We start from the raw sequence: 144,179 nt of genomic DNA on the forward strand, positions 1-144,179 counted from the left end.
CCTTAATAGCGATTTGGTAAAAATCGCTATTAAGGACTCGGTACTTCGAACGTACCTACATCTGGCCCATAGTTCTGTATGTCATATGAGAACATACTGGATAAAAGAAGCAACCTTTCCATAACTAGAAAAGCTACCCAATGTACACCTAAGACTGGAATTGTTAAGACTCAAATGCGGGGTAAACCCAGTTTTAACCCTGTCCACAAAGAGTTTCTGTCCTGGATATTAGAAGTAACCTTCCCATCACTAGAAAAGTTGTTAAGAATCAGATGCCGGGTGAACCCTGTTTTAACCTTGCCCACAAAGAGGTTTTTTTCTAGAGGTTAATAATAATTGGTAACGGTGGAATCAAAGCTAGATGAGATATTCCTCACAATATTTGAGATTGCTTAAGGTTTCTACACCGGAGGAAAAGACTTACTGAGACCTAGTCTAAGGGAATACGAAATTATGGAAAGGAGCCAGCGGCAACGTTTCTGATGGACATGAAGTATCTGTACATAATGCACTAAGGAGGTATATAATATCTGTAAAAGAAGTGTTAGCGAGGTAATGATTTTGACTTGTAAAATGTGTTAATTCCATAATGAATTGTCTTCAGACTGTTTTATGTTGTATGATAGTATTTCATATTTATTTTGAATTGTTTTTATGACATATTTGTTCAAAGAATAAACCTATCATGACTGGCATCCTGATCCTGGTACCCCTAGTCCTATTTTCATTGTCCTGTTATGCCTCGTCTATTTTTTCCAAGTCACCTCTGGCATTGGTAATCTTGGTCATCATGAATTAGGTCACCCTGGTCCTGGTTCTGCTTGCCCTGGCACTGGTAGTCCTACACCACTTAGTGGTCCAACCCCTGGCTTTTAGCCTTCTACTGCACATCATACTCCTCTTACTGGTCCTACTTTCCTCCACAATTACAGTCCGGTACAGCCTCCAAATCTGTAACTCAGATTTTTGCGTTTTTGTTGGCTTTCAGATTTCTTTTGCTGACACAGCACTGTTAAGACCAGAAATGAGGGCTCAGTAGAGACAGGACCTTGATCACTTAAAACATGGGACAGATAATCATCTGTACCTGAAATTCCTTCTTCTTGGTGAATAGTATGAAAAAATGTGTTTATTCAGCAGGCTGTGAATGACAGTGTATTACCGAGATGCATTGCTTAACTGTCACCTGCTTTAACTTTCCCATTCCACAGAAGCCTCATTACTGTGTCCCACTCAATTTACCTCCTGAAAGTGTCTCAAGGAACTGTGCTCCTAAGTATCAATTGCCTCCTGTAAGTGTCACTCCCACAGTGGCCCAGATAAAATCTATGGGCCCGATTCACAGAACTAACTTAAGACAAAATCCTAAACTTACTACCATTTTCGTATTCACAGAAGGCACTTACTCATTTTGGTATTCACAGAAGACACGTACTCATTTCGGTATTCACAGAAGTTAGGACTCCTAACTTTAGGACTCCTAAATGCATTCTGTGAATACCGTAAGTCTTAAAATTAGGATTTTTCTCAATTTAGTAGTAGTAAAGTTAGGACTCCTAACTTTAGGACTCCTAAATGCCTTCTGTGAATACCGAAAGTCTTAAAATTAGGATTGTTCTCAATTTAGTAGTAGTAAAGTTAGGACTCCTAACTTTAGGACTCCTAAATGCCTTCTGTGAATACCGAAAGTCTGAAAATTAGGATTTTTCTCAATTTAGTAGTAGTAAAGTTAGGACTCCTAACTTTAGGTAACTTCTGTGAATACCAAAATGAGTAAGTGTCTTCTGTGAATACCAAAATGAGTAAGTGCCTTCTGTGAATACGTAAATGGTAGTAAGTTTAGGATTTTGTCTTAAGTTAGTTCTGTGAATCGGGCCCTATATCTTTCTCCATTCCCTATTTAATAGTGCATGCTGACTTTGCTGTGTTGCTAGGACTGGGGAAGCTGGGATTCTCATCTAGATTTTCCCTACCAATCTCTAGAATCCCAGGTCTGGTCGACTGAACCTTTTCCCTGTCATAGAAGAGTAAAGGGTAGACTTTCATAAACACAGTTCATATCACTTCATAAGGCCAATCCAAATTAGACTCAAAGGACCACTAACTACGAACTGAAATTTTGAAGATTTATTACAAAGCCAAAAATAGTTGGACATACAGACATCTCAACAATAAATTCAAGAAATAGACTGGCACTAATACAAAGGCAATCCTACGCAAGAGTCTTAACCGACTCAGAATAAAAATCAGGGTTAATTCGAGAAGCATTAAGCACAACATTACCGATAAAGTACAAAGTCGAGACTCCATTTACAAAAAGGAAAGAATTTCCGTTAATCTGTCCCTACTCTAACTCTAAGGTGACATCCCTACTTAAGATTCCTTCCAGGCGAGAGAAAGGTGTCAGCCATGAAGACTTCCTAAGAAGTACATTCACTTTAAATAAGTGACTTCAATACTGAGCTCGTTCTAAGATGCTCCTTGCTACACCCTACTCTGCCTCAAGTTCACAACTATCTACATCTTGCCTTTCCCAAGCCTAACTCCCAAACTGCTGCCTACTCTCTGGTCTCTGCTCCGGACTGCCTCTCCACCCTCGGGTGCTGTCCCTAATACAAAACCCCAAAAACAGTTCACACGCCTTCAGACACGCCCCTCTGGCAGGTTGCGCTCCATGGAGTTTTCCACTATGGCACCTCTCCATCCTGCGTCCGTTGGATTGTCCTTGGGTCCCAGGCACCTTCTCCGCTGAATGTTGCACTCCCAAAATCCTTGGCAGCATCTCTTCACTCGTGCCCACTATCCTAACTTCTAAACAATGGACCTTTCTATCTAACGAGCCTCATGGCCTTGCACCTGCAAGCTAGAATACATGAGACCATCCTTTGTAAACGCTCAAAGTTACAATTTAATATTTGCTGAGGACAACCTTTCCCAGGCGAGAGAAATCATTTCTTTTCGACTAAGGCTAACCAAAGAGAAATACAGTTAAGCCTTTACTGGCTTCAACATGTCCCAGGCCTTTGCACTTTTAAACGCATTTCTAACATAACATGACATTACATTTCATCACTTGTATGTTAATTCTACAACTATATCTTTCACATTAACTCTATGTTAATCCACTCATTAATAGGCACATGAATTATTTCATTAGGGCACATCACTGTTAACGCGACACCTATGATTACATTTCTACGTTAGACAGCATCACATTTTCTAATGAAAGCACTACATTAATATATGATTAATGAACACACCACTCATATTGCACTGATCTCCGGCCTACCATTACATTTCCAAACTACATTAGTAAAGGTCCTCTAAATATCTGGGTGCTGACTACTTGGGATTATAATGCACCCCTACACAATTTCGAAATAACATAAGTCCAAAATAACATGGCGCTCTCTCAGTCTGTAACATTAAGCAAGCACAATCCTCCTCAATGAAGACTAAAACTAGCACAAACAGCCCAGATTGAGCCGAGCCCACTTAAATCATCAAAAGGAACAAAATGAAAATGTTAAAAACACAATGCATTATCATAAGTGAAGTAAGCCTTCTTGTAACATGCTTTAAAACCATACTCATTATTCTTTGCAGGGACCCAAGTACTCCTAGACTGCTGGGCATATCTGAATGCCATATGCTGAAGCTCCTAAAACTGAAGTTTTGAATGCTACATCTTGTATTTTAATTATAAAATAACATAAATGTTTTTATTAAAAGTTGATTTGACTATTTTTTAATCAGTAAGCAATTTAGCCTAATTCATGCTCCAACCTGTGTACATCTTGCTGTGCATTTGTATATTGACTTACTTTCACATGCTTCACAAATGCTACAAGATGGCTACCATCCCACCACTGCATGGAGTCCCTTTTTGCTTCATGTCTGGCTAAATAAAGACCTCCTTCACACTATTTATCCGACCACCGGTCAAATAGTACATAATCTCTACAATTTAGCCTAAGGCTGGATAAACAGTGAAGTTTCAGATATTTGACCAGCCACTGGCTAAATAGCACAGAAAATGTACTATTTTGCTGGCCACTGGGTATATAGTATAGATTACATACTATTGACCAGAGGCCGGATACATAGCAACTCCTGTTTCATATATTATCAGTTTCAGCAAAATGGTATGATTTAATATTAAAGGAAAGTTTTGCCAGTCCAAACCAAATGCGCATTTTGCAAACTATAAGTGTTTGAAAGAAGTGTTCAGTGGGTTTGCTGCCAACCTGTGAATCATTCCTGTGCCCTTCTTCTATTTGGGATTCTACGCTGTCATTACCATCTTCATTGTCTTCGACCAGGAGCTCATCCAGTATGAGAGGCAAGCTCCATCTATTTTCCACATTGTGCAATACGCAGCACAACATGCTGATATGAGAGAACCTTTCTGGTGAGAACTGAAGGTCCCAGCTCAACACATTCAATTACCGAAATCTACTTTTTTCCAAGTTCAAATGTCCTTTAAATTGAATTCCTTGCTTTACTAGGGACTTTGTTATAATTCTCCTATGCACTGTTGCTTGGATGGAGTATAGGGGACAACAGCCATTGTGATGTGCTGTAATAAGTTATACCAAATGACTAGAAAGGATTGAAGAGAGGATGTGGCCTAATGGCAAGGGCGGTTGACCTCCAATCTGAGGAACATGATTCGAGTCTCGGCGAAGACGCTCAACGCCCTGTGATTCTGGGAAAATCACTTTATCTCCCCGTCCCTAGCAAAAAAAAAGAATGTGTTACGTATCTGGTGCTCATGTAATGCGCTCTGATACCGTTGGGTCAAGTTCACGCTATATAAAATTCTGGGGAATAGGGTGGACATGCCAGGCTTTAGCCATTGATATAACTTTACAGCAGTTTCAGACGCAGGTACAATGCAAGTAATACTTACCCAATAATCAATTACTCTCCTGATGCATGACCTTCTTGATGTATTGAATACTGCTGCTGCTCTGTTGGATGTATGAGTCATGTGAAAATTGATGAAAATTGGCATAGCAATGTGTGTTAATTAGGCCGACGCCACAATTTATTTTTGCATAAAAGAGTATATCATATACTTGGAGTGAAACATTTTCTTTTTGGCTTTCAGAAGAATGACCTATATGTGTGTCTAAACACTAGCATCGACCCCATGAAGCAATGGCATAGAGACCAGTTTTGACTTCACTGTGCCTTTATGAAACCAGAGGTATTGGAAAAAATCTTTTTTTTTTTTTAGAATTTGCTGCATTCTTTTTTTTTATATATATTATTTATCATTTTGACAAAGAAACAGGCAACCTTATAACAGGTTGGAGGTATGCATACAAACAGTTCAGATGTTACAATAAGCGATAATTGAAATACAGGTACATAAATCAGATAGGTTTATAGTCAGCATCTCTGTACAGCAGTTGGGTTCGTGTCATCACAGTCTGAGATCAGTGTTACAACTTGTAGTGACGATAACCGTCAGTCAAATTCCTTCAACTGTAAATAATAAAATCACAGAAATATCTACAACCAGCAGTATACATTCAGACAGTATCCGTGTGTTCCAACATATATGTTGTGTATGGCCCCCAGATGTCTCGTGGTCTTGACGCCACCGGAAGCCCCTCAGCATAATAGATGAGTTGATCATGGCAGTATGCCAGATCTTGCAACCATTGTTTCGATGTAGGTACCTGCCTCCCTCCCCAGCATAATGCTATCCTACGTTTGGCCAGCTGTAAGGAGAGCCCCACCAGTTTGCGCACCCCCACCGGTATCTTAGATACTATACCCAACAGACATATCTTAGGGTCACATCCAATCGAAGCACCCGTCATAGCAGACAAGACCTCAGTCACAGTTGTCCAAAATGCTAATATACCAGGGCAGTTCCAGGCCAAATGCGCGAAGTCTGCGCCATCCATACCACAGCGCACACAACTGTCAGAGTCTCTCAATCCATATCTATGTAACTGTGCTGGGGTATAGTACAGTTGATGGAGATATTTATAGTGTATAAGTTTAAAGTTGCCATTCACCGCAAATCCTCCAGTCATCGCACAACATTCTTCCCACTCGTCGTCTGTCAGTGGCTGCGCCAGACTGCCATCCCACTTGTCCCTGGAGCGCGACCCGGTGGCCCCTTCATCCATTTGTGAAGTCTGATACAATCGGAGACTAGCTTTATTCTATTATTGGCCGTATAAAGCAATTGCAAAGCCTCCAATGCCATCAGCTCCGCAGGAAATGTTGAGTATAGGCTGCGCATTGCAGCCTGAAGCCTGGTGTATATGAAGGTAGCCATGGCCGTGTTGCCCCCTTTCTCTAAGAAAGCCCGTAACGTGACGAATGTCCCATCTACAAAGGCATCTCCCATAACAAGCTGACCGGCATTATGCAGTATCTGGAGAGCCCTGACCTCACTCGTTACGGAGATATCAGAATGATGCAGTAGGGGCATAGCAGGGGCATACAACGGTAGTCCTCCTGCTCTCTTCCCCATCTCAGACCACGCTCTCGCTGTGCATTGCACTGTATCTGCCTCGTTCTTTTCATGCACTGTGTGTGCATTTACAATCATAGCTTTAAGGGGCACCGGGTGAACCTCTCCAGCCTCAACCGCCACATGTGGTGTGAAGGGCGTCGCCGACTGCCAATAAGCAGCAAATGTGCCTAAGCACATAGATAATATAAGTGCATATCTGGAATTGCGAACCCGCCAAGTGCATAAGGCTTTGTCAGCGTATCCCAGCTTATGCAAGGTTTCTTACCACCCCATGTCAGTGTGATTAGCAAGGAACGTATTGTGTCAAATAGTTGCCCCTTCAAGACAATGGGAACGTTGACAAACAAATACAAAAACTTAGGGAGCACCACCATCTTAATCAGTGCGACTCTATCCACCATTGAGAGAGGGAGACGTATCCATCTGGACACCTGGTCTTCCAGTTTAGATACTGCCACACCGTAGTTAGCTCTGATAACTTTTTGAGGGTCTTCATGTACCCAAATACCAAGATAGCGGACAGGATCTGTTGCCCACTCCAACAGAAAGTTCAGCTCAAACCTCACAGTGCTACTGGTGAGCGGCAGTATTATAGATTTAGTCCAGTTGATGGCTAATCCCGAGAACCATTTGAAGCGTACATATTCCCAAATTAAGCCCTCCAAATATTGCTCCGGCTCTCTGACATACAAGACCATATCGTCAGCGTACATCGAGATAGCCAGCGGTCTTTGGTAGAATCTAAGGGCCGAGTCTGCATGCCTCTGCCTTAACACACACGCCAACGGCTCCAACACAAGAGCAAATAACAGGGGCGATGGAAAAAATCTTTGAGCATATCTTTGAGAACTAGCTTGGCAATCCTGTTAGTTCAGAAATTCTAGGGGATGATGCAACAGCCTGTTGAAGAAGCCAGTTGCGCAAAAATCAAGGACAGGAAGTAGGTTAAGGAATGGTGAAACTGTCTTAAGGATTCTTGTCCATGGCTCCAATTTCATCTTGATCCAATCTAGAACGTGTATAATGAAGTTCTTATCATATAGATAAATCATCATAACTTGTTTACTGATCAAATTGAACGCATTCACTCTGCTTCTAAAAATATGTTCCTTCCTCCTCCTCTTGCAAGGGTTGGGCAAGGTCACTGTTCTTGTGAGCCCTGCATCTTCTCAAGTGATAACATACTATTGTTCCGACATTGTTTCCAATCTATTTTATTAGCAAGTACTCATATTAATAGTCTTGTATTACAAGGAAAAGAACACTTTTTTATGCCAGTAACTTAAATACTACCCAAAACAAAATATTGACTGAAGAAGAAAAGAATTGCCAAACTTCTAATTATTCGCAATTACCTTACTAGCTGCTAATGATTCCTAATTTGCAAATCCTTTGTAAAAAAATGCAATATAACAAATCAAATGGTATCAAATTTGCCAACTAACAAACATAGATATGTACTTCAAAAATGATCACAGAGAAGGAGATTATGGACCTTATTCACAAATGCATGTTTGCATGTGAGAAACTTCTCACATGTAGATCTACACCTATGCCCTAGAGTCAGACCTCTTCATGATGGGATTCACCATTTCTCTGTGTAGATCTATACCAATATGGAGGGTTATGAGTCTCCACCCTCTCACTAGAGGTGGAGACTCCTACGACTAGATTTATGATCAAAAAGTTACAGTTAGCAGCTTTCTGCCTGTTTGTGGAGATCTCCTCCGTCTAGGCAGAGATGATCTTTCTATAGAAAGTGATAGGCAATTTGATGAAAATACATTTTAAATTTTAAAAAGTATTATTTAATTAAAAATCTATTAAGACACCTTTCCCTCACTCCTATTAACCCAGCACTATTATAGTAACAATGGATAACACAGCCACACTAAAACTTCACAGAGTATTACATGTTAATTACATTATTTTGCAATTACATTAGTTTTAAACTTCAATAAAGTTATATGTATCTCTGGCCCACTCTTTACAGTATCAAATATGTTGAATATGTTACAGTCTTTCTTGCATGTTTTTTTCATATGTTATATATATATATATATATATATATATATATATATATATATATATATATATATATATATATATATATATTTAGGTTAATATTTACAATGCATTATATTAAAATACTGTACATGTATATTTCAAAATTTACTTTAAATTTTTAACAACATTTAATCATACATTTAAAAATAATTTCTATAATGTTTAATTATTTTATATTTTATCATATATAAGTGTTATACTCTGTTTCATTTGTTTATAATGGGATTGTGTTTCATTACTAGTGGGTGACTATGTGTAGGAAGTTGAAGTAATTTGTGGTGATGCTGGTTAGGCTTCATCATGCAATACTGTCACAAACCCCACAGATGGGCCTTGGATTCACACTAATAAAACCTTAGCTCAGTCCTGGTAGTGTGACAAAGAGTAGACAAGCTTTACTATGGCAACATGTGTTAAGAATTTCTGACTACCAACATGAACAATAAGTAATTGACACAACTCAACAGAACTCTGACTAAAATTTATAAAAATAATGTTTATTTTATCTTAATTTAAACACCAAAATGAATGGAATCGCATGCATATAACCGGAGTTATAGATTTTTGAAGTAATATAAAATCAGTGCAAAATAATAAAGTGAAACGTTATCATTGCGGTCATTGGGAAAAACCATTAGTGACAATTGGTCACTTGCAGGTCGAGTTGCGTGAAACCCTTGCAGAGTAAAGGGGATCCAAGTCCCAGGACCAGACCACAAGAGTCAGTTAAACTTTACCTGGCCTTTGGAGCCCGGTTGCAGAGTTGTTCTGGCTGTCCCTTGTGCTCAACATGAGCTGCGGGAGAGCTGCTTTTACCACTTACATGGTGATGGGGGTAACAAGATGCAAAAACACAACAGAGGGGTGGTTGTGAATGTTGGCCAAAGGTTGGATGGAGTTCCCTGTAGAGGCAGCATTGCGTGCAGGGGTCAGCTGCCGGATTGGCGACCAACAAGCCTTGGCAGCGATAATCCAAAAGGTATTTCAACCCCCAGTGGTTCTGGGATCTGCAGTAGCTACCTCTAACTTTGTGGATGGCAGGGCTACAATATACACAATGCACTAGACCATCTGGATTTGGGTGATCCCTCAGAGGGCCGATGGCCAGCAATTCTTCCTATCCGGAGCGTTGTTTTACCTGCAGTTTGCAGGAAACTAGTGCCACTAGTCCATGGGAGTCTGAGGGTGCTTCCGGCTCTCAACGGGGTTCCTTTGGGGGAACCAAGAGTAAGCCTAGTACGAGTCTTGAGCAGGCAGGTCCAGGAGTATTGCCACAGGGACAGATTATCCTTCTTTTGCTTTGTGCAAGTCCTGTTGTTGCAGATACAAGCCTCTTCTTTATCCTCTTCCATACCAGTTGTTCAGGACTGAGGTCCTGGTGTCAGGTGTATCGCCCAAATCCTAGATTTAGGGGCTGTAGGATTATGGGTGCAAGTGAGGAATGAGCTACTAACCCTAGCAGTTACTCTGCCCCTTTAGTGACCCTATCTGGGGGTGTAGGCCGGCTTTTGTTCCCATAACCCACTATTTCTACCACTTTTTTAAAATGGCAGAAGTGTTCCTTGGCTGTACATACAAGGTAGCCCACCCTAGAGGTGTGGGTGTGCCTAGTCTACCAGGGTGCAAACGTGCCTGGGAGCAGGGGGTGGCCGTTCCTTCCTTTGAGAGGCAGCTTAGATGCATGCCAGAGGCTGTGTAGCCTTTGAACTCTTTGCTAATTTATGTTGCCAATTTACACATACCAGTTTTAGGGAAAGAGCACCGGCACTGAGGCCTGGGCAGCAGGCTTCCGTGCACTATAAGGGTCATATCGATCATTATTGTGGCAACATTTGGGGGGGGGGGGTTGTGGGGGGAGAGGGGGGGGGGTGTCCATCAAAAAAGGGAAGTTGCCTACACTGTGGAAGGTGCTTGACTTACTCCAAGACAGGACAGAAGTACGCTTGAGCCTGTTTTATCAATAGCACTACAGTAGTAGATTTATAAGTATATTTTGTGAATTTCAAATGTCTAATTCTTTTGTAGTTGGGTGTTTTGTAATTAGGGAACCCGGTTTAATGGTATTTATTTTTTTAACATTTCCGTCTGTATTTATCCATATTTATTTTTATGTCATTTTATCTTTATATATCTGTATTTATTGTTTTCACAAGCAAAAAAAGATGTTGCAGCTAGTATTTTTCCACATTTATTTAAATAGACAGTACACATAGTTGTTATAGGTTTAGCTATATGTATATATGCGTCAAATTAAGTAAACACAATACAGTCATCTGAAAACTTTGCTACAAACATTACTTACAATACTAATGAGCTACTGTTGTGTTACAATATTGAAAACACTGTCAATAGCCATGATTATTAAATGTAAACACATTTAGAATTTAGACAACTGAAATTAGCCCCCCCGAAATTTGTATCAGCACTCCCCGCCCCCCGAAATTTGGCTCTAGTTGCGCCTCTGCCAACTACAGTGTCCTGCAGAGGACAGGACGTGACTGCTGTTTCGCCTCCGAATTCCATTGTTACTGGCACACGAGCGTGGAAAGCACATGCCCTCTGGGGCATAGAGCACCCCCACTTTGGCCCGGATTAGTGCTGAAAGGCGCTTTCAAATCAACGCCTTCACGTTTGACACCGTTGGTTGCCTCTACGTTCAGAAAACAAAGGCTGAACATTCACAAGGCGAGGGGCCTGTCACTAGTGCAAGGGCCCTTTGAGCCAAGCAGAGGGGCCCCGCAAATCAGCAGCTTCGACCCATGAACCCAAGAGGGCACATTTACATAACTTTAATATCATTTAAACCCTGAATTAGTAGAGAACACATAATTGTGTGCCCCACTGCTCACTACTGGCATCAGTGAAAGTGTGCAATGCTGGCAGCAAACATGCATGCCTGTCAGCACTGCGTTTCTAGAGACTGTGCCGCTGTAAGGCACTATAAGGCAGCTGCCCGGGGTGTTACTAGGTGGGTAGCAGCAGATTGCCCCTGGAGCCACTAGCCACAATCGTAGGGCACAGGCTTAGCCTAAAGGTGCATAAATTAATGCCCTAGTGAAATAGGCGTGCATCCTCAAGGCTGCCGGGCACAGACCTGGGCCCCTCATTTTTGGGTGAGGTGCTGCAAGATGTGCACCTGCCCATGGGGGCACACATGTGTACTCTTAATAAAATAAACAGCAGCAACGCACTGAATGTGTGTGCAAGATCAGATGTGAATCACTAGTTCTTGCAGTGTGCACACACCTGGCTGCCTCTCTATTGAGTGAAGTGCTGAAAGAGACAGGCACTCAACACCCACTGGGCTCAAAGGGCTTCAGCCCCTCCCCCCAACGTGCATCAGCCCGGGCTGAGACAGCTTCCCAGGCACACACACACATGAGCTTATCGCAGCTTTACCCGAGTACTTCACAGGTCTTTAAAAGACCATTTATGTGTTAACTAGGCACCTAACAGAGATTAATGGCCCAGATGATGTTAATGTGGGCAGGCATGCAGCTCAATCAGGAAGAGGGGCATGGCATCCAACCCTTGGCTGGAGCATGGATTGCCGAACAATTTTTGGAGTTCGAAAATCCAATTTGGTTGTATTTTTCCGTTTCTTTTTATAAATACAGATGAAAGAAAAATATTTTACCGTCTGTATTTATATGTACAAATCTGTTTAAAAAGAAAAACGGAAGCCTTATTTGTAATATTATGTCCGTCCTTAAATTCATCCTTCAATTTCCTTTACCTCAACCTACTTTGTAGTAAAATTATGCTACATTTCTCACCAGCTTTCTTTGTCTCAGGAGACATGTCAGTGTCTCTCTTTGAATGCCTGACTCTCTCTCTCTGATGTTTTGATCTCACTCTATGTCCTGTTGAAATTCCAGTAAGGGTGTGAAGGCAGTGTGTATATAAGAGGATGGTCAGGAAAGGCCACAGGCTGTGCATCATGTTGTTACTTTCAATGTTATCCAGCATTCGTTTGATTCTTATATTATCACACCAGCTTCTGTCCTCCAGATCAATAACTTTCTTTAAAAGAACCCTATTTTCTTTTCTCAGACTAGTATCACTGCAATCAATTCAAGATGGTCTTCCGTTCTGGTTTTTACTGCATCCAACCTGAGTCTAAAATGAGGTGATGTCCACCCTCATTGATTTATTTTCTCTATAAGTGCTCTATGTATTCATTGGCAGTGCTGCCATGGCTATTTATATTGTTGTAAGTTTATGAAGTATAGATTCCAGCACCAAGACCCCGATGGCTTTTAACTCTTTTGTTCCCAGACAGTTGCAATGCCTGCATATGTCCATCTTTGGACTAAGTGCCCACTGGCTCTCAACCTGTTGTCTCTGGCACTTGCTCTTCATTTCCTCAGCTCCAGGGGAGCACCATCCTAAACTTGATTTTCTCTTGGTCTGGGATGCTAGCTGGAAGATTAAAGTTGATATGGGGAGGTTTCAAATTCTCCTCACATCAGGTCAGTCTCTCTGTGGGCCGTCACATTGATTGTGGGTCCCACATTTTCCTGCAGCAACAAGTCTTTCTTTTTTCATATTCTTGACTTGATTGGGATGCTCTCTGAACACACTTCTGTGTGTATGAGACGAGGCAATTGTGAGGGGGTGCTTCCTTCCATGGTCACCACACAATCCCTGTAGGTCTGCAGCCGTAAAAATTACTATAGTGTGCATCAAGCCTGTTCTTCCATAGGAGGTGGCCACCCCTCGCCCTCAACATGTACCGTCACCTTTGCATGAGATGGTTGATCAAGAGAGCTTCACTGAGCAGCAGCCTTATTAAATGATGCAAACCTCTGCCTCCTGATCTGCGGGTTTGTGACTACTAAAGTGATTCAGCAGTAAATCCTAAATCTGTATATTGTGGTAATGTAACATAGTAGACCTGAAAGAAAAGTATGTGTGACGCAAGCTGTGTAACACTGAGCGGTCATATGCCTTTTGTTTATTTCTATGGTGATTCACAAGGGGCTTTTCTGGAATAGAGGACTGGGAACTGCCACTTGAAGAGACTTTGGCATCACTTCAATCTTGCTTCCAGTTCACTCATTATCACTGTGGTTGTTAATCACTGTAAGGCCCCACCCTCGCCAATGCATACATGGTCCCTTTGCCCAACACCATCTCCACACAAAACTTCAGCAGCCTCTCCTACATAGATGACACACAACTCATATTCTCCTCTTGGACAAGATCGCCAACATAAGAAACACGTTCACTGCCTGCATTGCCAAAGATCTTCAAATGGCTCCCAAGCAACATTAGAAAACTGTCACTCATGCCTAAGTCACCAGACTATAGGAACGCCCTCTATGCCGGGACCACCAAGAAACTCACCAGAAGACTACAAACCATCTAGAACTTTGCAGCAAGACTTATCCTACACTGAATTCACATCACATCACACCTGAGGAAGCTAAACTGGCTCTCGATGCACAATCGCAGTCAATTCAAACTCCTCACACACAGATTCAAGGCACTACACAACTCAGGTCCCACCTACCAGAACAGTCCCATCTCCTTTCACTAAGCATCCAGACACATCCACTCTATAGGACTGCTACTCGCACACATCCCACGCACACACAGAACCAGATCAGGAGGATGATCATTCACTTTAACCCTGGGCGAAGTACTACGCTACGCTCGCGTAGTTTGCGAAGTTTGCGCTACTTTGAACTACGCGAATTGCACGTAGCACAGTGCAAACAGGTGTAGCAGTCATTTTTTGCTTGCTCGGGTCCTCAACGTCAAGTTGGCGACCGCGAGCTAGCAAAATGACATCCCGGCAAAACTTTTTCCTCGTTCGTGATCAGCAGCATCAAATTTGCCGACCGCGAGCGAGGAAAATAAACCTCCCGGCGATATTCTCAACGCGGGGAGGTCAGGTTTCTCATTGCGAGTGGTCGCGTATGCTCGCGACTGCTCGCAATGAGAAACTACCAGTTCGCTATGAGAAAGCTGCCACTCGAGTAGAAATCCACTCGAGCGGCAGAAAACGACCGCTTGCACTGTGCACGATGCGGTTTGCACTGATTGCACAATGCGGACAAGCATCCGGCACGGTGCAATCAGTGCGAACAGCATTTTGCACAGTGCACTACACAGTTCGCGTAGCTCGCATAGTGGGAATTGCACTTCGCATAGCTACGTGTAGCACTACTACGAAAACTCCGCTCAGGGTTAATTCACTTACATTACTCCTAACGCGTGGGCTGGCCTCCCACTCCCCATCAGAGCTTCCCTTTCTCTTTTTGAATTCTTCAAGAAGTTGAAGCCCTGGCTTTTCAATTAACAAATCTATCATAGACAGGGCTAAGCACACACCTGCTCAGCGACAGGATACTCTTGAGGTTGATAGTAGCTTTACAAACACACATACCATAACATAGCCTAACATAACATAACAGATTTTCAAATTATTTACATTTTCCGATTCAAATTCCAATAATGTACTTGCCTTTTAAGTTTTTGTTTCTTTGAGGATTAAAATGAGAAACAGATAAATGAGCACCATAGAATAAAAACAAAATTCGCGGGCTGAAAAGGAAAATTGGGAGGAAAACATCTTTGTTAGGCAGATTGCGTAATGTAGTGAAATAAAAAAAGGAGGGACAAAAAGAGCTTAAAGCACAACATTTATTTCACGCAGAGGAAAGGCTGGAATAAACATGGTATTGTTTTTAACACTAATAGACTGATAGAAAAGGAAGCGAATTAAATAGCTAGACAAGAACGTTCTTTGAGCATCCCAAGGAGATGAAGATTCCAGTGGTTTCTATTTATGCAGTGTGTATCTGTATGCTGTGTTTGTTTAGGACTCAAGAGGAGGCTAAGGAGCAGAGAACACGCACTGGAATAAATGCAATTGTTGAAGTACAGTAAATTAACATTCCTAGCTGTGGTTATTTACAATTAGAGTTATGTAGCTCCCAGGGGCATTCATTCATGGCCTTTTTGAGACAGTCATTGATGGCCTCTTGAGCTTCTGGGAGGGGTCTCTTAGCAGAAATAGTACAGCTAATTAGAAGTACATTCTTTATTGTATAGTTATCTTGGACCATTACATTGAAAAACGTTATTACATGAAACACTAACATGTATAATACTTACAGGAAGCAAATTCTCATCCTACATTCATAACAATGTCATCCTGGCCCATTAAATTACTCAAATTGCTATATATCTATTCTGATTCATTGAAATCAAGACTTTTCAAACATACCACCAACAACTTAATTCTGTGTGGCATGCACACTGATTAATCAATTGTTCTACGTTATTGCTACTTGTGCTCCCATATGCTTGTGCTTTAAATCTAAGATCCAAACTTTAGAAAATCTAAAATGTAAGACCCCCTGCCATGTCCTTTGTTTGAAGACCTTAATAGAGGGGCAGTCTATTCTCCAGAGTCTGCTAGAGAGTAGTCAGTCTCGGCCCATGTTTCTTGTAAAGAAAATTAACTCTGATTCCAAAGATGTACTATCTTAAAGTCCTGTGAAATGTTTACAGACTCCCTAACATTTAATGAACATAGTCTTAGAATTTGTATAAAGAGTTTATTATGGGAGTGTCAGAACCACTTTTAAAGGGCTATGGGGCAAACAGGAGTTACTGGGCCCAACAATGGGGGCTGAGGCCTTTTACTCCTGGTGTCCCAGGGCCCAACTTACTACTGATCCTGATTAACTGGGCCAAGTATTACCCTGTCCAGCACTTGTCTCTGAGTAGAAGCCAGTGTGGAGCAGTCCATAGTTCTTCAGGGGGAGATTGGTGAAACTCATGCAGAGGCTCAGAACTCAAAGTACAAACTGTAATAGCAATACGCTGATTGTCCATTCAAATAGTTGCTTCTGTGAAAAATTAGTATTTTAATGTAACACACAAAGCATAGCATTGGTACAATAAAATAGTCTGTACAGCATCTTAAGTTTGGTGCGCTAGTATATTCTTAGGCAGAATCCCCGGGTCCTTCTATCGAGACTAGTGCGGTTTCTTATTCTCAATTCAGCGCTGGAGGTGACTTACAGATGCCGCCCATGCTAACCTCATACTAACAACTACTATGTTTGGCTTTAGGAGTTAAGTGAGCAATGCTCATTTGCTACGTTTTTGCAAGTCTCCTGTAGGTCCGATGGCCACAACCCTCATACCCAATGCCAGTGCAGCTTGCAACTCCTTCGCAGTGTCCGTTCTCCACACCAAGGGCTTGCGCCTCTCACAGTTTTTCCCAAATGTTGCATCAACCTCCTCCGCACAACCACATTGATGTTTGACGTTGCTGTTCTGCACTTCAGCAATTCGTAGGTGTTCCCTGAAGTTCCCTAGACAGAATGAGCTAGGGCCTTTGCCCTGGCTCCACAGTTGCCTTCTTTCAGACAAACAGGGTTAGTCACTTTAGCCTGCATGTAGACGCTCTCCTCCTCACAAGGTACTCTAGGCTTGCAGGCAGGCTGAAGGCAGGTGCTCTAAGCACAAGGCAAGTGATCTTAACTTTTCAAGTGATGTCCACTGACCCTGCAGGGAGACTACCAGACTTTGGTCCGCAGCCCTGGATTCAGCAGCAAGACGTCTTGGCAATTTACCCTCTCCTGACGAGGCAATGCTGTTCAACAAAGCAGTGGCGGATCCTTTGCTATGGTGGAGGATCTTCGCCCCACTGCTTTTAAGCAGTGCGAAGTAGAAACATAAAGGATAATAACTTTGAGTTATTAACATTTTATGCTGGTGCTGCTTTGTGGGCGCGTGGGCGGGGCTGCTTTGCTCTCGGCACAGGGCAGGGGAGGAGTGGTTTGCCTACTCCTAAGTGTAAATCACTGTTTGGCCGGCCATCTCGGGCCACCCACAATGGGCATGCATACTTTTCCTGTTCTGTATGCAGGCTGCATTACAGCCTGCGTGGAAAACATATCCAGGCTCCCACTTCCTGGCTGAGTGTCGAACCAGGACGCGTAGACCAATCACAACGCAGCATTGTGATTGGTCGGGGGAGCCTGGGTGCTTACCAATCACAGTACTGCATTGCATCATTGTGATTTGTCATTGGGACCTGAATGTGCTTCCTCTGTAGTTCCTGGTCTTTGAGTTCGACAAGGAGAGCAGGAGCAAAGAGGCGGGAACCAGCGGCAAGGTAAGTTTATTTTATTGATTTTTTTTTTAGATTGCACAACCTCACCATGCCACACTCGTGGCCCCATCCCTGCGCCCGCTTCTGCCCCACCACCCGCGAGCCATGCCGGTCACCACTGCAACTAAGTTTGGGAGTCATGCTCCCACCTTTATTTTCCAAATCCAGACACATATGGGATTTAGTGTCTGGGCAATTAAATTTGTGTTGGGGTTGTCAGCTCCACTGAATTTTTCTCTTGTTTACACTGCCCTTTGCCAAAGTGACATTCTGCCACAGGAGGAATGGCTTGCAATTCTGATCAACCCCCCACATAGCTCAAGGAAGTAACTAGGTCTCAGACCTGGCTACAGACTCCACCAAAATATATCCTGTAAAGGTTTAAAGGCCCAAGTCTTCTTCTCCATCAAGATTTCCTTGTCCACAGTGCCAGCCTTATGAGGTTCTCCATCTCCCTGACAATGAGCCAAGACCCTACTGACCAGTAACTCTCTTCCTTGAATCAAAATACGTCCTTTGATGTGCCAAGAGAATGCACTGCTCCACTTCCTTAAGAGTGTGTCCAACCCCAGCCATCAGGAATGTTAGCAATACACACCTGTTTGCAGGTTGAAGTCCCAACTTCTTCAGCCTTTTCGCCTTTTCAGGTTCTGTGCTTCCAAAATGGAACCCATAAGCCTCTGTGGTATGCCCGAAACACAGGCGTACCCATACATCACAGCATCTGTCATGTCGTGTGTAGCAGTCTAGTGTTTGAAGATAGACGCGTGGGAGGAGCAGGAAAGGGAGGAGCAGGAAATGGAATGGGAAATTAGTTAAGGGTAGGATGACCATGAATAAAGACGTGGTAAAGACTACTCCTGGCTCCTGTCCTATTTGGGGGGGCATGACAATGGCGACGAGGATGGGATTATACTGAAACCCACATCTGCCCAAACCCCTGCCGTCCGTGAACGGCCCGAGACCTGAGAGCCTGCAGCCTGTGTCAGCGCCGAGTGCGAGAAGCGCGAAAATGAAACGCGCCACATGTCGAGCCTGAATGCTGCCCCATGAACTAGACCTGAAGTCATGGCAAGTGAGCCACCTCCACATCAGGTGATTGCATGAAGCCTGACCCGCAAGCGCTATTGAGCGCTGGAGCCGCCTGAAGCCGGGCGCTGTGTGGAACCCAAAACCGGGAGCTCACCCCCGACGCGTGAGACCTGGCATACAGTCGCCAAGTGAGCGCGCGACCGAGGAAAGTGAGGTGGGAGCCCAACCCGACCTCACCTGGATGCTGCAGCGCTGTGAGGGCAAAGAGACCCGGAGAAGAGTTGCTGCCTCTGCGACTAGCAGTCGGTGAGTCCTGGATGAATAAGCATTGACCGGAGTGAATGAAAGGGAAGTCTCGTGGGAACTGAGACTTCGGTGTCGGCGGCCATTTTAAGTCAGGCAGCATACAGAGACACCCCTGCTCAAACGCCTAAGCGGCCATCTTTAAGTCAGGCAATCAGGGTGTGGGAAATGAACACTGAACAGCATTGATAATTACAATAAATAAGGTGTACAGACAACAAGCACAAGTCAATACAAGTGGCTGAACAAGCGAACGAACACATGCCAAGTATGATGTAAACAAGCATTGATAAATGCAATAAATAAGGTGTACAGACAACAAGCACAAGTCAATACAAGCGGCTGAACAAGCGAACGAACATGTGCAAAGTATGATGGATCGAAGCGATCTTAGCGACAAGCGCAAGTCAAGGCGACGGTAGACACAACAAGCACGAGCTAAGGCAAACGTGTGAAGCGACAAACCCAAGCAAAGGCAAGCCTCAAAAACAACGAACACGAGCAAATGCTAATTCTGACCATATCAAGCACAAGCAAATGCAAACAATTAAACGCAACAATTACGAATGAAGAAACATACAGCCAATGGGCGAGTAACGGCCAAGTGGTTCTCAAGAAACCAAGTCCTTCCGACTGAAGCTTGCGCATTCCACCATCATGCCAGTGAGGAAAGACACGCATAAACTCAACCCCTGCATCGGAGTACCTCCCCCAGTAGCACGGACCAGTGACCACTGTTTAGGTCCCGAATGGTCAAGGTGGCTAGAGTCAGTGGACGAATTCCTCGCAACAACCGATGAGCGGAGGGATAGCAGACGTCGGCTACTATTGCTTCAGCTGCTGGGTCACAAAGGCCGACGCCTAATCAAAACATTTTCAGCAAAGGACACAGAGACATATAGGGGACTCAGAGAGACGCTGCTCGCTCATTTCTACACAAAGGAAGACGTGGATCATGAACGCCTTGCTTTCAATGCAGCACGGCAGGAACCACTAGAGTCCTTACCAAGCTTCATTACCCGGCTGCAACGTCTAGTGAAACGTTGCCCCTTTGACACTTTCACAAATGAAGATGCAATCCGACTGCGAGTGATTGGAGGCTGTTCAAAGCCCGACACCAAGCGCAAGATCATTCAAGGGCGGTTCTCGCTAAAGGAGATCATCAGGAGAGCCGAAGTCGGAGAGCGGGTCACAGCAAGGGAAGCATCCAAAGAATTCCACCAGGACGCAGGAAACAAAAAGAGAAGAAAGGAGACATCCCCCATGTCTGCGAGGAAAGCCCAGGAGACAAACAAAACCCGAGAAAGGGAGGGTGAAGGCGGACTAGAGGCAAGACGTCATGAAAGACGAAGTGACAGCGGACCAGAGACAAGATACCATGCGAGACAAAGCGACAAGGAAACCCCTGAGTCACCAACACAAAGGACAATGGATAAGGATGTACGAAAGAATGGGACAACCAGGAACTGTGACAACCAGATTGACATAACGTCGAGAAATCACCCAACACACTACACACAAAGGACAATGGATAAGGATGTACGAAAGACTGGGACAACCAGGAACTGTGACAACCAGATTGACATAACGTCGAGAAATCACCCAACACACTACTTCGGAGACATATCAAGCAGTGACACAGACCACACAGAGGAAGCCGAAGATAAGTTCCTCAACGGTCATGACGAAAACACCAAACACCGGCGAGGGGACAAGTCATGTCATATCCAGAAACTAACATACTACTCTGGAGAACAATCAAGCAGAAACACAGACCACACAGAGGAGACCGACGACAGTCAACTCAGCGGTTATGAGGAAAGGACCAAACACAGGCGAGGAGACAAGCCACGCCATCTCCAGAAACAGAGACACACACACACTCGAACAACTGAAGACGCATACGCTCAAGCCATCTGTGATCAAGAGAAAACAGAGAAGAGTCGAATGTTCCAAGACCAAACCAAGGAAGCAAATACGTGGCTAGCACACAACCCTGTCACAGCAATAACACAAAAGGCATTTCAAGAGATGCACCCAGAAGAGTGTCTCCTTGACAGCACCGACTCCAGGAGTGCGTCATCGACCGATTCAGAAAGTATGTCTGGACGATCACTCAGTTCAACGGAATCTTGGTACCGACAACAGTCACGGTGTCCACCGCCTGAAAACACAACGGAAGCAAAGACCGTCTTCCCTGTCCAAAACAACACACCTCAGGCCAACGACCCGCCATGCCTGAACTCCCCACAAAACAACATGCCATGTCAGCCCCAGGCACCTCATGACGGGAAGAACATACCGTCACCTTTGAAGGGGTCAGCAAGGCTTACGCAAAAGGGGCACAGAAGAAGCAAGGATGCAGACAACTGTACCCGCTGGGGGGAAAAAGATCACCCAGTCACCTCACCCAAAAGGGCCAACACGTTGGGAAAGAGAGGTCATCATCATCCGTCAGAAAGGAAACGTGCACCTATGTTGTCTGGTATGCCTGTCCACGGACAGGAGGACAGTGGTGCCCCTGACCGAACAAGACAACGAGAAATAGAAGTGCATGCAGGCGCTCGGAAGAAAACCAAACTAATGGACACACATGTAAGAGATAAATTGTCACTCAAGCATGAATTACAAAAGAATAAGGACAGCCGACATCCAGAGGAGCCACTGACAACCACATCACAAGAAGTGGTACTCCTGTCAAGACTGCCGGAGAGACACAACGAAGTATCTCCAGCAGACGGTGCCCTGCTGACTAGTATGCACGACTCGAAACAAGACGACAGTACTGCCCCGACTCAAAGAGACAGGAGGGAGCAGGACCTCGTACAGATGCTCGGAAGAGAACCAGAACACCGTCCACTCCTGAAGGAGATCGAGCGTTAATCGAACGAGAACTACCAAGAAAGACAGATTGCTGTTATCAAGCTGAGTCACCAACTGTCGTCTCACACAAAGCAGCTACGAGCGTGTCAGAATCTGTAAGTGGGTGGATGACCCGGAAGACTAGTGAAGCCCGCAACGAATCAGAGAATCAGAAGACCACACACAATACTCCGTACTCTCAAAAGCACACTCATGCGGTCAAGGATACCCTTGTCGAGGCAGCTGACAGCAGCTTGAACAAAGCAATGCCTCAATAGACTATACCTTGCTGGCGCCTGAGAAGCAGACTGGGTCCCGGCCTGTAACGACAATGTGCCTATGATCCCTGCGGACTCCCGCAGGCCTGTTTGAGGACGGTCAAGGAACTACAAACACGTTGAAGATGATTATTTTGTTAAGAAGGGGGGAGATGTCATGTCGTGTGTAGCAGTCTAGTGTTTGAAGATAGACGCGTGGGAGGAGCAGGAAAGGGAGGAGGAGGAAATGGAATGGGAAATTAGTTAAGGGTAGGATGACCATGAATAAAGACGTGGTAAAGACTACTCCTGGCTCCTAATTATCACGTGCTGTATGACACTAAATGGAATCTATTCTGGCCATGGGTGAGTTAAGTGCACTTGACTAGACCACAGCAACCACTTTTTTGTTTTCTACTGACTTCAGGTCAATAATGCTTTTGATGAAATGGCGTTTCTGTAAGTGGCTCAATCGTGCCTGTCTGGTGCCCCAGGCTTCTTTTAATTTGATTGCAGAATATTACCATGAGTTCCTTTTTTTAAGTGAACCTTTACTTCCTTCTCTAACCTCATGCCTGATGCAGGGTATTTTGCTTAGAGTGTGTTGATTTGGAATCTGCCTTTGTGTGAGGTTCGAAACTGGAATCATCTTACTCTGTTTGCTAGATGAGTCAAAGATCCCCTTTGAATGTGTTCAGAGATTGAAGGATTCATTTCCTAAATGTCTGTTAAATGTTTGGTCCTGAGGACAGTGGAAGAAACATTGACATTATCCACTTAAATGTATGTCCTTGCTTGTAACTGTCTTCTGTTGTTGGCCATGCAATGAGTAAAGGCAAATAATTTCCTCCTTGCCACTTGGATTGTGGGTATTCAGCAGGGGCCTTGTTTTTAACCAAGAGGCTTTCACAATGTTTTGATTAAGTTGATGTAGCTATACTGTCTTTGGTTTTGGTATGTAAATCATGTGTTTTTCTGAGAAATGTTCTGTTTGATATATTATAGATTTGTTTTTTGACTCTTGAATTGGCCATGTGGCGATAAGTTAATAGATTCATTATGTGATGTTAAAATATTAAATCCCCAAAAATGTGTAAGCATTTTGTTCATTGGTAATGTGAAGAATGGGCATGGAAGAGTTGGTGGGGACATACATTTTGAGTGGTAAAATTCCCACACTCTTCTCGTTTGTGAATCATTTAAGTAGACAGTCACAGAAACTTACATGAGTTGCCCAGTAGACCCACTCCACTGACAGATAAAAAGGCCTGTTCAAACTACTGAATCTGCTGACCACAAAACAGGTATATTGCCACAATTGTGCTTTCATCACCAGTAGCCTTCTACCTTCACAAGGCGCCCCATTGCCATTAGACAGGCCTAGGATATTACGCACACGCATGGACCTTTTTTGACCATCACCAAAAATCGTTACCTGAGAGCAAAAGCACTCAACAAGGTTGCATGCCTGTCACCCTGCAATTAACTTTTCCATTCCAACTGGGATCTTTACTAACATGGACATATGCGTAATTCTTGCCTTTTACAGCAAAGGCTGTTGCCAACTAATCCTAATCTTCTTTGTGCCTTGCCATGGTTTTAGTTAGATTTCATAGCATCTGCCCCGACCTTGATCTCACATTGCTGCTAGGGTGGATTTTTCATCCAAAAGCAAATGCCTGTCTGCACCAGTGTCATCCTAAAATGTAGGCCCATGTTTAGCCAGAAGTATTAGAACATATTGCCAATGGTGAATAATTACTTCTTAGTAATAATGCAATATTGTTTTGGGAATTTTTGGGTGGCATTTTTTCTCTGCCCTAAAAAATGTCTTTTATCATGTGGTTGAAATGGGCTGGGAGAATGTGTGTGTTGAATTTATGTGACAGCGTTTAACGTTGTGTTCCCTGTTGAAGCTCTAACAATTTCACAGAGATATATAGGTTGAATATTAAACTGTAGCTGTTGTTTGCTCATCAGGTTTTGTGTTGAGACGAATTCCTGTTTTTTATGTTTTTCCCTTATCTGAAGGTTTTCCCATCTTTGTCTTTCCTTTGTCTTTGTGTGGTTGTTCCTCTCTTGGTCTCAGGAAATATCTGAAGCTGGAAAAATAAATCCCTACTGGCAACCACCGGCTCAAACAAGCACTTGTAAAATCATTGTAGGCTACCAGCGAAAACATTTGAGCTCGGATTTCATTGTCATTTCACATAGGAGCCTTCAATTGTGCTGCTACATCTGATATGTATGCATGGTCATCCTTTGACATCAGACTGTGTCAACCGGTGGCTGACCAAGCCTGTCAAGTCGGTAATTTTTGCTTTTTTTCATTTACTAGAGGTGGCTCACTGGAGTCCTGTTCAATCACGAGTGCAGGTCTGTCCAGGGACTCAGTTAATATCTGATCTCTAAGGATGAGAAATGCAGCAGTCTGCGGAGATGGTGAATTTGCACGACGTGTTGCAATTCCCTATCAGAGCCAGACTTCTGCCATCAATTTGGGGTGAGCAAGTCGTCTTGCTTGTTGTTTTCAGTGCAAACCATTCCCTGCTTGATGATAGTGCTGTGTTTATGAGGTTTTAGGTGTGGCTTTAGCCAAGACCTTTTTTTTAAACTTTTTTAAATCTTAAAAATACATAAACATATATACTTAGAGGGGCTTTCAGTCAGCCCTCTTCATCCATGTGTCTTCAACCCTTAATCACATTTTGCTATACTGCCCACCATAGCATACAGAATGAGGCAAGAAGTCAGCCCATTTTAGCCACTAGTTTCCTTCATTGTGAGTGACTGCATTTTGCTTGAGGACTATGTGCATGTGTTTTAATTAAACATGCTATGAATCAACATCTCATTCAGCTTCACATACAAAGAGGCCATGAATGTCATGTAGGGGTCACCAGGGAACGCAGTTACAACCCATGGCTTGACCCTTCCAACCCCTGGCACTGCCTTTGCTACCCATGACCTTAGACATGACAAAATCAATGCAAAGACATAGGGATGGTTTCACATCTATTATATTATAGTTTTTCATTATACTAGCAGTGAATATTAATATTTTATTCAGTATTAGAACAATAATGAATGGAGCTGGAATGGTACCTTTGGTGGCAGCTGTGGCAAGTAAATGTGGTTAAAAATATATGTTGTGTGCATGCTTGTAGGTGAAAGTATGTTTAAGTGTGTATGTGTAACCATGTGTGTGTGTGTGTGTGTGAAAGTGAGTGAGAGTCAGTGACAGGTAGTGAGTTAGATTACGTGAGATTGAGGCCCAGATTTACTTTTATTTGACGAAAGGCAACACTGCTCCAAAGTTACTGCTCTGACTTGCATAAAAGGGAGAGAGAAAACGACACCACGGTTCCATAGAGCAAGGGTGTGTGCACCCTCTGTAGCATAGGGGTGTCTCCCAGTGCAGAAATGATGCTTTACAGCTGTTCCCATATTGCATGTGTAATGTACAATGCAGCACATATGGAAATTTGAAGGAAACATTTCTCCTCGTTAGCCTGCCTTGAAGAGGCATAAGATTTTGGTGCAAATACCCGTCTACCAATGTTCGCAGATAGAGACTTCTGTGAAGACCCCTGGGTGGTTGCATGTGAATGCCCCTTTGACACAAAATAACTCAAAGTAGTGCATGGCTCATTTGATTTCCTTCATTTGTCCCCTTTCCCATCCTCCCCTCTATTTTTAATCCCTATCTCTTCATTTTATTTTTCACCATTTCTAATCTCTTCCTCTCATCCCTTCTTCCACTTTTTCCCACCTTTTTTTCTATGCTGATTCTAGTGTGTATCTTCATCCAACCATTCCACCATTCTACTCCATCAGTTTTACTTCCCTTTTTTTGGACTTCTCTTCCTTCTGTCCTTCTCTACTCACCTGCCATTCTCTTCACAACTCCGTTATCATCCTTCCTCTATTCACCTTCTCTATTCACTTATAATTCTCCTTTTCTCTGCTCACCCTGTCTTCTGTGTGGAAGTGCGCCTTTCCATTTTCCCTCTCTATTCTCCATGGTACCCATCCCATGCTTCACTTCACCATTCCCACATCTACTGAAGTTGGGCTCAGATCACAATGGATACGCTTCGAAAAGTGAAAAGATTTGTAGGTGTAAGTACGGGTGTGCAAAATTCACGTAGTTTGCTTTTGCTTTTCATGCTGAATGACAGTGCAAAAAACACAAGTGACTGGAACCACAGCTACTAGTGTTGAGCCGTTCTGATGCTCCTATGCTAACACTTTCCAATGAAGGTGGCGTAATGGTCCTATTCTTGCATAACAAGCTTACGATGAACTTCACAAAATTACACAAGAGTATACCAGCTAATGGAAATTTCACCCAGGCATGGTCCTTAGCTTGCTTATCTCTGTCAAGAACCCTCAGGTTCCTTCAGAGCATTTTCAGACAGCCTGGACCACAGTGAAGAGAACATTAATTCTGCACCTTGTGGTTGCAAATATTCCTGCTGAGCAGGAACTAAATAATACACGCTTAATATCCAAGTTTTCCAATAGTTCAATTATTCCCCCATGTGAACTTTTCCTGATAGTTTGTGCGGGGCAGGTGGTTTAGTGGACTAATACGTCCACTGCAGGCTTCTGGGTTTGACCTCATGTTCACAGGTTCAAATCCCAGCAGGCCCCCTCAGCCTTTCATCCATCTGAGGTTGATAAAGTGAGCACCATTGAGTTTGGTAACAATAAACATCTGTTACTCAGCTCCAATATACCTGCGGATGAATGTGCGCTTTACAAAATACACATGTCAGATATACTGGCTTGGCCAGCCTTTTAATTGTTTTCTTTGTTAAGATGAAGACTACGTGTAATTGATGGTGGTGCATTTGTATAGTTCTAGGACTACTTCACACAACAAAGAATGCATCTGTTTTTTCACTGTTATACAATGTCTCCAGAAGTGTGCTATGGCAGAATCATTCCTCTAGGGCATCTCATGTAAGAATCTCCATGAGGCAGATATCACAACACACTCTGCAGCCAAAATGATTCTCCAAGGCAATGAAAGACGAGATTGGGCCTGCAAATAGGCTCTGCAATGTGTTATGCGCAGCCTGCCTCCCAAAATGTGTAAACAGACTTCGTGCCAATCAATGATATGCTGCAACTTTTCATATATTGGACTAGATGGCACATTTTTTGAGCTGGCTGTATTCTGTGGGAAATATCTTTCAAGCTCTCTGAGGATATACTGGATCAGAATCTGAGGAGTTAGTCATGATTGAGTCAAACAGTTCGGGTGTGGAAAGAAGTTGTATGGCTAGAAGAGTGTCAGTGGTTTTTGGGGAGTGATCTTTTTCAATAACCATGATAGACTCTGGCTTCGCATCATCGGATGCTGTGAGATAAACATAACACAGCAAAACACACAAGAGGAAAGACATGGTTTGGCAGTTTGGTCTGGACTCGTCCCTTGAAGCACAGGGTCAAGACTGATTTGCATATGGCCATGTCTGAACTGGGGTAGCTTGGTGAGAAAAATAACGATGGATTAAACCCAGATCTGTGACTGGGGGTGAATGTTTTGCCATTGTGCAACATTTCGTCCATCATCTTGTGTGTTTTGCTGTTCACCCTATGTGGGAAGGGTATGCCCAGATGTGGATCCCGTGCTCACTAAGCCACTGGAGTCAAGCTATCCTGGCTGTAGACGGCTGATAGCCAGAAACCGGTCCTAGGATGCTTGAGTCCGGTCCAGGGAAGACATGGTTTGGCAGTTCGGGCTGGATTGTTCCCATGAGGCACAGGGTCAGACTGATTTGCATATGGCCATGTCTGAACTGGGGTGGCTTGGTGAGCAAAATAAAGATGGATTAAACCCAGATCTGTGACTGGGGGTGAATGTTTTGCCATTGAGCAACATTTCGTCTATCATCTTGTGTGTTTTGCAGATAAACATAAAAGCCCTTCAATGCTTAACACTTCCCTTTTCCCAGTCTATAGGGGTTTTGGTGATATTGCTTCAAAATAAAGTTTTTTAAAAATGCATTATTGGTAGCGGCCTAGGGGGGTTTGCAGGACACACTCAGGCAATGCTAAGCAGTTATGAGATTAGATTGTACTTTTACTGAGTATCTTCTAGTCAGTTCTGCATGACAAAGTTCGAGGCTGCAAAGTGCACATTTTATAAAAGGGGTACTAGGACAGTGACTTTTAAGTTGGGAGGAATAAGAAACAATTGAAAAAAGAGTAGGCAAAAGGCCTGTAGTGCAGGGGGCCCGGCCATGGTCTTTAGTCTTTCAGGCAAGGCACACACTGCCACCACTGCAGCATTGAGACTGAATTTGAAGGGACTGGGATGGTATCAATGCAGCTACTCACTGGGTGGTTCCTACCGTCACTGTTCTCTTCCCCGACTTGTTGGAGCATGCTTGGGCAGGGATGGGCTAGCTGAGGTACCGGTTCCATCTTGAAGGAGGAATACTCTCAGAAATTAAGATTCTGTACTGGTTTAAGAAATTATGTTTAGAAAATGTTTTTTAGACTCTTCTGCTTTTTTTAGTTAAGATAATTTCCTTAATGAATCTTTCTAGCAAGAAATTTATTTTCAAATATCAGCTTGGGAAATGTCTTAGGAAAAGTAGTCACCTTGGAATCAAAGGGAATTCTAGCATTGAATTAGTGCAGGTTCAAGTGCCACATTGAAGATCTTCTTGTTACTGTGGTCTCGATGTTGTTGGTGCACTTACGTGTTATGTTAAAGGCACTCAGCGCTTCCCAAACTACCTAATGTATTGTTTCCTTTGGATTTGCAATCTTTTAGCTGCTGGGCTTGAAGAGTTGGCTAAGGTCCAGTTTGAAGATTTCTTTTACAGCTGGTAATGTAACACAAAACAAATAATTTTGAAAGCTTTGTTTTCTTTGGGGTGGAAACCACAACTCAGAAAAATATCCTTTCATTTAGAAGCTATTACATCCAGGCATTTATTTGTTTAAAAGTCACTGTTGGACTTACAGGGACTTACAGGGTAAAGGTGGGATGGGGCAAAAATAGTTAATGTATAATTGCAACATTTGTTTTCTGGAAGGAATATATATGGTAACAGAATTCAGACAGCCAAGAAAGATAAGATAGCACTAAGGTTAGTGTTGAGAGCCTTTGTCTGTCTACAATCTATATCCACTACTATTGCGGAAGTAATCAGTGTATTTCTGTACCCTTAGGTAATCAGACCTTTTCTAGTGCTACTACTGGCTCCGGTATCCCTTCCACATCCCTCTTTCCCTGGGTTTCTCCTTTACTCAACTTTAGCATTCGTCGGGAGTCTCAGGTGGATCCATGATAACCCTGTGGTGGAGCTCAGGTATTTATTTGAATTTGTGACAAGTAAGTGTCCACAAAGGTAAAGTGCACTGTGTCGGAAACATATTGAAAATATTTAACCATGTTACAATTGCTAACCTGTAACAGTTCCATTGACTAACATAAAGTAGGTTTTAAAATCTTCTGCATTCCATATGTCTTCAGGTTAGATCAATAAGAAGCACAATTTTAAGACAAGGCGATTTTTCAACCGGTTTCACTCTGCTTGCTTTCCTATGTTGTTTCCAAATAAATTGTAGATTTCTCTACCATGTATTTACAATTTCTGTTACCTTAAAGAACAGTATCTTTGACCCCATGCAGGTAAAGATCATTCACCGTTTTCTGTGCGGGCAAAAACCCTAGATAAAATGTATTCAAATGTACTGGAAATTGAAAATGTCTTTAAGACACATTCAAAATTTCGATTCCTTGTAAGACAAGACAAATGAAAATGCACCCCCTAATTTTGTTGCTAAAGGGAAAAGTATACATGCTTTGTGACTGCTTCAGTGGTTGCAAGGTTGAAAGTTTACTAACTGCACTTGTAAAATAAATTGGGTTATTGGCTGAGGGGAGTGAAAGCCTGATTCAAGCAACAAACATAATCCTGGTCAGGAGGACCCCCAAAGATCCTTAAATGAACTTGTGCTTATTCCTCTGGGTGCTCGGCGCAAAAGCCGATAGAGGAACTGTATGCAGAACACAATCAGTAGTAAAGTAAAAACATAAAACAAATCCAACAGGAGTTTAGAGGAATAGAGAAAATGCAGTAACTATAATGACTGCAAAAAAAATCCAATCCAATCAGTAGGTCCGGAGCTATGAATTTTTCGAGTTTAAGTGAGAAATTGTGCCTGAAATATCCTCTGGGGCACAAGGCAAGTCTGAAGCATCAGGCCAGTCATCTGAGTTACAAGGCAGGCCCCACACACCAGGCCAGCTCTCTGGGGGTCCAAGGCAGTCACTCTGAAGTCCTTAACAGGTCCAGGAGTTTACTGAGGAGTAGTTCTGAAGGTCCATTATCTATACCGTGTGCCAGCCTTTGGAGTCGGGGACACCCTGGCTACCCCCACATCTGGTTATGGAACATTCTTCCCTTGCCAAGCCTCCAAGAAGTCTGGGATGACAAACGACTAGTATCAAGTTCCTTTGTGTGTGTGCTGGATGCAACCTTTTGAAATGGTAGCAGCTCCACCCCAACCATCCTAGCAAAATGGCTCATCCTGACAACAACTAATCCGGCTTTGTTTCACTGTCTGGGATAAATACACAAAGGCCAATTGTTAAGTTATTCACAGTCACATGACACAGAACCCTGGAATCAGGCACCACATGTTTAGGGCAGGAACATGTAAACTTTCTAAAAGTGGCATTTTTTTGGAATTGTGACTTAGAAAATGAACCTACAATAAAACAGGATTTTGAATTAGAATTCATTTGAGACCAAACATGACATTTCAACCTGTTCCCAATCAATAGTTAGCATTTATTAAAATCAATAAGATAACCAATGTTATCATATGGGAGAGGTAGGCCTTACAGGAGTGAGACACAATTTAAGAGATTTTAACTACCATGACATGTTAAACGTGAAAATACATTTCCTAAGTTTTAAATACAATGCACCCTGCCGTATGGGCTGTTTATGGTCTACATTAGGGGTACCTTTTATATATTAGAAAATAAGGTTTTGGCCGGGCAAAAGGTGTATTTTGCTATGTCAAAATGGCAGTTCGACCTGCACACACAGGCTGCAATAGCAGGCCTGAAGCAGGTTTAAAGGGCTACTTGAGCAGGTGGCACAATGAGTGCTTCAGGCCCACTAGTAGCATTTAATTTACCGGCACTAGGTACATGTGGTACCATACACTAGGGACTTATTAGTAAAATAAATATGCCATTCGGGGGGTAAGTCAATTATACCATGTTTTAGGGGGAGTGCACAAGCATGTTAGCATTAGTTAGCAGTGCTAAAATGCACAGAGTCCTAATGCCAACAAAAACAAAATCCAGATAGCATGAGGGGTGAAGGCAAAATGTTTGAGAGAAGACCCCACCAAGAATGACAGGTCTACCACCTTATCTGTCTTTAAATATCTGTCTAGGGAGCTGCCCATGAGGATGAGCTTCCATTTCCACCTTCAGAGATAGCAAGTGGTGTGTGGTCTCCCCCCCTTTTAATCTAAGAAATCATCACTTTTTAACATAATAATCACTGGCCATAAGCAGTTGCTAGATTTTAACTGTGCAAATGTGAATTCATAAATGTAGGTTCACTAACATTTAAAGGACTCCATCTCTGCAAGCATAGCTGAAAGCAGTTATTTACAGAATGCTCCTTCTTCATGGATACAAATTAGTTAAAATAAGATATCAAACAGGGCACTCAGGGAATGTGGAATCCATTAGGGCTCCAAGCTATTACCCATATTGTTCAAACCCTACTTTAAACCTCTAAGGGCTAAACTGAATAATTTTGGAGTACACCAGCATGCGACGACACACATCTCTACTTAAGGCATTGCTCTTCTGACCAGTCTATCACAATCAAGGCTGTCCTCCCTGGCACTGCCCACCTTGTATGCAGGAAGACAGCATTCGATCATGTCACCTTTGGTAAAAAACCTTCATAAATTAATAAAAAAATCAAAGTCATTTTTGCAAATGCTTGTGACCAGCCTCTTTGCTCTGTGTCACAGTGATACATTTGATGCAGTGTAAAAAACTGGCCAGGTCTCATTTTAGATGCTGTGTAAATACTGCAATTTGACAGTGCTTATGACACATCTTGCCCATTATTACTAACCCATCAACGATTTTCCAATGCCACCACACTAGTAAAGTGTGACTTTATCTTTATTCCTCCACTACTCTATAGATATTCTGTGAATGTTCAAAATGCATTGCTAGCAGTTCAATCATTTGCTTAATGTTCTTTAACATGTAATAGTATCACTACCAGACCTCTGGCAGTCATTCAATTTAACCATTGACTGAACTAAGAGGGCTCATAATATTTTAACTAGGTCAGCATCCACCTTCTGCCTGTTAATTCTTCTGAAGCCCATCAACCTTGTTTTTTTGCGTTCAAATCTGTATTGTCCAAATAATGTAACCTTTTCTTGGTCTCATACACAGTTTTTTTAAGACTTTTCCTTCCATCATCCTTATTCTGCCAATGCACCCTATTTCCTTTATCCCCTTCACTCAACTCACATTGAAAGCTCCCTTGCTTGTCTCAGAAATCTGCTTCTGGAACTATGAATTTAATTGGTTGAGATAAGGTTCTACATAACAGAGCAGATAAATCTGTGTATTGCAATATATAATCACAGGACCAAATGCCTCTGATAGCATAATCAATTGTTCTGATAAACAGATCTCAAATCATAAAAGATCCGTTCAAGTGTTTTTATTGAATGTGTTATCAACCTTAAATTGTATTTTGTCCCACCATCATATCCAGGAACAGGTAATGTTTTGCACAATCAATTCATCCAGTTGTTTTTTTACAGTAGAAAACAAACACTGGGGGTCCGTGCAGGTAAAATAAATAAATAAAACCATTTACCATCTCTCGCTGCAAGATAAGAGGGTTTATTGATTTATTTTAAAGTCCCTATCCCATCATTTGCCACTTTCACCCCATCCCTGCCCCGCCCCCATCCCTGCCCCACCACCCACCACACTTACCTGCACGGACTGCCACTGAAAAAAACAAAATCTCCCACAGAATACAAGCACAATTTGGTCAATATCACTGACTAACTGAATGTTTTATATTTATCAATTGTGTATACTGGTTACAGAACATTTACATGATGATTGTGTGACAGTGAATTTCTTCTGACTCTCCACTTTTGAAAATTGGAAAATTTGCTTACAGAGCTTTCTGCCCGATCAAGGGAACCAAGAATTTCAAACATTACCAACTATTATATACATTTTGCAACAATCACAAGTGCTTTTAAACTGACTTGCACTATCCCACTATGGGAAACATCCTTTACAACGAAACTTTTACAACGCAGTGCTTTTACAACGCAGGTTTTACAACGAAAACCATTACAACGCATTGCGCTGGGGGGCGCTCTAGGATTGGGAATAGTTTTAATTTACTATCCAACACCTTCCCTACTATCCACGGGGACTGGAGTTGGAATAGTAAATTAAACTATTCACTATCCAGCACCCCAAAGCGCTATGCGTTGTAACAGCATGTGTTGTAAAAACTGCGTTGTAACAGCATGCGTGGTAAAAGCATGCGTTGTAATGTCATACAACCTTTCACTATGCATCTTTAATAAGCACAGAAAGGATGTTATCTTTTTAATTGATACAGATGATGAAATACAAAGAACGTATACTGCTTAATGTGGTTATTGAGTCACACAGATAGATGCATACTTAATTTTCCTTGTTTTGCTCATCGTAACATATTTTAGAAGATGGATTTATTTCTCTTCTCAGTACTTGCCTGTTCTCTTTGAAACCGAGCTATTTTCCACTTGACAATTAGTTCTTACTTAATTTAAGAGCAAATTGTGGTGCCAAATTAGTTTCCGCACTTTTAGATTCATTCAAAAACCTTTATTGTAAAGATAAAAAAATGCACAAAGTACTTTGTGGAAAACATAGACAAGAATGTAGTCTATTTGTTAACTCAACCACCATGATAATCACCAAAGAAAAAATGAGTTGCTGAATAGTTCGCAAAATGTTTACCCTTTACTCTAGATTGATTGTTAGTGAAGTATGGCTGAGATACAACAACTTGATTTTCACATTAAGGGATAAAACAAAAACAAGATCTGGAATCCCACTTGACCAATTAACAGCATCTCCTTCATTTTATTTACAAAAATATTTTTCCAAATCATTATTAAGGCTCTCAGCGAAGATGATACGTGAGCTCAATTTGTTCAACAGCACATTCAGTGTAATAGCCACAAATTTATAATATTCAAAAGATGATTAATGTGATTACCAAGTGGAAGTAACTTCTATGGTTATTTGGTACCATGATTTTTTACAATTTGCTAAATTATTAAAGCAAACAGAGGAAGTTTCACAGAAACCAGCTAATTTATAACCAGAGTTTTCAATTTGTTTTGATGCCAACATTTTTTAAAAGAGAAATGCATTTGTAATGATTGGATGAATAGCTCCATCTCGTGACTTTTCACTTGTTAGGATTTAGGGGCCGATTACGATCTTAGTCGGAGAGCCTCCGATCTTAGGTCGGAGGCGTTCAGAGCCGGTTTCACATCCGACCGTCTAATTACAATTCGGGCGGTCGGAAGTGAAACTGGCCAGTCATTCCTGCTGGCTGCCAACGAGCTCATGGAGCCCGTCGGCCAGTCGGAGGCCGGCCCGTAATCCATATGGATGGCGTTTACGCTGTCTGGATTACACTGCACTAGTTCCTGCAGGCTTTCCATGCCGAGATTTCTGATATGGAAAGCCTATCAGAAAGCGAGTGTGGGGGCCATAGCAGGGGCCCCCTTCTGTTTGTGGCATCCAGTTGGGCCTTGCTGAGGTGCCTGCCATGCAGTGCAGGGATGAACACAGCCTCCTATTTCCCTATGGGAGCTTGTGCTATGGTCGGTTTACAGCCGTAACATTTGCTCGCATAGGGAAATGTGAGTATGCTGCGGTCGCATCGTAATTAGGCGTTTGGGACCACTGACCAGAGATCGGTCGGTCCTGTTTCAGCAACCAGACATCGTAGTAAACCCCTAAATCTTTTGAGAAATAAATGTAGAAATGATCTGCTCAGGCTGTTACATTGTTGGGTAAAATCATTTTTGATTGCAAACATTTGTACATACTTGCAAGCATCTACGCCCCCTTTCATAAACAATGCAGCTGGATTAGGATGTCTTAAAATGGAAATCCATGACATTTGAAATGCTTATATTTCCAACTACAATGTTTTTTGACAATACTCAGTGTATCCTCGGCATTTAATATGGCAAAATACTTGCTGTCTGATTCATTGAATTCGACAGGGCGCACTAGTACATGAAAGGATCTCAAGAATAGACAGCAGATTCTAATATTTTTAAATTGCTAATTTTGCATATTCAAATTTTAGTAAAGAGAATTAATGCATAATTTTCCTTTTGCTCAGGGGAGCTTCAACATCTTCATTCAATTAGTTTGGCTGTTTCTTCTTAAAGATGTTTAGTCCAAACACATTTTTGAGGAACCAATAAAAATTGTGCCTCACAAATACACAGATCTTCCAAATATGTATTGCTGTATTGCAAACTCTAGTTACATCATATAAAAGGTTTGAGGATGCTGAATGCATGGGCTCATTTTTGAAGCAGTAAACTATTCTATATGCACTAAAATGCCTCAAAGTAACTCAATAGTTCTTACCCAAAAAAGCTTTCAAAGCCACTCCTATGGTTCGCCAATTTGTTTGCCCACCCATGGACTTCCTTTGGAATTTTCCATGTAGCTACAAAGCATATATTTCCAACGCTGTAGTACAGACAGTGAACATTGTGGAAGTGAACTGTCTGTGCCCAACAGACAGCTAAATTTGGCTTGAACAAGTCCTGCATACAAATCTCAAAGTCAGCTCCAAAATGTTTCTTCACAGTCACAAAAGTACAGTTCATCCAAATGTTCTGATAGTGACGTTCCCAAACAGATGCTACATTTTTGCAGCAAAAGTTGCACCAGGGCATTTAAATCAGTACATTGAGCATATCTGTTGACATCACTTTATGCATACTTGAAGACTATGTAGCGTGTATCCAAGCAATTATATGTTATTGTATGGAATCTTCAATAGTTTCACAGCAATAGCAAAAATCGACCAGCACCATGAGCTTCTTCCTAGAATAAAATAAGACATATATGTTATAGGATTTTGATATTTAAATAGTATAGGTAGAAAAAAACATTAGGTATATGCCTGTTTTTGCCTACTCCAGGAGGATTACTAGACTAAACAGTTTTCATTAAAATGCGACGAAATACAGGATAGATCATTGTTTAATTGCACTTTGATATTTTGTGGCATCTCACTGACTAAAAGTCTGCTTCATTGCCTATATAATGTGTATAATGGTGTAATAGTCAAAGATGGTGTGCCACTGAATTTAGACAGCAAAATATTGATGAGACACAATTTGAGAAAAAATATCGAAGAAACACATTTGTAAGTCTAGCTTATTTGTACCTAACTCCACCTATGTGGTACATATGTCTTCAATATACATAGATATTCAGTAAGGAATAATAAGGGGCAGATTACAATGTGGCCCATAAAGGCTACGATCTGTGGTCGGAGTCTTTCTGGTCGCATTGTACTCAGCCGGACGGTTTACTTTCCGACCTCCGCATTACAATGCTGGCGGTCGGAATGTAAACTGGCTGGTCATTCTGGCTGGCTTACGAAGGCTCCATCAGCCTGTCGGAGCCGGCTCGGAATCCCAAAGGGCGGGCCTTTCTGCCCTTGTGATTGCGAGGCACGGTTTCTGACATGGTTTCTATACCGGCCTGTCTGACACGGAAATCATGTTGGAAAGCGTCTTTGGGGGCCCCCTTGTGTGTGCAGCCTCCTGTTGATCCTTGCACCTTGTGGCAGACCTCTTAAGGTGCCTGCCTCGGGGTGCAGGGATGACCAACACCTCTCATTTCTCAATGGGAGCTTATAATACAGCCGGATTACAGCCGTAACATGAGCTTCCATTGAGAAATGGGGGTGTGCGACCGAACAGTGTTCGGTTGTATTGTAGTTAGCTGGTCGGGACCGCCGACCGGAAGTCGATCGGTCCCAGGATCGAGATGGTGTTAGTCAGACGTATACTTCCCTGTGAGGGCTTACCTTTTGATATTTGGTCCCTCAATATTTTATTATCTTTATATTCAGAAGGTCTATATTCAGTAGTACAGTTGTTAAAGATGACAGTGGGTTGAGGGAACATGGTTAGCCATGATTTATTCATTGTCTTCTATTGAGAACCTGTGATTGACCCTTTTTGACGTTATCTTCAACTATATACTGGGGGGCATATTTATTAATGGGTGGTGTTGCTGGTTTTGTACCACGTATTGTGGTGCAAAAGTGACACAACCCCTACGATGCAATTTATAAAGCCATGCAATGGCCCCCTTGCGTGGGCCTAAGTGGCTTAATATATACAGAGTAATGCAATTCAGCACTACTCGCTGCATGAGGTGGAGCATGGGTGTTCCAATGCAACACCTATGGATTTTGCCACATTCCCAGATTCACCATCACTGGTAGTCATGGGAGTGCACCAAAATACCACACCTTCCCATGTGAGGAATAACAAGGAGAAATATGTTTTCTTCTCCTCGTTTTTTCCTCTTTCTATGTGTGCTGCATTCTTCAGTACACATAGAAAGAGGAAAATGCCTTAGGGGATTGTTTTATTAGCAGGAAAGTACCCCTTCCTGCACAAAATCAATCCAGCTCACAATGCGGGAACTATGGTGCAAGAGGGTCAGCGTTGGCCCTAGGGAACACTTTGTTCGCCAGTGCTTGAAAAGGCAGGAATGTGCCATTTTGGGATAAACACTGTGCACTACTGCACTTTCCTTGTCATGCAGCTCAGCGTGGCAAGGTGACTTGCTGTGCTGCAATACATTTTGATAAATGTGGCCCTTGATAATTTTCAGTGGGTGTGAAGTCTTCAGGAACGATTACAAGCTGGGCAGTTTTCCGCCTGGCATTCACCTAACCTCACTGCTCAGTAATTACTGTTACTAGGGTATTAAACATTCTGGGGGGTAAGTGAACTGGTAATACTACAGATTATTGAATGGCCTATATGTAGAATTTTCTTTTTCTCTGTTTATGCATGTTTTGGCTTGGTATTTCACCAAAAGATATTTGCTGTTTTCAGAAGTTGATGTCTCCTGATGAAATATTGCCCATCTGCGGAGTTACAGCAGATCACATACTAGGGCACTTGGGGCACTTGGAATGAACCCATAACAAGGGACCATGCCTTTTCCATTAGGTATTATGTTGGACCCTCCCTAGAGCTGAAAGAGCACAGAATGGTAGCAGAGGTTCAGGTAGCTTACTGTCTCCTGCATGCTCACGTGGCCCACATAATAAATAAATGCCATGGAAAAGGTATTAAACAAGATGCTCAAAGGAGGGGAGTGTAAATAAATTTAAGAGCAAAGGATGGATTGGAAACTTTGGATAGCAAAGGCATTTTTCAACCTTAAATGATGAAGAGCTGAAATTAAGAAACATAATTAGGAAATCAAAAAGGCATTTATGATATATTCATGGTAGTGTTGCACTGATTTTACATACCTTACATGAGGTAACCCTACAAACTTGGAAACCACACGGATAAGTCTGTTGTATCCTCAAGTAACACCTGGGTGTTTATGTCATCCATTGGATGAAGTAAAGAGCAGAATGCAAAATACTACCAAAAACAAAACAAACATAAACATAGAGTGAGGATAGTGTTTGGAAGCATCCCGAATTCACATTGCTAAAGGTAACACATGAAACAATAATAAAATACATACTTTATTTCACATCACCCAGACATATCATTGTGTAGGAAAAATTAAATGCTATTTTGGGCACTGTGAAATGTATTTACTTGATTCAGCTTCACAATAGATGAAGTAAAACACGCTCACATTTACTATACTTTGTACAAGAGATTTGCACAAGATATTGTACAAAAGGTTGTACACGAGTGATTCTCTTAGTGTAAAGTTTTGTGTCATATGCATTGTGTTTAACAACTTATTTTACTCACTTTAGAAACCACTTACAGGCATTACAGAGTGCAGGCTATGTAAATACAAAATGGAATCCCTGGCATACTATCATGCTGCCAGGTACTGCGACAAGCCGGCCGAATCCACCTCAGACCCATTTTCCTCCCACGGGGCACTCGCACGGCAAAGGAAGCCATCCACCAACTTTACATCTTGAACTCAGTGAAGGACATGGCCAATTTTGGTAAATTCATACAACAATCCGCTCCCTTCTGAAAGAAAATGGGACACGCAGAGAGCAACCAACAGCTAGGCGAGCCCCAAACTCCAAGGAGCATCATCTCTACAGGATCACTTAGGGGCATATTATCACACAAGGCGTTAAAATTATGGCCGGTTTAGCGGCAGAAAACTGCCGCTAAAGTGGCGATAATCGGCTTGATAATATGCCCTGGAGAATTCTAATAGAAGCCCATGTTCACACCAGAACATGGGTTTCTATTGGAATTCACAAGACCATATTATCAAGCCCATTATCATCGCTTTAGCAGCAGTTTTCTGCCGCTAAAACTGCGATAATTTTTAACGGCCTGCTTGATAATATGCCCCTTATTTCTTAGATAACCCAGGGCTAATATGGACACTGTGGAGCCTACCCACTCAAAATATGGCCTATAGATATGCCAGCAGAATGTGGGATCAACATGCACCAGCAATGTATTGTAGATCCTCAAATGAACACAGTCTACCACCTCACAGGAGATCTATTCTTTTTTTTTCTTTTTTTCTTGATTATAAAGAAAATTATGCGGGCATCTGCCAAAGGGTTGAGAACTGGCCGCCCACATATCAAATTACTGACATGATCTTATAGAACACTACTACTCTTAAACGTTGATTTTAAACAGGACTGCCACCCTGCGTTACATACTCTTTTTTAATTGTAATGATTTTAAGTAATCACACAAATACAAAAAATATGAATCCAACTTGTTTTAGTGTTTTCTTGGTGGGGGGCACTTTTTACTAGCAAAACAGAATAGCTCTCTGAGGTAATGACAAAATAACAGTCTTTCAACCATTTGATAATTTTAATGATGGGCATTTAAAACTAAATAAATACATATACCCATACACCCCCTGATAACTGAAAAATCCTGCAAAGTCCTTCATGTACAATCATGTGCAAGAAGGAAAGTCATTATAGTGTAAGCAGATGTTTGCATCCTGATCAACATGAGTAAAGTGTAAGGGATATATTCTAAGAACTTGTTTATTAATGGCTATGTAATTGTTATGGTGGTCCATCAAAGTTAACAAGCTTTGGTATAATGTGTGCCTATACCTTAACTTTGTTGCTTTGATGAGGTTTGAAGACCAAAATACGCCAGGAGTTACTTCCATTTTATACGTTTTAATACTCTTTGGCATGGTCAGCATTTTACTAAACTGATTACTTTAAAGAGAAAGGTAAGCTCTAAATGCATTTTCTGATTTGACATGGATTGCATTTGACTGTTATAACAGATAAACAATTTCCATGTTAGCAAACAATTAAGCGGTAAAAATAAATGGTGGGTTGATACATTTCAATAGGATTGCTTTTAACAAACACAAAGCTATGCAAAGCTCCATTATTTTTGCTTTTAAATATTTAATATGTGGGATGCTAAAAACAAACCAACATTCAGAAATTAAACAAAGACTTTGTTGAGAAATGTAACTTTGTTTAGTCCAATAGCTGCTGTTTAAATCCATCATATTCCTTGAAACATTTCAATTACAAGTAGTGGAAGTTAATGGATCTTTTTAGTAAAATTTCATTATCATTTATGATTTTCTATTTTCACGAGCTTTGCTAGCAACAAACCCTGATATTATTTCAATGTTATATCTAGTACATGGTTTTCTACTAACTTACATCTTCACCTATTTAATGCAGTGCTATAGAAAGAAATGAATGATTATTGAGAAAGTAGCTCATAAGACGAAAGTGAGCAAGCCAGCCATAAATCTAATGAGAGAGGTCAGTGGATTGAATGCCTGATGCTACTCTGTTTTCCACAAGGTCAATTTTCTTTGTCTGATTTGCACATGCCCATATGACGAGATGTCTCCCCAGACCTTGCAAAATGTTGTTTTCGGCTGCAAATTCTACCACCCTTTAACTAAATGTTATTATTTGCCCGTGCTACGGAAATGTAATTAGAGCAAGTTCAGAGAGGTGTTGTTAGTTTTGGAGCGTTGAGAATGTCTAGCTGTGTGTATAGCAATAGGTTTCTTTGTGAAAAATGCACTGCAGCTGCAAAATTCAATGTTTTTTAGGTCTCGCCTAGTGTTGCAGCGTATGCGCTGCCCGCTTTGCGAGGCATGCAGTATACACTATAGCGTGGAAGCTTCATGGAAACTCCGCCCACTCTCCCCCAATCTTTTTCATTGGCTTAGGTCCTAAATGCTGCCTTCCAATTGGTTCTAGACTTGTTAGTCCCTCCTCATTATGGCCATGTCAACATTAGTATCCTTCCACGGCTATTGGCCGCTTTACTCCTAACACTATTTTCTTCCCTGTCTTTCCACGACCCCTCCCACAGCCCGTGACTTCTCAGGCCCCCCAACTCACGTTTGTGCCGTCTCGCCCCCTCACTCCCATTTCCAATGCAATAAGTCTCGTGAAAATGCGAATCCTATTGCATTGCAAATTATTTTTTGCTGTACACAGCGCCCTCTGGGCAGCACCTATTTTCTGTAGCTCCTGGCCTGCAAAGTGGCAATGTAATAGTAATATTAGTTCTGATGTTCTGGAAGGAATGTAATGACTTATCTGTGATGTAGTGACAGTGACAGCTCCACCATTGGGGTGTGGGGGTGTTTCCCTACTACTGCAAGAAAGCAGAAGTGCATGGTTGGTGGTCCTGCCCAAGGGCAGAGGGGGAGTGGCTTGCCCACTGTTGTGGCCCTGACTGTTTGGTCTGCCCCTGGGGCCACCCAAACCAGTCATGCACACTCTACATTTTCTCTATGTAGGTTGCATGCAGGCTACATAGAGAAAATGGCCTCCCTACAGGTGCTCGGCTTAGGTGCTGTCCGCTGCACCGCACCAATCACAATGCTGCAATTGCAGCATTGTGATTGGCTTAAGGGAGGCAGCCTAGGTAAAACGCGGCCAGGAGTTGAGGCGGCGGCGCGTGATCCGGAGGAAGCTACGTTTTTTATTTTAATACCGTCCCGCTTCCCCCCCCATGTGACCTCCCCCCACCCGCCCGTCTTACCGGCTGTGACTGCTTAGGGCCCTTACGAGTCAACTTATGTGAAAACGGAAGATCACAGAACCTCCATGGATTTGGCAATGCTGAAAAGGATTGTGATGCAGACCCTCGCTGATGCCACCAGCTGCCGATGTCAGTAACCCACAAGTTTCCCTATGTATAGATACTTTTAGGGCGGTGTACAGATGTGGTTAGAAACTGAGGATACTAACACTGGGATATCAGGTCTCCTGTAAATAACTTTCAAAGCTGGTGGTCTTTGTATAATCCACCAAACACCGACAATGCTTATTACACGCTTAGACACGAGTCTTCGCTGTAATCAGGTGGAGGGAAGTGAGGTCTGATGACGGGTACTGTAATTGCATGGGGCGCTCAGAATTACACAGCAGTGTAGAAAGTGGCAGTATAATCACTGGTGGGGGATGTTCTTCTGGCTGCAGGGGAATACTCGAGACAAGTGAAGGAAGTGTAGGGCAAATTAAAAGGTGGCCAATCAAAGCGCCCATTAGGGCGTAGCTCGAGACATGACTTGTGAGTATGATAGATGCGGCGCCCTCAGAGCACGAGACACAGAGCCCTCAGACGTGAGCCGGATAGGAAGCCTCATATGTGTCCATTGTTGCATGAATGGATTGAAAGGTGTAGCGTAAAAGAGACCTAACATCCAGAAAGCAGGGCTGCTATCAGTTCACAGAGCACACTTGAAAGCAGTACCACAGAGCCCAAGGTGTTTTACAAAGTACATTAATCCAAACAAAGACACCAAAAGGCACTTATCTAAGCACATGAGCACCTTCCCCCAAATCACATTGCTCTTTGTGCGGTGCGAGCACACACATGCAATAGCTCACTAGAACAAGCTCACCACACATACACACCACCCACAGACACCACAGTGAACCCTGTATGGTACACTTACGTCTAGCAGTTCTACAGGATATATTATTAATATTTCACATATCCCACCCATTACTGTGAAATCGTGCCCTGTAGTCAAAGAAAGGCTTTATTGTTACTAGTGTTGTCTGTAAAAAGTTGTATTTTATTTTGATAAATAACAAACGTCGAAAAAGCCTATTGTATTAGGAAATGCACACTGAGAATTGAATCGCCTCTAGGCGAAAATTCCACCATAGTAGTGTGACACATGGAGATTAAAAACTGTATTAGTCTCACATTATGTTTTTACAACCATAGTGTCTGCAGAGCATGACTCTGTGCCAAAGCGGGAACTACACTACACAAATCAACATATCTCTCATCCGCGACCGCCTCAAACTCTGCTGCCCTCAAGTGCTGCTCCCTGGTGGGAGATGAGATCCCACGAGTTAAGTAAACAGAGGCCCGATTCGGCCTTAATGGTACTGCCTACACATGGTTTGTCTCTGACCTACAACACCAAACTCAGCAAATCAAAATTCAAAACTGTCTTTCTAACCCCACTCCTGTCTCCCTTGGAGTCCCCCAAGGATCTATTCTCTCTCCCTCCCTCTATAACCTCTTTATGGAACCCTCACCCTCATTCTTGAACAAGCAGGCATCAACTACCACCTCTACGCCGATGACACCCGAATCTATTACAAGATTAAAACTCATGCTGACATCTAACACCTGAACAACACCCTCACCAAGATCCAAACCTGGTTCCATTCCAATCATCTCAAACTTAACCTTAATAAAACTGAAATCATTCTCTTCTCCCCTAAAAATAACCCTCTCCGCGTTCAATCCTGGATATCTGACCTTAACACACTCAACTGCTCACTCACCCTGACCAACTCTGTCGAATCTCTTGGTATTTCTATCGACAAGACCCTAACCCTTAACGTCCACATCAAAAACTCTGCTAAAGGAGCCCTCTTCACTCTCCGCCACCTCAAGAAAATCAAACCCTTTATACCTACCGATGACTTTAAACTTGTAGTTCAGTCACTTGTTCTTTGACGTATTGGTAAGGCCATCCTCAATGGAATCCCCAAGGTCCACCTTGCTCCAATCAAAGCTATGCTCAACCTTGCAGCCAGGCTCATCAAAGACTGCAAACGCTTCGTTCATATATCCCCATCTCTCAAATCTCTTAAATGGTTCCCTATTGAAGGTAGATCTGCCTATAAAACTGCTTGCATTACTCATAAAGTCCTCCACCAAAACAATCTGCAGTACCTATCAAAGAAACTCCTCATTGCGGGCACAACACGACCTCTGAAAAGCACCAACACCCTCCTCCTAATCCTACCACTGCATAAAAAGAAATCCACACACACGCTCCTTCTCTGGTAATGCCCCCATCATCTAGAATGCCCTCCCAATAAACCTGTGCTGTAACCCCTCCTATTTCAGCTTCAAAATAGACCTCAAAATCCACCTCCTCAATTATTATTGGGGATCCTAACCTGTGACCTGCACTTGATCTCCAATTCACCATGTTATATTAGTCCAGTAATATTTGATTTGTCCATTTCCTGAACATCATCTACCTAATTACTTGATTTGTATAGCTCTAGCCCCTGTTTATCTATTTGATTTGCAAATTTCGCTTGTTGTTTTCATTATCTTTTATCTACTTGTATTCCATGTTTGGCCCAATTATTATTGGGGTTCCTAACCTGTAACCTGCACCTTCTCTCCAAACAACATGTTATATTTGTCCAGTAATATGTGTCCATTTCCCGAACATCATCTTCCTAATTACGTGAAGTGTAAAGCTCTTGCACCTGTATATCTATTTTGATTTGTATATTTCACATGTTGCTTCATTATCTTTTTATCTACTTGTATGCCATGTTTGCTTTATATTATCTTCTCATGTTAAGCGCTCTGATACCTCTGGGTCTAGCCAACGCTATATAACACTTTTAAAATAGATTAAAAAAAAAAATTAAATTAAAAAAATAAAACAGAGGCACTTTCGCCCGGACAGGCTGTTGGTCAGACTTGAAGGTGCCTTTGAGTTTCACGACCTGTCACCTTTACTTACTTATCTGTATCCAGTGCGGACATTGATAGCATATACTTGCCTGCACGAGACAGGATCCTGGACTCAGGATCCTGTCTCATGAAGGCAGGTATATTCTACCAAATGTCTTCGCTAGATACAGAAAAGAAAGTAAAGGTGATAGGTCCTGGACAGAGTGCCATCTTTAGCGCTAATGGTGTGCGGGTGGCATTGTTTGTTGGTGCTCTTCCCTCCTGCCTGAAAAACCCTTCTCCACAGATTCCCCCAGTACCACACTCGAACAGTGCCCCTCAGGAGAGGCCTTCTCTCTTGTGCAAAAATGTTGCTCAGCCAAATAGGCTGCGTGCGCCATACCTGAAATGTTAAATATATATCAGCTCGAGTTCACTGGGGTATGCACTAAAGTGTCATCTACTAATCATTAATCACTGCTTTTTCACCAGACTCTGAGTCCCTGAATTCAGTTAAAGGTAAAAATGTGTGGGGTTTTCTTGGAGTAAAGAAATGTTTGACCATGTTTGCGGACCAGTTAAGCATCTAGTACTGGGGGCACATTAATGCAGTATAGTCCCAACACTAGCATCACTGACGTTTCAATATGTGTGCTGTATGAAAAAATATCATAACTCAAGGACAACATCACTTTGTAGAAAATGAAGAAGTAACACACATGAAGAACAACAGCTCAGGATTAATATAGTGGTATCTGAAGATATCGTGGTAGATATGTCAGTCTTGTACCTTTTAAACTGCAAGTAACAAAAGAATCACTCTGACAAAAGCAGTAACTGACCCATTGAACTATCTACATTATATGCACTTTTGTGATCTGCATGGTACACATTCTATGCAGCAGGCACGTTAACCCTCTGTGCATTACCATTGTCTTGGGCCCAGAATGCTGCTAGTTTGTGACCTGTTTAGGTGTTTGTTAAATAAAAAGTTAGGTACTCAGCATTGTTATCTTCAACTCGGTCATGAAGCTCTGTCGTTATACGGAATAAGTAGCTACCTAAGTTATTATATGAAATCTCTTTATTAATGTAATAACTGCACTTTCACAATTGCTTTATTAACCTTGCTTTCTCAAAATTGCTAGAAAATGCACCAATTGCCCAACTTTTTTCAAAGTTTTCTCGGGGGATAACACCCCGGAACCCTCCAAAGGTTGTTCAGACTGTCTTGCTACACTCGCTCGCCACGGTGCACTACGCCACCAATTTCAAGCCACACCACTTTCAAATGCCACCAGCCGCCACTCTTTAGTCAAGTGACATACACCCATGTATAAGCTGAATCCTGAATTTCCTTAAAGTCCCAATTATAGAATTATATTGCATATGAAATTCATTTGGACTGGAAGGACATGCTTCTGAAGAATGCATTATATATAATCACGAATTTTGAGTGTGTAAAAGTTACACTTACCTCTGTAAGAGGATCTGCTCCCATGCTTAGTAAGCAGTTTACTGCTTCAGACAATCGATCTTTCTTGAGAAGGAGAAGTTTTTGAGTGTCGATGGTCAAATCATTTCTCTGAAGCTCTTTCACCGCTTCATATTGCCCACGGACAGCATACTGTAATGGGGTTAAACCTGTGGAAGAATAAGACAGGAAGCTCATAATTTCGCTTTGTTGGCTGAGAAATTTATTTGTATACTGGAAATAAACACTTATTTTAGTGAAGGGTGGTACGGGTAAAACAACTAAAATCATTCAATTTACCTTTGGATGCTTTAAAGGAATTTACTGATTTTGAGCTAGGACAATGATAGTTCTATCAGCGGAGACTTCCCTTGCTCTACTGTCCACTCTCTTAAGATTCCATTGTAAATTTAGCAGAAGCAGGGTTGGACCAACAATCCTGGTTATAGTGGCAGATTCGTAAACGTGTGTGGCAGAGTTACATCCAATCAGCATTGACAATGCACAATCGATTTGTACAGAAATATGATACCATTGCATGTCTGGATAATGCATTAAATTTGTGTTAAAGCCAGGTTGCTATTAGGACATGACCAATGCACACTGGGAATAAGACATCTAAGTAAACTGTAATGGCCCTCAACAGGCACACACATATTGACCTTTTACAGGTACAGATTTAATGGTGTTGAGCGCCAAAGCTGCCTCAACAAATGATTGCTGATATGGCAGCTACATTCATGAGGGTAATCTCAAGCACAGCATATTGTTGTATAGAGCAGACTCTGATCCCTGTGGAGGGTCCTTCAGGAAGACAATACTTATGCATCATCTTTAGTACTCACTGGCTGGGTTTAACATCATCTTAAAAACTTTACAATCTTAAGTTCTAAGTTTAAGTGTTTGACATTGTTCAGCATTCCGTCCATCAATTCATCTTTTTGTTCCAGTCACCTCAAGTGGGATGTAGGTCCGTGCTCGCTGTGCCACTGAATTCAAGCTATAGGGCTGATGATGGGTGCTCACCGTAACCAGCCTTAGGATGCTTTTTTCCAGTCCAGTGAGGACCTGACTTGGCATTTCCGGTTCGTCTGTTCCCATGAGGGGTAGGGTCAAGGTTGATTTGCGTATGGTTAGGTCCAAACTGGGGTGGCGTATGAGCAAAAAAGCTAAACAGATCTATGTACTGGTGGTGAGTGTTTGATATAGTTCAACATTCTGTTAAATAATTTACTCTCAGAAATTTGGCATTTTCTTACTTTAGCCATTTGGTGCCTGCTGCCTGTCTCTGATACATGTCTTGGGCGGATGACAGCTGAGATTTATGTATTCCCCCCAAGACAGCGACACACAATGGGGCCTTAGGTGTGACTTAATAGGCCATCCTGGTATGATGGGAGGGAAGTGCTGGACCCAGCCTCACTCACAACTGAATAGGCTGTCCCCTGTCCCCACACAAGGGCTGCATACCCCCTGTAGTGAGTGTGGTCCTAGGGCAGGAAGGGAAGATCTCTGTGCACTTCAAAGGCACCTTTTTGAAGTCTCTCCCACTTCAAAGGCACAACTTGGTATACGTACTGGGCCTCTAACACCACCACTTCAGTACACTTCTGGACCTTGAAAACTCTGCAAGGAGGAAGGACTGTTCTGCTGCTATAGGACTGCCAATCTGTTGCTGCTACTTTGCTGGACCCTTGCCTTGCTGTGCGTGCTGTCCTGCTGCTTGATATTCCCCTGCCTGGGTGAGAAGGACTGCACCTCGATCACTCAAACACAGAGTGACTCCAAGGCTTGCTGGCTTTCATCCTGATCTGAAGTCTTAGAACATATAAAACTTCCAACCACCCTTCTTCTGTTCCTGCACTCTGCCATCTGTGAGTCTGCCCTGCCAAGTGGTGCCACTCCAGTCCTGGATGCTTGGAAGATGGTCTAAGGTGTTTGCTCCAGCACAACCCATGTATCTTCTGATGAACCGAAGCCTTGCCTAGGCTGCATGGATCAGAACCTTCATATTGCCTCTGTTGCATGCACTAACTGTTGCATCACCCCTGTTGCATGGTTCAGCATTGATGCATCACCGCCGCTGTGTGGACCAGAACCAACGCATCACCTGTCGGAGCCGATGCATCACAGCTGCTGTAGCATCAGGACCGGCATATCATCTCCGAAGCACAGATTGACACCGTCTCATCGGCTCGGCTACACCTGCATCCTTGACCTTGAGGAAACCAGGATCAAGGTACTTCATTGCGGTTGGCCTGAATCTTTGACTTTGTCGCAATCTAGCATGACTAGATATCCCAAGTAAGCGCTTATTGCTTCTAAGCTATTTTTTACAGTTTATTCTTTAAATATGTATATCTCAAGTTCTGCTTATTTGATGTTTCTCATTTTGGTCTTGCTCTAATTTTTAAATCAATCTCTATTTTTCTAAACTGATGTGGAATCTTTTTGTGTGGTATTATAACCGTTTTACGGTTTGAAGTGTTGCACAAAAACTTTACTCATTGGCTCTAAGTTAAGCCTGACTCCTCTGTGCCAAGCTACCAGAGGGCGAGCAGAGGTTAATTTAGGGTTTGCCTGATTCTTACCCTGACTAGGATTGTGGTTGCTGCTTGACTAGGGCACATACCCCAGTAAACCTCCAACCCAATTTCTAACAGAGGGTCTTCTAAATAATGTTAATTTTTATTTTTGTAGTACCCATAAACTAAGACCTTGACTGTAATCCATTATTATCAATACTAGATACTTATTACACACTCCTTTATGGTCACGTATAACATTGTACATTTGTTTGAAGGGTGGTAGTGTATTTTGAAAGTTTTATAAATTACGTTCTTATTCGCCCTAACAGTATATTTAAACTCACCATTATGGTCAATGGCATCAACTTGAAAATGAAGTCCTTCATCTTGACTCTTTCTAAATATCTAAAAAAACAGAACAGAAGCAGTTAAGGTTTCAGAAATGCTTACACGTTTATATGAACCTTTCTTTTAACCCCTTGAATGTGTCGGACCGCCCCCAGACGTCCGACGTCACAGTGGGCGTGTGCGTCTAACGGCCGGGGCCGTCCAAATTGCGCACACTGTGGAATTCGCCCGCACCACGGGGGAATTCCAGCCACGTCCAAAGGATTAATAAAACATGGCACAGCAAGTCAAGAAACATGTGAAACATTTTGATAGTAATAGAAAATAAACACAAAGTGGATGCCTGATAGTGGGACACAGTCACTTTTTGCTGGGCCTCAGCTCTCAAGTGTGTACTATATAAATCGTTTTTGCATTTTTGGAACGGCAATAAAGTGGGCAAGAGAGACTTATTATGAATCAACATTGCTAATCAGTTGCCAACACTGTATCAGTAACCACCCAAGAACATTTTCAGATCCCAAAATTGGCACCAGAGAGTGGTGTAGTGAGAACAAGTGGAAGGTGAAAACGAGGTGTGGTAGTTGTTGTAGGGATATTAAATAAGCATCTATCCTAAATCTCTGCTTGTTAGTTTCATACAGACTTCTCCTGTTCATCCTCAGCATCCTCTCATACGAGACAATGATTTATGTTTGCCGTCAACCATGTATAGTGCTCTGCTGTCTTTTGGCTAGGTTTGCACCATATACATACCTTTATACATACATACATATTTCTATACATACATACATCTGGCTCTGTCCTGTGGAATTACTATTATCTGCCATTCTGGACATCCTCAGCATTATGTGTCTTTGAACTGCGTTGTTAAATAACTGCCATGATGTAAAGTGTTTATACTCCAAGCTCTGGGAACATCCTTCAGCACGACGCCGGAATCATGCTGTACCTTTACAGCACCAGCAAAAGAATGAATGCATCGTCAGCAAGCATTAGATTATCACACAAGCCATTACATAGACTTGTTTTAGGGGGGCGCATTGGTGGAGAGGTGTTGGATTTAAAGTCCAACACCTTCCCTACCATTGTTCAGAATGGAGTTGGAATACTAAATAATCCTAATCCAAAATCCAGCACCCCCCTAAGGCAAGACGTTGTAACGACATGCGTGCAAAATGAACGTTTCGTAACAACGCGTTTGTTCTAATGCCGGCGTGACAAATGCATGGGTGCTAAATGCATGCGTGATTCCGTCATACGATCCTAAACACTGCTCTTGAGGGGATGAGTGTACTGATGCATAGCAAGGAAGAGTAAATATCATTATTCTTTGTCCTAGCACAGGAAAAAATTGTATTTTGGGGGATGGGACATTGAAGCAAGGTAAGTAGCTGGAAGTTGAGATATAGGGCTTAGGTGTTTTTGTAGTTTTGCTTTTTGTAAGACTGAGTTTAGCACTTTACACTACTGAGAAAGACGTTAGCTGGTACTCCCTCAAAGTGAAGCAATCCAGCCTGCTCAGTCTTGCCAGTTGAAGCCTATATATTTTGTAGTAGACCAATTTAAAGACTATGCATGACAAATCTATGAAAGTTGACCATTCCCATGAATTATGGTCAGCGCGCATTACAGTCAGATACATAGAGCCGCCTCAACTTCTACGCTCCCAAACGCCAGCTTCGATCGACCAGCCACGCCCTCGCCGCCGTCCCCCGCATCCGAAGAGCCACCACAGGAGGAAGGTCCTTCTCCTACCTGGCCGCCAAGACCTGGAACTCACTTCCGACCCACCTCCGCCTGACCCAAGACCACCTCGCCTTCAGGAAGCTGCTCAAGACCTGGCTGTTCGAGCAGTAGTGCCCCCCCTTCCCCCAGCGCCTTGAGACCCTCCGGGTGAGTAGTGCGCTATATAAATACTTTGATTGATTGATTGATAGAGCATGTTTGGTATCAAGGTGACGGCTTCAACGCACCTCTAGAACACCCCAGTAGCCATGTTCTGCACAGATGTGGAGGGCCGTCTTCCCCGAATGGTCTGCCTCATTCCCATTGGCTCCCAGGGAAAGCAAGTCCCTCACCATCAAGTGTTGGTTCCGTTCCGCAGCCAAATGTAGCGCTGTCTACAAACAAGAAGGAATGAGGAAGAGAGTCAAAGAGATGCACATCTAGTTTCGGTGAACACAGTTTGAGTTTCACTTTCATCTTTGACTTGCCTTCAGTATGACTCTCAGATAAGGGACTTTGGCCTTCTGGTCGTGGGTCGTTTCTCATACAACGGAATTTATTTGATTGAGTGGGATTTTACCAATTGTTTTTTATTACATGGTTAGGTGGTCAACATTCAATCTTTTCGTCTTGCAATGGGAACTCTATCTAGTACCTTGTCTTTCTTGATAGTATATTGTCAATGGTATTGCCATGTGCTTATAATCTATGTTTGTTTTGTGGATTCTAACCCATCATACCATTGGTGCGAATTATGGAGATATTGCAGCTGTATTTCTTTATGACCGGTCTGTTAGCAATAAATATCTGCTTGTCGGCCTCTACTGAGCGCCTCTAGAAGAAAAGGACAGGAAGAGGTGGAGAAAAGAGTGAAAGAGGAGCAAAGTTAGCATGATGAATACTGATAACATACACAGCTCCCAGAAGGTTGTATTCTAGTTCTTATTTTAAACAGAAAAAGGGACGTATCGTGCGTTGAGCGGCCGAAATTATGACACACTTAATTGCCCAACTGTTGTCTTTATTGATTTATGCCAGTTGGTTCAGATGTGATTGCTGTATTGACTTTACTATTGATAACTAATGTACAATTTTAGGCCTCGGTGTAATTTGAATTACTTCAGGAATTTTGTGTTACGATTGTTGAGTAAAATGCCTGAGATTCCAGCATTATGCCATGATGTCATTGAGATGTAATTCGGGTAAAATGTCGTGTCATTGGGGCATGCGGAGAACTTGGCCAAACCAAACGAGATTAGCTGTTGTTTGTGTCAAGCGCCATTGAGCACTATTTTTAGCTGTAAGCACATCGTCGTGACAAAAATGGACACAGGAATACATTTTCCTCTAAAATATAGACCTCCATGCAAAGTTGGCATTTTTTGCATAATAGCATATCATTTTGCGTTATTTTGGGGTACTGCATGTCATTTCCACAAATGAAATTATGCATATTTTGCCGAGGCCTAAATTTTAATTCTTGCTTACGCAAATAACCGTTCTCAAATACATCACGTTCACGAAAAACTCTCAGTTGCCTGGTTCACGATATACAAAACCACAAATAAATAAATAGAAGCCATATGTACCTTGTTCATAGCATCCTTCATGTCAATGATGTTGAAAGCAGCTAATTGCCGCGCAAGTGCAAAAACCAGTGCTCTTCTCCCATTGATCACCGCATTGTGAATCAACCTGTCGGAAAAGAAGATTTCTTTATTTCAGATGTGTTTTAAAAATAATATCATGCTTGTCCAGACCAGGCTTCCTTGACGCTAGGAAGTCTTAAGGGGGCCTCTTCCAAGTAATCGTGAGGGTGCCTCTTGCAATACCCATACCCTCTATCTGACAAGCAGAGGAGCCCCCATTTATGTGTGGAAGTTTGTCCCCACACTGCAGGAGCTTTGGGGGTACCTGTTAAACCCCTGCTAGAATTGCCTTAAACCATGGACTATGATTCACCAAAATGCCAGGGGTAGCAGACATACCCTTTGTTATTAATGACATTGCAGGAAGTGACATCACAAGACCCCCGGACCCTACTTTTTCCGGGAAGGCATTTCACACGACCCTACCATCACAACAACTGACATCACTGAATTGCCATAATAACTGCATGATTTGTGTAACACGGACACGTGTCTATTTTAGATACCATCTATGTTAAAGTGATGACTTGTTCTTTACAAGTTCTAGAGCATAATACTTGACCTGAATAGTAGTTAGCAAGTAAAGTAAGTAAGCCTGACCTCTTTCAGTGGGTTGGTTCGTTTAGGGAAAATTTGAAAAGGATGGGGCTGAAATCGTGCATTTAAAGCACAGGTTTTACATGAATTTGCTAAAATGCTATAGGCGATGAAAGGACTCCCAAATATTCAAATCCTTTCATATTGTGCCAAGCCGTTGACACTTGACTTTCCCCAGGAGCTGACCAGCATTTTTACATTTTTCAAAATGGGGTATGGGTGCCTCCATATGTCATACATTCGCTCCATTGTGCAAAGGGGCAACATTTTGTCATGGGTGCCCGTTCATTCCATTGGTGCCACCTTATATCAAAAATGACATAAAACATAAAAGTGCCAACATTTTGGATTTTATGCTATCCATATAGCATATATGATCCCTATGTCAGAAATCACCTTACTATGTCAGGGTCAGTATTTTGTCTTGGTTGTCACCGTCCCATAAGCCAGGTTGCTCACCTTTATGCCAAGAATGGCCGCCATTGTGCTAATGCCAGCATTCTGCCACTGGTGTCTACATGCCAAGAATTTCACAAGCATGCCAGTATCTTTTGCCCTATATGCCATGAAGTACCTATAGAATGCCAATGCCAGTATTTTACCATTGGAGGCCTTTATCACAAGTGATATCCTCAGTGTGCCAGTATTTTTTCACAGGTGTCTGCCATGCTAATAATTGCTGCAAGTATGTCAGCTCCAGTATTTTGTCCTGGGTATCTTTATGAGACAATAATTACCTTCAGCATGCTGGGGTCAAAGACAAAGCGTCACATCATGCTCGCGCTCACACTCACATTTACTCACTAGCATTCATTCTCTCACTCACTATCACTCTTTCTCTCATTCATTCTCACTCACTCTCTTACACCCCTTACACTCATTCTTATTCATTCCCACCCACTTGCTTGCATTCACTCTTAACCCCTTCGCTGCGGGGGTTATTCCCCCGCTGTGCTGGGGGGGAGGGCGGTACACACAGTGCCCACATGGTCATGGCGAGCTCAGCTCGTCATGAGCTGCGGCGCTCCAGTGCTCATGACGAGCTGAGCTAGTCACAGGTGCATTGGCTCCCGTGAAACGCTCAGCACAGCGGGGGAATTCTCCCCACAACTGAGCGTTCCATGGCTCATGACGAGCTGAGCTCGTCATGAGCACCTGAGAGCCATGGCGTCATGAGCACGGAAGGTGTTACCCTCACTCCTTCTCACCCACTCATACTTAGTGACACTCAGGTCCAGGCTTACTAACATTTTGCACTGGGTGTGCGCCACTTTGTGATTCAAACTCGGCACAAAGTATCCAAAGCAAATCAGCATTTGAGTTGGAAAGTAAACCCAAGCAGCTCAAAGTTGCACTATGCGCTGCTTTGCATTAAGCTTGCATTAAGTAGCCATTCCAATGGTGGTCCATAGATGTTCCAATGTAACCACCCATAGGTTTGGACGCAGATCCCTATCTCCCAAAATTGGTAGAAAGGAATTTGCACTCAAATCTTACACCTCCTCAAGGCAAGCATAACAAGGAGAAGTGTTTTAATTTATCCTTGTTTTTACAGCTTTGCATGTGTGCGGCATTGCAGAGCACACACACAAAGTGGGAAAAGCCCCAAAGCACAGTTATTGTACTGGAAGGGACACCTTCCAATACAAAACCTATGCTTGAGAGAGCACACACACCATTGCACTAAGGAACAAAAGCACGCCAGCACACGCGGGAGAAGAAATTAACCACACTTTAGTAGATATGCCACATTTTTTCTCTCTCCCTTTGATGCAAGTCAGCAGAGCAACTTTGGTGCAGAATAGTACATCAGGACCTCAATCTCACACAATCGCACTCACTACCTGTCACTGATTCTCACTCACTTTTCCTCACTCACACATACAACAAACACTTGCTTACACATACATGCTATCTTCTCACTCAAACACACTCCCACCCGCAAGCATGTATACAACATACATTTAAAACCATTTTTACGTCACCAGAGGTCCTTTTCCATTTTTTCTTAAAGTTAATAACAGAATATTTTTCACTGTAAGTACAATGAAAAAGGGCAGACAAATAATAAAAGCAGAGCTTCTCTGTGTTCTTAGCACTGGTTTTGCCACCTCTGAGGCCAGGGGTTGCAAAAGCAGTGCAAGGGGTCACAGGAGGCAAACCAGGGGTCGAAGCTTTAACCTCTGGCGACCCCTAAAAGATGTCCATGCCTTAAACATCTAGATATTTCTTATCCCCAGTAGGCACGCAGGTGCTCCGGTGACCTACGCTGTCTACCTGTATAGTTGGATGATATGGTGTGCCCAGTGACGGTGTAACTGCCGTATGGCAAATATGATTTAGGCTCTATGGGCCATATTATCAAGAACGGCGATAACATTATCGCTGTTTTAGCGGCAGGAAACTGCCGCTAAAACGGCGATAATGGGCTTGATAATATGCCCTTGTGAATTCCCATAGAAGCCTAGGTTCACACCAGAACCTGGGCTACTATGGGAATTCACAAGGGCATATTATCAAGCCCGTCATCGCCGTTTTAGCGGCTGTTTCCTGCCACTAAAATGGCGATAATGTTATCGCCGTTCTTGATAATATGGCCCTATGTGCTCTGACCTTTGCCTAGTAGGCAAACATGATTTAAGATAGGCGGGATGAGACCTGTATAGTGATGTGTGGTGATTCAGGTGTCCTACCTGCCTAACCTAATGACCTGCACCTTATACATAGTAATGATATTTTCTTGATGACTAGTGCAACTTATAAGCCTGGCGATGGTGCACTACATGTGATGTTATGACTATGCCTTAGGGCAGAGTGATATGCGATATATGACATTGATTTATTCTTATGACCAGTGCCTAGTGGCACAGTAATCCATGTAACTGTGGTCTTATGTAGCTTATGTGCATCTTAATGACAAGCGCCTATTGGTGCAGTGATTTATGTTATGTGATCTAATGTGCTTCACATGCTACAAAGTGATGTATGGTCTAATGTATTTTCGTGTGTAATACGAAGGATATTTTTATATACCCTTGTGTGGAGTCTCTCTATTTGTGGTGTGCCTAGCATGTCACTAGTGTGTGTGTGTGTTTGTGTGTGTGTGCTTTACACATTGCCTCTGGGATAAGCCTGACTGCTCTGCCAAGTTACAAAGGGGGTGAGCAGGGGTTATCTTGGGTGTGTCATTTTATCTAGAATCCTGGAGCATGACTGGCTTGTTAAATATTTGCTCACCAGTCTGCCTTTCACGGCAAGACATCTGATCCACAGCTGTTTTTCATTCTGTATAAATGGGATTACATCAAAGCCAGGCACACCTACTTCCAGGGAACTGTGGTGGCGAAGGGCAGAGACTTCGAACCTCTCAGAGGCGTAGCTATGAATAGTGCAGCAGGTGTAATGGCACCAGATCCCAAGGGTCTGAGGGCGCAACAGCACCCCGAACAGTAGCTCTTTTTACTTTAATATGAAATTAAGGATGCAGCCCCAATTGTTTGGCTTGCTTTAGAGCCCAATGCACTCTTGCTACGCATTGAACCTCCCTAGTTTTTTTTATTTTGTTTCAATACAAATACATTTGTCAGAATTTCTTTCTTACATGGATGTATTGTTATACATTAAGTAGTACATTACGATTTAGGTTATCGTCATCATTAACTCTTTCACCTATATAGATCTCATAACTATAACGGTGAAAATATATAGTTAGTCCATGTTGCCATTACATCACTGTTGACGTGTCTCCTCAAGCATCCTGTCCTCTTATGCATTATGCCCACACCTGAATCATCTTCACTTGTAAACGGTGTCATTTCCTAAGAATTTTACACTCATATCCGCCCATGTCGTGTCCGCTGAACATATGGTTTTGGCATTTATCGTGTCCTTGTGACCCCTCCCTGTGTGCCCTATGTGGAGATCACGTGTAAGTAGTCAGTTGCATTATCTCGTTCCATTTAGGGGGCGTCTCATCTGTTACTACTTGTATCGCCCAAAGTATAGTGTCCCACTCTGTAATTGTCAATCCTCCCTCCTCTGTGTTTGTGTAAGGGTTAGTACCTGTATCTCTGCTATCATCCACTTCTGTAGATCCTGTAGCCACTTGTGCATTATAGGGGCAGTAGGACCTTGTAAAGTTTCATTTTAGAAGGAGTAAGGCCAGATCTATTAATCTGGATATAATCTCGGCATTTTTTGGACCTTGGAGACATCTAGGAGCATATTACCAAGGGTGGCGATAGGCAATTATCGCCGGTTTAGCGGCCGTTTTCAGCCGCTAAGCGGCGATAATTCTATTGCTCTATTAGCAAGCTGTCGCTAATTGATGTTAGCGACAGCTTTTAGGCGATAGCGAGCGGTTTGGGGCCCGCTTTGCATGTCAGCGATATTTATCGCTAATGACATGCAAAGTGGGCATACCCAACCTGTTAGCGACTGAAAGCAGTCGCTAACGTCGCTATTGCCTATTAGCAAGGCAGGCGTAGCAATGGAAATATTCCCGCTGTCGCCAAAAACTAATGCCTGCTCAGACCAGTTCTTAGCCTTGTTATCCAATGGGAGGAGGATAACATGGCTAAGAGCATTTTGTCGCTAATGCGTGAATATCGCTGTATTCTCCGCGATATTCACGCATTTCGCCGCTATCGCTGGATATTTTAGCACAATGGAGAAAAACGTTGCTAATAGCATGTTTTCTACGCTAACATATCCAGCGATAGGCAGCGATAAAAAAATCGTCGCTAATCCTATTTAGCGATAATTATCGCTACTTGTTGGTAATATGCCCTCTAGTCCCTTGCCCATATTGTACCATGTGACCTCAATCAGCGGCGCCCAATAAGACTGTATAACTGGACAGTGCCACACCATGTGGAGAAAATCTGCATGATCAGTTTTGTATTTAATTCATGCCAATATTCACCCTAGATATATTTTGGCTATTCGTGCTGGGGAAAGGTAAGTTTGATGTAGGCAATTTAGCTGGTTATATTTAATAAGCACGTTCCTGTTTACTATTTCAGTGTAGTCTAAGATCTTTGTACATTCTTTGGTCAGTATTTCTTCACATACCTGATGCTCTCAGGTCTACTTAAGTGAGGTGATGGGAGGGTAGAAGGATGAGTTAAAACTCTGAGCATGCATGTGCCTGCGTTGTGCAGTGCACCATGTGTAATAAGTATAGGCAAAGCTTCTGATTTCAGGGGCTGGCTGCACCATTATTCCATACCGTTTCCATCGCATTGACCAATGCATTATATGTCAGGACTTGACCAACATGGAGGACATAATGATCCACCTGCACCGGAAACGTAGTAAGTCTACCGTTCCCATTTATGTCACCTTATACTTTAATATAAGTTTGTGTCCAATCTTGAACACGGGATGCCTTACCCCAATAGCCCCTTCCGGTATGTTTCTCAGTGACAGGCTCAAGGAATACGGGGCTGAAGACCCTAGTTTAAGGGTGTACTTGTGCCAGCATTCGCTAACAGTAAACAAAGATTTGGGATATTATCTTCAGACTTTCCACTGCTATACATCAGCTGCAGGAGATCACCATTGCTAGTAATGTTCACTATGTCTATGCATCTGGGATCTGTTTCCACCGCCAGTCATCGTGCCATCCAACCATCTGGGCAGCTAAGCAGTAGTCCTCTAGGTTGGGCACCCTGATCCCTCCTGCATCCAATGGGCACATCACTTTGTCTATTGATATATGCCTTCTATGTTGGGCCGAGATCAATCCAACAAAATGGATTTAATATCTCTAAACTAGTGGCCCAGAATAGCCAGTGGGAGTGCCGTGAAAAATCAACCTGGGCAGGATTACCATTTTCATAAAGGTCTACTTCTTCCCCAATTGTCACCCTATAAGGAGATTTCATTAGTGAATCTGGCTGAAATCTCCATGTTGGTACATCTAGAGAGTTAATGGGTTATGGCCCGAGTCAGAAGGGCATAGGTGATCTGCAATATGAAGTTGATGGGTTAGATCTTCAGTTCCCTTATACATATCTAACAGCGTATGCATGTCATTCATGGGTGAATTGAATAAGTATTCCCAAGAAGTTGAATGAAGCGCTCCCCATAAATCATATAGACCTAAGGAGGAATTGCATATGGTACTGCTTCATCGGGGAACCCAACCCTCGGACAGTCCACAATAGGAAAGTATCATTCTGGCTCGTGATGGTAATGTATCAGCCTCCATACAACGGGGACTTCCCTAAGGGACATGCCACATTCCAGAAACAATGGGAAGGGTAATGAGGGACAGGTGGACACCCAGCAGTGTGTCATGGTCTGTGTCAGTCCAACAGCATTGCCCCAACACAGATTGTTCCCAGGGAGGTGATGGCATATGATTGTGCTATGTTTGACAACGTGTAACTAAATTTGGACTGGTCTTAACATCCCTAGTCTTTGCAGAACGTGCTTTGACCACCGCAACATCAACAGGTAGCATGAAATGTTACGAACCGAACTCTACTCTCTCACTTTTGTAACTATACAGTAGCCTATGAGGGAAGAACAAAGGGAAAATATCTCAATATTTACTTCCAAATGTCCGCCTCACCATTGTGGGCATTAGTAGGGCTGTGTATGGAGGGAGACTACCACCCTCAGTTAACCATACAGATCTTACCCCAGAACACCCCAGACAGGGATTACGAATTCACCACATGGTTCAGTATTTGATCTGATGGTGGGGTCAAGAGATATCCTCTGTTGTCATAGGGGTAATGATGGGACCTTTCTGAGATTCAGGCACAATGTCCAAATATATTTGAGTTGCTTAGTCCATGTTGCAGCAGCAGCCTCCTAGAAGCCTGCAGATCCATCTCCAAAGCGGCCCACGCAGCCACACTTGTTCTTTAATGGGAGTTTTTATAGGGATTCCCATGCATAGCGGTCTAGTCCTCTGTCTTTTGGATTTCTCTGTGCATTTTCTCATTTGTGCAACATTCTCTCATTTGCACAATTTACTGCCAAGCCAACAAATTGTCAGGATCATAAAAAAGTGAGTTTTACTCTTCGCTACCACTCTGAGTTTTCAATGTTCATTTGACCTCTAGCAAGCTCTGTCTTTTTCCACACAAGTGTGGTATAGTCAGTTGGAAAATTTCGAACCTACTGACTCCAGGGAAGTACAAGAGTTGTTTCTCAAAGTTAAATCTGGGTCACCTCTAGAGCCATTTATAGCGTGCATCTTTGCATCCAGCCGCGGCCGATGTAGGGAAGCATAGTGGGATGGGCGGGACTTGGAGGAAGTGGACAGACGACGGAATAAGATTTAATTATTTATTTAATCTTCCCTATTCCATCGTCTGTCATCTTCCGCCCCATCCCACCCTGCCCTGCCCCGCCTCCCACACTTACATGCACTGTCCGCGGCTGGACGGAAAGATGCAAGCTATAAATGCATCTTCTGGTGACCCTGATTTATCTTTGAGAAACAACTCTTGTACTTCCATGGAATCAATAGGTTCAACATTTTCCAACTGGCTGAGTTTATTTTTAGATGGATAGTCATATCTATCATAATTACACGATACCTCAGGCAAATGATGAAATTCCTCAGAAATTTTCCCTACCTTGTCCTGTAAGTGAGCGGACAAGGCACTACACAGATCTGAATAAGCCAGAATTGAGGACCAGCCAAAATTGGGATTGGCGAATGCTTTCATTGCATTGAAAATCTCTTTAGCAGAGTTTCCTGAGTTACGACTGATAGCAACTGAAAAGTTTCTGTGGATTACCCCTAGCAGTTTTAGATAAGTGTTCAGAGCCAATTTGTATGCCTCTTTTTCCAAAAGCTGTTTGGAGCAGTGCCATACTCTCTCCATTTTTTGCTCTCTATTTTAAGCTGCTTATGAAACCAGGGTGCCTGCTGTTTATACTGAGTGCTAATAAGCACATCTACTAGGATCTATTTAATCTTGAGCTTTAATCAATGATTCCTGATGCCTTTCCACTGCAGAGTCAATGTCCGTGGCTGGCTCCATTTCTAGCAATTGTAGACGGGGACCTAAGTTACTAGGATTCTTTTTTTTTTTAAGAGCGAGAACAACTGTTTCCTCATCTTTTGAGAACCCTAGTAATTACCAAATGAAAGCTCAACCTTAATGATACAATTCTCTGTCCAGGATAGTGGTAGAGAGCTGGCAATATTCTACTGCTTGGCGTTTTTAGGGGTGGACACATTTGTGATTAACATGGATTTTATTTTGTATTTTGTAAGGGGTTTATAACAAGACATATTGGAACATATTTGATACTGTTGACTTTTTTGAGCTTCTTGACTACTCTCCGGCCCGCCCTGGTTTGTACCTTTTGATGGAGAGAGCCTTGCAGCTTCCTGCTATTTTTCCTTTTGTTGCCCATTTGTAGCCACCGTTTTCAGGATGGTGACTCTAAAGTGCTCTATTCGAGTACTGGGGCAATCCTTAAAAGGAAGTCAGCAGTGCGGACACGCAGCAGACACACGCAATGGGTAAATTGTTTTGGAGCCGCTTGCCTGCCAAAAGCAGGCCTGTCGGCATCCATCCATGCCAGACCGTCGCCAGATACCAGAACCCCTGCCCAAATCCCCTCAGGATTCCGGGATGAGGTGGACATATTCCAGTGAGGTATTACATTCTCTAAGAAGGAGTGGGAGCATAGTAGGTGGACGGGAAGGACAGTGCTTAACACATTCTCCACTGCCGCATAAGTACAGTGGTCTAAGGATTTGGAACATCCAATAAAGTCTAGAGCAGTTTGAGTCTATACTCAGATGAGCACTCTGCAATATCAGGTCTCCCTCTAAACATGTGTCATATACCTGGGATTTTCTGCCATTTTGCAACCTGTATGTATGCTTTTTCGCGGCAACTTGGTTACACACGGGTGCTTTACCTCACATTACATTGCTGTTGCTATTTTGGATCACTATAAACTGGTCAAACTGGATAGAGTAGACAGGTCAGGAGGGAGGGTAGCAATTGCCTTTTCTAACAAGCTCAACGTTTCTGCTCTGGAGTCCCATCTGTCTGATTGGGTAAAAATACGACTGTTTCAATCTGACTCTCCCAATTACATAAAATGGAGAGAGTCTTTGATCTACTACCCTCTGGGACCCTAAAAACCAATCTAGTTTAACACTGTTAGAATTGTTACTTCCGCATAGTCTTAAAGCAAACATTTTTACTGTTGGATGATTTTAACTACCATGGTGAAAATGTCAGTGACTGAGACGTTTCTCAACTAATACCTGATGTGGATTCTGTGGAACACAACAGTCAGTTAAAGGGCTGACTCACGAAGCCAGTCATTTCAAACAGAAAATGTTGATTCAGATCACTTATTGCATTCCTGCTAGGCCTTTAAACAATCCCTCAGGTTTAACAGTGCAAGCCACGCCAAACAAAGATAGGGATCAAAGCATTAATGCCTGTACCAGTCCTAACGTCCCAGGAAGTAATATAGAGCAAAAACAAGGTGCAAGTTGCTTGAGACACAATCCCCTCAGTCCCAAAAAAGAGAAAAAGGAGCAAATTCCCCTTGTCTCTCAAAATTAATATGCACAGAATAGCTCTGCACCCTTCAAATGGTTCAAAATAATAGTTTTATCACAATATTAGTTTTTAAACATCTCATTTAGCCAGTTTCTAGTTATAAATGGTTCAAAACTGTACACTTGTTTTCCCAAATGTAGTCAATCAAAAACTCTTGAAGTTTAAAAGGTATTCTTTATTCAAGTTGTTGTAAATGGAATAGCCAACGCGTTTCGTCCGCTATTGGACTTCTTCAGGGCTATAACAATACACAAAACAAAAATACTCTGGGATCCAGAGATAATAGTAATCCCCCGCTGGGCTCTGACCAGGGTTTGTGATGATTTGCTGTGCCTCTCAGCATGGAGTAATTAAGCATTGTAGCAGGGATAACTTGAGGATTTGATTGGTAAGGCAGGAGCTCATAGCCTAAGTGTTTGCCATTTTCTGCTGCTTAGCCACATTCTTACGTCCTTTGTTTCATGATCCCTCAGGTGGCTTGATATGATTAATTCCAAAAATGTCCCAATTTATGACTGACAGTAATTCATTAAAGCTCCATTGCACTCAAAAATCCTTCTTCATATGCAGTGATACTCGCCATGATACAATATTGCACTGGCATAAATTACAAAGTGAAAAGAGGGAGTCACATAGTGGGATTTATTAGGAAAAAATAGAGTTTATTCAAGTTTGATTATTTTTTGTTCACAGAGAAAAATATTTTTTATTTCACACGCGCAGTGGCATTTTACCTTGTGCAATGAAGTAACAAGTAGAGATGTGCATGTGGAAATGTTTCTGCGTGATTGCAACTTAATAGTCACAAAGGTTTCTCAGGAGTATGTCTAAAAACCTAAAAAGCACAAGCTGCCTCCATTTCCCATAAGGCAGCTTCTCCTTGTTTAAAGCATCACCATCTCCTTTATGGAACAAGGGGGGCTTTAAAAAATAAGTTTCCAGTTTGGGAATACAAACATAGAGATGGTGATCTTCTGTTCCTTGCAGGCCACCATCTCTGTGTTTTTAGCCAATCATAAGGAGTCGCATATAGTGATCTGCCTAATTATTATTCATTATACTGGTTGTTCTGCAATTTTCTGCGACTGGAGATTTTGCAAATCAACCTATTAGTACATAGGTCCTATCGCAAAACTCCAGGCAGGGTGCAATAGGTTGGTGTGCATTCTGTAACCACTATTTGAGACCTGTTTAATGAACTTTGGGCCCCTGGTGATGACCTGAGTTTGGAAGCCTGGACTGACATGGTTTAACTCATTGTCCAATGTGGTCCACCTTTTTTAGATTACTGTCAAAAGTAATCATTTGTAGTGGTTGCAAGTGCACAAAATTAGGCCTGGGTGAAATTTAAATTGCGCTGTCATAATTCCCATAACTTCAGGAATTTTGCATCATGCTTATTATGCCGAGTTCCAGAAGTACACCAACTTGGTTAATTAAGAGCTGTTCCTGATAAAATTTACCACAAAATCCCACTTAAATGGCAAAAATTTACCATTGATCACTTGCAAATAACAGAAAGTTAATTATTATTGTTTGTGGTACTTGGATTGAATGTATCTTCACGTAAACAATTGATGCAAGGACACATTTCGCACTAAAATATATAGCAAATTGACAGATTTGCATTTTGCATAATTAAGTGTAATTTCGATACATTTTGTTAGAATTTTGGTTAACTACACAAAACAAAATTTCACACACCCCTAAATAAAATCATGTTTAAATTATTCATTTCATCACTTACATTGTATTGCCAATAAGTTAGGGGTGACAGAGGTGTATATGAGCACACACTAAATCAAATGATTTAATGTCACAAACACAATAATATTCAGATTGTACAAATTGAAGAAAATGAAATGATTTCCATACCCATTGCCATTTTCATCCAAAGCAAATAATACTTCCAGAGGAAGAGTATGCAGCCGAAGCTCTTCTTGTAGAATTTGAAACTGGAAGACGGAAAAAGCACAGTGATCTTGTTCTGATGAGAGATTTGGAGATGTCACTAATGCTGGGCAATTCTGTACAGGATCATAGTGCCCACCAGAACATTGAGATGAAGGACTGTGATTGTCGACGTCAGGAATATCAACACGAGCATCATCACTATAGTATTTGGAAAATGCTTCCTGAATCCTTGTGAAGCTTGGGCTCCCTGGTTGTTGAGCCTGAGCCCTTAAGCACTCTGGTGTTTCACCGTGAGGTTGTGCATGTGAATCTGGAGGGCTACCATGTTTGGTGTAGCACCTGTGTTTGTCCACACAGCTCTCGACAACATCCAGCAAATCATTTAATGTACCACCACCTTCCTCCTTGCAGCAACTGTTTAGGGCAGGTGTAGCAGCCCCATGAGGCTTCTGCTTCAAGTCCTTCTGCAGGATTTCGTACAGCGCATCCAACTCTTCATCTACAATCTTTCTTACTCTGAAATCCTCCCTGCTCTTGTTCTGAAAGTGAAAATACAATCATGAAATTGATCTGTAAATGGTAACATTTACTTTTATTTTCATAGTTATTTGTACTGTGAAACTAACAATAAGATCAAATCTAATATGAGGGCCAATTATTTTCTTGATCATCATTAACAAAAAAGATTATATTTACATGTTTGTGGCGTTTTGCTGAGTAAGGATGCACTCTTCCCTTTTCTGAGAAAGAGAAACAATATTTTATAAATTAGGTAACATTAATGAACATTTACAAATTGTTAGTAATTACATAAATGTAAGTAACTGAGTACAGCAAGCACTACCTACAGTCACAAAAAACTATACATAAGGTTTGTTGAATGACTGTAAGAGATCATTATAAGAGGGTTGATGATCTGTTTTTACTTGTAATATATCTCTCTCAATCTCCATGGTGAGACAGAAGCCCTCTCCATGACTTCCAGCTGCAGGAGTTCTGATCACCATCAAGACAATGAACAAACAGCCTTTTCACTGCATGTGGGTCTCATTAAATAGGCTCTTACTACTGTCTCTATCCTTTCTCACTCAGTGCTCTGACCAGGCTGCACACATGCCAAATTAAAATACTTCATTTTTCACCAAAACTATTCAGTATTAGCTTGATAAAACAGAACTTGAATATATGTGGATAGCACTGTGCTAATCCTATGCTTAAAAACTTTGATAGAAAAACAGACATTTGAGGTGAGCAGACCTAGAGTGTCGCTGGTGTTGAGAGTGCTCTAACAGGGGCTGCTTTCCACCTAAAATTGAGAACTACCCAGAGTTCTCTCCTTCTTTTTTGCATAATTTATGCGTCACTCTATGCCTGAAAGGGTTTTGTTTTGACTTAATACTGGGTGCTCCCTTGTGTCTGGACAAAGCTATACATCTCTGAAGAGCTCTAATTAGAGCGAAACACTGTGTCAGGGGTTGCTTTTACTCATTTCAGGTTGGCTTGAGTTGGTATTTTACTAATTCAAAGCTGTAATATTGTGCCTGGAGTGATAAATGGCTTTTGTAATTTTACAGCTCGGCAAGGACTGCACTACACTAGTCCTATGCTTAAAGACTTTGCTGTATAAATTTCAAAAGACTTTGTCATTTTCTATCTCGGCGTGGATAGCACTGTGCTAATCCTATGCTTAAAAACTTTGATAGAAAAACAGACATTTGAAGTGAGCAGATCTAGAGTGTCGCTGGTGTTGAGAGTGCTCTAACAGGGGCTGCTTTCCACCTAAAATTGAGAACTACCCAGAGTTCTCTCCTTCTTTTTTGAATATATGTATATGCATGTTTTTATCTATTGAATTCATTTATATAATAAATAGGGTCGATTGAAAAATCAAATAATTTTTTGCTTTAACATTTTTCAGATGATGGATAGAAATCATCATTGAGACACCACTGGCCCAATCCACTCTTGAATAGTGTCAGCCCAGCCTCAACATATCATTCTATGAGGCTCAACCAGCATTCAGACATTGTTTCTGGAAATGTGCTTCCCTGGCCAATCCAGTCCCACTCTCAGGAACCCTCAGTGTTTCAGTATATCCCACTAGATACTCCCCACAGACTAGTGGCCCGGCTACAGACTTTCCCAGCAGGCCTCCAGAGAACCTCAGCCAGCCATTGGTATCCACCCCCCCACACACAGAGACCACAACCAGCAGTCAGCATTCTCCTTAGTCACCTCGATGTGGCCCTTAGACACAGCAAACTCTCCCTCAGTCTGACACCAGGCACACTTAGTGCTTGATTTGTAGTTTGTTGGACAGGTTGTTCGAATCAAACCTGATGATTACCCCGGCTGTCTAATTTCAAGTGCATTATATGCTATGGAACTTGTAATATAGCAGACGGGATATCCGTTGCATTTGTTATGGAGTAACTGTACATCAAACTTTAAATCAGAACTCTAAATTCTGATGGGCTGAAACCTTTCCAGGCCAGATCATAACTTGCACCTGCAGAGGTTATCACCTTCAGCCCTCTATGAAACAAAACAACCAAAACAGGATTTAAAAACTTGATTCAAATATGTAACCTAGAAGTGACTTCCAATATCTAGAGAAATGCGAAAATTCAATCGGAATATCAGTTGACTTTCACCTCGTTTGAGTGACTTAAATTCCGACATTATCACTCCCTGCATGGTAGATTCCCCAAGTAGTCCTGTCTTTGATTCGAGTCATGGAGGTGGGATAAAATATTTTGTTCCCTGTAATAGTCTTTCATATTTATATCAGAGTTCATAACCAAATTAAATTTGCCACTTACTATAATTCCATCCACAGAGCAGTAGAAGAAGGACCACTTAATATGTGTTGAGTGAAAGGAAGGGTTTGAGTAGGCAGTTATTTAACGAAGGTGGGGTTAAATACTTTCACTTTGAATTCGGCCTCCCATAGTGTAAAATGTTTTGTTATCATCAGAGATTCCACTCGGTCTTACACAAGTCCATACATCCACATGCATCTGGATGCATTACCCAGTTTTGGCAAGGGTCCCTCACTAAAGAAGACGATATAACAATCTTTTTTTGCACACCAAGGGGAAAGTGAGAGGAAATTGCATGTAGGCGCAGCCTACCAGCTACAAATAATGAATACACGAGAAACCAAGGGGACTTAGGGGTCAATTCACAAGTGTGCGAAACATCACCAAACAAAAAATGCTAACGCACCTTTACACATCACAACCGATCGCGGGAAAATAACCCTGTGTTAACGTGGAATTCACAACAAGGTGGTACCATGTGATAGTCTGCCGAAACCACAGTCAATGTCCGCGATACAATCACCTCAACAGAGATAAAAACACAAACCTCAACACGAAAAAACATGCGATGGGCCAAAGCACGATTAGTAAATCAGAGATAAGCATCGCCAGGCCTGCAATACACACATGGCAGGTGGGAAAAATCTCAATAAAAGTAGAAAAAAGCACCCATACACAAACTGACCAACACCCAAGCACCATGGAGGCAGCCGGAGCAGGTGCAGAGGACGAGCGCAACCCCACAAGCACCCCGGACGACCAGCCTGGGACCTCGGAGACCGGCAAGGCCAAGGACAGGAGGAAGACGAAGTTCAGTCCGCAGGAAAACAGGATCCTAGTCACGGAGGTGATGGAACACCATCAACAACTGTTTGTCAACTCCAACGTGTCATTGGGAACCAAATATGGGATATGGCGGGACATCGTGGAGAAGGTGAATACCATCGGAGATCACAAGAGGTCAATGGATGAAGTCAAGAGGCGATGGATTGACATCAAGCAAATGACCAAGGAGAAACTCGCAGCCAACCAGAAGGCAGCAATGCAGACCGGAGGTGGAAGCCCAGCGTCACAGCTCGTGCTGGATAACATGGAGGAGCTGGTGTCGACAGTCATCAGTGTGGAGACTGTGGCCGGAGTCTGGCGACCCAACACTGCTCGACAGGACACAACACAACTGCAACAGGGTGAGTGACCACCAGGTACTGGGGGGATGGGTGGAGAAGGCCACAATGGCACACATGGACAATCAAGCAGGGCACAGGGCACACCCACAATGACTCTGGGTCATGGCCCTGACCTACACACTGTCACAATGTACAATGCCATGCTGTCTGTATGTCAACATGTACCACGTGGCTACATACATGTGGACACATTGTAATACACCATCTCCCCTTCACATTGCAGAGGCACCGTCAACACCTCCTGCACAGCGGTCCCAGCCACTCTTCACTGATGACAAGGAGGGCACCACCAGCATCGACACCCAAGCCCTCCAACACATCATGGACATCATCCGCAACTGACCTCCAGGATCAGGGCAGCCCAGCTGCATCGAGGAGACCCCACCTACTACCCAAACCACCCTGAAGGAGGCACCCACAGCCCCAACAGTTTCCCAAGATCCCCAGGAACAAACCATGGCCTTCCAACGGCCAGAGGGAGACAGCTGAGCAGGTGTGGGTGGGGTTTGGCCTCATTGCTACCAAACTGGATGCCATCCATGGGTGTCTAGGTCCATCAGGGACCAGCTCCAGTCCCTGAGATACCCACGGCTCGCTCCATGGTCTCAAATGAGCCCTGACTGACATTGCCTGGAGTCATGACACAGAGAGAAGAACACCTGTCCGCTCTGATTTGCTCCAGCGATTCCAGCCATGAGCTGGCACACATGCGGAGGCTCAAGGAGGGCATGGTGCGAATGGAGGTGGAAAGGATGGCAGCCACTGCTGCACATCAGCGAAATGTAGCTGGGATCTACCATCCCCCGCAGATCCTCGTCATGGCATTGCTGCCGCAAGGCGTGGCGCTGATGAATGCTGCAGCCCCCACACCGTCCACATCTCTGCCCCCCTAGTGTGTCAGTGCCTCATAGTGCCGCAGGCGTATCCACTCCGGCACCTGATGTGTCACTGCCACAGTGTGGCCGACAATCCTCCTCCGGACCCTGATGTGTCAGTGGCACACAGTGCTGTAGCTGGTACTGCAACACCCACAGGTGGGGCAGAGCACACATACGAGGATGAGGACATGTATGGAATTGTTGTCAGAAGGAGGCACTAGCATTCATTTCCGCTACCTGGCCTGTTTCTGCTTGGTGCCGCACATGGCCTCATGACCTCCCACTGCCCCCGATACACTCCGCTGCACTCTCCTTGGACCACGACATGGACTAACATATCCTGTTTAATGACCAATGACACAGCGACCAGACTGCGGACTGTACCCTTCCTCTTCCGCAGTACCTGCCATACCCAGAAGGACTCTGGCTGGCCCTCTCCGGGCCCATATTTTGTGGTTTGCTTGGCATGGCCTGTACCGCTCCAGCTGGATGTGCAATAAACATCCAGTAATGCACTGCTGTGTCATGTCTTTCATCATTCATGTATGACTGTGTGGATGAATGTAGGGACAGTGCTTTCCCTTACGTCAATGATGCTCATCTAGTGGGATGCCAGTCACTGTGTGCTACATTGCCTATTTTGTTCCAGGTGCCGTGGACACCACAACAGGGTAACACGCATTAGTCACTTCCTTGTCTGGACATGGACTGAACCGCGCCCAGAGCCCCCAAGTCATTGTTGGAAGCCCTGCGCTGGTCCGGCGTACACCAGGCCAGACCTCTCAGCTTACGCTCCAAGGGGGGGCCACATAGCTAACTGTCACAGGCGTACTCGCTGGTGGTGTACAGGTCACTGGTCCAATTGTCAGCATGTCACGGCCACTCCCTGACTGCAGATTTGCATTCGCACCACACCCATCCGGCACAAGCGTCACAGACCATGTGACCCAGAAAATATAAGGGGCCGACAACGTCACATTCCCCTCTGCCGGTGGTGACTGTATGACGGACGCTACACAGTGCTCAATCATAAAGAGCCCATGAGTTGCTGTGCACAGGGTTAGTGGCACCCAAAGCCTTGCAGTCGTCACGGGCCTACCACCACATGCCGCTGACTGGCGCTGACTGGTGTTGCACAGGGTTAGTGGCACCCGAGGCCTAGCGGCCATTACAGGCCTACCACCACGTGGCCCTGACTGGCGTGGCACAGGGTTAGTGGCACCCGTAATAGCTGAGCGGGTATGCAGCCTGCGATGATGACGTGTGCACTCATGTGGTCTCCGCCATTGAAGACTCAGGACTCAGCGTCATGTGTGAGACCTGTTGGACAACGGGGCAGGCCCGCATGATGAGGACCATGCCATGGTGGTGCGACCAGGGACTGGAGCTTGCACGGGCACGTGGTGTGCCTACAGATGGACACACCGGTGGCATCAGGTGAACAGTGTGGCCTGTGTGCGCAGGGGCGGTGGGGTTTCTCTCTCTCCCTTCCTTTCCTTCTCTCTCTCACACTTTCTCCCTTCCCTCTCTCTCTATCTCTCTCTCTCTCTCCCTTTCCTTCTCTCTCTCACTCTCTCCCCCTTCCCTCTCTCTCTCTCTCTTCATTTCCTCCTCTATCTCTCTCACTTTCTCCCTTCTCTCTCTCTCTCCCTTCCTTTCCTTCTCTCTCTCTCACACTCTCTCCCTTCCCTTCTCTCTCTCTCTCACTCTCCCTTCCCCTCTCTCTCCCTTCCTTTCCTTCTCTATCTCTCTCACTCTCTCCCTTCTCTCTCTCTAGCACTCTCTCTCTCCCTTCCTTTCCTTCCGCATTGGTGTTTTGTGTTGTGTTTCAATAAAGTTTTTGGTTGTTACTTCAGTGCTGTGTGATTGTTTCTCATTCTTCTGGCCACACATTGTGTATTTATTTTGGCAATGTGGGTCATCATGCGATGTTGTGGCTCTTGTGTCGTGCACAGTATGTGTATGTCGGGGGAGGGGGCTGGGCTGGTCTGGGGTGGTGGCGGGGGATGTTGTGGCCCTCATGGGTATCGGAGCTGCATGATCATTGTCTCTGTGGCATCTGTGAATCTTCAGGTGTGGCTCTTGGCTGGGCTCCCTTTCATGCTGTGTGTGGTCATCCTCCTTAGCACCAGCAAAAGGCAGGTGTTAAGTCCCTGGTGCTATTGAGGCTTATCGCATGTTTTTGTGGTGCTTCACAGATCTGGCAGTTCATTGTGAAAGTGGTGTTGTGGTTTTTTTCGTGTGTTTTTGCACGGGAACGCCTACTCTGCATCTCATTAGGGTTAGTTGGTAGTGTACACCGTGGAGATAAAATTTGGGGCAGTTATCGCGGGAATACTGGCGATGTCTGCTGTTTGCACCAGCTTGTGAATAGGGTGTTAAATCTATCTCCACTTTTGATGCGCTAAGGTGGAGATAAATCGGAGATAAGTCCTTGTGAATTTCCCCCTTAGTTGTTAGATTCTACCTTCAGGTACCCGGAGTGGACTGCAAATATGGCAAGATATTGGAAGAGAACACTTCACCCACATAATATTGTGGAATGCTTCATCATCGGTGTCCTCTCTCCATCTCCATCAAGGTTGTTCAATACCGTGTTGACAGATTTTACTAGTAGTGGGAGTTTTTAATAAAAATACTATGGAAATGAGCCAGCATCCAGTATCTAAAAATACCGCAGGGTATAACCAGAGGATATTTTGATTTATTTTTTGGGTACCAGCAATATGATTAAAATACATTGTTAGGATGTTTTCTGAAGCCAGTGCTTCACCCTTCCTCTCACCGTCTTTTCAACATACTACTTAGTAGACAATGGCCCTCCGTAGGGCTAACTTGTATTACTAGTGATAGGTCATTCAACCATCTATTATGTGTTGTACCTTGTGCTTTCCTTAATGTTGACAAATCTCCTTATCAGAAACTGAACTATACATCTGTTATCATAGAAAATATGTGTAAGGTCGTTTATAAGGTCTGTGAACTTTACTTCCCCAATATTTTAAGGTTGAAGAGACATTTAATTTAGGAAAGGTGATAACCAGCCATGAAACAACTGCAAGGCGCCCCCCCACTCAGGGGGCGTGGCGCCGTTAGTGGCAGCCAAAGGGCCACCTAGGTAAGGAATCTCTTCCGAGTCGCGCGATCCGGAAGTGATAGCTAAAGTGAGGCAGACAGGAAACGCGTCATAAGCAGAGGATTGCCCCGGATGCAGTTAGAGAGGGCGCGAGCCTTGAAAAGCCAGCGATCCACTTTATGACCCCCTCTTTGTCTGCTGACCGCCCAGGAGTCGGACGTCGCAGAAGGAAGTCAACCACCCACCCACCCCAGCATAAGGGCTTCAGGTAGGGAGGTCGGGGTCATGGACAAGAGGTATCACAGGGACTTCTTTGGTCAGTGCCAGTTTTTACCCCAGAACAGGTCGTAAAATCATCATGGGCTCCGGGCTGGCCGGAGAGTTGGGGCTGACCTGCTGGTGGCCCTGGATCCTCTAGCCCTACCCTGGAAGCCGCTGGTGGCCACAAGTGGTGGCAGTTTATTTACCTGCGGCTCTGTTGACCGGAAGGCGGTTAACTTAAGGAGAGCAGGCTAACTTGGTTGTGGCCTGCTGGCACAGCCCGAAGGTCATACAAAAGCCCCTTGGAGAACGGGCTGTAAAATGATAAATATGTATATACGTGTGAGTATTTGAATACTGTGATGTGGAAATAATTTTGAGAATTTTAAATAAAGAACGGAGGTCAATGGAGTAATTGGCCTGTAAACTTATTTTAATAAAAATATGCACACTGCGGAAAACCAAACAAGACTTAGGTGTTTATTTTAAGGTGGGACTAAATTTGTTTGGGTAGTGTGCACTTTGTATGCCATCTATGTGAGGATGTAAATTTGAAAATACTGGCATTGGTTCAGTGCGGCTGGCACAAGTAAGAGCGGTGGGGGGAGGGAGTTGACAGACGACGGGATAAGCAAAAGTAAATAAATAAACTACTTACCTTGCATTCGCCACATTGCTGAGTCGGCGATGCAGCGAGCGCAAGATAAGTGGTTTTATTAATGATATCTCATCGTCTGTCGACTTATCGCACCCACCCCACCCTACGCCACCGCCTCACAGCTGTTACCTGTCCTGGCCGCCACTGCATTGGTTGTGCGTTGATGCCTAGTATTTCACTCTAATTTGTAGGTATAACTTTCTTCAAGATACCTTAAGCATTAAAACGTGGAAAACTGATGTTGCAAGGAACAAATGTCAATTCATGATTAGCTAAACCAGAAAGCAGACATTGAAGATTTGGGTAAAAAGATCCTTTTGCTGCTTCAGAGTTGTGAGAGAAGAAATACTCGTGACTAAAATAGAGTGATCTAATTATTCACCGTTTAGTCCAAAACCTTACATATAGACAACAGGAAGCAAATAAAACTCAATGTGACCATTTACTCCGTGGCTGGTTTTGGTTATCTTTCTTTTGGAAATGCTAGCAATTGGATTATTAATGTTTCCACCTACTTGTTACAGCATTTAGTTCTCCCTGGAGAGCTGTGTCCTGCAAAAAAAAATAATAGAATTTGAATAGGGAAACAATTTAAAGATACATGTGTGTAAACTGAGATTGCCTGCCCCACATCTTTATATAACGTTGGTCTAGTCGCTTTGCTTTCGATGTGATACTGTCTTGCTGGTGACACCGTTTTTGTGGAGTTATTCAACGGTGTCCAGCATCTCATTAATTAGCTCTGTAGCAAGACTATACACTACTGGAATCTTTGTACAATGTCTAGTATGTTTGTTGGAAACATTAGAAAGAGAACGTGATGGCACATGCAAATCTTGAATGCTAAAGCTGAATAGACTTCCAAAATAGCAGAGTCATACATGTAAATGACGCATGCTCCAAAGGGAGTTGTTAGGTGAAATGTCAGTGTATGCGAAACAGAATATGCAAAATAAGGGGGGAATAGCTGATTGAAAGAAAACAGCAGTGTGTGTGCGTGTGTGTGTATGTGCGTGTGTATGTGCGTGTGTGTCAGGATTAAAGTGGGTGTGAAGAAATTGGGTTAAGGCCGTAATCCATGACTGCAAGAACAATTGCTTAAAAAACCATATATATATATATATATATATATATATATATATATATATATATATATATATATATATATATATATATATATATATATATATAGAGAGAGAGAATTCATATAAAAAATGTAAACCAAGCATTAGCAAAGTCAAGGTCTTGTCTATGCGAGAGCTATTGGCTTTGGAAATGTGTTTTTGCAGTGTTGTACTCTAGTGGGGCTGCTGTTAAGCATGGCTAAAAGTGAGTAGAGTGGGGTGGGGTGGGGTGGATTGTGATAGATTGGGACGGCGCACATTGGAGTATGGCAGAATGGGGTGGGTAGATTGGGGTATGTGGTGGGGTGGGTTGGGGTGGAATAGGCGGAGGTAAATTGGGGTGGGGTAGATTACGGGAAATTGGGATTGGGTAGATTGGGGTGGGAACATTGTGGTGGGGGAGATTGGGGTGGGCAGATTGGAATGGGGCAGATTGTTGCTGATGGTGTAGATTTGGGTCGGTGGATTGGGGTAGGTTAGGGCACGTTGGGGTAGATTGGGTGTGGTTCCTTGGGGGGTAGATTGGGGTAGGTAGATTGGAGTGTGGTAGAATGGGGTAGGTTGGGTTGAAGAGATTGGGGTGGGGTAGATTTGATGGGGTCAATAGAAACGGGGTAGATTGGAGAGAGGTGCATTGGGGTAGATTGGAGTGGGTTAGGTTGAGCTAAATTGGAGTGGTGTAGGTTGGAGTGGGGTAGATTGGCTGGAATGGAATAGTTGTAGTGGGGTAGACTGGGGTAGATGGGAGTAGATTGGGGTGGGGCAGATTAGGGTAAACTGCAGTGGCACAGATTGGGTTGGATTGGAATGGGGTAGATTGTTGTGGAGTAGATTAGATGGATGTAGAGTGTGGTATGGTAGATGTGGGTAGATTGGAGTGTGATGACCGTAGAGGGGCAGACTGGTGTAAATTGTAGTGGAGTAGTTTGGAGTGGGCTAGATTGGGTGGGGTAGATTGCTGCAGGCAGTAGTGTGGTAGGTTGGAGTAGGGTAGAGTGGGATATATTGGAGTGGGGTAGTTTGAGGTAGATTAGAGTGGGGTGGATCGAGGAAGGTTGGGTGTAGTTGATTGGGGAAGGGTAGATTGGGGAAGGAAGATTGGGGTAGATTGTGGCCTAGTAGATTGGTAGATTGGAGTGAGGTAGGTTGGAGCATATTGTGTTGGGTCGTTTGGGTTAGTTTGGGTAGGGTAGATTGGAGTGTGATAGATTGGGATGGGGAAGATTGGGTGGGGTAGATGGGATAGAGTAAATTGGAGTAGGGTAGGTTGAGGACGATTGGAAAAGGGTAGATTGAGGTCGGCAGATTGGGGTATGGTAGATGGAGGTGGGAAAGCTGAGGCAGACTGGGGTGGGTAGATAGAGATGGCATGGATTGGGGTAAATTGGGGCAGATTGTGGTAGTTGGGGTGGGGTAAATTGATGTGAGGTAGATTGGGGTTGGGTAGATGAGGAAGATTGGAGTGAGGTAGGATGAGGTACATGGAGTAGGGTGGATTTGTTAGAATGGAATTTGGTAGATTGGAGTAGATTAGAATGGGGTAGATTGGAGTAGGATAGATTGGGTATATTAGAATGGGGTAGATTGGTATCGAATAGATTGAAATGGGGTACAGAGGAATAGATCTGAGTCGGGTAGAGAGGGGTAGATGGGAAGAGATTGTGGTGGGGTACATTGGTGTGGGGACATTTTGATGGGGTAGATTTGGGTGGAGTAGATGAGAGAGCGTAGATTAGAGTAGGATGGGTTGTAGTGGGGTGGAGTGGGGCAACCTTGTGCTTGGTTGATTGGAGAGAGGTATACTGGAGCGAGATAGATTGGGTGGGGTAGATTGGAGTGGGGTCGATTGTGGTAGATTGGGAGGGGTAGATTGCGTGTGATAGATTAGGGTTTATTGCGTGGAGTAGATTGTAGTGGGGTCCATTAGCGTGGAGTAGATTGGGATAGATCGGCATGAAGTCGATCGGGGTAGATTGGAGTGGGGTAGATTGGGATAAATTGGAGTGGGATATATAGGAGTGGGGTAGAATGGAGAGGGTAGATTGGAGTGGGATGGACTGGGGTGGATTGGAATAGGGTGGATTGGAGTGGGGTAGGTTATATTGGGGTAAATTTGGGTATGGGTAAACTGGGGTTGAGAAGATTAAGGTGGGGTAGATTGGAGTGGGGTAGGCTGGAGTTAGGTGGATTGAGGTAGACTGGAAAGGGGCAGATTGGATTACGCTAGGTTGGGGCATATTGGAATGGGGTCGTTTGGATATTTGTAGTAGTTGGTGTGAGGTAGATTAGGCTAGATTGGAGTGAGGTAGAGTGGAGTAGGGTAGATTGGAGTTGGGTCGATTTGGGTGGGGTAGATTGAAGTGGGAACAATTGGAGGAGGATAAAGTGGGGTAGGTAGGAGTTAGGTAGATTTAAGTGGGGTAGATTGAAGTGAAGTATGTTGGGATACATTTGTGTGGGATATATTGGAGTGGGGGAGACTGGGGTAGGTTGAAGTGGGATAGATCGGGGTAGATTGGAGTAGGGTAGTGTGGGTGAGGTAGATTGAGATGGGATAGAGTATGGTAGATGGGAGTGGGGTAGATTGGGTGGATTGAATGGGATAGAATGGAGTGGGGTGGATGGGGTTAGATAGGCGTTGGGTAGATTGTGGCAGATTGAAGTGGGGTGAATTAGAGTAGATTGGAGTGCGGTAGATTGGGGTAGACTGGAGTGGGGTAGATTGAGTTGGGTAGATTGGGTGGATTGAGTTGGGTAGATTAGGGTAGACTGGAGTGGGGTAGATTGAAATAGATTGGAGCAGATTGAAGTGGGGTGGACAAGGGTAGATTGGACTAGGGTGGAGTGCGATGCAATGAAGGAGAGGAGTAGTAGCACATGGAGGAGATGGGAGAACCAGAGCTATGAAGCCAGAGGAGTAGTAGTGCCATGAGGTAGTGGGAGCATTATTGCGATGAATGAAAAAAATACTTTTCCTGCTCAGGACTCATTTGTCCCATTGTAAGTACAGAAAAAAACAACTATCCAGTTTCAAATACTTGGCAGGTGTTTTACAAGTAGGTATTTTGTTCATAAAACATATTAATTTTGTGTAACGTTTTGTTTTTGCATAACATTTGTTTTGCTCCAGGTGAACAAATGCAATATTGAAAAATCGGGTTTACTGCATATCAGCTTCATTTTGTACTAGTCCCTGACTGCAATGTTAGGAAATATGGTCCAGCTTTCATTTGCATGCCCTATGTGCCATGGGCTCTAATTGCCAGTTTAAGCTGCTACCTCCTTTTTAATTGTCTTTTAGCCACACCAGCAATATGTTTGAAAGTTGCCAGTAGACACCGCAGAGTGCATGGGCCCTAGTTTTCATATTCACCCTCCCTTTAAAATCTTTTTAGTTTATGGCTTTATGTACTGTCCTGTTTGTTGTTTGCTGTAGTTCATATTCTGCTTGAAAAACTTTGCAGCTTATCCCATTTGCTGATCTCCAAAGTGCGAAGGGGAAGCAACAACAGTGATTGAGAAGGAGGGTGTGGGGTTTGGGGTAAGCAACATGGAATACTGAGTCAGTGGCATTCTCGTGTTATTGCAAAACAAATTGGAACGGAACCTAAGTAGCAACCACGTATGCAGTGCTTAAACACAATTAAAGGCCAGCAGGGTTGGGGAAGTAGAGAAAAAATAGGGGCCGGCAGAGGTGGGCAAGTACAGAAAAAATAGGGACACAGGGACAGCGGCGTAGGGGAGTATCTGCCGGAAGATCTCTAAGATGTCCACCTACACACTGGAAAGCCTTCTAGATATAGGTCATGCATCAGCGAGAAAGCATATGTAGGTTTTGTTAGGATGCAAAATGGCAGGGTCATGCCATTGAAGAAAAATCATGTGGAAACATAATGTACATACAGTTGACGATGTCACAGTGAGTGATCCATATTCTTTATAGAAATTAAAAAATCATCCATTTTGAAGAACCATAAGAGATAAAAGATTATACATACAGGTCCTGAGAATATTAATGGTCCACAAGAAATTCAGGAGCTGCATTGCGCCATCCACAAGTATTTGGAAGCAGCAATATGAATTGGAAAAAAGGAGAATAGCAAAAGGGAGAAAGGAGGATTTTTGTCTCAGTTCTTCCATAATGTTGGTACTATTTTTTGAATTGCCATGTTAGTGGTGAGTACATATTACAATCTGTAGTGGTTATAATGGCTTCATGATTCCGCGAGTCCATGCGTACATTTCACCTTCTAGTTCAAAAAGACAAACTATTGAGTTTGAGTAAGTTCCCTGTGACACCGTATGTGTTGGGACTAAGCGACCCAACCTGACCTAGTCAGTGCTGGTCGCTCTACCCGCCGCGTGGCCCCTCCAGGAAGTCACTGGTTCCTGCTGCTGCCGCCGCCGCTCGCATCGCTGCCCTGATAGTACAGACCACAGTGGGGGCACAATCGCCCTGATTTGTTTGAATTGTATTGTGCTGTTGTCCTGATTGTCCTGTTCAGCCTGCCCCGTGTACTGCACTGCCCCCGTTCGCCGTAGTCTTGCCCTGTTGGTATTGTGCCCTGTTGGTATTGTCTCTGTTCTGTTGCCCTAGCGCTTCCATCCCCGCTGCTGCCCACCCCGCTCCCTGCCGCTGCTCCCCCGCGGCCCCGCCCCCACTCCTGACGGTTCCCTCGACCCTCCCCACTCGCCACCCCGCTCCCGCCTCCCAGCTACTCCTCCCTCCCACGGATTACTTAAGGGAGAACCGGGCGACGGGGAGCTGTGACCCAGCCTGACCTCGTCAGTGCTGGTTGCTCTACCCGCCGCGTGGCCCCTCCAGGAAGTCACCGGTTCCCTGCTGCTGCCGCCGCCGCCGCTCGCATTGCTGCCCTGATTGTGCCCCCACTGTGGTCTGTACTATCGCCCTGATTTGTTTGAATTGTATTGTGCTGTTGTCCTGATTGTCCTGTACAGCCTGCCCCGTGTACTGCCCTGCCCCCGTTCGCCGTAGTCTTACCCTGTTGGTATTGTACCCTGTTGGTATTGTGCCCTGTTGGTATTGTCTCTGTTCTGTTGCCCTAGCGCTTCCGTCCCCGCTGCTGCCCACCCCGCTCCCTGCTCCCCCGCGGCCCCGCCCCCACTCCTGCCGGTTCCCTCGACCCTCCCCACTCGCCACCCCGCTCCCGCCACCCAGCTGCTCCTCCCTCGCTCCGCCCCTCCCACTACGCCATTTATGGCGGAGTCCACGTGTACGCGCAGCGTGCACGCGCAGCGGGCGCGCCGATTGTGCGCCGAAGGCGTGCCAATGGCAAGCCCGTCTGCGCCTGGCCCGCGCCCAGTGCCAGACCCCCTGGCCCCCGAGGACACCAGCCCTACCGATGGACCTACAACTACGCCACCCTCATCGCACTCAACACCGGCCGAAACCCCGGCTGCCACCGAGCCACCCCAGGACGCACCCACGGACCCTTCACCTGCCAAGCCTGCAAGTTCTCCTGCAGCCGGACCTGCACCGCACCCACCGAGAAAAGCACCGGCAGCAACCACCTGAAGTGCATCCTGCTCAACACCCGCTCCGTCCACAGACACGCCGTAGAACTCGGGAACCTCCTCGACACCACAGCTCCAAACGTTGCATTCCTCACGGAAACCTGGATGAACGCCTCCTCAGCGCCAGACATCGCCATCGCCATCCCGGACGGATACAAGATCACCCGGAGGGACCGCGTCAACCAGACAGGAGGAGGCATCGCCATCGTCCACAAGAACACCATCCGCATCACGACCAACTCCGACGACACCTTCACGGCCGCCGAACACCTACACTTCCAGATCCACACTGACCCCAAGACCACCCTCAGAGGCACCCTCATCTACAGACCCCCGGGACCACGCACACAATTCAGCGATGACTTCGCCGACTTCATCAGCCCACACGCCCTCCCCTCCGATGACTACATCCTCCTCGGGGACCTCAACTTCCACCTGGAGAATAACAACGACCGCAATACCACCACCCTGCTCGACAACCTCTCCAACCTCGGACTCAAGCAACTGGTGACCACCCCCACCCACTACGCCGGCCACACGCTTGACCCAGTCTTCTCCTCCAGCAAGGACATCTCCTTCAGCCACGCCACCGGACTACACTGGACGGACCACAGCTGCGTCCACTTCAGCTTCAGAAGGACCACGCTCCACCACCACCAGCAACAGGGTCCCCGCAGAAGCTGGAACAAGATCACAGCCGACCAGCTCGCTGCATCCCTGAGCCAGAACCCTCCCGCCAGCTCAGCGAACCCCAACCAAGCCGCCAACAACCTCACTAGGTGGATCAGCAACTGCGCAGATGACCTCGCTCCACTGAAGACCTCTCCCAGCAGACCGGGCAACAAGAAAGCAGCCTGGTTCACCGACGAACTCAAGAGCTCCAAGAAGACCTGCCGAGCCCTCGAGAAAGCCTGGCGCAGAGACCCGACACCAGACAACATGACCACCCTCAAGCTTGCCACTTGAATACACCACCAACTGATCCACGCCACCAAGAAAACAGCATTCAAGGAACGACTGGACAACAATGCCCACAACAGCAAGGAACTCTTCAACATCGTCAAAGAGCTCTCCAACCCCAGCGCCGGAAACAACGACATCACCCCATCGCAAGACCTCTGCAACGCGCTCACCTCGTTCTTCCACAGCAAGATCGCAGACATACATAACAGCTTCAGCACACAGCCGACGCACCCTACGACCGCACCAGCGCCCCCCACCACCACCCTCCGCGCCTGGACCCCGATCAACACCGAAGACACCATACGCACAATGAACTCCATCCACTCCGGATCACCAACCGACCCCTGCCCTCACCACGTCTTCAACAAGGCCGACTCCGTCATCGCTCCCCATCTACTGGACATCATCAACGCTTCCATCGACACCGCAACCTTCCCAGAGAGCTGGAAGCATGTCGAACTCAGCGCCCTACTGAAGAAACCATCAGCGGACCCCACCGACCTCAAAAACTACCGCCCCATCTCGCTCCTCCCGTTTCCGGCCAAAGTCATCGAGAAGACCGTCAACAGACAGCTGGCCGCCTTCCTCGAAACTAATGGATCACTCGACCACTCGCAGTCTGGCTTCCGGGCCAACCACAGTACCGAGACCGCCCTCATCGCAGCCACCGACGACATCCGAGCCCTGCTCGACAACGGGGAAACGGCGGCCCTCATCCTCCTGGACCTCTCCACGGCGTTCGACACAGTCTGCCACCGCACCCTACTACAGCGCCTGCACAACATCGGAATCCAGGAGAAGGCACTGGAGTGGATCATCTCCTTCCTCGCCGGAAGGACACAGAGAGTACGCCTCCCACCGTTCAGATCAGAAGCCACCGAAGTCATCTGCGGCGTACCACAAGGATCTTCACTCAGCCCCACGCTGTTCAACATCTACATGAGCCCCCTCGCGGCCATCGCACGCCAACACAACCTCAACATCATCTCCTACGCTGACGACACCCAGCTGATCCTCTCCCTCACCAACGACCCCGCCACCGCCAGAACCAACCTACACGAAGGGATGAAAGACGTAGCCGAGTGGATGAAGAACAGCCGCCTGAAACTGAACACAGACAAGACGGAAGTCCTCATCCTGGGATCGTCGCCCTCCGCCTGGGACGACTCCTGGTGGCCCCCTGCCCTGGGCAGCGCACCCAAACCAACAGACCACGCACGCAACCTGGGCTTCATCCTGGACTCCTCCCTCTCCATGACCAGACAAGTCAACGCAGTCTCCTCGTCATGCTTCAACATCCTACGCATGCTACGTAAGATCTTCCGGTGGATCCCCACCGAAACCAGGAAGACGGTCACCCAGGCCCTCGTCACCAGCCGACTGGACTACGGCAACTCCCTCTACGCCGGAACCACCGCAAAACTCCAGAAAAGACTCCAGCGCATTCAGAACGCCTCAGCACGACTCATCCTGGACATCCCCCGACACAGCCACATCTCCGCACACCTGAGAAACCTGCACTGGTCCCCCGTCACTAAGAGAATCACGTTCCGACTCCTCACCCACGCACACAAAGCTCTCCACAACCAAGGCCCAAGATACCTCAACGACCGCCTGAACTTCTACACTCCCTTCAATCGACCAGCCACGCCCTCGCCGCCGTCCCCCGCATCCGAAGAGCCACAACGGGAGGAAGATCCTTCTCCTACCTGGCCGCAAAGATGTGGAATTCCCTCCCCACCCACCTCCGCCTGACCCAAGACCACCTCGCCTTCAGGAAGCAACTCAAGACCTGGCTGTTCCAGCAGTAGCGAACCCCCCTTACCCCAAGCGCCTTGAGACCCTCCGGGTGAGTAGCGGTGTATACAAATGCTTGATTGATTGATTGATTGATTGAAGCGCTCCTGGGATTATGTGTAGTGCTGAGGTGCCAATAATAGCTTTGTTTACTACTAAGGGCCTTATTAGGACTTTGCCGGTCTTGGAGAGAGGCTGCCACACCAACTCCCCACTCCAGGACTGCCAAATCCATAATAAACCACCCGCCAGATAACAACTTTTTAATTCCCTGGCAGCCGGTCCTTTGGCATTCCCACAGCGGTACCTGAAAAAAGATGCCACAATGGCAACGCCAAAGAAATTTCCTGCACTTCATGGACTGTTAAACACATGTCAGGCAGGAACTAAGCTTGCATGCACACAAGGGGCACACAATGCATGCACTCCATGGCCCAGAGGCGACAGAGGGCCTTTCACCACCATGAAAAACTGTGGTGGAGAGGAAACTCCTAATATGCTTGGCTGGGCCGCATGGCCCCATCAAGCATATTGCAGCCTCAAGACTGCCACAACACCACTAGGGATTGCGGATTTCTGGCGGTAGGAGCAGTCTTGAAGCAGTTTGACCACCCTACTTGTAATGTGGCAGTCGGACCACTAGTTACATGTTAACCGCACCCCAGCTGTGGGTTTACGGGTTCATCGGACTGCTAAACTCATGATAAGGCCCTACGTGCGCCCAGTTCCATTCAATACCATGTGAGGCACCAAGAGCAAGAAAGGAGAAAATTTGTCGAACATCACCATTCTGACCTTTAGAAATAGTGATAAAAATATAGCACAGTACTAAGCTCGAAATATCTCTGTGACCTAAAAGATTAGAACAGGAGGGTGTTCGTCAGGATGCCTAGGAAAGCAAAATGAAAATCATGGGTGGGTGTGACCATTCAAGTCGGGGTATTAATTACTGGAAGACGGGGCAGCCTGTACACTGCTCCATCTTATTGCGGAATAGCCTACTGTCCGCAAAGATTCACTGGCTGTTACGTGAAAAAGAAAGAAGAAAAAGTAATCACAAATCTGTCAAGAGACTGTGGTGGGGGCGTCAGACTTCGAAAGCTGAGCCATTACCCAAAAGACATACCGCGTGATTGAGCAACAAACTAACTACAAGTTATGCTGTCATCATTATGACCTCTACCTTGTTTTATTCCAGATTTTTTTAGAGCTAGAGTAATTATTATCACATATGAATTTTATAAAGGCCGCTCTTAACCAATATATCAGCCTTATTTGGTAAGTCTAGTGGTGATCAGTTCTTCTACTCTCTACACCTGCTTGTGGGGTGGCTTGGATGTTCAGGGTGTTTTGGTTCTCTTTTCCAGTCTCACTTTGTGAATGTGGAGTGTGTGGTGGAGAGTATTTTGCAAGGGGATTCACATTGGGGATTGAGGCTTGGTGGCCCTCTGCTTTAAACCTGTGAGCTGCCACTTGCCTGAAGCAGGTTAGGTTCAGATCGTCCTTTTGTGACCTCCGATGAATGTGTAGCGGTGCCATTATCTGTACTGTGCTGATTGATGGATTAGCATCTAGTCTTGTTAGCTGGCACCTTGAGTACCTTATTATAGGTCGTTAAATGCATCCAGGTTATTTCTTGGTGTTCTGACTGGCAGGATTTACCCTATGGTGTTGAGGTCCTGTCCTGGTTCCCTAACTTCTTGGTTTGCAGTGTATATGATGGGACAGCTCGTCCTTTGGCCATTACCATTGGTAAACCCGATCAAGGATTATAAAATTGTTAAAAATAGCCTATTAGCAAAAATCTCTGCATCTTTGCAAGAGCATGTGTATTTTTGTGAATGGTGATATTCAGAATGTAATATTTCTAGTTATGTAGATAAACCTGATATATTCACATTTCTAAATGTTGGCAAGCATTCAATTCATTCTTTGGGTCAAGGAGAGATTATTTTATCAAGTGTAAAAAGTTAGCCTAGTCCAATAAAGCATGGTTAACAATCGACGTGAATGTCGGGATTGGAAATGTTTGCCCAAGGTTTAGTGATGGTCAATGCCTTTTCTAGACCTCAGATTTCCATATTAGTTGTTACGCTGTTCACCTGTAACTTGGACCATTAGGTGATTTGATGGCAATATCTGTCAACAACAAAGACACCATAGCCAAATCCCCTTCATGAAAATGTATGTACATGTATCAGTTAACTAATAAAAGCAGCAAACGGCTCCTGGGCAGGAACATGGGCTCTACATTTGCTCTTGTTATGTGTTACTACATATTCCTGCCCAAAGCCAACCTGGAAAAAAAATCAGAACAGGGAAATAAAAAAGTGCCCTCGTAAGGATTCCCATAAAAAAAAGAATTAATGATTCTGCTAGGAGTGTTTACTACTTGTGATGTAATATGGAATGTAAGGGGGTTGGAATTCCAGTGGCTGGCAGTTAGATGAGTTATGAGCTGGCTTAAGGTTGCAGTACTTCTACTGAATAATGAGGATTGAAATTACACTTGTGTATGAGTAAATTACCACAATTCTCTCACCGAAAACTGCAAATATATTCAACATCGCCAGAGTGCCAGAATTTAAGGTAGTCCGTTTTAACATAATTGGGTTTCTGCCTTGGTCCCCTGTAACGATTAATAATTCACAGCTGGCATCCAACTGACAGTAAACTCGGTGTAATTACCCATTCATGCCACCACAACTGCTGTTCAGGTTCTCAATTTCCTAGAAAGTTTTCCGCTGTCCTGGTTTTTTGGTATGTCTGACACAAACCACAGAAATGCTCTCAGGCAGGCCGCCCAAGGTGTGACTGAACCACAGCATTCCAGTATCCAAATACTTATATTGCCCCTCATTAGAAGTTAGAACAATATATACACTTTCTGATCTTATCCAGTCTGGTCACACCATCTTATTCATCCAGTCTTCCAGATATAAACAGAGACATATGAGATCTGTCACGAGGATATTCTAGAAGCACCAACATTCTAACAAAACCTCCCTTAGGATCAGCAGTCTTGAACTGGAACTCCTTGACTTCTGTGGGAATCTTAATAGGTTCCTCTTCCATAACCTTCATTGGTTTTATAGCCTCCCCTGGGCTCCAATGAATCAAGCCTTCTATGTCCAATACGTTTTAACAGCAACGTTTTCTATGTGCTCCCTTTCTCTCATGTCCCATCTTTCTTTCCTATAACTTTTCAACCTGTCCACCTCTCCTGCCTATCCCCCTAACGTTCTGGCATTCTATGTGCACTGTGTAAGACTAATTAGCAACAAAAGGGTTAACAATATTAAAATGTATGCTAATAATAATAGTGATGATGATGATGATGAGGATGTGTCAATAATCTTTAAGAATGATCTTCCATTCATTGGCAATTGTTTTCTTACTCCCACAGTGATCTGCATCCAAAAAGAGTATACTCTCAAACCCCCTTCTTAGCCCTCATGGAGAAGTAATCAGTTACTCTAGTTAGACAGACTCCAGACTGTCGTGCCATCTAGCCGCGGCCAGTACAGGTAAGAGCGTGGGGCAATGGGGCCGGGTGGTGGTGGTGGGGTATTTCGAAGTATGATGACTAGGGAAAATTAATTATTTATTTAATTTTCCCTCGTCATCATCCATCGGAAAACCACCGTTCTTACCTGCATGGACCGTGGCTGGTGGCATCAACTCCAAGGTCGTTTGTACGTGAGAGGATGCCTATGTTCCCAATGGTAACTCACTTCCTCCTTCCATGTCTGCCGCACTGGCAATGCGATGATGCTTTGCCAAGCTGACAATAATGGCATGAAGCCTTAAGCAATGGCAGTGTGCGACAAAAGTCTATTTGTGGTTGGTGTTTGAGGCACGGACCGCACTAAAATCCCAACCCTCAACTTGGTATTATGTTTTTTTTTTACTTTGGACCGGTGACTTGAACCTCTGACTCAAGTCTATACAAAGTTATCTATAGGAGCACTATTGAACTCCTGGAGAGCCTTTCTAGCTTAGAGCATAGCACATGGGAAGCACAAGAAATTCTATCAGCATTTCAACAAGTTCATACAGTTCTTACTTGTTTATCACCAGATGCCTGTGCAGTTCCTATGCGGATTTTCTTGAGTATTTCTTTGACTGGCATTCTCACTCTCACGCCAACATATTTCTTGGGAGAACGACTGTTGCAACTGGTAGGATCTGGAAAACAGTAAATCAGTGACATGTGAAACTAGTATCTTTAGATTCCTTTGTTACAGTTACTGTCTCTTCACAGAAAGTAACGCAAATCAGGGCGTGGGATTAGCGGACATATTTAAAAAAAAATCATAAGTGCAGCAAGTCGCCTTGCGGCGCTGCGTGATAGGGAAAGAGCAGGAATGCGCTGTATTTAACATAATATTGATATTTCCTGTCTTTTCCTAGTACTGGTGCACTTTTGGTAGCTTAGCGCCAACGCAGGCATCCTTGCACCATAGGGCAAGGGTCCTGCATTGTAAGCAAGATTGTTTTTGTGCAGGAAGAGACACCTTCCGGCACAAAAAAACAATCCCCTGAGGTGGCGTTTTTCTCTTTCAATTTTTGCTGTAGCACACATAGAAAGGGGAATAAACAAAGAGAAATAAAGATATTTCTCATTGTTACATTTCATGAGGGACAGCGTAGCATTTTGATGCATTCCCAGTTCTACCTAAAATAACAAATCTGAGAATGCACCGAAATCCATAGGTGGATGCGTGGGAACACCCACGCTCCAACCATGAAACGCCTCCCTGGTGCACAGTCACGCAATACAGCAATTTGCACTGTGTTTACGTTATTCCAGACTTATCGAGCCACTCAGGGCCACGCAAGGTGGTCTTGCATGGCTTGATAAGTCTAACTTAAGAATTGCGTCACTTGCACCCTGTGCGTGGCGCAAAGGCGGCACAACTCTTTGATAAATTTGGCCCTAGGTTTTTGGTACACAACCCAATTTGTATTGCCACTCACCATGCCCCATATTTGATGCTGCTATATGCAATTTGGCGTTCAATAGCTGGTGACAACTAGGTGGCTGGGCTGACTTTTCATGCTATACTACTAGTCACAGCACCAATATACTTCTCTTTCTGTAAAAAACTGTTTATTCAAACCACCTTAGTGATCTACCGAAGAGGTAGTGAGGCATGATGACAGTGAAAAAGTATCTGCTTTCAAACTTTACACTCCTCAGATGAGTTTCAACCAGAGTGAAGTACAATTCAGGAGTTACACTAAAGCAAAATATAAGAAAACTTTACCACATGGATAATTGCACTGACAGTGGAGATCTGCAGTGAAGTCGTGTTAAAGGAAATATAATAACACACGAAAAACTACTGTGACCAATAGGATCTGGAACTTTTGTATATTAGCTAATATGCCAATGACTGAACGCATTTTTGAAGTACATTATATCACTACAAGTTGCACAGAAATACCCCTGTAAATTATTAAGGTCGGTTTCATTGAGTGCACCCACATCATTTGCATTGAACAGTTTACTAATACCACCTGAAGATGCTGTCTTGTGACTTTGAATGCTTCTCATACTAATAAATGTCAGTCCACAGAAAATCGGTAGTTGTTTTGCATTTTTGGACTGGCTAAACATAGCCTCAAACCGCACTTCGCATAATTATTCGACCAACCTAGAACTCCTCTCAGCAAGTCTTTAGATATGTAGGTAGTGAGAGACGTGAGAACATTTTGAGCAAGCATTCATCAAAATATGTATTTTGGCAAATTAGATGACACAGGGCATGAAAACTGACAGGGAGAAACCTATGTTTGCAGACGGACTTGAACAATGAATACAGACACACAAGTAAGGGGGACCCTAGCCTCTCAATCTGATGAACCTGGATGGTTTGGCAAATTTCCTATTTTATACATCCGCTTTGCAAATTTCAAGTGTTTTGAAAATGGTTAATTCTATATACAAAGCATTGGTTAAAACGAAAATGTGCATCTCCTTAAGATCTGTGTCGAAAAGAGGAGGGAAAATAAGAGAGCTTAAAGGAAAAGCAAAGTGTCAGGGAGACACCACTGCCACGCCCACAACCAGTTCCCAAGTGTTGACATGCATTGTAACAATTGCACACGCCATCCCTAGTTCTCTGCATTTTTCAGTACTGTACAGCGTGGGAACTATGGGTGAATTGAGGTCTCTGTTCACTTGGGCATTCTTTTCAAATAATAGTTCACTAAGAAATCCAGGCTTTCTTGCAACATACCGAGTCAAACATTATAATTGTACGTGATAATGCACTGTTCTACAGAAATATGCGGGGCATAATTGGATAGAAACACATTCTCAAAATAGTTTAGCATTTACCATAAAAGTTCAAGATTCATAGAATGTGTGTTACACAATGTATGTTCACAGAAGTGCTTTGAAACTCTAATTATGATCACATTTAGTCCAGTCTCCCTTTCTAATGTGCATGTGATATTTCGTTTCATTGCTTTCTAAACTATTATAATAATAATACAGATGTTCAAGACACCAATTTTCATTTTGGCATAAAAAGTCTGAATATTTACAATTGCTAAAGTCTCCTAAAGGCTGGAAACCTAGAATGTTCTTTCTCCACACGTTAAAACCCAGATCAACCTTAAACATTTCCCAGTGGCCTTCGAAAAGTTATCTGTTCGGAGTATTCATATAGACTACTTGTCTCCGCTGTGACCAATGCCCTTCTAAGATCAATACGTTTGCAACCATTTTACATGTAGGTGTAATGTACTCACTGCTTCCTAGGGCAGTTGCACAGCATCCCAAGTCCGTTGTAAAATCACACAGGTAAATATTTTTACATAAAAAAATAATATGTACAGATATACTAAATCAAATGACTTTAACATGTTTACATATATATTCAGGCAAATATATGATCAGGAGCATATTTACTTAATCTTTGATTTAATGAACGTATTTACTCAATTCAACCTCACACAAAATCTACCACACACTCACTCACTCTCCAATTTCATGTGCAGTCAAACCACACACTCACACAGACACACACAGACACAGACAGACAGGCAGACAAAAGTGCGTGCGTGCACACACACACACACACAGAGTGAATATTAAATTAAGGTTACACATTTGGATCGCAAAGTGCAACCAAACAGCACAAACAGTCCATCCTTACCTGAGTGCCTGGGTTTCTTCTTGCAGTGTGTGGTCCCTGACGTACCAATGTTGCTCTCTTCTGTCTGCCCAGAAGCAGGGGAAGAGGGGCTTCGCGTGGTACTGCTTTGTGGGCTGGCTGCTTCCCCGGCTCGAGGAGACCCAGGTCCTCTCGGGTGACCGCTATAGTCGTCACTTCCTCCAGAGCTGTCTTGATGCCAGGAATCACGGTATATTCCTCGGTTGAGTAGCATTTTTGCCAGTCATATACCCTTCCAGTAGTGGGTCACCGTTGAAGCTTTTGCAGTGGGTCCAAGCCTGTACTGTGGTTTGATTTCAACGTTTCAACTAATATATATTTTAAAAAAAGGTACAGGTCTCCAGAAGTTATTAATAGTGTTTATTATTGGAGTTGCCGTGACGTGTCCATGGATACCGCATATACTAAATTGAACTGTCTGGCTGTATAATCTTTATCACCTGTGTTTTATTGCTTCAGCTTCCCTCAGCACCGTTAAACTGCCTGAGTGGTACGTGAACTTGCAGGCTTTATAAACAGTTACGTGCAGCTTGTAGACACGCCTTCTTTTCCTAGGAACGAGCTGGCAAAACAAGGCCTACCAGTTATTTGACAGGCTCTTAGGTGACAGCGAGGCTGCATGCAGGAAACATTTACCTGCAAGGGTCTTCTCTGCAAAGTTGAGAGGAATTGAGGAAGTGAATTAAAAAAAAAAAAAAAACCTGCCTTTCCGCTTTCTTAAAAAAAATCTTTTTTGAGGTTGCATCAGAAGGAAAACAAGGAGTGGAACGAAAATATGAAGTGCCTAAAGCTAATTTTTAAGGAAAAGAGTCTTTTAAAAAACAAAAGGTCAAAAGAAAGCGTCAAGTTATGGAAATGTTTACTGGTGTATAGAAATATTTCCATTTGGAACAAAAAAGACGAAAATAGACATCGGTGAGGATCTCCTGAGGTCAAAGTTTAAATCCTAGCGATAAATAATAATAAAGGGGTTTATAAAGCGCCTGGTGACGCCATCCCGGCGTGTCCCCGCGCTGTGGAGGGAGTAGCAGTAGAGTGAAGAAATCTAGAGGGTATACAGGTAGGTTTTTAAAAGTTTCCTAAACGTTGTTTCAGTCTCTGCTAATCTAATGTTCATTGGGAGGGAGTTCCAGTTTTTTGCTGCCAACGCGCGAAAAGAGCGGCCTCCCATTCTGGCCTTTTTTATCCGGGGGACTTTAAGAAGGCCCATACCCATAGAGCGGAGTGCCCGATTGGGCTCGTAAGGAATGGCTAGATCCTTCAGATATTCAGGGGCTTTCTGCGAGGTTATCCTATAGCATATGAGGAGCGCTTTAAATAGGATCCTCTTCTTTATGGGAAGCCAATGAAGAGCAGCCAAGGTGGGCTTAGAGGCTGCTCTTTTGGGTAATCGGAGGACCAGCCGCGCTGCCGTGTTTTGGAGCACCTGCAGCCTTCTAATGTTCTTTTCTGTTGTCCCCAAAAGTAGCACATTACCGTAGTCAATACGGGAGGTGACTAGTGCTTGGGTCATGGTGCGTCTGGCCTCTAGAGGAAGAAGGTCCAGAGTCCGGTTTAGGGTCTTCAGCACCCCAAAACATTTCCCTACTACTTTATGGACATGACTCTCAAAGGAGAGTTTGGGGTCAACCCAAACACCCAGGTTCTTTGCTTCCTTGCAAGGGATAGGTAGGGGACCCAGACAAGGAGGCCACCATTCCTGAGTCCAACTCGCATCATTACCTCCTATAACAAGAACCTCTGTTTTAGAGCCGTTGAGCTTCAGGCAGTGTTGGTTCATCAAGCCTGCAAGCTCCTGCATGCAGGTCTTGAAGTTGGCGGCTGCTAAAGTGGGTGCCTGGGATAAGGAGATGAGCAGTTGGGTATCGTCGGCGTAGGATACTAATTTTATGCCGTATGATTGAACCACATCTGCTAGCGGGGCCATATGAAGGTTGAACAGGGTAGGGCTCAGGGCAGAGCCCTGAGGCACCCCCTGCTCTAGTGCGATGCTGTCTGAGAGGAAAGGCAACCTTCCTGCACATAAACAATCGTCCCCTCAAACAGACACCCTTTGTTAGAACTGGGGGTCTCTAGTTGGCTGAGGCAGTTACCTTAGTCCAAATAGGGACACTTGCTTCTAGTCAGGGAAAGGAAGGACACCCTCTTTGACAACCCCTGCTCACCCCCTGGTATCATGGCATGAGCAGCCAGGCTTATCTTCAAGGCAATGTGTAAAGTATTTGCAACCACACTTCCAGTGACACAGTGATAACACCACAAATGGACACCACACTGATGTATAAAAATAGCAGTATCTTTATCAAGAAGAAAAATACGGTAAGACCAAATGGTAAAAATCCAACATATGCGTATTCCTAATATTTCACTTTGCCGATTATTAGACCAACAAACACTTGTAGGATCTTGCGGTAATAATGAGCAGTTCACGCAGTCCTAATGCAATGCTATGCAGTTAGTAATTCAGTTCGTATTGTCAGACCAATGCAGTTCATAATGCAAGAATAATGCAATCCTCAATGCAAGTAATCAGGCAGCTCATTATATAAGAATAATGCAATCCTCAATGCACGTAATCAGGCAGTCTGTAATACAGGTATAACGCACTCCTTAATGCAAGTAATAAGGCAGGTCGTAATCGGAGAATAATTCAATCCTCAATGCACATAATCAGGCAGGTCGCAATGCAAGTATAACGCACTCCTTAATGCACGTAATCAGGCAGTCCGTAACACAAGTATAACGCATTCCTTAATGCAAGTGATAAGGCAGTTCGTAATGCGAGGATAATTCAATCCTCAATGCACATAATCAGGCAGTTCGTACTGCAAGAATAATACAATCCCTAATGCAAGTAATAAGGCAGTTTGTAATGCAGGAATAATACCTGGCCAATCTACACGATTAGCACGGGCACCACTAGGCCTCAACCACAGACAACAGTCCTGAACTTCCAGGGGTGCCCCGGTCCTGCCGGGCATGTCCGGGCCGCTTGAGGACTCAGCGCGTCTAACGTGATGCCGTGATAGAGAGATGGGAGCACTTCTGTACTCCTCCTGCACGCCTCCCCAGGCCACACACGCTTGCGGCTCCCGACCGGAGTCCAAGCCTTACCTGCGGGATGCCCTGCCTTGCTCTCTCTCTCCCTGCTGTTCAGATGTCCTGCTGGGCGCTCCTGATGACGACGCAGCTCCGATGCAAAGCGACGCTGTAGGCGGACTCCATTGCTGATGATCTTGGGCAGATTCCTCTTGCGAACAACGTTCACAATTACCTCACTACTTCCTTAGCTTTAAGAAATCCTTCAGCACGTTGCGGCTTGGGCCACAGACAGCTACACAGCAGCGTGGACGATGATTCACGACTGCGGCGGCACTGCAGTCACAGGGCACTTTCCAACCAGCGCCACAGACCCCACGCAGTCTCAGGCTGAACATGCACACGCACAAAGCGTTGCTGAGACTTAGGTGGAAACTTTGATGTTCCTGAGTTTCCACAACAGGGAGCCAGCTCTCCCTGGGCCCTTGGAGACAAGTAACTTTGGGACAGAGCACACAGCGAAGTACCTTAGCCTCTCCTTACTCAAATAAGCAAACTGCAGGCCAGCCCCAGAACACACAGCAAGGATCAGTCCTTGTCTTCAGTCTCTTCAGCTGTTCTTCCTTGGCAGAGGTTCCTGTTGACCACAACGTAGTTTCAATCCTTTTCAGTCTTGATCAATCCAATTTTCAGGGGTTTCAGCTCCCATAGTTATACCACTAAATGTCTTTAAAGTCTTTGTGTTAAGGGGGCACTGACCCCTGTCCAAACCAGTTCTGGGTGTCTCCCTGCCAGTGACACCTTCTTCCTTTGATAGTGGGGGCCTGGTTCCTCAATCACTCAACAGGAGGTGGAGCCATTCTTTTATGGCAGCAGCCCAGGCCTCTTCACATCCAGGGGGCTACTCCTCCCCCCTACACTCCAGATGCAGGCCACCCTGTTGCTATTTCACCTACTCCTCCCCTGGGTCAAGACAATTCCCAGATCCTATCACATTCAAATACAGACTGTGATGTACAGTAAAAATAACATAAAAGGCTATACCTACCACATAGCCCCAATAACATTACCAAATAACCAGTCAGTTGGCAGTGAAGAAGGGCCAATCGTTTATTAAGCAAAATACTATATAGAGGAGCCTCTCCAACCCTCACCCATCAGGTGCGCGGAGAAGACTGCTGGCTTACAGTCAACACCAAACATATATACTTTCAGTTCAACACATGAAGTCACCGTAAATGGAAAAACACCACTCGGCCCTTGGGCACCAAGGAAGGACAATATATGGCACACATGATTGGTTCAAAGCTTTACTATTTATTACTGGGAAGGTCAGGAGGGGTGACTCCCTTTCGTCCTGGTGCCCGGGAGTGTAGGCACGGCGCCTCCAGGAATGCGCTTATCGCACCCAAAGCCAGATGCGACCTTGAGTCCCAGGACAGAGGGAAAACAGCTTACCTTCAGCTGCTCTCAGTAACTCAAATGAACTGGGACTTGACAACTACTGAAGAATAACACATGATCACAGCTTGTGTTCTGACACAGAGGAAAGAAAATGGTGTCTGTATGGTTCTCGGCCTGCTCCATTAGTATGGAACATAACTAAAAATAAACCTTTTCCTACTGGCTAAAACATGTATTATTATTATTATTAGGAAGATTTATAGAGCGCCTGGTTACGCTCCCCGGCATGTCCCCGCGCTATGGTAAGTGGAGTAGTCAGTCCAAACAGCCATCACAGTCGCTTACCTCCCGTAAAGATAAGTCTTCAGTTTTTTCCTGAAAGTGGACTCCGAGAGCTCCAAGCGTAGCTCCGTAGGTAGGGTATTCCACTGCTTGGCGGCCAGATATTTAAAGGACCTGCCCCCCATGCGGGCCTTCTTTATTTTTGGAACTTTCAGCAGCCCTATATGGGAAGAACGCAGATTCCCTAAGGGCTCAAAGGGAGTGACCAGATTCCGCAGCGGGGCAGGAGCTTTACCGCTCAAAATACGGTGACATGTGGAAAGAGCCTTAAACTCCACCCTTTTTCTAATGGGAAGCCAGTGTAAAACCTGGAGCGCTGCTTTAGAAGGAGATCTCCTAGGGAGCCTCAGAACTAAGCGAGCGGCTGCATTTTGCAGCACCTGAAGGCGATTGATGATCTTTCCCGTGGCCCCCAGATACAGCAAATTGCCATAATCTAGGCGCGAGGTGACGAGGGCATGTACCAGAGTCCGCCGTGCTGTAATGGGTAGGATGTCCAAAACCTTCTTCAGAGTTTTCAGGACTCCATAACATACCCCCGCCACCCGGCTGACCTGGGGGCCAAAGGCAAGGTCCACATCAATCCACACTCCAAGATTCCTAGCTTCCCGACAGGGAACTGGGGTTTCTCCCAGACAGGGTGTCCACCATGCCGACGACCAGGCAGATGGTCCTCCCCCCACCACGAGTACCTCGGTCTTGCTACCGTTAAGCTTCAGGCAGTTGGCGGACATCCAGGTTGCCAGTTCTTGCATGCAAGCTCTGAAACTGTCCGCCGCAAGACCAGGCCTACGTGAGAGGGAGATGACCAACTGCGTGTCGTCGGCATAGGATACTAGGCACATACCATGACTTTCAACTATCGCCGCCAATGGGGAGACATAAAGATTGAACAAAGTTAGGCTCAGGGACGAGCCCTGTGGCACGCCCTGGCCCAAACTAATCTCCCTAGAATAGCAATCTCCTAGGCAAATTTGATAGCATCTGCTTGTCAAAAAGGACTGAATCCATCCAAGCGCGGCCCCTGATACTCCTCCATCATTCATGTATGGGTCATGTTGTGTGCATATTAAGCAGAGAGGATATATAGATACATCATGGTAACACAGTATGTATATGTCCGATAACCCCCGTGTATGCAAAATCTAATTGTTATCCCTCCACGGCCCTTTTAGCATGATGTAGCTAACTAAAATTGTTCAGTCTTCAAATATTCATTCATCGATCTGTATTATATCCTTTATTTCTTGCTGAACTAATTGGGCTTTTACCACCACTGGGGAAGGACCGGCCATGGAGGAGGTGAGTTTAGTAGCACAGTAAGAGCAACATGCGGGCCCACATTGTATGCAAAGGCAACAGGTGAATATGATACCAGTTATACCTGCCAGCACCATCAGAATCTTCTATCCCCAAGTGGACAACAGACCCCAGAACCAACCAGAGAGGGACCAGGGACCAGTTTCCGCATGTACTTCAGACGCCAATTGATGTAACTTTTGAATGGCCAAATGAACAGTGGGGGCGGAGTCAGGAATATGTACGCAACAGGAACTACCATCATGCGGCATGCTCCTCCTCGATCAGCCAAGACAACATCTAAAACCATACGATTCTGAAGCGAAACGAGTCTTGTTGCTTGAAGCTCTACACTTAAATTGGTTATTATGCCCACAGTAGTGTTAATCACCCTTTCAACTACTCTGGATAAACGCCGTACTTCCTTGCTAGTGATTATGGGTCTCCAAATGGGAAATACTCCCTTTACGATGTCAATAAAATGCTGCTCAGGGGTATCGGTTTGGTCTATGTCAGTGGTATCTATCTCCCTTTTATTCTTGGTAAGCGGCAGGCTTCGTTTATCTAAACGATGATCCTTGTGATAATTTGAAGGGGCCATATGAACTGGAAGATACAAGAAAGACAGGTAACAACGTCCGGTCCAGCCACGGGGAAGCCAAGTATAGGCATTTTCACTACAGACGAAATATACATTAGGGGGAGTCAGCAATGGTGGACTACTAAAGGTACGTAACCGATAGTTATAATTGCATCGATTTACCCCTACCGAGATGTACCCTGCTCCTTGAACACAAAAAAATGCAGAGGTACTATTTAATATAGGTACTGGAATAGCCCTATCATCTGTAACATTTCTTTCTTTGAATTGTTGAAAATACTGGGTGAAGTTGAACTCTGCAAAATCCATAATTTCATTATTTAACCAGGTGATGTTTTCACATGTCGTATACATATTCATACACGCATTCGGATCTAAGGACCCCTCGCCATCATTTCCCTCTGCGTCAAATCCTTGGTGTACTTCTATATATGCTAGAATTATCTCATAATCCTTCTCAGAATATCTTTGAGTCTCTACTGTATAATGCATATACATCATAGAGTAATTTAAACCAAGCTTCACAACTTCCTAAATAAGACAGAGGTAAAGATATAAACAAATGATGCTTGTGCATAACAGAGGGCAGAAGGCCACAGACCCAACAATTCGTAGTATTGGTAGAACTGTGTGTTTGATGAAGCATTTCAACAAATACATTTTTCGTGTAAGTCCGGCGGTGCCTTTCCTTATGTGGGGCCAAGGTATAAAATACATGTTCCGGAGGCGGGGTAGTGGTTCCAAAGACAGTATGCATAGGGTGCCGAAATCCTAAATATATAAACACTCCCATTAATATTATTAACAAGGTCGCTATAATGACCACAAATGCGATTATAACACGTTGGGTCCAACTAGAAAAGACAGGCATATTTACAGAGAAGTGACGTGGTGCAAGAATGCGCTCCTCTTCAGGGACAAAGCAAGCAAAAGGGTGCATGCTAGCTAAAAGTCCAAAAATAAACTCGGCAATGCAGTCCAACCTGCCAGAGGGTGCTTCTTTCCTGTGTCCATCTAGAGCTTCACAGGCAGGCTCCTATCGTTCATCACAAATAAAACCAAGCAACTTCTCACGTTGGAGTTATGTTCCCTCACAACCCTTGAAGAAAAAACACAACCTGGGTCCTTTAGAACATGAAAATTCAGTCTTTCTTTCTGAACAGAGCAACCAAATGTTCAAGGCTCTCAGCGCGTTCAGTCGAGTGTCTCGCTCAGTACCCCAGAAGCGTATCTAACAAACCCTAGTACTCAAGTTTCTCCCTATCTCCTACCATCTTCACCTGGGGTACTGTGTTGTTTTCTGGGCCGCAGATTGTATCGAACATGGCCAGGCGTTTCCTGATCAGGGAACAAAACAGAGGATGGTAAATCCGTTGCAACAGGAATACTACAAGACTCTCGTTCAACTGAAGGGGCAACGGAATCTGGGGCAATCACTTGTGCAGATGACAAAACCCCCTCCGAGCCCGATGCTCCTTCTCCTTGCCCTTCTCCAACTTCCTGGGCATGAGAAAAGGAACAAAGCGAGGGGCTCGTTCACTTTCCTGGGTCAAAACTCCGTCCTGGTTTTGCTGATCATAAGGAAGCGGAAGGGGCAGTTTCTTTATGTGCGATACATGGATCCAATGTCTCTTTCCGTTCACCTTAACCGCCGTCCAAGTGGGCAGTAGAATCTGAAAGGGCTCGGACCACCAAGGGTCCAAATTGGATTTACGCTGATAGTTGTGACCAGAACCCACTGTCCTGGTTCCAAAAGATGTCCGGGACCCTCCGGCAGTGGCTGCAAAACGGCTGAAGCCTGTTGATGAATAGAACGAAGATCATTAGTCAGGGCATACAGATAATCTGTCATAATAGGATATTCAATATCATGAAACGTTCTAGGTCTCGGGACGCCCCAAACATTGGCAGGGCGCCCAAAGATCACCTCGTAGGGAGATAAGCAAGAACGAGAATGTGGGGTAACTCGTATTGACATCAGTGCTAGTGGTAGGGCATCTGGCCACCTCAACCCAGTACTTTCTTGAATCTTGGCCAGTTTAAGTTTCAGTACTCCGTTATACTTTTCAACTAGTCCTGCAGTCTGAGGGTGTCGAGCCGCATTAAATTTCTGCTTAATATGTAATCCATTACAAACATGACTGATAAAATCTGCATGAAAGTGCCCCCAGTTATCACTCCAGATCACCCGAGGCAATCCATAGCGTGGGAAGTACTCTCTTATCAAAGCTCTTGCTGTTGCCAGAGCAGTGTTTTCTTTGGTCGGGTAGGCCTCCACCCATTTACTGAAGGCACACACCACGACCAGGACATACTTTAGATTATTGACACGCTCCAGCTGGATATAATCCATTGGGAGCACGTCAAAAGGCAAAGATGGTGGTGCAAAATTTCCACTCAGAACAGGTTCCCTACCTCCAGGATTATGTCGTAAACAAACCATGCAATATTGCACCAAATGAGCAGCAGTTCTTGGGATATTAGGATCATTCCACACAGGGTCTAGAAGTGCACAAATACCCTTTGCCCCAATATGTGCTGAGCCGTGTGCCATGGTCACTACGGCATTCACGATTGCATTGGGCAACAACCATCGCTGTTTCTCAGATAAATCAATCCAGCAATCATTTGCAACTAATTTCCCCACTTCCTTCTCCCAATGACCCAGTTCAGCGGGGGTAGCTTCTTTCTGTATTTCTCGGACACTCTCCATTGTATTGTCAAACATGTCCGTTTCCACCACCCGCCTAGCAGAAGTAGTCACGGACATTGAGGACATTTTGGATTTTGCAGTTTCTTTAGCAATCTGATCAGCAAAAGCATTACCTTCACCCACTGTATCCACCACAGTCTTATGTGCACTGCATTTAACTATGGCCACAAATTTACGGTAACGTCAATGCGGTCAGTAATCGTAAAATCAAGGGGCCATGCTGTATTCTCTGACCATGGAAAATGAGAAAGCCCCTTTCCGCCCACAGTCGGCCAACGCTATGAGCCACGCCGAAGGCGTATTGGCTGTCCGTGTAAATATTTACTCTCAATCCTTCACTTAAGTCACAGGCCCGAAGCAATGCCACTAACTCAGCTGCCTGTGCTGACTGATAGGGTACTCGGGAAGCCTCTACCACAGTGCATAGAGTGGTTATCGCATATGCAGAAGTTGTTGTGCCATCTGGTAATTTGGAACAAGAGCCATCGACATACAACTCCCCTTGAGGGTCAGATAGAGGAATGTCTGTGATATCTACCAATCCCTTTGTCTCTTCCTCCATCCGAAATATACAATCATGTACATCATTGTTTTTTTCGTCCAAAAGGGAGGGGTAGTAACGTGGCGGGATTCAGAGTGGCACAACGTTTAATTGTAATATGGGGAGCAAACAAAGTCAATTCTTAGCCTGTAAAACGCGCACTCATAAGGTGCTGGGTCTTCGTTTTGTGCAATAATGTATCCACAGCGTGCGGTACCATCACTGTGAGGTCACTATTCAGAACTAGCCCTTCCGGACGTCGAATGGCCACCGCGACTGCAGCTGCAGTTGCCCTTAAACAGCTATGAAGCGCTCGGGCGACATTGTCCAACACCACCGAGAAATAGGCACAAGGTCTCTGCTTACCACCAAATCCTTGTGTCAACACAGAAAGCGAGCAACCGTCCACCTCGTGTACATAAAACACAAAAGGTTTTTGGTAATCAGGAGTACCCAAGACGGGTGAAGAGCAAAGCGCAGATTTCAAAGAATCAAACGCTTTCTGACACTCATCAGTCCAGGGTAGAGGTTCATGCAAATCTTTAGTGGTTAAGTACAGGAGAGGTTTAGTGAGAAGAGAAAAATTAGGAATCCACTGGCGACAGTAAGAAGTTATGCCGAGAAATGCACGAACATCACGCTGAGTACGAGGTACAGACATATTAGAAATGGTAGTCACACGCTCAAGGGTTAGTCTCCACCCCTCTTTCGACAGTAGATGACCGAGGTAGGTCACCTCCTGTCGACAATATGGAAATTTGGAAAGAGAAACTTTGTTACCATTGGCCGCCAAATGAGACAATAATTTAACAGTGGTTGCCTTACATCCTTCTTCAGTGTCGGAAGCCACCAACAGATCGTCAACATATTGCAAGAGCACATTACCAGGAGGCAAGATCAAATCATCCAATACTGCTTGCAGAGCATGGCTATAAATACTAGGACTCTCAGTGTACCCCTGGGGAGCGCGACAAAACCGGAAGCTGCGACAAGGAGAAGCTGAAAATATGACGGCTATCAGGGTGAATCAGAATGCTAAAGAAAGCATTCTTTAATTCAATAACGGAAAAATATTTAGCAGTGGGAGGAATCATTGTGAGGATAGTAGTGATGTCAGAAACCACAGGGTATTGCGGCACCAATATCTTATTAATTTCTCGCAGTTCATTTACAAAACGGTAAGTATCAACATGGTCAGATTCACTCCAGACAGGGGCCTTTTTCAAAATTGGTAAAATGGGACTGTTGCATATATTGGCAGCCGTTTCCTCAACCACACCCTTGTCAATCAAATCTTGTATGATGGAGAGCAGAGATTTCTCGCCTGCCGGAGAAATCTTATATTGAGGTATCCGCTATAAACAAGCATTTTGTTTCAAAGTAATAGAAACGGGTGGAATCTTTCGTAATCCTATATCTGTGACTCCTGTGGACCACAGTGTCGCTGGGATAGCAGCAAACTCAGGAGGGAGGGGTTCATTTTTAGCGAAGCACTGCAAAGTATGTTTACCAGGGGATTGTATAGTCAAATAAACACCGTCAGGGAAACAATGAATCTGTTAATGCAATTTCTTTAACAGATCCAATCCTAATAGATTCTCCCCACAATGTGAAGTTAACAAAAACGGAGAGTCCACTGTAACCGGACCAATTGTAAACGGAATAGGTTTATAAATGGGGCTCACCACCGGAATTCCAGAAAATCCCACCGAAATATTATTCTGCCCGGACAGAGCAGCCCCTGGGACCAGCGAACGAGAAATGGAACTATTCATCGCACCCGTATCAACTAAAAAGTTTTCAGATGTCCCCATCAACCGCCCTTGCACATAAGGACCTTGCTGATCAATGGGTACTGACACCTGGCCCCCACTCTGTCCTTTTTTTTTTTTTTTTTTTTTTTGTAGTCCTCATATATGCCACCAGTAAATGTTAGCTCTAAGCAGACGTCCTTCAGGCCACTTACACAAACCTTCCTTTACCGCCCTTGTGTTTGTGGATAGCCATTGAATATCGTCCAGAGGTAAGGTTAGTTCCAGTCCAACTCCCTTTCCCGATGTTGCTATCAAGGGAGGACAAGACCACTTAACCTCTGGCATAATCATTGGACTTTTTTTTGTTGTTATTTTTCACACCAGGCTTTTAGTGCAGACCACACCGCAGCAGACTTAACCCCTCCACATAGTAAGTCAAGACTACTCACCGCCATGATGTTCCTAAGGCAGTCAGCGAATTTTGGGGGAAGTTCTGATTTCCATTCTTTGCAGATCTCTCTTCTCGCGATGACAATTACGTAGAAGATAAACTGTGATGTGCAGCTATCTATACTGTATTCGGGCAAAAAACCAAATAAAACAAGTTTGGGAGACCAAGTTATAGGGATTAACAAAGACTCTTCCAAAAAACCACAGACCTGCCTCCAAAAGATATCTAGTTCAGGGCATTCGGCAAACATGTGAATGTCATCTGCTGCTGGTACCTTACACCTTGGACAGAAGTACTGTTCTTCTGATATTTTTGAGAGTTTGGCGGGTGTCCAATAGGCCCTGTACATTGTGAATAGGTGGTTTCTTCTCAGATTTGATGGTTTGATAACTTTCTGTGACATTATGAAGGAGTCTGACCAGATTTTTATTATGTAGTCTAAGGTTTGTATTGGAAGGATATCCCATAATTTAGTTATCTCAGCCTCTAGATTTTCCTTATCCTTACTGCCCGTTATCATTTTGTACCATCCAGCCGTCTCGCCCTTCCATCCCTCTGCCTAGGTATTAAGTCAAGTGGGAGGCTCTCCTCTTCCGTGTTCCAATTTTGACTTCCCCACCATGCTGATAATTGTTAAAATTTAAACCTTGTGATAGTGCCCTCTGTTAAACGTGATAATGTTTCCCAACTTAATAGGCTTGAGACGTCACAGAGGTCCCCCCCACTTTATAAGGCCAGCTTTCTTCAGAGGGAGAGCTAGTTGATCCAATAGACATTCTGGAGTACCAGGGGAATCCCAAATTGGGGCCTGAGCGTGGTAGTAGGGGATGCCTGTGAACTTCCGTATTCATCGCCAATTATGTAAGGCTGTTCTTAGAAGCTTTAATCGTATTTAAAAAAAAAAATTTTTGGTCACCAAATTTGAACAAGAAAAAATCTGCACCAAATGGGAGGTCTGCTAACATAGCTCGAAACAGTTTGCTGTGTGAAGTATCATCCAACTTATTGGCTAAAAGTCTAAAGTTCTTAAATTGGAAGGCGTAGCAATAAGAAAGTAAGTCTGGAAGTACCAATCCACCCAGTTTCAATCCTCTCCTGAGCTTCTTCCAAGCTATTCTAGGGGTTTTTGTAGCCCAGATAAAAGTACCAATTCTTCCTTGTAGGTTAGAAATATCTTTTTTATTGAAAATTAAAGGAATAGAATTAAACAAAAAAGTAACTTTTGGGAGAATTATCATTTTTACCAGATTCACTCTGCCGTAGATGTTCCCCCACTCTGTCCTTGGCTGTCCTATGTGTAAGCATACCCTTCGGTCCCATCAATCACACAGTCTTCGTTATAGTACTGCCTACCTCTCGGATTATCGAAATAATTCTTTTCAGATTCGCCGTGCCCTGCCTTCTCTCTCCGCATATCACCCCGATCCACTCCACCTCAACCTCTTCCTCACCCTCTTATTGCCCCATTCTGAGCCAGCAACAATGGACACTGAGATCGACAATGGTCGTCCTGTTTACAGTGGGCGCACTGGTTTATTTCCAAAGTAACAGCTGGTCTTCCGCCTCGTCCAGTTCCCCCCTTGGGACAAACCCTCTACCGCCTCTCTCTCTGCCTCGTCCCCTGATGACTTTCTGTAACAACACTCGTGTCTTAAGATCCTTTGCTTTCTTTTCCGTCTTATCCTTACTCTCATTTTCCCTAAGTTCGTAATAATGAGCCATGCTCAGTATAACCGAAGGTGTAGAAGTGGTCCAAGTACTCTCAGCGGCTTGTAGCCGCGCAGAGACTTCTGGTAACAGATTTGTCATGAAACGATTAACAAATAATCGTATACCACCCTCCACTGACAGATCTTGTCCACTAAAGTCAATAAATACGCCCTCAAATCTAGTGAAGAAATCTGAAACACTTTTGTCCTTCTTCTGCTTACACGCTGTCAATTTTTCCCAATCCACCTTACGGGGTGGAATTAAGGAATGCATGTAGGTAATAATCCGACCCGCTAAAGCCAATGGTTTCAGTTTCGGTTTATCACCAGGCTTTCGATCCTTATCCCAATCTTTAATCTGATCACAAGTCCCGCCCAACTCTGCGGCATGGTCCTGGTCATGCACCTGACGCCACACTTCAACGGGGACTAGTAACCCAAAAAATAGCTCTATGTCAGCTAAGGTCATAACAGCTGAGGAGGCTGCTTCTGTAAGCTCCTTATAGTAAGCCGTAGGGTTCTTTCGGGGGTCGGGAAGTTGTGACTTTTGCGAAAGTACTTCGCTTCTTTTCCAAGGGGTATACACCCATTGTTCTTGAAATCGTGCCTCCACACCAGGTCTAGTTACTACATTCTGATCGCTTTTTAATTCCGGTATTTCGGGATGAAGATAGGATGGACATAGGGTGCTGGGAGTCCCAGGTTGGACATTTCGAGTCCATCCGCCCTCGATAATTCAATAAAACCTCGATGTTCCTGTACACTTCCTCCCGGGAAACACTGCTCCCATAGAAAAATAAGACGTATAGCCATGTGCTCTAGGGCATGCTACTGCATAACGGGTTCATAATATCAAAGTGCACTCCATACATCAGCTAAAGTATAAATAGGATTGCGCATCCACTGGGATGACTGATTCGCAATTGTCTGTTTTTCGTCTAGTCCTACCGCCGAACGAGTAAATAACTTACGTGCACCAAGATGCCCCAGAGCACGAGAGGGAGTAGGGTCAGCTAGAGTTGGGGTCATGCTCGAGTACTGGGAAGCCCAAGCGGAAGTTAGGGGAGACAAAACAACTGTGGACATAGTTAGAGACGGCAACGCATCGGGCCATAAAGTAGCTGATCCAAATGCTGAGGGAGATAAAACAGAGGAAGTTCCCAGAGGGACGGGGGAAGAGGAAACAACAGGCACAGAAGCCGTAGGAGCCAGAGCTGGAGTTATAGGGACCGTAGGATATATGCGCTGTGGAGCATAAGGGGGAGGTGGACGCACGTCCAATAAATCCTCTATCTCATCCTCTGGCTCAGTCCTAGTTACATAGCTTTTATTCACCTGTAATCTAAATGGTCTATCTGTACAATCAATTGCTTTTTCAGTTTGAGCTTTATCGTAAGCTATGGCTTTCTGTGTAATCGTCTGACCTCCTTTCATTTTACATAACTTTACCTCCCTGATGCGTCTACGCTATGCTTCCTTCTGCCACATGTTTAAGGAATCAAACATTGCCTGCCGACTTCGTTTAGAAAACAATCGATCCTGCAAGAAATATATCTTTGTCTCATCAAAATACCCGGTTAAGGGCCATTGTAGTTCCACATTGTCTTTAGTATATTTATGCCATAGTGCATTAAACAGAATGGGTGAAATACCATGTTTAACATACATATCATAACTTGGGCTGCCCTCTGGCGGGGCCGGTTGACTTTCATCCAAACGTGTGCCTTTCCGGCGACAACAGCATCCAAAACATAATTTACTAAAACACGACATGATGATGGTTGACAGCTAAATCTCATTCAAGAAACAATCTTTCAAACATGGCCATGTTCACACATCCTCACCATTGTTACTCATTCTCAGAATCAAACGCGGACAAAACGATACATACATATATGCACCAAGAAAGAATTTTCAAAACGACATGTCTTTTTCCACACAAAAAAACGGAGCCCGTCGACTGCCGTTCAAGGAGAACTAATCAATTCAGATTCCAGACCAACAGATACCAAAATCAAGCAGTCCAAATACTACCAAGAGACTGTCGGCAGGTATTAACCACTGACTGTCCTACAGACCATCCTGAAGCCTTCCTGGTTCACCCTCTGGACTATTCTAACTAAGCACGCTGCCTTAGCACCGCTCCAGATATGTTCCAAAGGCTATCCAGGTACAACCACGGGCCTTTCCGAGACCAGTCCGGCACCACACAAGCCACACCAAGGCGTCCGATCATCGTCTCTATTATTCACAAAACAAGTCCATGGAGCATCTACCCATGCAGCCACAATGCTGTCCCATTAGACCCCCAAAGTACACCAACCACCAAATCCAATACAGTTAACTGTTCCAAAAGCACTGCTCAACAGCGCGCTCCACGAGACATCAAAAACAATTCACTCACCTGGTGCACGCAGGTACAATTGCGTATTCTCCACTGCCAAATCCTGAAGACCAACACGGTCAGTTCCTGGGTTACGCCCGCAGGACTCTGGCGAAGGGTCACTAGCAGCTGGGGCTCCCTGATCGCGAGAGCGGAGTAAGTCAGAATTTTCGGTCAGTCCACCCTCTCGACCAGAGCTCCCCTTTCTTTGTCCTTTCTACCCAGTTACGGGAGGACGACCCTATCGCGGAGTCCCGGCGGAGTCGCCAACTGATGTACAGTAAAAATAACATAAAAGGCTATACCTACCACATAGCTCCAATACCATTACCAAATAACCAGTCAGTCGGCAGTGAAGAAAGGTCAATCGTTTATTAAGCAAAATACTCTATAGAGGAGCCTCTCCAACCCTCACCCATCAGGTGCGCGGAGAAGACTGCTGGCTTACAGTCAAAACCAAACATATATACTTTCAGTTGAACACATGAAGTCACTGTAAATGGAAAAACACCACTCGGCCCTTGGGCCCCCAAGGAAGGACCATATATGGCACACATGATTGGTTCAAAGCTTTACTATTTATTACTGGGAAGGTCAGGAGGGGTGACTCCCTTTCGTTCTGGTGCCCAGGAGTGTAGGCACAGCGCCTCCAGGAATGCTCTTATCGCACCCAAAGCCAGATGCGACCTTGAGTCCCAGGACAGAGGGGAAACAGTTTACCCTCAGCTGCTCTCAGTAACTTAAATGAACTGGGACTTGACAACTACTGAAGAATAACACGTGATCACAGCTTGTGTTCTAACACAGAGGAAAGAAAATGGCGTCTGTATGGTTCTCGGCCTGCTCCATTAGTATGGAACATAACAAAAAATAAACCTTTTCCTACCGGCTAAAACATGTACGGGTTATGTTGTGTGCATATTAAGCAGAGAGGACATATAGATACATCATGCTAACACAGTATGTATATGTCCGATAACCCCGTGTATGCAAAATCAAATTTATATCCCTCAGAAGTCAATCCACAACTAGGCACACAGAATTCTTAGAACAAAAAAACAGTCACTTCTAAAAGCGTGGTTTCTAAACACACAATTCAAAAACCACCTTCCCAAAAAGATGTGTTATTAAATTGTAAGTTCAGGCACACTAAATCACACCTCTCCATCTTAAGGCTACGGGAAGATAGGCTGGAAACATATTACACAGCCTTCCACATTCTGTCCTATGGGCAAGATCGCCTTGCAACAGTGAAAAACGGAAATGTAGAGTATTTCACTGTTAGGACATGGTAAACACCTCCGGACATGTCCTACCTTTCACAGGCACTGCACCCTGCCCAGGGGGGGGGGTACCTTGGGCCTTGGAACAACCAATTACCATAAGACTTTATACAGCAAGCACTTGCACTTTGACACTGATCAGCAGTAGCAAAGTGCCCAAAGCATCTAAGCCAGTAAAACGCAATCCATCACAGCATCAAAAATAGAGGAGGTAGAGGAAAAAAAGTCATGCCAAGAAATGCCAGGTCTAACACTTGTCCCCTCTAGCTGAAAAGTAGGGACAACTACCCACCCTCATGGGATTTCTCATCACTATGGATGGAAAAATCTGGACAGACCATCAGCATTGGCGTATTCTTTGCCAGCTCATTGTTCCACCGTGAAGTCAATTCCTTGCAGAGAGATGGACCACCTCACCTAAGTTTTGGGTACTTACCCCTCAACTGCATCAACCATCTGAGGGGCCTGTGGTCGGTCAGAACCAGGAAGTGAGTCCCAAACAAGTAGGGCCTCAGCTTCTTCAGCGTCCTGACCACAGCAAAAGCTTCCCTTTCAATTGCACTCCACCTCTGTTCCCTGGGAAGTACCCTCCTGCTAATGAAAGCTACCGGTTGCTCCAAGTCCTCGTCGTTCAATGGTGAGAGTACTGCTCCCACACCATACTCTGAAGCATCTGTCTGCACTACAAATTCTTTGGAGAAATCAGGCGCCTTGAGCATGGGTGCCGAGCACATGTCAGTTTTCAGGGCATCAAAAGCGGTCTGGCAGGGATCAGTCCATATCACCTTCTTGGGCATTTTCTTTGAAGTAAGTTCTCTCAAGGGGGCAACAATGGTGCCATACCCCTTCACAAACCGTCTGTAATACCCAGTGAGTCCTGAAAAGGCCATCACTCCTCTCTGGGTCTTGGGGGGTTCCCAAGCCAGAATGGCATACATTTTTGCCTGTAGGGGCACCGCCTGGCCACTCCCTACATGGTGTCCTAAGTACACCATGGAATCCTGCCCTATCTGGCACTTACTTGCCTTGATAGTTAGTCCTGCCCTCTACAAGGCCTTCAACACTTCACAGAGATGTTGCAAATGTTGCTCCCAACTGGCGCTGAACACAGCAATGTCATCCAGGTACGCGGCGCTGAATTCCTTCAGCCCACACAGTACCTGGTTAACCAGTCTCTGGAAGGTGGCAGGGGAGTTCTTCAATCCAAAGGGCATAAGTAGGCTTTCCTGTTTTCAGTTTCTATTTTAGGTAAATTCTGGTTGGGTTTTTTCAGTGTTTTCAATATCTTAAAAAACAGTTGTTATCAGTGGTTACACATTTTCGCGCCACTAAAAACAACAGAAAAGGTGTTTTTCCGGTGTTTGCGGAACGTTTTGCTTTTATTATTTCTTGCTTTCTGAACTGAAAGAACATGGTATATAGACAGTGTACTTATAGTGTATATGAGGTCCAAATAGATTTTTGCAAATTAATCTTATTGTAGTACACCACACAATACTTCTTCAGTAAGTCTTTGGGTCATGTGCGCTCGCTCATTCCTTCCCATGTAAACTTCTGTGAAAAGGCCCTCTCAGCATTACTAGCACATTGCCCTGAGAACCATCAGCTAAGGGATACATTTGGGATGACTCTTTCTTTGATGCCACATAAAGCACGAAATGATAAATATTTGCATTTTAGTTCCTGTGCATTAGAAACCAGTACACCAGAATGGACTAAAAAGTCAATAGCATCCCTCATTAACTCTTAAGATTGTAAAGATGCTTTCAGCATACCGCTAAAAAAGTGGCAAGGATCTACTACAGGGAATCACTTCAGCTCTAGTATCAATTTTGACAGGTCGTCACACAACTTTTTTATATACGGAGCTGAATCACTGCAAATACAAACAATATCACTCCAATCTTTGTTGAACTTGGAAAGAACCTTTTTTGCAGAGCATTACAAGTGACACTGCGTTCCATGTTTTCCAAAATTCTGGTGTCATGTTTTCACCACTATCCCAGATGCTTGGTGATATATATACCTGTCACTATACCTTGCATTGAATGTTTAAAGCCTGAGGTGTTGGCAATTCACCTACTATCAATACTGACCCACTAGATACTATGGTCTGATGTATTAAGGGTTTTTACCCATTCTCTGTGGGTAAATGTGATGACATATATTAGGAAAGATTTTTATGAAACCAGCCATTTTACCTATCGGTGAAAGAATCAAATGCAGCCAAAATATCAAATATGAGTTTGATATTTCCTGATTCTCTATACTTTATAAAATAATTAAACTAGACCTAAAACATGAAACTAAACCCTGCATCTTTAGACCAAAGGTCACAAAACTGAAGAAACAATATTTTAGTGGCATCCCTAAAGAATAAAACTCAAGAGGAATAATGTTAGCCAGTCTTTCTTACTGCTACTTGTATAACAAAGTTACATTGTATTGACCCCTTCAGGAAGAAAACAATGACTTTCACTCTCTTTTTCCGTTCTTTGAATGGCATTTAGTCTGTGGTTGTCCAGGTGTTTTTTCAGTGTTTATATGTTTTCACCGGTGAGGGCTATTTTTCTTTCAGTGGGGTTTTATCAGTTATTATAGGTTTAAACCTAAAACCCCACAGCCTTGGCATAAGCCTAAACTGGTAGTGCCCCTCTGGTGTAGAGAACGCTGACCTCTCCTTGACTCCCTCGGTCAAGGCAATCTGCCAGTACCCAGACGTCAAGTCAAATGTGCTGAGGTACTGGGCAGCGCCCAGCCGATCCACAAGCTCATCAGCTCCGGGGATGGGGTGAGCGTCAGTCTTGGGGACCGCATTGAGCCCACGGTAATCCACAGAGAACCGGAGTTCGGGGGTGGCACTAGGCAGAGTAGCTTTTAGCACAAGGACCACTGGGCTAGCCCAGGGGCTGCTGGATGGCTCAATCACCCTTAGCACCAGCCTCTTGGAAACCTCTTCTTTGAGGCTGGCCCTGACCCTATTAGCTACTCTGTAAAAATGTTTTATAGGCAAGCTGTCTCCAATGTCCACATCATGGACGCACCAATGGGTAACTCCTGGGGTCAGGGAGAACAGGGCGGCAAACTGACCCAATACCTGGCAACAGTCCCTCTGCTGTTCTGGGGTCAGGGTAGGTGAGAGGTTCACCCCATCCACTGACCCATCCTTTTCTCTGGCTGACAGGAGGTCAGAAAGAGGTTCACTCTCCTCTTCCACTCCATCTTCTGTAGCCAAGAGCATGGTCACATAAGACCTCTCAAAGTGGGGTTTGAGGCGGTTCACATGGAGGACCCTAAGAGGGTTGCTAGGAGACTGTAAATCAACCAGGTAGGTCACTTGGCTCCTGCTCTCCACCACCTCATAAGGCCCAGTCCACTTATCCTGGAGCACGCAGGGTTCTATTGGTGCCATCACCTACACTTTTTGCCCAGGTTGAAAGAAACTCGACCAGAGTGGCATTCTGGTCGTACCACTGTTTCATTTCTTCCTGGCTGGCTTCTAGATTCGCCTGAGCGAGTTGTCTGAAACACCTAGTTTGGTTCCTGAAGGCCAACATGTAGCTATATATATATATATATATATATATATATATATATATATATATATATATATATATATATATATATATTACCTACTTATTACCTACTGGCAGTCGCCAGTAGGTAGTTATAGTTAGGACCTAGTTTCCATAGGAAATCCACAACATTCTATTTGGAATACCTTTGGCGCCGGTGGACGAATCTTCGTGAATTTCTACGACAAAATGGCCTGCTCGGCTCCGCTCCTTCCCTGAAAGTTCGGGGGTGATTCATCAAGTGAGGGCTGAGAAAAAAGGGGGGTCCCAAAACGTGTTTTCCCCATGCAATTTTCCATAGGGACCTTTCGCCAGGGCTACAGCCCGAACGGCTGAACGGAATTACATGAAATTTGGCAGAGAGGTAGAGTTCTGTTCGCAAATTGTGCTTTTTGTTAAATGGTGTAAATCCGTTCAGTAGTTTCTGAGAAAATTGCAAGTAAAATCATAGCGATATCTAGAGTCGGAGTTCAGTACGCGTACTGAAATCTGTTCAATTACGAGCGCGAGCTGCATGCTGATTGGCTGTGAACTGTCTGTCAACACTCGAAACCAGGAAGTGTTGGCGGCCATCTTGTGCCTTGCTAGAACCGAGTCACAAGAAAACAGTAAAACAAAGTTGAGAAATAAGGGAAGGGGGTAGGGTAGAGATATTCTGACCCTCTAGGCTTGCTTAGGGGGTCGTATATGGATGCTTAGGCTCTTTTTTTTGTTATTTTTTTTAAAGAAAAATCGCGGCATACGCGTATGTAAATACCTACAATTACGAGCAGGAGCTGCATGCTGATTGTCTGTCAATACTCCAAACCAGGAAGTACTGGCAGCCATGTTGTTTATCGGAAGAGCAGAGTCACAAGAAAACAGTAAAACAAAGTTGAGAAATAAGGAAAGGGGGCAGGGTAGAAACATTCTGAGCCTATAGTCTTGGTCAGGGGGTGGTACATGGATCTTTAGGCTCAATTTTATTTAAAAAATAAATAAATGGCGGGGTACTTGTGCAATACTTGTAAGCGGTGGAAAAGGTGAAAAAAAAAGTAGAAGTCCGTTTTATTCATTAGGTCCCAGGGGTAAATTACGGGGGCAATTTTTCTGTACAATGGGGGCTTGTAAGGTGTCCCGAGCAGTGGGGAACGGCACTCCTCTGGTTTTATTTTGAAGTATGCTGGCGGGTTACAGTCCTATTCCCCGCAGTCTCGGTGAGCGGCACCCCTCGGGTCTTTTTAAATAAAAAATATGTCTCTCTCTCTCTCTCCTCGTACACGTCGCGGGGAACGCCACCTTTCTGGGGCAGTGATATGTAAAATGACCTTCCAGCTCCGTGTACGTGCATTGTCTGGAGTTCTTTTATTAATGTTGGGAGGGTGGGCTTGATAATACGTCCTTGTAAATTCCCATTTGAAGCTTATGTTCTGGTGCTAACATGGGGTTCTATGGGAAATAACAAGGCAGTATTATGAAGCTCATTATCGCCGTTTTATCAGCAGTTTCTTGCCAATAAAACTGCGATAATTTAAACACCTGTCCTTGATATTATGCATTTAAGTTTACTGGTGAAAAAAAAGAGCAATGGTCTATATTGTCAACAAAAAGCGATACATTATCGTCGCATTTATTGGCGGAAACTGCCGATAAAGCAGAGATAATGGGCTTGGTAATATGTACTTGTGAATAACCATAGCAGCCTAGGTTAGGATCAGAACCTGGGCTGCTATGGGAAGTTACAAGGGCCTATTATCAAGCCCATTATCGCTGCTTTATCGGCAGTTTCCTGTCGATAAAAGCGGTGATAATGTATCGCCTTTTGTATGTAAAGCTTTCTTTTTTTTTGGTGTAGCAGTGTAGTCTCTTCGCATGCTCAGCGTCGTTTCGAAGTTCACGTTTTTTTATTTAAGTTCAACAAGCAAACCTTTGTTTATATCAGTTAGTAAATCTTTCGCATTCTTTTCCCGGTTTGTGTGATTCATCCGGTGCTGTACTTTTGTACAGTATTAATAGTCATATTTTTTATATATTTATTTGAAAGGTAGTGCCGAGGCACTCAACGTTGATTACGTACTCCGTCCACCGCCATTTTAGTAGTTTCTCACCGTTGTATTTATTATATCAGTTAATTAGAACTTGGTAGTTTTCAATCCTAATCTTGAATATCTTACTATAGTATTCCAACATTATTTTTATTGTGGACCGTCATACCCCTCCCCCACAAAATAAAAGAAGTATGTAGTTTTTTTAATTAACTTTTATTAAACAATAAATATAAACGAAACTCAATTCACTTTTATTAAACAATAAATATAAACGAAACTCAATTACAACTATATGAGAACTGGCAAAATAGGTTAAACAATGTTATAAAGAAATTGTTGAATGGATTCCAAAAGGTGTCCGACTGGTAATCTGCAAAAGAAAAAAGAAAATTAGAGTTTAGAATTATGTAGATGTGAGTAAATGAGCTGAAGCATTACAAGTTGTGGTAACTCTACAGTTTTACGTGTGCAGTGTGACTCGTATATTCCTGTTCTGTTATAGTGCCACGTTGAAGTGGTGTCTATATGGTAGTGCCTACTGCATTACTGACGCCCGTTTTGGCGACTTATTTCTAATGCATTCCTATGAAGGATTTGTAGATCTAGGTCTCTGTGCTTACCGTTGTATAAAGCTTGCGGCCAAACACTGCAGCCACTGGGATGGACAACTTCAGGTGGGCTGATCTTCTACACGTCCAAGTAGACAGCAGTGTGTAAGTTTAAGAGAGATAGAGAAAAGATGTCACAGAGAGTGAGAGAGAGAGAGAAAACAACATTAAAACTGTGTCGCAGAGTCTGGAGTTCAGATTTTTTGTTGAACCAGACGTAGATTTACTAGCTCCTTGCATCACTTTACCCATGTTAAAAGTGACTCAAAAGTGGCGTAATAAGGTTGATGATCTGTTTGTCAGACTGTTGTAACCTATCTGTTGTCACTGCTCGGAGGTAATTATACATTTTATAGAGAAGCTGCTGTACACTACACACTCTGGGCCATAATATCAAGCCTTTGGCGACAAAAATTATTGCCACTTTATCGGCAGGAAAGTGTCGCTAAAGTGTCGATAATGGGTTTGACAATATGTTCTATGGAATTCCAATTGAAGCTCATGTCACATGTCCTTCACATCTAACATGAGCTTCGATTGGAATTCCATAGAGCATATTATCAAACCTATTATGGCCACTTTAGCGGCAGTTTGCTGCCGATAAAGTGGCGATAATTTTGTCGCCAAGGGTTGATAATATGGACCTCTCTCGTTTCACAAATAAAGCTAATACTACAGTTTTACGAGTGCAGTGTACCTGGTACATTTTACTTGTTGTAGTGCTGCGTTCAAGTGGTGTCTATATGGAAGTGCCTACTGCGTTACTGACGCCCCTTATGCCGAATTATTTCTAATGGATTCCTATCAAGGATTTGTATATCTAGGCCTCTGTGCTTACCGTTGTGTAAACTTTGCGCCAAACACATTAGGAAGTGGAGTTCAGAACTTCAGGTGGGCTGATCTTCTAGATGTCCAAGTAGACAGCAGTGTCTAAATTTAAGAGAGATAGAGAAATGATGTCACAGAGAGTGAGAGAGAGAGAAAACAACATTAAAACTGTGTTGCAGAGTCTGGAGTTGAGATTTTTTGTTGAACCAGACGTAGATTTACTAGCTCTTTGCATCACTTTACCCATGTTAAAAGTGACTCAAAAGTGGCGTAATAAGATTGATGGTCTGTTGTTCAAACTGTTGTAACCTATCTGTTGTCACTGCTCGGAGGTAATTATAAATTTTACAGAGAAGCTGCTGTACACTACGCACTCTGGGCCATAATATCAAGCCTTTGGCGACAAAAATTATTGCCACTTTATCAGCAGGAAAGTGTCGCTAAAGTGGTGATAATGGGTTTGATAATATGCTCTATGGAATTCCAATCGAAGCTCATGTCAGATGTCCTTCACATCTAACATGAGCTACGATTAGAATTCCATAGAGCATATTATCAAACCTATTATGGCCACTTTAGCAGCAGTTTGCTGCCGATAAAGTGGCGATAATTCTGTTGCCAAGGTTTGGTAATATGGCCCTCTCTCCTTTCATAAATAAAAGTTACACTACAGTTTTACGAGTGCAGTGTACCTGGTACATTTTACTTGTTATAGTGCCGCGTTCAAGTGGTGTCTATATGGAAGTGCCTACTGCGTTACTGATGCCCCTTATACCAAATTATTTCTAACGCATTGCTATGAAGGTATTGTATATATAGGCTGCTGTGCTTACCTTGTATAAAGAGTGCGGCCACCGGAGTTCATCACTCGACTTGAACTCTGCTTCTATACGTCAAAGTATTTTCAATAAGTTGCAGAGAATTCCATTGCTGTTGCTCGATAGGCTGTGGTTGCTTCTGAAGGATGTTTGCCTAAGGAAACAAAAGGACGTGTTGATTAGTCATCGTAAACTGAGTAGCGTAACTACTATCAAAAGTGAATTTTAATGTGGGTTCTTAATATTCCGTAGTCAAGACTGTTGCAGATCCAGCAAACAAAGGAAGATCAATAAGTTAATAAAGGCCTGGGACGGCCTCGTGACGCAGAAAAAAAAATATTATCATGGACGCACAATTAATCATAATTAGGGCTCTCGGTTTTATGGTATTTATTTTGTTTGCCATTTCCGTCTGTATTTATCCATATTTATTTTTCGGGCATTTTTTCTGTATTTATCCACATTTATTTTTGCCACAAGCGACAGATGACGCTACAGCTAGTATTTTTCCACATTTATTTAAATTGACAATGCAACGCGAGGAGCTTGTAAATAAGCCCCAATCTGTGATCTCTGTCGAAGGCCTGGAGGCAGGCAGGACACAGGTCATGTTGGGTCATTAGATTCCTGTTTGGGGAGAAAGGAAGATTGCTGTTGGGTGGAACTTAACCCCCACTCTTTGTTCCTGTTTAAAAGATTTAAGCCTATTGGCTTGAATTCCCATGATACAAACATGCAGAGCTGTGTTCAGTGTGATAATTAGGTTTTTGTTTAATACACTCCTGACACTGCAGGTTGGCGCACACAGTGCACGTCAAGCGTGACACGCTTTAGAATAATTTGTAATTATTTAATGCACATGCACTCTGTGTTGTTTAATGAAACATTTAATTTCGCTTCATGCAGCCTGCCTGTTGGAATGCAACAAACATTTTAAGATATTATGAAAGCGTTTAAAAAATAAAATGGCATGGTGTGTGATGTACATAGTTAATTGTTAAAACGCAATTTAATTTTTTTAAGTGATTTTCCACATACAGAACGTTGTGTAAAATTTAGAACAAAATAGTGTCTCCCAGTTCACAAGCTCAAGAAACATTGAGCCTCGACTTCTCTCTCCTCTTCTACCTCCTTCAACGCTCCTTCAGCCACCACCCCTTGCTTCACCACTTCCATTCTTCCTCGAGGGTTCCCCTCACATATCATATTGACAGGGTAATCCTGTTGAACCAGCCGACAAAGCATTTTACCCAGTGCCCATCATAACCTGTGGAATGTCTATGATGTCGATTCCCCAGTGGATCTCTTTCCAGCTAGGCCATCACCCCCAAATCACACACCTACTTATACAAAGGGATTCTGCTTTTCCACAAGGTGTGTAGTGTAGTACCGGGCCGTCATATTATTTACATTGCTAATCCGTGCACGTCACAAAACTAGTCCTAGTAAAGCTAGTCACATATTGATTGCAGTCACATTACACACAAGGCAGTGACTGCTGCTCTCACGGCTATCACACCACAGAACAGGGTAGCTGATGTACCCACACGAGTGGGAAATTGATCAGCTGTAGAGGGACCACGAGAGGGGAAGAACAGTTGTAGCTTGCCGCCTACAAAGGGGGAAGGGGGCGCACTTTTTATATCCACGTGTCAAGCACCGGCTCTGTATCCCCAGAGGCAGCTGCTGCTGCTTTCCAGACCTAATACCTCCATCAGGGAGCGGAGTCCGTCCTAATCTGACTCTGGCAGGGGCTCTAAAAGGGGTGAAATAACAAAGCAGCCTCATTAACAAATAAATGGGCTTTCAAAGACCTGTGAAGTACTTGGGTGCGGCTGGCAGCTCTGTGTGCACCCAGGAAGCTGGGGAAGTTGTCACCTCTTAACCCTATAAGGAAGGTGAGACACCAGACGGCAGCACAGCAAAATATACTAGTATTTTCCTGGTTTTTATATATAAATACAGATAAAGGAAAACTTGTTTTCTGTCTGTATTTACATGTAAAAATACGTAAAATCGGAAAACCGGGAGCCCTAATAATAATAGAGGCCTAAGCACTTGGCGTAGTACAGAAATACGACACAGAAATGTATGCACGCACAATTTTTAGGATTAGAGGTGTATAGGACCTTGTGACTTATAAAGAAATATTTCAATTATGTAAGTACAATTTAAAACCATTGAGGGGTAGGAAAGCCATATGAAGGATAAAAAAATAGTATTATGCATATACAATTTACAGTGGAGGCTGATGTTGTGACGTCTTCTCTTACCTTTGTTTCTGTCGTCTTTTGTCGTGTCTTGAAAGGTTGCGGTTTTGCTGAGTTTGGGGTGTTTTTGACAGTCTGTCTGTCATCGCAGCAGAGGCATGCAAAAGAGAGCGTGCTCACATCAGTGCCCGCATTATATGGGAACCGCGGGGGCTAACCAAACCAAGTCCAGGGCCGTCATTGGTTGCATTTTCGTGGTCTATAAGAATCATGGCCCTGGGGGACATCACATTGGCTAACGTATTGGTTTCCAGGCTAAATGATAGCAAGCATGCTTTGTGGTGGGATGTGGGTAGTGTGGGCGGGCGTGCACTGCGCATGTTCAAGTATGTGTGTGTGCACCAACAATTAACAACAGAGAGAGATGGGGACGGTCTTATCATGTGCGCAGAGGCAGGCCCAGAATCGGATATGCAATGAGTTAGCACTTCTAATCATTCACCTTAGCGCGCCCTGAGCTCTGATTTGTCACTGAGAGGGTGATCGCACCATAGTTTGTACTGCTTATCATACTCAGCATGTACCCATGCATACGGTACGATTATGCTTTGACGTTACGCGTCGCATTAAAGCTTCGGTGTTACGTCATGTACAGCGTTCTGTACGCGAAAGAGGGCAATGTTTCTACTTGGTTTAAAACATGCATGTATTTAATGTAGATACTAGGGGCAGACATTTGGGATAACTATGATTTTTTTTAAATACTTTTAATAATCCTATATTACTTTTAAAAAGAATTACACAAATCGCGGGAGAAGATCATGCGTACTCGTATTGAAAGAGCTGCGCAAGCGCATCATAAGCGTACGCAAAGCCATGTGACTTTAACAGTAGAGATTTGATTGGTTCGTAACTTTTCCTATTGCGAGTGTTGAAAGTTCCGTCCCATTATAATTATTCGACTTTGACTTTCTAAGAAGAAGCATTTGTTGTGAGAATCTTCTCAAATAGAAGGAAGATCGCCATAATAAGAGCAATGGAGTCATCTTCCAGCAGTTCTTCAGAGGAATATTTAACTCCTGAAGAAGCTCCGAAGAAGAGGAAAGAAGTTCTAGTTTGGAAGTTTTTCACTTTTCCTGAAGGTCAAAAAAAGGTTAATGCTGCAAAAGTAACTTGTAAAATTTGCCCAAAAACTCTTTCAAGGGGTGATCCATGTAAAAAATACTCCTTTGGCACAGCAAATATGCTGCGACACGTGAAGAACTTGCACCCCAAGAACCTTGCTCGAGCTAAAGACGGAGGTTGCATGAGAACCCACCTGCTGCTACACCAAGCACATCATCTGCGGCAGTATTTTCAGCAAGCAGTCCACACCCACATATTGATTCTGACTTTGCTAAAGTTACATTTCTTTGCATTTAATGCGATAAACTTTTGTGTTATGGGCAGCAGTCTATCGACCTGATAAAACGCAGGATACAGGATCATTGCTGTCCTCGACATTAGTTGTTCTTTTTTTCATTCTTTTGTTCCGGTTGGAATTTGTTGAGAAAACACAAAAAAAATACAAAACAAAAAACCCAGTTCTTTTTAGAACTACCTTCAATGGTCAAAGGAAGAACTATATTTCTATGTTAGTGTGTAAAAGTTTGTCAGAATGAATGTGTAGTTCATAAATGAATGAATATATTACTAGTGTATGGAGAATGTGAAAGTGCAGAGCTATAAGGAAGTGGTACAGCATAAATCTATAAGGTGTTTACCTATAGTATACTGTAGTATGTGCGAAGCACTTGAATGTAACATATGTACATAAATATGTTAGAAGTCTATGCTTCAATTTGCGCTGCTGTTGAAACTGCCTGGGTGGATTTGTATGTGTTAGGGGCGGATTTACAATCTCCTTGTGCGTCTTTTACACAGCCGTTGTGTCACTTTTGAGACACAGCTGTGTTGCAAAAGATGGGCCATGGTGTGTGCAATCAACAATGTGACGCATCTGGAGGGTGCATTACATTGTAAACCCCTGCACCAGAAGAGGCTTTCCTGTGCAGAAGGGGGTGCAGCAACGCCTCCTAAAAGTGACTGAGTGAAATGTATAACATTTCATTCAGTCACTTTTGAGCTTATGCTGCGTCAAAACTTTGCACGTGCTTGAAGCAGGTGTAAGGATTGATACAGCTTTGTGAGCATAGGGCCCCAGAGCATTGCTGGAGTTGTGTTACACTTACAACCAAAGTCAAGCAATAATTAATCCAAAAATTACTTTGCAATTTAGTTTTGTTATTATTTTATAATAAGAATATGAAATATAATCTAAAAAATTAAATACATATATATATTTATATTAAAAATATAAGAAATTAGTATAAAAAGAAAGACATAATAATTAATACATTTATAACTTCTCATTTACAAAACCTTTGAAATTTACTGAAAAAAACATAGGTTTCACAAATGTTATAGTTAGGAATTAGAATTTAAAAAACCTTTCAAATTCATTGAAAAAACCATAGGTTTCACACACGTTATAGTTAGGAATTAGCATTTAAAAACCTTGCAAATTCATTGAAAAAACCATAGGTTTCACACACGTTATAGTTAGGAATTAGCATTTAAAATACCATGCAAATTCATTGAAAAAACCCTAGTTTTCACACGTTATAGTTAGCTGAACATTTCTTTCATACAAAACCTTTGAAATTCCTCCGTTATAGTTAGCTCAGCTAACTATAACTTGCGTGCCCGCAATGCACTGCTGATGACGTCACATATAACATCACTCATGACATGGTCAGTGACATCACTCATGACATCACTGACGACATCTCAAATTACATCACTGATGATATCATCCACTGAATGTTTGTCTTTCTGAAAAATAAATATTTTTATATATGTATATCTAAAGGTCGATGGAAGAATAAATAGGTAAATAAGAGTCTAAATGGATTTTTTTTGTAAATTTCATTGTATAACTGACTTATTAAGTGTATCTTAGTGAATACATGTATTAGCGAGTAATGTTTAAATATGTAAATATCTGTATCAGTGGTACCTCTCTGTAAGCAAACAGCAGGAATGGTAAGAGAATGTCCCACTTACACCTCATGGTTTCTTCAAGACCCATAATCATGCCCTTCAGGGTCCGGTTAAATCTCTCAATCAGACCGTTACCCAGGGGTGGTAAGACGTGCTGAACTTATAGGTACACCGCACTCCTTCCACAGGGATTTTCATATACCTAGATATGAAACTAGTACCCCGGTCGGACACCACCTCTCTGGGGAACCGCACGTGGGAGAAAATCCCCATCAGTGCTCGGCCCACCACGGGGGCTGTCACCGTCCGGAGAGGGATGGCTTCAGTGTACTGGTTGGCATGGTCCACCAAGACCAGGATGAACCTGTTGCTCATGGCTGTCTTGGGATCCAGAGGCACGTCTATGTCAATGTTAACCCTTTCAAAGGGGGTGCTGACTACAGGGAAAGTTTGGAGGGGAGCCTTGTGCTTCCCCCCACTCTTACCACTTGCCTGGCAAGTCTGACAGGTCCTACAAAGAATATTAGAACTATTGTGGATTTGAGGCCAGTAGAAGTGGGTGACAAGCCTCTCAAAGGTCTTGTCCTGCCCAAAATGCCCTGCTAAAGGCACATCATGAGCCAACTCCAGTAAGAAGGCTCTGAAGCGCTGGGGTACCACCAGCACACAGGCTGACTCAGGCTTAGCAACCTTAGTCTCGTTGTATAGGAGATAATTCTCCCAGTAAATCACATGTGACCCGGACTAATCACCTGCTGCCTGGTTTGCCTCCTGTTGCTGCAAACCTACAAGAGAAGGGCACTTTTCCTGCTCCTCACAGAATTCCTCCCTGGAGGGCCCTCCCTCCTGCTGCCATTCGGTCAGCCCAGGTAGGTCTCTCCGTTCAGCTACTTGCTCCCCCGTATGCTCCAGGGCATCCTCCTCAAGAGGTGCATCCTCCTGGACCGTGGGAACTGAGGGGGCTGTTTTCCCACACCCCCTGGCTCTTCTCATTAAGGCAGGCACCTGGGCCACTGTTTCTGGCTCCAGGTCCTCTTGAACCCCTTACAGGCAGCCATAGACTGAGTGGTCACACAAGCCCACTCAGGCAGACCCAACATCTCCAAATGCGCCTGACGTTCCACCTCCTTCCAGGGGGAACTCTCCAGGTCATTCCCCAGCAGACAGTCTAGAGGCATGAACAGACTTACAATGATCTTCAAGGAACCTTAGACCCCCCCACTCAAAGGAAACTAGCACCACCTTGCAGAGGCTCACAGAGTTGTCTGCTGGAAGTACAGGGTGAAGTACATTGGGAATTACATGCTCCTCAGATGCCCACTGACACCTGACAGATGTCAAACTGGCTCTGGTATCTCTCAGAGCCTCCACCCTCCTTCCATTGAGGGTCACCCAATGCCTGTACTTCTTAGTATTCTCAGGCAGAGAGGCTTCCTGGACCATCTCTCGATCTCCTAATGAGACCAGGGTCATAACTGCTTGCTCCTCCCCATTCCAAGTACTCAATTCCTCCCCAAACGCTACACCCACTAAACCTGGTGTTGGAGCACCGATGGGTGCAGGTGGTTTCTTGGGGCATTTAGGGGCAATGTAAATGTAAATGTTTTTGTACTTGTATAGCGCACAGCTACCCGCAGTGGGTTTCCCGGCGCTTGTACGAATAGCGCAAGGGAACCCTTCCTGGCTTTCCCTGTGAAGTGTCCACTCCTGGGCACCCCCATGGTGCAGACCAGGCATCCCTCGCGTTGTGGGGGGCGTTGTGGAGACTAAGCAAGCTATTGCCCAGAGTTGCAGCGCGGGACCCATGATCAGAATAGGCACTGAGGCAAAAATATCCGGTCAGGGGAATTAATGAGCCCGAGACCTGCCGAGGCGGGAATCGAACCCTGGTCCCTGGCCAGAGCTCTGCATCGAGGTCTGCCTGCTCTAACCATTGAGCCACACTTCCCCAATGTGACCCGCTTCTTTACAGAAATAACAAGTAGGAGGACCTCTGTGGTCCCGCTTGCCTATAGGGGGCCAGGGCCTCTTAGCCTTGGGGGACTGGGACCCTTTTACCTGGGAACTACTTTGGGGCCCTTTAGAGAACTCCTTGTGGTTACCCTTGTCCTCCCCCACCTTCTGAAGGGGTCCCTGTACACATTTGGTAGTGGTACCTCCAGTCCCCTTGTGGACGCTGGTGCTGGTCCAGCAGCCCGCCTCCTCAGCAAGCTTACCGGGGTCAGTCAGCTTACTGTCTAAAAGATGCTGGCCCAGCCCCAGAACACACAGACAACTCAAGTGCTCCCAACTAATTAAATTGCATAAACCCTTAAAATCATTTACCTTATTGTCCGTCATCCAACAATCCAGTGCACATGTGTACACATTCACACACTTAGCCCAAGTACTGGATTCCTGTTTCTTGAAGTTCCTGACCTTCTGCCTGCATTGTTAAGGCGTGAGCCCATACCTGAGGCATAAAGCCTCCTTCATGTTGGCGTAGGTCAGGGTTCCCGCCCTCTCTAAAGGTGGTAAAACATCCCTCCCAGATGCCTCAAAGTGTTTGCATAGGCCCTCCCCCCAATGCTTCTCCGTCGCCTCATTCACCCTCAGTGTGATCTCATATGCCATGAACCATGCATAAATATCATCACCTCTTTGGTAATCTCTCACTAAGGGGTTCATTAGGATGGCGGGCGGTGGCACCACCGCGGTGGTGGCGGGGCGGAAAAACAGCTTTTACCGCCCGCGAGCAGCGGAACTCACGTCCGCCACATTAGGATAGGTAAACACAGGTCATTTCCCGTCCGCCGTGGAGCGCCGCGATCCGCCATCAAGGTGCGCCTGCCACCGCGGCGGCTGGAGCCAATCGAGACCCTCCGCCGCGCCCGATGACGTCTGCCCCGCTCGACAAATTAGGATGGCCCAAACAAGCAGACCAAAGGCAGCGGAGACACCGCACAGCTGAAGCAGGCGGAAAGTCGACAGCGGAGCACGAACGCCAAGACCAGACATGAACCCCATGGACCCAGCCCTCCACATGCATCCGGTCATGTACCTGCTGCAACACTATTGCCAGATGGGCCGCCGCGGACGCCGCCGCAGGTACGCCACTACACATATGCACCACACAACACACATGCCGACACAGGGCCCAAGCACTACACTGGCATCCTGCTGGGGGGCACAACACATCCACATGGGCACCCACACATCACCCACCTCACAACAAGGCACCCCACGGCATCCGGAACACACAACGTCCGCCAACCTGCAGCAACGTCACGGTCACGGACACGTCACCGCCGCGGTCAAGACATGCGCACTTTGCAGAAGGCAGGGCCACACCAAGGCATGGGCAGGGCACAAACATCACAGGGACACACCACCCCAAACAACACTGCACCCCACCCGAGCTAGTCACAGGCCAGGTGCCTATCCCGTGCACCCCCATGCACACCAACAAGCACTGTAACAACAAGCACACTACACACACACTGCAACACACAACACACAACCAGGGACACAGGTACTGCAGGATTGGCTGACAAGGAACACACAACACCAGTGCACTCCCCACAGCCCACACAATTGCATACAATCATCCACACAGGGCAAGACAAAACGAACAACAGGCATACAACTCCTGGCTGACACATGTGTGTCTCACACCATACAGGGGCACACATACATACACTACAAACTAACACCCTTCACACTGCACACCTCTGCCACACGCAACACCACACATGCCATGTAATCCATGCCACCAGGACTAAGGGCCAACACAAGACGACCATACATATACACGCCTGGGTACACAGAAAGGAAAACACACACATACCTCATGACATCACAGACAGCTACAAAACCACTGAACAGCTGCACGCCCTGTGCTGCCAGTGTCCCCCAAGGTGACCTGTGAACAGTGTATGCAGCAATAGCAAATCACCAACAAGAAAACTGCATGGCCTGTAAAATATCCATCACAGAGTACAACATCAGCAGGGCCAGAATGGACTGAAGACCCTGTCCCCCTATCTAAAAATCATATGGCCACAAAGAGCCTTGCAATGGTGAACTTTAAAATAGAGCATGGTACTCAGTCAAGCAAATGCAAACAAGAAAAGGATTTTAATCAGCAAGGAGACTGAGAAAACACACCAGAAGTAACTGTAATTATTCACATATTGCACAGATGTAGCAATACAACATCAGTAGACAACAGCAAGTCACAAAATCATGTACAAATGGCAGAGACTATGCACAGGTCAAACACAAACAGGAAGTGCAGAGTCCATGGCAGGGGAGAGTAGAGCACATCAGAGCAACAGGCCCAGAGTCCATGGCAGGGGAGAGTAGAGCACATCAGAGCAACAGGCCCAGAGTCCTTGGCAGGGCAGGGGTGAGTACAGCACATCAGAGCAACAGGCCCAGATTCCTTGGCAGGGGAGAGTAGAGCACATCAGAGCAACAGGCCCAGAGCCCATGGCAGGGGTGAGTACAGCACATCAGAGCAACAGGCCCAGAGTCCTTGGCAGGGCAGGCGTGAGTACAGCACATCAGAGCAACAGGCCCAGAGTCCTTGGCAGGGCAGGGGTGAGTACAGCACATCAGAGCAACAGGCCCAGAGTCCTTGGCAGGGCGGGGGTGAGTACAGCACATGAGAGCAACAGGCCCAGAGTCCTTGGCAGGGCAGGGGTGAGTAGAGCACATCAGAGCAACAGGCCCAGAGTCCTTGGCAGGGGTGAGTACAGCACATCAGAGCACAGGCCCAGAGTCCTTGGCAGGGGTGAGTACAGCACATCAGAGCAACAGGCCCAGAGTCCATGGCAGGGCAGGGGAGAGTACAGCACATCAGAGCAACAGGCCCAGAGTCCTTGGCAGGGCAGGGGTGAGTACAGCACATCAGAGCAACAGGCCCAGAGTCCTTGGCAGGGCAGGGGTGAGTACAGCACATCAGAGCAACAGGCCCAGAGTCCATGGCAGGGCAGGGGAGAGTAGAGCACACCAGAGCAACAGGCCCAGAGTCCATGGCAGGGGTGAGTACAGCACATCAGAGCAAGAGGCCCAGAGTCCTTGGGAGGTCAGGGGTGAGTACAGCACATCAGAGCAACAGGCCCAGAGTCCTTGGCAGGGCAGGGGTGAGTACAGCACATCAGAGCAACAGGCCCAGAGTCATTGGCAGCGCAGGGGTGAGTACAGCACATCAGAGCAACAGGCCCAGAGTCCTTGGCAGGGCAGGGGTGAGTACAGCACATCAGAGCAACAGGCCCAGAGTCCATGGCAGGGCAGGGGAGAGTAGAGCACATCAGAGCAACAGGCCCAGAGTCCTTGGCAGGGGAGAGTACAGCACATCAGAGCAACAGGCCCAGAGTCCTTGGCAGGGGTGAGTACAGCACATCAGAGCAACAGGCCCAGAGTCCATAGCAGGGCAGGGGAGAGTAGAGCACATCAGAGCAACAGGCCCAGAGTCCATGGCAGGGGTGAGTACAGCACATCAGAGCAACAGGCCCAGAGTCCTTGGCAGGGGTGAGTACAGCACATCAGAGCAACAGGCCCAGAGTCCATGGCAGGGCAGGGAAGAGTTGAGCACATCAGAGCAACAGGCCCAGAGTACATGGCAGGGGTGAGTACAGCACATCAGAGCAACAGGCCAGAGTCATTGGCAGGACAGGGGTGAGTACAGCACATCAGAGCAACAGGCCCAGAGTCCTTGGCAGGGCAGGGGTGAGTACAGCACATCAGAGCAACATGTCCTGAGTCCATGGCAGGGCTGGGGAGAGTAGAGCACATCAGAGCAACAGGCCCAGAGTCCATGGCAGGGGTGAGTACAGCACATCAGAGCAACAGGCCCAGAGTCCTTGGCAGGGCAGGGGTGAGTACAGCACATCAGAGCAACAGGCCCAGAGTCCTTGGCAGGGCAGGGGTGAGTACAGCACATGAGAGCAACAGGCCCAGAGTCCTTGGCAGGGCAGGGGTGAGTAGAGCACATCAGAGCAACAGGCCCAGAGTCCTTGGCAGGGGTGAGTACAGCACATCAGAGCACAGGCCCAGAGTCCTTGGCAGGGGTGAGTACAGCACATCAGAGCAACAGGCCCAGAGTCCATGGCAGGGCAGGGGAGAGTACAGCACATCAGAGCAACAGGCCCAGAGTCCTTGGCAGGGCAGGGGTGAGTACAGCACATCAGAGCAACAGGTCCAGAGTCCTTGGCAGGGCAGGGGTGAGTACAGCACATCAGAGCAACAGGCCCAGAGTCCATGGCAGGGCAGGGGAGAGTAGAGCACACCAGAGCAACAGGCCCAGAGTCCATGGCAGGGGTGAGTACAGCACATCAGAGCAAGAGGCCCAGAGTCCTTGGGAGGTCAGGGGTGAGTACAGCACATCAGAGCAACAGGCCCAGAGTCCTTGGCAGGGCAGGGGTGAGTACAGCACATCAGAGCAACAGGCCCAGAGTCCATGGCAGGGCAGGGGAGAGTAGAGCACATCAGAGCAACAGGCCCAGAGTCCTTGGCAGGGGAGAGTACAGCACATCAGAGCAACAGGCCCAGAGTCCTTGGCAGGGGTGAGTACAGCACATCAGAGCAACAGGCCCAGAGTCCATAGCAGGGCAGGGGAGAGTAGAGCACATCAGAGCAACAGGCCCAGAGTCCATGGCAGGGGTGAGTACAGCACATCAGAGCAACAGGCCCAGAGTCCTTGGCAGGGGTGAGTACAGCACATCAGAGCAACAGGCCCAGAGTCCATGGCAGGGCAGGGAAGAGTTGAGCACATCAGAGCAACAGGCCCAGAGTCCATGGCAGGGGTGAGTACAGCACATCAGAGCAACAGGCCAGAGTCATTGGCAGGACAGGGGTGAGTACAGCACATCAGAGCAACAGGCCCAGAGTCCTTGGCAGGGCAGGGGTGAGTACAGCACATCAGAGCAACATGTCCTGAGTCCATGGCAGGGCTGGGGAGAGTAGAGCACATCAGAGCAACAGGCCCAGAGTCCATGGCAGGGGTGAGTACAGCACATCAGAGCAACAGGCCCAGAGTCCTTGGCAGGGCAGGGGTGAGTACAGCACATCAGAGCAACAGGCTCAGAGTCCTTGGCGGGGCAGGGGTGAGTACAGTACATCAGAGCAACAGGCCCAGAGTCCTTGGCAGGGGTGAGTACAGCACATCAGAGCAACAGGCCCAGAGTCCATGGCAGGGCAGGGAAGAGTTGAGCACATCAGAGCAACAGGCCCAGAGTCCATGGCAGGGGTGAGTACAGCACATCAGAGCAACAGGCCAGAGTCATTGGCAGGACAGGGGTGAGTACAGCACATCAGAGCAACAGGCCCAGAGTCCTTGGCAGGGCAGGGGTGAGTACAGCACATCAGAGCAACATGTCCTGAGTCCATGGCAGGGCTGGGGAGAGTAGAGCACATCAGAGCAACAGGCCCAGAGTCCATGGCAGGGGTGAGTACAGCACATCAGAGCAACAGGCCCAGAGTCCTTGGCAGGGCAGGGGTGAGTACAGCACATCAGAGCAACAGGCTCAGAGTCCTTGGCGGGGCAGGGGTGAGTACAGTACATCAGAGCAACAGGCCCAGAGTCCTTGGCATGGCAGGGGTGAGTACTGCACATCAGAGCAACAGGCCCAGAGTCCTTGGCAGGGCAGGGGTGAGTACAGCACATCAGAGCAACAGGCCCAGAGTCCTTGGCAGGGGTGAGTACAGCACATCAGAGCAACAGGCCCAGAGTCCTTGGCAGGGGTGAGTACAGCACATCAGAGCAACAAGGCCAGCAACACACCCAGATCGCAAACATAGGTCTTGACTAGCACACCTCTGTGTGGCACAGGCGTATGAGGGTGTTGACAACTCACTCCTGGCTGTCATGTGGAGTGGGACCTGGCTGTGTGTCAGGGACTGCAGGTTCACTTGACTGGTGTGACAGAGGGACATGTGATGTGGTTATAACAGAGGGCCTGCAAGGTGGAGGGCTGTGCGGACCAGGTGGCACCGTGGCACGTGGAGGTGGAGTCATACACACCCTTGACACAGTGTGGGTGGGAGAGGTTGGAGGGGTGCCCTTCCACTTTTTCGGAATATGAAATTGCTTCCCTGTCATGGGGTTGATGGGAAGTGGCGTTGACACCACCGGCACACACCCCAACTGTCCCACATCAGGGACAGACACTGGCACTCCCTCTGGAGAAGTGCTTGATCCTGCAGAACGCTTGGGCTGGCTACTACTCCGGACCACCTTACCCTCTCTGGAAGGTGTACCCCCTACAGTTTCTGAAAGGAAAGGGTGGTCCAAAGGAGAATCCAAGACTATACCAGTCTTCACGTGGTTTTTGTAAGGGAAACACACTCAAAAAAACTCTGGACCTCTTGAGTTTTAAACAATAAAGTCTTTAGGGGGACAGTGGGTGTGTTTACAACAGTTCTTTGTATCATTAGGCTGAATCCTGGCTCATGTGGATTAAGTCAAAAGTCCATTTTTATGTAGAAAAACACTTTTTTATTAATTTTAGTAAAAACATGAACAGCCGACACGTGTTTCGCCCCTATGGCGATTCGCGCCAGGGCTTTTTCAAGGCTGTAAAAGATCAAAGATACATATGTGTATTTAGTACACGTTGCCTGAGGACTGGCCTTTGACCCCAATACCAGTGAGTGAAAAAAGAAAAAAAAGGAAAGTGATTAAAGTGAGGCAAAAGACTCCAATTACATTGGTCCATTGCTTTCATGCAAAATGTGATATGTGAGGAGGGAGAAGAAAAAGAAAAAGCTCTTTTGAAGATTTATGATAACACTTCTAAGTTAAGGTTTTCTGATTATAGATCGAAAGGCGGGAAGAGCCATGAAGACAAACTTAGATCATCAGAGAAGAGGTCAATACCAAGTCGAAAGAAACATTCACCTATGTGATACTTGAGTGTTTTAAGGATTATCTAAAAACCAGTGAGTGTAGTTAATTTATCTATTAATCAGATAAGTTCAAAGAAAACAAGTAAAATTGGATAGAACAAACCAATACAGTTCCAAGTGATCAAATTACCATGCCAAATAAAGATCAAACAGAGAGGAAAGTTCACAATTAATGCTGCATACCTATTTACATTACAGTTTGCTCATTGTAATTCTTCATCGTTATTTGTACTGTTTTCCAAGCAAATATCCGGTTTTTCAAGATATAGATCTGTTAATACAACATTGAGAATTGGAAAGAATTATATCCACTGTATTCATAGGTGTGTAATTAAACGTTTTTTTGAAAGACAAGAGTTCTCTATGTACAATATGAGCTAATGCTAAGCAGATTATTACCTTCTCTCTGCGAGACTCGCATTTCAAAAGAGTGCGGGCACTGTTTTTTTAAACTAATTTTGGTTGGTGGTGGGAAAGAGTCTTAGGGACCTGGTATGTTAATTCCGGTATATAATCTAGGGAGCAGCAGGAGATGGTCCCAGGCAGCAGGCTCTGCGAGCAGTGGGAATGTGAGGCTCACTCCCACAGATTTATAGCCCCCTGGGGTCGTTAGGAAGCTAATAAGCTGCTACAATTGGTTGTCTGGGTCTGCCTTATTCAAAATCATCCAATGACCGCCTCCGCGGCAGCGGAGCACAGCTTCCGCGATTTTCAAATCTGCATCATGCCACCGCGATCATCCATGCCATTGGCTGTATGCAATGCTCCACGGCAGTGACGCACCGCCGGGGACCGGCGGTAGGTACCGCGACTCGTGCGGCGGAGCATACCCACCGCCGTGTACACAAGTCCATGTGCCAATGGCTACCTTGGCTGGGTAGATGGTGGTGCTGGGGTCACACCGCCGGGGACCGGCAGTAGGTATCGCGACTCGTGCGGCGGAGCATACCCACCGCCGTGTACACAAGTCCATGTGCCAATGGCTACCTCGGCTGGGTAGATGGTGGTGCTGGGGTCACACCGCCGGGGACCGGCGGTAGGTACTGCCATTTTAGTACACATTGCTGTGTATGTCAATCCTGGACACTGTATCAGCACCCTGCAGCTACATGGTGTAGGGCACATCATTGCACACACGATGCCACACAGCCATGTCATCCACAGGAGGACGCACGTTCATTGTGAGCCTCTTTTGCCTGTGTCTCAGCCATATTAGTAAGGGTTTTGATGGCTGATTATGATTGACAGACGTCAGGTGCTCTACATTGATGTCGTGACGTTTTAATGTGTTCTTGGTCAGTGCAGACCTTGACCTGGCAGGTGTCACTGCATTGTATCGTTCCTGACTTGTGCATTCACAACTGATCATGCACACAACCAGAAGTGTCCCTGCTACTGTGATCATTGTGTTAATGAATGGTTGCAGAATGTACATGATGCATTGAGGTGTGGCAGGTACAGCAGATGGGTATGACATACATGTTAAGTCACATTACATTTGCGGCTCTTGTTTCACCATGTCTGCACATGTCAAATGTTCAACCATTATATCCGCATTCACATTCCCCGATGTGTTACTGTCACTTGGGTATTGTCACTGGAGAGGCCTGCCCTCTGTGTGTAGCTATTGGCCAGCCATGTAACCAGATGTGCCATGCATCTCTCTGGCCCTTGTTGTTTTCCCATTACATCATTGATGCTTTGTGCTATGGCCATCTCATGATGCTTGTCATTGACCTATTCATTTTACTCATCAACTAGGAGTAGGCCGAATCTCCTACGTCAGTTGATTGTGCTTGAGGACATGGAGAATGAGGCAATCATCAGGAAATTCAGGCTGGACAGACCAACATTGAAGATCGTGTGTGATCTATTGGAGCCCCACCTGCAGCCTCGCCGTCACTATCCTACGGCATTCACACCCACCTACAAGTAATGGCAGCACTACACTTCTTTGCGACTGGTTCCTTCCAAGAGACCGTGGCTAACGCTGGGGGGATGTCGCAGCCCATGTTCAGCATGGTGCTGAGGGATGTACTTGAGGCCATGATGATATATCGCAATCGCTACATACATTTCCCCAGGGGACGTGAATTGGCTGCCGTTAAGGGGGACTTCTATCCACTTGGGCGCATCCCACATGTAGTCGGTGCCATAGATTGCACCCATGTAGCTCTGGTGGCACCGCAGGCGACGGAGCACATTTATCGGAACCGCAAACACTACCACTCCATGAATGTGCAGGTGGTGTGCCTTGCGGACATGACAATATCACATGTGTGTGCAAAGTATCCCGGTTCGGCCCATGATTCGTACATTATGAGGAACAGCATGGTGCCACGGATGATGGAGAATCTGCATCCCAAACGTGCCTGGATTGTGGGTGAGTATCACTACTGCTATTACGTGCTGTGTGTCACTGGCTTTACTGTGGCCGTACAACATTGCAATGGGTGTTTATCATTCACAGGTGACTCTGCATATCCCAGTAGGCCATGGCTGTTGAGCCCACTCCGGAATCCCCGGACACCAGCAGACATCCGCTACAATGAGGCCCATGGCAGGACATGACGGGTAATCGAACGGACTTTCGGCCTGCTGAAGTCAAGGTTCCGGTGCCTTGACAGGACCGGAGGCGCACTGGCATACTCGCCTGGGAAGGTGTGCAAGATCGTTGTGGCATGCTGTATGCTGCACAACCTGGCCATCCACAAGGGGGTCCCCCTGCTCCTGGACGACGGTGAGGAACCAAGGCCACAACCTGCTCAGGGACCTGAATCCAGTGATGAGGACAGTGGAGAGGAGGATGGAGTTGACCTACGCCAGCAGCTAATCCAACGCTACTTCACTTGAAGGTGTGTGACGAGTTACAACGTGTACATAGTCTGGTGTGGTAGTTTTTGTTGTGAATGGATATGCACAGATGTTCCCGATAGCCACATGTTCTGTCACCTATGTATGGTATTGTTGGAATTGACGTTACGTACGGAGATATATGCTGGACCGTATTTGTGCATATCTGCTAGACAATGTGTAGTGTACCTGTGATAATTTGGATATTTTTGGAGCAGTGATCTGTGTGTGTTGCCACGATGAGACCAGTGACTGTAGTTCTGTTGTGTCTCCCTAGGTGCTCCACAGTGTTCCTGCCCTGCATACTGTACATCATGTTTACACATCATGGACATTATCAACAATGTTAATACTGCACTAAAGGATTCACTACACAAAATCTGGAGTGTCAGGTATTTTATTTTCGGAGTGGACATGTGAATTGTGCGGGAATATTTACAGGAAGGTGGGGAATGAGCAGTGAGTTTACAGTCATGGTCGCAGAGATGCAAGAGTAGACACCACATGGATGTGGTGACCCAGTCCAACAGACAGGTGCCATTGCCAAGGCAATGTGGGGAAAGACAGTCCAAACAGTGAATGCAGTTGGGGAGAGGGTTGTCTTCACGGCTCGCGTGTGGCAGGTGCTTTGCCTCCAGAGACTCCCAGGCTCTTCTTCGGACACCCCCTAGATCTTTTTGGCGGTGGGGGGCCTGCTGAATGGCCAGCGGCGTCAGAGGACTCGCCCCTCTCTGTTGGCGCAGGGGAGGATGGTGGACTGTCATCCTGCTGCACAACAGGAGGGGACGGAGGTGGTGGTTGGGACACAGGCCTGTCCCTCTGCAACGCCACTTGCTGGCCCATGAGGTCCACCATCTGTCCCAGGCGGTTATCGATGGACCTCATCAGCAGGATGAGCTCCCTTAATAGTTCATCCGACCGGCCACTTTGTCCCTGGACCTCTTGGTAGGCCTCCACAACTCTGGTGAAGTGGTCCAGGGATGGTGTCCACTCCTCCCGAGGTCTGGTGTTTACCCTTGCCCTCCCACCTGCTCTGCTGCCACGGACCTCTACCCTCGCCACTGGTGCGCCACGCACTGGCTCCCTGCCCTCCACAGGTGTTGCTGTGGGCTGGTCATCCCTAGGGACAGTGAGGGTGCTGTAGGTGGTACTGGTGGTTGTGGTGGTGTTGGTGGCAGTGGCTGCGGTGGTGGTTGCGGTGGAGGCAGAGGCCGTGACAGCAGGGGTCTTCTGCGTTGTTGTTGTAGCAGAGGTGGTGGTGGGGAGGATGGGGGCCTGGGACCTCTGGGTCTTTGGCACACCAGATGGGCCGGGCTGGAGCTCATCATCCAAACTGTCCTGGGAGTCCGCATCTGTGAGTCCATGTGCCGGAGGTGGAGACTGGCTCTGCTGGTCGTTGGTGTGGTCCCCAGCAGTGAGTTCTTCATCACCTGTGGAGTAGATAGGGAGTGGTCAGTGTTTGTGTCATCTGCGTATCATCATCTGTCTGTACACTAGTTCTATATGCTGTCATCAGTTGGACAATTCATGGCAACACCGTGTTATATTTCATAGTGCAGAGTGACATCATGGAGTCATAAAGGTTGAATGTCTATGCATTGCGTCCAATAGTTATTTGATTTCTACACACACACACTTCATGAAGAATTACGGTAGTTACATACCTGTAAGGTGAGTGTGCAGGGTGCATTGGCTGACACTTGCTCCTGGGTGGGGGAGGCCTCCATGCTGCTGGGCTGTGGGACAGGGGGAATGGTGGGTGCAGTGAGACAGGCCTCCCTCCCTGCCTCCCACAAACACCCTCCAAGTGAAGATGGCTACCAACCTGTAGGTCTGTTTGTTAAACAGTGCAATGGCTGACACTTGCTCCTGAGTGGGGGAGGCCTCTATGCTGCTGGGCTGTGGGACAGGGGGAATGGTGGGTGCAGTGAGACAGGCCTCCCTCCCTGCCTCCCACAAACACCATCCAAGTGAAGATGGCTACCTACCTGTAGGTCTGTTTGTTAAACAGTGCAATGGCTGACACTTGCTCCTGGGTGGGGGAGGCCTCCATGCTGCTGGGCTGTGGGACAGGGGGAATGGTGGGTGCAGTGAGACAGGCCTCCCTCCCTGCCTCCCACAAACACCCTCCAAGTGAAGATGGCTACCTACCTGTAGGTCTGTTAGTTAAACAGTGCAATGGCTGACACTTGCTCCTGGGTGGGGGAGGCCTCCATGCTGCTGGGCTGTGGGACAGGGGGCATGCTGGGAGTAGTGGTACAGGCCTCCCACCCACAAACACCCTCCAAGTGAAGATGGCTACCTACCTGTAGGTCTGTTTGTTAAACAGTGCAATGGCTGACACTTGCTCCTGGGTGGGGGAGGCCTCCATGCTGCTGGGCTGTGGGACAGGGGAAATGGTGGGTGCAGTGAGACAGGCCTCCCTCCCTGCCTCCCACAAACACCCTCCAAGTGAAGATGGCTACCTACCTGTAGGTCTGTTTGTTAAACAGTGCAATGGCTGACACTTGCTCCTGGGTGGGGGAGGCCTCCATGCTGCTGGGCTGTGGGACAGGGGGAATGGTGGGTGCAGTGAGACAGGCCTCCCTCCCTGCCTCCCACAAACACCCTCCAAGTGAAGATGGCTAACTACCTGTAGGTCTGTTTGTTAAACAGTGCAATGGCTGACACTTGCTCCTGGGTGGGGGAGGCCTCCATGCTGCTGGGCTGTGGGACAGGGGGAATGGTGGGTGCAGTGAGACAGGCCTCCCTCCCTGCCTCCCACAAACACCCTCCAAGTGAAGATGGCTACCTACCTGTAGGTCTGTTTGTTAAACAGTGCAATGGCTGACACTTGCTCCTGGGTGGGGGAGGCCTCCATGCTGCTGGGCTGTGGGACAGGGGGCATGCTGGGAGTAGTGGTACAGGCCCCCACCCACAAACACCCTCCAAGTGAAGATGGCTACCTACCTGTAGGTCTGTTAGTTAAACAGTGCAATGGCTGACACTTGCTCCTGGGTGGGGGAGGCCTCCATGCCGCTGGGCTGTGGGACAGGGGGCATGCTGGGAGTAGTGGTATAGGCCTCCCACCCACAAACACCCTCCAAGTGAAGATGGCTACCTACCTGTAGGTCTGTTTAATAAACAGTGCAATGGCTGACACTTGCTCCTGGGTGGAGGAGGCCTCCATGCTGCTGGGCTGTGGGACAGGGGAAATGGTGGGTGCAGTGAGACAGGCCTCCCTCCCTGCCTCCCACAAACACCCTCCAAGTGAAGATGGCTACCTACCTGTAGGTCTGTTTGTTAAACAGTGCAATGGCTGACACTTGCTCCTGGGTGGGGGAGGCCTCCATGCTGCTGGGCTGTGGGACAGGGGGCATGCTGGGAGTAGTGGTACAGGCCTCCCACCCACAAACACCCTCCAAGTGAAGATGGCTACCTACCTGTAAGTTTGTTTGTTAAACTGTGCAATGGCTGACACTTGCTCCTGGGTGGGGGAGGCCTCCATGCTGCTGGGCTGTGGGACAGGGGGAATGGTGTGAGTTGTTGTACTGATCTTCCGCCCCCTTACAGGCCTCCTCAGCAGAATGGCTGGCTACATGTTGGGTAGGGATGGACAGTGTATTGGTGGTTGGGTATTGCAAGGAGGTAAATCTCAATGTGGTGTTAAACATTTGTCTGTACTTACCAGCCTCCGCTCCCCCGGCTACTCCTGTGAGACTCTCAGGTAGCAGGATGGCAAGCACCTTCTCCTCCCATGGTGTGAATGTCTTCTGTGGGATGGGAGGGCCACTGCCAGTCACGTTTGCCAGAGTCCAGTTCTTGCTCCTCTTCTCCTTGACAACCCTCTTGAGATCATGCCACTGCTTCATGATCTCCTTCTTGGATCTTGGGGTGGCCCCAACTGCATTCACCCTTTGGACTATCCTTTCCCACATTTGTGTCCTGGTGGCTAATGGTGTCTGTTGGACTAGGTTACCAAATAGTTATGGCTCTACACTCACAATCTCGTTGACCATGACTGTCAACTCACTCTCGGTGAATTTTGGCATTTTTTGTGATGTCATGGTGTGTGGGGGTTGAGGTGTTTGTGGGTGCAGGGGTGTGTGGGTGCAGGGGTGTGGTGATGAGGTGTGTTGTGTGCTGGGGGTTTGTTTGTGATGGTGTGATGGTTGTGTTGATGGCGGTGGTGGGTGGGTGGGTGTGGTGTGCTATTTTGCCTCTCCTGTCAGATGTGGTGTATGGCCTTCTGTTCTGGAAAGATGCAAAGGATTGTGGTGAGTGGAGGGGGTGGCTTTGTACTCAGCTGTGTGGGTGTGTCCAATTGGATTGTGGTTGTCAGGTGTGTTGTGGGTGTGGTTATGTTGTTTTGTATATTTGTTTGAGTTATTTATGTATCTGTGTGTGTGTGTTGTATCTATTGGGGGCAGGGCTACTTTGTTTATGCAGTATTTGGCATCACTGCGGTGCTTTCACATCGACTGCCATGTATTTCATGTTCGTCTGCTGCGGTGACTTTGCTGCTGCTTGTCCGCCATTTCTCCCATTCAATCCTGGCTGCGACCGCGGCGGTCGGTGTTGGCGGTTCCGGCCGCGACACCCTCGGGGATTTCGTAATTTCCCGTGCGGTGTCTCCGCTTTCCCTGTGGGCGGTTTTGTGTTTTCCGCTGCTTTTCCGACCGCCGCGGTCGGAGTTTTGGCATCACCGCACATTTCGGTTTCATTTTCACCGCTACCGCCGCGGTCGGTCTGTAGTGGCGGTCGATCCTAATTTATTCGCCGGTTGACCCGCCTCCATGGCGGCCGGTTGTTTTCCGCCTCCATGGTGGGCGGGGTGGTTTTCCGCCCGCTATCCTAATGGGCCCCTAAGTCTTTGGGAATGTATACTTTACCTGCTGGCACTGGTTGTACACTGCCACCATTCAAACTGGACTCTATCTGTTTAGCCTTAATGTCCAGTTCCCTCATGCTTAACTCATGAGCCAGAAGAATCTTTTTCTCGTCCAAGGAGAGAGCGTTCTTGCTCTCCTCTGCTCGCTTTCACTTTCAATGAGCAGCTTTTTCTCCTCTGCTTGAGTCTTAAGTTTTAAAACCTCCAACTCATGCACTCTGACCCTTTGCATTTCCTCCAGCTCCTCTGTGGAAAAACTCCACCCGAAATGGTCACCACCAGCCCCTAAGGCTGGCCTTCCCACTGGCAAATCCTGTATGCCAAATCCATTCCCTGGGTCATCCTCATCCACCTCAGCATCACCGGTCTCCTGAGCCTCTTTGGCTTCCCAACAGGCCCTAAAGACTGTTTGCAGCTCCTCCTTCTTGGCGCTACTTTTCATGGGACATCCCAAAGCTCTGCAGAATTGCCTCAATTGGTCAACTTTGTAGGTAAGCAATGCCTCAATGTCGAATTCCAATTCTGCAGCCTCACTGGCTTCTTGACTCCTCTGACATGATGTGTGGCTTAAAGGTCACTCAAAAAAGTACCAAAAATCAAAAACACGATAAGTGGTTGCGTTGTAGTCTGCTCTAAAACCAGTGATGTACACCAATCACTGTTAGTGAATTGCAAATACACGTTTCAATCCCCTACCGCTGACCACCAATGTTAGAAATCAGGGTCTCTAGTTGGCTGAGGCAGTTACCTTAGTCCAAATAGGAACCTTTGATTTTAGTCAGAGAGAGGAGGGACACCCTCTTTGATAACCCCTGCTAACCCCATGGTAGCTTGGCACGAGCAGCCAGGCTTGTCTTCTAGACAATGTATAAAGTATTTGCAACCACACTCCCAGTGACACAGTGATAACACCACAAATGGACACCACACTGATTTATGAAAATAGCGGTATCTTTCTGAAGAAGAAAAATACGGTAAGACTAAACAATAAAAATCCCACTTATGCGTATTCGTAATATTTCACTTTGCTGGTTAAAAGGCCAACAAACACTTTTAGGTTCATGAGGTATAAATGAGCAGTTCACGATGTTCAAATGCAGTCCGGCTGCAATGCTATGCAGTTCGTATTGTCAGACCAATGCATTTCATAATGCAAGAATAATGCAATCCTCAATGCAAGTAATCAGGCAGTTTGTAATGCAAGTATAACGCACTCCTTAATTCAAGTAATAAGGTAGGTCGTAATCAGAGGAAAATTCAATCCTCAATGCACATAATCAGGCAGTTCGCAATGCAAGTATAGCGCACTCCTTAATGCAAGTAATATGGCAGTTCGTAATGCGAGAATAATTCAATCCTCAATGCACATAATCAGGCAGTTCATAATGCAAGAATAATGCAATACTCAATGCACCTAATCAGGCAGTTCGTAATGCAAGATTAACGCACTCCTTAATGCAAGTAATAAGGCAGCTCGTAATGCGAGAATAATTCAATCCTCAACTAACATAATCAGGCAGTTCGTAATGCAGGAATAATACAATCCCTAAAGCAAGTAATAAAGCAGATCGTAATGCAGGATTAATACCAGGCCAATCAACGCGATTAGTGTGGGCACCACTTGGCCCCAACCACAGACAATAGTCCTGACCTTCTGAGGGCAGCCCCGGTGCTGCCGGGAAGGTCCGGGCTGCTCGAGGACTCAGCGCATCTAACACGATGCAGCTGGAGACAGAAAGGAGCACTCCTGTTCTCCTCCTGCACGCCTCCCCAGGCCACACACACTTGAGGCTCCCAACCAGATTCCAAGCCTTACCTGGGGGATGCGCTGCCGCTCTCTCTCCCTCCCCACTCATCGGATGTCCTGTTGGGCGCTCCCGAAGGCGACGCAGCTCCGATGCAAGGCAATGTTGTAGCCGGACGGGTTACGGCGCTGCCTTATCCGTTGCTGATGATCTTGGGCAGATTCCTCTAGCGAACAACGATCACAATTACCTCACAACATCCTTAGCTTTACGAAATCCTTCAGCACTTTGTGGCTCGAGCCGCTGGCGGCGATCTTGACCCGCAGCCTTTGTTATGATGAGGGCTAGGGCCACAAACAGCTACACATCAGCGTGGACGATGATTCACGCTGCGAGGGCACTGCAGTCACAGGGCACTTTCCAACCAGCACCATGGACCCCACGAAGTCTCAGGCTGGGCACGCACAGGCACAAAGCGTCGCTGAGACTCGGTTGGCTATGTGGGCGACCCAGTCCTGGGGCAATACTTAGGAAAGTCTCAAGAAGCAAAAAGTACACGCACACAGCGTTGCTGAGACACACTTGGAAACCTTGATGTTCCTGAGTTTCCACAACAGGGAGCCAGCTCTCCTCAGGCCCTTGGAGACAAGTTACTTTGGGACACAGCACACAGCAAAGTCCTTTCAAGCAGTGGACACAGCACACAGCAAAGTCCCTTAGCCTCTTCCTTAGGTAAATCAGCAAACTGCAGGCCAGACACAGAACAGACAGCAAGGGTCAATCCTTCTCTTCAGTCTCTTCAGCTATTCTTTCTTGGTAGAGGTTCCTCTTGACCACAAAGTAGTTTCAATTTTTTCTGTCTTGATCAGTCCAACGTTCATGGGTTTCAGCTCTCATAGTTATACCACTAAATGTCTTTGAAGTCTTTGTGTTCAGGGGGCACTGACCCCTGTCCAAACCAGTTCTAGGTGTCTCCCTGCCAGTGACACCTTCTTCCTTTGATAGTGGGGGTCTGGTTCCTCAATCACTCAGCAGGAGGTGGAGCCATTCTTTTATGGCAGCTGCCCAGGCCTCTTCACATCCAGGGGGCTACTCCTCCCCCCTACACTCCAGATACAGGTCAGTCTGTTGCTGTCTCACCTATTCCTCCCCTGGGTCAAGACTTTTCCCAGATCCTATCACATTCAAATCCAGACAGTCAATCCCCAACCAGGCAGACACACACGGAATTGTTAGAACAAAAAAAAAACACTTCTAAAATCGTGGTTTCTAAACACACAATTCAAAAACCACCTTCACAAAATGAGGTGTTATTAAATTGTGAGTTCAGGCACACTAAACTTCATCTCTCTCTTAAGCCTATGGGAAGACAGGCTGGAAACATATTACACATCCTTTCCCATTCTGTCCTATGGGCAAGATGGCCTTGCAACAGTGAAAAATAAAATGGAGAGTATTACACTATTATTACATGGTACATACCTCAGTACATGTCCTACCTTTCACAGACACTGCACCCTGCCCAGGGGGGTACCTTGTGCCTATTATAGGTGTGTCTGATGTGCCTGGAAAGGGAATGGGTAAGACCTGGCAAGTGGGTGCACTCATCAGGACAACATGGCAGTTAGCAAACTGTGTGCAGGCACTGCAGTGGCAGGCTTGAGTTCTCTCTTTAGGGCTACTTGTGTGGGTGGCACAATTAGTGCTGCAGGCCCACTAGTAACATTTGCATTACCAGTCCTGACACACACAGTGCACTTTACTAGGGACTTTAATAGTAAGGAAAACATATCAATTCTGGACAACCAATTACCATAACATTTTATACAGGGAGCATTTGCACTTTGACACTAATCAGTAGTGGCAAAGCGACAAAGCATCTAACCAGTAAAATGCAATCCATCACAGCATCAAAAATAGAGGAGGTAGAGGCAAAAAAGTCAGGGGTAACTCGCCAAGAAATGCTAGGTCTAACAACCTTACACTATGGTGCAAGCGTGTCTGGGTTGGCCCTAGGCTGCTAGATTTAGCACCAGCACTGGGAGAAATGCAGGGCTGCACAATAGTGTTGTAAATATGGTGCAGCCCTGCGTTTTGGAAGTGGAGGAGTGCAGCTTTAAGCCAGGAAGGCTAACGCTGCACTCCATCACTTATTGGTAAATATGCCTCCAAGTTTCATACAAACTGCAACGCTGTGGTTTTCATCAAATATAAACAGAGCCAGATTACCTCATCATGTACAACAATCGTCAGAATCTGAACACCGTATCCCACAAACACCACAATGTAAGATTTTCATTAGCAATCAGATGCTTCGGAGCAGAAACGTACCCTCAAGTCATCCAAGACACAATGTACAAAAAAACAGAGGTCCTCACTCAATCCAACCATATGAATCACAACACAAAGCTCTTCAAGAGCAACAATGTCAATAAAATATTTATAAAGTAAGATGATGAAACACAACATTGAATTGAGAGTAAAATTCTCACAACAATAAAGAAAATCACACAATACGAGTGCCTAATTTAAATGAAAGATTGCCTACTTTCAGTAAGAAATAGCCAGGACACACATCATGTGATTGAATCGGTGTATTCAGACCATAATGTGATAAAAAGCACACAATGCTGTACAGTGTGAACAGAGCATTACTCAGGCCACATCCCAGTCTATTGTTATTTTGCATATAATGCAACCTCAGTTTGGACCCAACCATGTACAAATCTGTCTTGACCCTGCTCCAATGGGAACAGTCACACCCGAACTGCTAAGTCGATTCCTCAGTGAATCAGAATGCAAGCAACCCAGTACAAGTTTGTCCCTAGTTAGGTGTCATCTGCCAGGAATAGCTTGATTCCAGTGACACAGTTTGAACAGGAAGCATGTCTGGGCATACCCGTACCACTCAGGTCGACACATTAAAGTATAAAAAAAAATCCATCCTAAGCGATTGCCAGTGGCTGAGGTTAATTTACAGTGTAAGATAGGCTGCAGCACAATGATTTAATGTATATTATAAAACAGGTGGGTTTAAAGATTACATATTATCAATAGCTAACCATACTGTTCCTCGGGCAGACATTTTTTTAAAGTGCATTAAATTGACACGCCATTATTCAGCATCCTTACATTACCTCTCAAAAATAGTAACTCTTTGTCATTATAATGCTTCAAGTGATCCCATAAAGCACTTTGACCCTTGCCCTTTAACTCTCTCACAGAGGTACCTCTAGATCCCTATTAACATTTCAGGGATGGTTGTTTTTAACAAAAAGCATGGGAACTGTTTTTATAGTATAAAAAATACACCTGCCAAATTAAACCTCCGTTTACATGCAGATGTCCTATCAGGTGAGTTGAGGGGGATAACAGGGAAGAGGCCAAAAGGAGCATGTTCAGAACTTTGACATCTGGACCTCTTGGGCCTCAGAAGAATGGCCTAGGAGAAAGCATTAAGAAGCTAAATCCATGGACTGCTTCAAAGTGATAGCCCAGAGAAAGGGTGCGCTATATAGGATCTAATTTTTTTAATTTACAAATGAACGTAGGTAGCTTCCCCACTTTCTCAGAGAGATGCCGTGGAGATGGTGTTGAGAAATGCGTGCTCATTCTTTTATAACGGGCCATCACTACCTTTAGTGCATTAGGTGTATTGACACTGGGGAAATGGATTGAGGGTTGTGTGGAGTCACTGTATTGCAATTATGGATGTTGTGTTAGCAGTTTTTTGTTAGAACAAACAATGGATGATCCGTTTGTAGATTTTATACTTACAGGGGATTTTAATTTAATTCTGTCAGTACCTTTTATCAGAGATGATATTACACAGTCACAAGATCATCAATGGACAATTCCTCACCAGACATTTGAAACAGAAATAAAGCCCATACAAAGCAAAGTAGGATCTAATTTTGTGAAGGACATAGAAGCAATGGGTCTACGAATATTAAATGGAAGATTCCTTTTAGACTCACCACCTGCATAATTCGAAGTCACGCATTGACTATACGATTGTATCACTTAATATCTTTAACAATATTACCCTGTATTATCTGAAGAAGGTGCCTGATAGTGTCCATAGCCAGCAAATAATTACCACAAATCTGTCTAGTAAAAGGCATCAAACTTTTCTGACTACGCAAGGCCAGATCAGAACTGTCAACTATAAGAGACCTATCTGGATGCCACATATCAAAGATGACACCAATGAACTGGCACACAAACTGGTTAAAGATTGTTTTGAAGATAAAAGCTTAATGTCCCCAATTGAACAATGGGTAAACGTTATTTGTAAACTAATCAGATCCTATGACTCTGCGCTTAAACCTAAGAAAAAACAAGTGATACAAATAGAGAAAAGGAAAAAATATATCAATCTATCATATGCAATAAGGAAACTGAGGAGGATTTGCATCAATCTAAGGAGACAGATTGCCAAGTTTCCATATAATGAGGAATTACCAATCATACTAAAAAAAATAAACCAGAACT

At 44.9% G+C, this 144,179-nt stretch overlaps 1 protein-coding gene across 1 annotated transcript; it reads right to left on the reverse strand.

The window, feature by feature from the left end:
- Positions 1-35,739: 35,739 nt before the first annotated feature.
- Positions 35,740-91,063, reverse strand: LOC144825047 (uncharacterized). The gene is made up of 11 exons (XM_078683956.1): positions 90,684-91,063; positions 87,581-87,702; positions 74,611-74,647; positions 65,910-65,953; positions 65,175-65,752; positions 53,083-53,188; positions 51,742-51,888; positions 49,762-49,822; positions 46,893-47,059; positions 38,815-38,932; positions 35,740-36,350 (listed from the first exon to the last, which is right to left on the reverse strand). Exons 1-10 carry the CDS (start codon positions 90,913-90,915, stop codon positions 38,831-38,833), a joined length of 1,596 nt encoding a protein of 531 aa, XP_078540082.1. The 5' UTR covers positions 90,916-91,063; the 3' UTR covers positions 35,740-36,350; positions 38,815-38,830.
- Between the last annotated feature and the right edge of the window lie 53,116 nt (positions 91,064-144,179).

The sequence above is a fragment of the Lissotriton helveticus genome, chromosome 3_1, assembly GCF_964261635.1.
Source record: "Lissotriton helveticus chromosome 3_1, aLisHel1.1, whole genome shotgun sequence".
Classification (NCBI taxonomy): Eukaryota; Metazoa; Chordata; class Amphibia; order Caudata; family Salamandridae; genus Lissotriton; species Lissotriton helveticus.

Bases quoted from the DNA above. Each gene is read 5' to 3' on its own strand.
- LOC144825047 (XM_078683956.1), bottom strand. From the start codon at position 90,915: ATGCTACTCAACCGAGGAATATACCGTGATTCCTGGCATCAAGACAGC. The intron at 87,703-90,683 runs GTAAGGATGGAC...ACTGTTTTCCAG, and splicing joins GAAGAAACCCAGGCACTCAG to ATCCTACCAGTTGCAACAGT. The intron at 53,189-65,174 runs GTATGGAAATCA...CTTTTCCGACAG, and splicing joins TTGGATGAAAATGGCAATGG to GTTGATTCACAATGCGGTGA.